The 144,179-nt window shown below is 38.5% G+C and overlaps 3 protein-coding genes across 9 annotated transcripts; 1 reads left to right on the forward strand and 2 right to left on the reverse strand.

Annotated features, from left to right (window-relative positions):
• Positions 1–4,239: 4,239 nt before the first annotated feature.
• On the reverse strand, positions 4,240–64,789 carry SUCLA2 (succinate-CoA ligase ADP-forming subunit beta). 2 transcript variants are annotated; one of them, XM_013059844.2, is made up of 12 exons: positions 64,482–64,789; positions 61,772–61,917; positions 46,041–46,221; positions 33,771–33,870; positions 33,203–33,365; positions 22,289–22,417; positions 19,557–19,695; positions 14,752–14,913; positions 14,515–14,657; positions 8,226–8,346; positions 7,464–7,552; positions 4,240–5,029 (listed from the first exon to the last, which is right to left on the reverse strand). In XM_013059844.2, exons 2-12 carry the CDS (start codon positions 61,886–61,888, stop codon positions 4,955–4,957), a joined length of 1,419 nt encoding a protein of 472 aa, XP_012915298.1. In that variant the 5' UTR covers positions 61,889–61,917; positions 64,482–64,789; the 3' UTR covers positions 4,240–4,954. The 2 variants fall into 2 exon arrangements, with proteins under 2 accessions (XP_012915298.1, XP_004759240.1); XM_004759183.3 differs by lacking the exons at positions 61,772–61,917; positions 64,482–64,789 and adding an exon at positions 51,513–51,668.
• A 60-nt stretch (positions 64,790–64,849) lies between these two features.
• NUDT15 (nudix hydrolase 15) lies at positions 64,850–74,426 on the forward strand. The gene is made up of 3 exons (XM_004759182.3): positions 64,850–65,052; positions 68,527–68,723; positions 74,044–74,426. Exons 1-3 carry the CDS (start codon positions 64,895–64,897, stop codon positions 74,202–74,204), a joined length of 516 nt encoding a protein of 171 aa, XP_004759239.1. The 5' UTR covers positions 64,850–64,894; the 3' UTR covers positions 74,205–74,426.
• Positions 74,427–83,767: 9,341 nt separating this feature from the next.
• Positions 83,768–128,211, reverse strand: MED4 (mediator complex subunit 4). Of its 6 annotated transcripts, XM_045076666.1 has the most exons (10): positions 128,045–128,211; positions 121,866–122,055; positions 102,715–102,820; positions 101,314–101,480; positions 97,042–97,108; positions 91,999–92,169; positions 89,446–89,503; positions 88,117–88,203; positions 86,544–86,675; positions 83,768–84,647 (listed from the first exon to the last, which is right to left on the reverse strand). In XM_045076666.1, exons 4-10 carry the CDS (start codon positions 101,436–101,438, stop codon positions 84,475–84,477), a joined length of 813 nt encoding a protein of 270 aa, XP_044932601.1. In that variant the 5' UTR covers positions 101,439–101,480; positions 102,715–102,820; positions 121,866–122,055; positions 128,045–128,211; the 3' UTR covers positions 83,768–84,474. The 6 variants fall into 6 exon arrangements, with proteins under 6 accessions (XP_044932601.1, XP_044932602.1, XP_044932605.1 ...); XM_045076667.1 differs by lacking the exon at positions 121,866–122,055; XM_045076670.1 differs by lacking the exons at positions 102,715–102,820; positions 121,866–122,055; positions 128,045–128,211 and adding exons at positions 97,413–97,541; positions 101,036–101,155 and having other exon boundaries at positions 101,314–101,412.
• Between the last annotated feature and the right edge of the window lie 15,968 nt (positions 128,212–144,179).

The raw sequence follows: 144,179 nt of genomic DNA on the forward strand, positions 1-144,179 counted from the left end.
TCACATAATCTGCTTGTTCATGTAGGGAACCTAAAGGCTAAAGCCAAAGGCATGAAAACAATAATGATGGAAATGACAGAGGTCATGTGGGAAGCAACAAAATGGATCTCTGGGAAGTAACAAAATGGATCCTGGTAGGGCCAGCCCATCCATTTTCATGTCCCAGGATAGCTGCTTACGGATGAAGTTTGCCGCTGACTGCACAGCCAGTGAGAGTATCCCGAGAAGGAAGTCAAGTGGGGGTGGCACGCATGGTGGGGCTCCCACCCCACTAACCATGAAGAGGAGGCAACGTACAGGAAAACAACAATGTACACACAAGATTGGAAGAAATGAAAAATAGAAGCTGGTTACTTGTGAAGAAATAAAAGTTGTTCACAGTCTAATCTTGTGAGGCAAGTCATGAATAACAAAGATGCTCAAATTTCCTCAAAGTGGAAAAAGAAGCTGACAGAGCTAGATTTTTGAAAAAGAGAACAAAGACTGCCATTGCTTCAATGCTGAGAACATTCAGACAGGGGGCAAAACCCTGGCACCCGAGGACACTGTAGCTTCATTATCTCAAGTCCCTCTGGGTCACCACAGCCCTCCCTTCCTCCAGTCCTCTCTCTGGCTGTCACTTCAGACACCAACTTTTAAAAAATTATTATTTTATTCTTTCACTTTCACCTCTTCATTTTAAATCACACTTCAGACAAAAACTGATTTACCAACCTTTTGCCTTTCCTCATTTTATAGTGCAAACCTCTAAATCTTATTTTGATTTTTTACCACCACACAATAAATCACACAAATCTGAAAATTGATTTTTCCACAGGTCCTATCTCACCTCATTACGTTTCAACAGGACAAAAGAACGTGACTATAATTGTAGCACACCTGCTAGTATTTATGCCTGTTATCTTAAAATTTCTTTAAATAGAATTATTTGCCAGACAGAATCAACTCACCAAAATATTTTTAAAATATTGACTGCTTCAATGTCCTGCTGGGGTTACTGGAGTCGTACAACCTGCCTGCCTGCCTTCATTTGCGCTTTCCTTCCTTCTTTTCTTATTTTTTCTTTTTATTTTTCACTCCCTCCCTTTGTTTTTGTTTTTACATGTTTTCCCCCCTAACGTGTGGTTTTCTAAAATCCCATCTGGTGCAAAGTATGATTATCTATCAGGCTTGGTGTCCTGGATTCTGCAAGCTGTTATCATAGTCAGAATTGGTCATATTCTATGCAGAAAGAGTTGTTCAGATGGATTTACTCAACTGTAACAGAGAGAATTCAGACGTTAAGTAGTTAAATAGGGTTTTTTTGGGGGGGGCTGTTTTTTGTTTTTTTTCCCCCCACAGGAAGCAGGCAGGGCTGTAGGGACAGAAGTATCAAGCCCGTAACAAGAATATTCAAGGGTGGGCGCCTAGGTGGCTCAGTTGGTTAAGCAACTGCCTTCGGCTCAGGTCACGGTCCCGGAGTCCCGGGATCGAGTCCCACATCAGGCTCCCAGCTCCATGGGGAGTCTGCTTCTCCCTCTGACCTTCTCGCCTCTCATGCTCTCTCTCACTGTCTTCTCTTAAATAAATAAATAAAATCTTAAAAAAAAAAAAAAAAAAGAATATTCAAGGGTGATAGTTGTCTTTCTCTGCTTGACTTATTATCATGATCTCCCTGATATGAGGAAGTGGTGATGCAACATGGGGGCTTAAGTGGGTAGAAGAATAAATGAAACAAGATGGGATTGGGAGGGAGACAAACCATAAGTGACTCTTAATCTCACAAAACAAACTGAGGGTTGTTGGGGGGAGGGGGTTTGGGAGAAGGGGGTGGGACTATGGACATTGGGGAGGGTATGTGCTTTGGTGAGTGCTGTGAAGTGTGTAAACCTGGTGATTCACAGACCTGTACCCCTGGGGATAAAAATATATGTTTATAAAAAATAAAAAATTAAAAAAAAAAAAGAATATTCAAGGGTGAAAGCGTGTTTGTGGGCTGCAGTAGGAGGGTGTGTAAGTGGCTACCAGGCCATTGTTTCCATTCTCCACAGAATTTCTACTTCCTGCCCACAGCTACACCATCACGCTTACCAAGTTGTTGTGCCCTATTTCAATACCACCAAATACTTTTTGGTCCTTGTTTCTTGACTTCTTAACTATATTTGACACCATTGATCACTTTAACCTTGAAACATTCTTTCCTTACCTTCTCTGATAAATGTTCTTGTAGTTTTCCTGGGCCTACCACTGAAGAAGCCAAGGCACTCTCCTCCTCAAGGCTGCAAGCTTTTGAAGTCTTCCCACCTCCCAGATTGTCCCTACTACCTCAGTCTCAGCAGTTACTAATCTCTGAGTTAACTCAGCATCCAGTTTGCTCTTTTAGCTTCCAAACATGAGTTGTGATGTTTTAAAATATGTCAACAAACTGATACTTCTCCCTTCAAGAATGGAACTGACAATGTCCACAATAACTAAACTATGGAAAGAGCCCAGATGCCCATCAAAATATGAGTGGATAAAGAGGTTGTGGTATATATATTCAAAGGGATATTACGCAGCCATCAAAAAAACTGAAATCTTGCCATTTGCAATGACGTAGATGGAACTAGAGGGTATTATGCTAAGTGAAATAAGTCAATCATAGAAAGACAATTATATGATCTCTCTGACATGAGGAATTTGAGAGGCAGGGCAGGGGGGTTGTGGGGGGATAGGGAAGGAAAAAAATGAAACAAAATGGGATTGAGAGGGAGACTCTTAATCTCACAAAACATACTAAGGATTGCTGGGGGGTGGGGGAATAGGGTGGCTGGGTTACGGACATTGGCGAGGGTATGTGCTATGGTGAGTGCTGTGAAATGTGTAAGCCTGATGATTCAGACCTGTACCACCGGGGCAAATAATATATTATATGTTAATAAAAATAAGTAAGCCTGGACTCAATGAGTCATGTCTAACGAAGAACGTGGCAGAAGTGACAATGAAATGAGAACACAAAAGGCAATGTCGCGCCTCCCTCATTCCCTTGGATCCCGGACTCTGGGGGAAGCCAACTGACATGTCACAAGAATATTCAAACAGCCCTGTCGACAGGCCCACATGGGCAGAAACTGAGGCCTTTGGACAACAGCCATGTGAGAGAGCCATTTGGAAGTAGGTCCTCTGGCCCTAGACAAGCCTTCAAATGACTGTGGCACCAAAACCAGCACCTAACTAAACTGCTTCCAAATTTCTGACCCACGGTAACTATGAGAAAATAACTATTTGAAAATCATTTAGTTTTGGGGTAATCTATTATGCAAGAATAGGTAACTGAAACACTAGTATTACCGATAGCCTATATTATACCCTCCCTATAATACCAAGTATTGTTTTAAATTCCTGACTACACCCCAACTAATACAAAATGCCAATCTTTTTTGAGTTTGTCATTGGCTGGCAATTTTTGGAAATTTTTTTTTTTAATGAAAAGCCAAAGGCTTGGACTTTTAATTATAACTTAATCATAATTTTCAATAGTTTAATGGCTCCAATTTAGTATTTTAATACATGAGCAGGAAGCGCAGACTGATAGTTAGATAATGATATATGTATAGTTGGTTTAAATATATATTTTATATATTCTCTTTATAGAATGTCTCTTCCTCTCCCCCAACCCACTCCATCCCTGGCTGTCCTTCTCTATCTCCCTCTCCCTACCCAGTAACTCTAGTCAAGATGAGAAAGGAGCTAAGGAAACAGATGCACTGAAATTTAAAGACTTGTCCAAACTCATATAGATAGTAAGTAGTGGAGCCAAGATTCAACTACAGAGACCACTTTCAAATTCTATGCTCATAATCACTATGCTATGCAACCTATCAGAGTATATATATCTGATCACAAGTTATGTATATCAAAATAGGTAACAAGTTCTGATATTTATCAGTACGGTTACAGAGCCTACCACTTGGCTGGTATTTCCTTCCATGGTATTCACACTGTTAATAGTTAAATATCAACTGTTCTAAGCAGTGACCAAAAGATTAATATACACATACATATACACACCAGATGGACACAAAAGAAAACATGACTGTTTTAAAGAAGGTACCAGAAGGTACACACACATAAACATCAAAATTCAAGGGAATTATTTGAAAGTAGTTCCAAAATACATAATGTCATACCCCAGTACATGATCTACAAATCAGTAGAACACATCACCTTCTACTATGTTTACTTAGAAAAGAAATGAAAAGAAAAAAGAAAAAACATTAATCCAAGTCACATTGGGAGATTTTTATTAACTTAAATTGACACTGTTAATTTTGTCTGCCAAGTCCTTACTGAATATACCTTTATTTGATACAAACCTACCCGTTCTTATCAATACCACAGGATCATGAAGACTTACAGTAATCAGTGTTTTATGATGCTTAAAACAATGTTCAAATAACAAGTTATTTCACTGACATACTTAAAAGAATATTTTGGGGAGTGTCTGAAAGCTCTTTTTATAAATAGTAATTGATATATTTAGATAGGTATTTGGTGTTGAAGATAAACACTTCTAATATAAAACATTGTTTTAACACATTGCTCTGCTAATGAGACTAGTTATCAGATATAATATATTTCTAACACTAAAGAATAAAGCTTTATCTTCATATTTATTTTATTCATAGGACTCTCATCAATGAAGAATGTTGAATCTAACAATAAACTGGCATATTGTGAGTGACATTCTATAGAAGTGAAAAAGAAAGCTGCAACAAAAGAAACTAGATCACTGCATTATACATTCTTTATACAAACAGCCCACTCTGAACAGTAGAATTAAATGCAGACCAAATGCTTTTAAAAGTTTTTGTGCCTAGCTGGCAATTATAATCTCCGTACACTAAAGAGAAAAGGAACAATAATAATACAGAACACAGTATTTTTAACAATTATCGCACATTTAACACCTTCAGCCATCCACTGGGTTCTCCAATCAGATTGGCAACTGAAATTTCACATCCACCTGGGCTTGCTTGGCTAAGGTCACTATTTCAGAGAGCTTTACAACCTGGAAGGAAAAAACAAAGCATCTTTGTTTCCGATTTCCACAAAACCGTAAAATCAGAACTACCAGTAAATGTGAAATTAATGCACATTCAATCTTTCTCACTTAAAACATCTGGGCTATTCTGACATTTTATAAATCACTTCACACTTACAAGCATTTGCCACTCTTGAAGGATAGTCAAATCTGAGACTCTTCATAACTCACACCTCAGCTCAATACCTTCTGTATGTATGTGTGTGTGTGTGTGTGTGTGTGTGTGTGTGTATACCTACTCTTTTTTATTGCCTAAATTTTATCTATTTTAAAGACAGAAACTGTGTGGGCGCCTGGGTGGCTCAGTGGGTTAAGCCGCTGCCTTCGGCTCAGGTCATGATCTCAGGGTCCTGGGATCGAGTCCCGCATCGGGCTCTCTGCTCAGCAGGGAGCCTGCTTCCTCCTCTCTCTCTCTGCCTGCCTCTCTGCCTACTTGTGATCTCCCTCTGTCAAATAAATAAATAAAATCTTTAAAAAAAAAAAAAAAAGACAGAAACTGTGGTTGTCTTAATTGGACACCATACAGTGCAAAGTACATCTAATCAAAAGTCTGTTTAATAATATGTATATAATCCTAACTTGCAATATCAGGATAGGAGCTTGAGTCTAGAAGTTAGTATTTCATATTTTGCCAAGCTGAATTCCAATGTTGTGTCTATAATCTGTGTGAGGATAGCCAGCTGGTACCATACAAAAGATTAAAATTAAACATGTCTAAAACAAAACACAAATTCAGCTTCTGTCCTCCCCAGGTGAGTAGTTAAGAAGAGGTTTCAAAGTTAAGAAGAGGTTTCAAAACTCTGCTCCTCTGCTGAGTCTAAATCCCATTCTGATGTTTATGACATGTGATCCTGATGAATAAGTTAATTTATTTGGCCTGTTTCCACATCTATAAAAATAGAAATTGTATAATCAAATATAATGAGATAATACCTGAAGAAAAAGCTTAGCATTGCAAGCACAATAAATAAGTGGCAGCAGTTGCTACTATCATCATCATCATAATTATTAATATTGTCATACTTCCATAATCTCACAGTCAGTAGAAAAACAATGCAGTTACAATTTAATCAGCTGTTCACTTTTGTCTTTTATGGTCTACTCGATCAAGAGTTGATCAATATTTGACTGATTCTTCTCCTTTTTTTCCCATGTCCACAAAGTTTTCTGAAATACTTTTGCTCTACCATTCCCTTGCTCAAAATCTTAATCTTTAAACTCGGGATTGAGGGCCACCTGGGTGGTTCAGTCAGTTAAAGTGTCTGCCTTCAGCTTAGGTCATGATCCCAGGATCCTGGGATAAGAGTCCCGCATCCAGCTCCCTGCTCAGGAGAGAGCTTTCTTCTCCCTCTCCCTCTGCTGCTCCCCCTCGGCCCCATTCTCCCCCTCCCTCCCCCGTCAAATAAACAAATAAAATCTTAAAAAAAAAAAAAAAATTTAAAAATAAAGTCAGGATTAAGTATAAATCTGTCACTAAAGTGCAGCTGATTTTTATTTACTAGTGTGTACTTTCCCAAAGAATGACACTAGACCTTTATTATTTTTATGAAATGATATCACATTAACTCAGCAAATCTCAAAAGTCTACTGCTGATTAAAACAGACAGCCCAGAGGATTCCATGAAATGACCATAAACAACAGTTGGAAGAATCAAAAGTTCTCATTTAAAAACACCTCTATGTCTACTATGGAGTGTGTTCCAAGACAGATTACTAAGTAAAAGAAATGACATAAAATATGTTATCATCATACAATGTGAGAAAGTGGAGATACAGATATATATGTGTGTATATGTATGTGTGTATACACAAACACACACATACACATTACTTGCGTATTATTTTTGAAAAGTGAAATGATGAACTAAAACCTTCTTTTAAAAAGTGGCTATGTGTGGGAAAGGAGGAAACAGGCTATATTATAAAAGTATAAAAAGTTTAAAAGTAGAAAAGCTAGATTCTCTGAATATACCTTGGTTTAGTTTCAACTTTGGAACCACATAATATTTACATAAAACAAAAATTCCTTTAAAAGTAAATGGGGGGGTGCCTGAGTGGTTCAGTAGGTTAAGTGCCTGACTCTGGTTCAGGTCCTGATCTCAGAGCCATGGAACTGAGCCCCACATTGGGCTCCCCGCTCAGCAGGGAGTCTGCTTGTCCCTCTGCTGCCCCCCACCTCATGCTCTCTCTCTCTCTCAAATAAATAAAATCGTTTAAAAAAAATAAAAATAAAAATAAAAACAAATAAATGAAACTAACTTAGACTCTAAAATGAGCCAGCTAATATTGCCAACAATGAGTGTTTCTGCTAAATATTAGGAGCACTGAAGTGATTATACCTATCATCCCATCTTATACACTTTGCAAATTTGCCCTTAGATATGGAATGTAGCCTGTTTACCATTTTAGCAGCTTCATCCAAGTCATCACAAGCAAGAATTTTAAGTCCACTGTCTGCTATCAGTGCCTTAGCATCATCAACTCTTGTACCTGGAAATGATTTATACAAATATAAAGATGTTTTAAATACATGCTTAAACTCATTTAAAATGCAGGTCACAATATGAAATTTCAACATAGGAGTACTTTCATCATCTAAAATAAATGCTTCTAAAACCAAAGAAACTACTGTAAGATTCTGGAGCTACCTCAGGAATATCTTGCCTTACCATGTCCATAGTAACTTAGGCAAGTCCAAATTTTAAAAAAGCACAACAAATAAATAACATAATAAATTATACCAACCAAAACTATAAGCAATTTCCCCCAATATAAGAAATATTTTCTAAACCCACATCTTAAAAATTTCCTATTATAGGGGTGCCAGGGTGGCTCAAGTGGGTTAAGCCTCTGCCTTTGGCTCAGGTCATGATCCCAGGATCCTGGAATAGAGCCCCACACTGGGCTCTCTGCTCAGGAGGGGGCCTGCTTCCTCCTCTCTCTCTGCCTGCCTCTCTGCCTACTTGTGAGCTCTGTCAAATAAATAAATAAATAAACCTTTAACAATTTTTTTAAAAAAAATTCCTATTATATATTAACATTTTCACTTCAAAGATAAAGCTATTTGAAAACTCTATTTTAAATTTATTAAACTCCTTGGAATTAGGAACTTTTAAACAATCAAGAGTTCATGGAACAACCACAAGGTATCTTTTACACTCACCTTGTAACCGTACCACAATAGGTATTTTAATTTCCAAATCCTTTACTGCCATAACTATACCCTGTGCAATAACATCACACCGCATGATTCCTCCAAAAATGTTGACCAGAATAGCCAGTACCTGTGAATAAAATGTTTTTTGTAGATTAAAATTTAAAAGCAAGGAGTATCGGTCCTTCCTTCTCAAGAAAATACTAGTCCCTGTGCCCTACCAATTAATTTCATGGTAATAATTTTCAACCAAACCATCACCTTCTCTGCAGCTCCCACCACTGAAGTTTATGCAGTCCATCACGTACCAGAACTTACTCTCCCCAACATGGGTGATTTCAACACCTGGCTTATACAGCATCTTCTCTCCTAGCCCATATGAACAAGATTCCCTGATCCTATTTACTCGTTTTCTATTAAACAGCCATTCACCAACATGACTGCCCCAGATCATGATATAAGATAACATTACATGCAAGTTCTCCAATTTAATATTTACCACCTATCATTCCTTCTTCATTTATCCCCACCAACTCAACCAAATTCTCACACACAACTGAACCTCAAAATCACTCAGCTTCTCCTGAATACCCACTCCTAGCTACACTTCACATCCAAATCTCAAGGCCTTCAAGGCCTGTTTGGATCAGCATTCTTACATCATCACTGATAGTCTGAATCACTATTTTTCTATGATTTCCCCCAAGAAATCTTTTTCTATTTTTTAAAAAAGAGTTTTAGTTCATTTACCTACACCAGAGCTTCCAACTAGCAAAATACAAATGGGTTATAGACATATCAAGATATTGTTCCCCTCTACCCACAGAGCAGTTAGGAGGATTCTGGGACAGCTAGCACCTCTGCACCTCTGGGCCAGTAGCCTCTGTCTACAAGCAACCTGCTCCATCTATCTTCTATACCCCACTGAAATACCATTTTCTGTGAATGACAGGACATTAAAAAGACTGAAACACATTTAACTACACTATGCATTCCTTATTTTTACCAGTATTATTTCTAGACCTTTAAGAAATGAAGGAGTAGACTAGAATTCACAGTGACCTTGGACGTATCCTCCTCTCCTCCCTCCCACCTCATTCTCGGTAGCTTCAATACATACCACAGGCATCACCTAACACGTGTGCCTGAAAGTGTCTCTACCATGTCACTTTTACCTCCGGTTCTCCAACTAATGATCACCAAGGCTATATCGTTGACTTGACCAGAATGAATGTTTCTAGAATATTAAGTGTACAAAGCCCACTCTCTGCTCAACCTCCTCTCCTCTCACCTCCAGCTCCATCAGACCCAGTCTTTTCCTCTTAAAACCTTCTTGTCTCTCAACCTTGATCTAATCTCCCAGATTCTCAGCAGCTCTGGCTTTCTACACTACAGAGCCTGGATCCTGTGGCTCAGTGATCCAGTGACACTGTCACCTGCATGCTTAACTTTCCCATACCCATTCCTCTCAAGACCAGTCTGCCTCTGCCATCCCTTCAAATAATGCACTCTTGGATGATTCTAGTCAATCAGTTTACTCATTGCAACTTCAAGGAAAACCTAAAAAGTTAAAACAACAATAACCCGAAACATCAGCATAACCTAAAGAGCAGTACAAAAATGACTCTTCATTAACAATCATTTCTTTAGTGGTCTGCCTCATATCTCTCACTTTCTTCATAAGCCTCCTATCTCACCTTCAAGCTCTCTAATTGTTAGATGTGATCTTCCTTTCTCCAGTGACACCTTGAGGAAGGAGTTAACCCCCCCTCTCTAAAGCTAATCTCACTATCTCATTAGTGTGTTGTATCTCCTCCAGGTCTTCATTCCATTAGCTAAACTCACTTTCTTCTTCATCCTCAAATCTCTTCTCTCCTTAGATAGAAATAGCTCATATTCTTGGTCTTCTAAATAAACAAGAAAGTAAACATACACTAAACACTAAAGTTCTCCTCAACCCCACCTCCATTCAACTGCTAACACTATGTCCTTCTATACCCCCGAGGGTTGCCTCAGTGGCTCAGTCGGTAAAGCTTCTGACTTTGGCTCAGCTCATATCTCAGGGTCCTGGAATAGAGCCCTATAGGGTGAGCTCCACATTCAGCAGGGGGTTTGCTTCTCCCTTTCCCCCAACTCATGCTTGCTTGTTCTCTCTAATATATAAAATCTTAAAAAAAAAAAAAAAAAAAAAAAGAAAAGAAAAAGAAAGAAAGAAAGAAAAAAAAAAATACCCTGAAAGGGTAATCTCTGCCGGAAGTCTCTACTCTCTCAATTCCCAATCAGAGCTAACCTATTACAACCTGGTCTCTGGCCCTTCTTCCCTATTGTTCTTGCTAGGGTTCCCAATCACTAATTCAGTCCTCACTCTACCTGATCATTCCTATAGATGGACACTGCTGCCTACCCCTTACTACTCAAACTCTCCACCTTAGCCTTAGATGTCATTGCTCTCTCCTGATCTCCAGGAGGTCTCTCCTGATCTCTTTTTCTATTTTGTTGGGCCTTCCTTCTCTCTTCAGTCCTTCAGCTCCAGCGGTGGCAGGGGCTCCCATTCTTGGTTTCAGCCTCCCACCCTGGGTCATCTTACCAACTTCCTAACACTTCAAGAGACACTTCAAGAGAGACACCACAAGCCAAGTTCAACCCAGTCAGAAACACCTATTTCTCCACTTTGCCTCTGACTACACAAAATGCTCGCCACCGAATGATCTCGCCAAACAGAAGTCCTTAATGTTAACCTAACCAACCCTTCTCTGTAGCTTCCCAACAAAAAAGGAAAAGATGAATTTAATGATTCTGTCTCAGAAATGCCTCTAAATTAGGTTTCTTTGTTTTATTCTTACTGACTCTACTTCTGTCAGGGACCTCTTCATAGTTTTGCACAAGCAGGTATATAACAACTGAACTCTCTCTCCTGCCAGTGCCTCCTTCCACTCCATTTCATCCTCTACTAACCAGTTACCTTCTTTTAAAAAAAAAAAAAAAAGGAAAATAAATAAATAAATAAACAAAAAGGTAAGGGATATATATATAATCCCTGTGTATGGATTAGGATACGGGAGTTAAAATCCAAACTTCCTAACTAGATACAGAGGATCTCTACAATGCGGTCTCAATTTGCTGACTTTAATCATTCATTCCAAAAATGTTGTATTCTTACACATAAGCACCTTACCATTCCATAAACACAATGGTCTTTTTTGGATTCTATATAGCTTTTTTAAAATTTATTTGTCAGAGAGGAAAAAAGGGAGAGCACACAAGCAGGGGGAGCAGCAGGCAGAGGGAGAAGTAGGGTCCCAGCTGAGCAAGGAGCCTAAAGAGGGTCTTGATCCCAGAACCCTGGATAATAACCTGAGCCGAAGGCAGACACTTAACCGACTATGCCACCCAGGCATCTTTGGACTCTACATATCACGCTATTTTCTTCTTCTTCCCTAACTCATTCAATTTCTCAAGACAGCTCAAGGAATCATTCATTCAGTGAAGGTCTCCTTGATTCGCCTACTAGTTACCAGCTCTGACTTCTATTCTTCCACAACACTACATTCAGTTTATCACTCCAGTCAGACTATAAAAATGCCTTAAGCAAAGTAACCATGCATTCCCAAATCCAAGTACAGTGTCCAACACAAAGAGACATAATAAGTATACAGCTATTTCAATGCTATCCACCTTGTGTCCCTGGGTTCCTGGCCTGTTTCCAACTCCAATGCCCTTCCTGTCAGTCCACAACACTGGAATTCTTACGCTTTTCTCTATTCTTGTACGTAGACCCTAAAAGCTCTACTTAGAAGAATAGTTAAAATTCTAGCTCACCGTAGTAAGTACTCAACAGTTAAATAATTAGATAATGCTCTGCTTTTAGAGTTTACCAAAAGAAGCTACAGAAATACAGTTCCAATAAGATTTATTTTTTGAATAGTTATTAAACAAGGAAAATAAAGCACTGTTATTTCTCATTTCAGTTCAATGCTTTTTGTAAAACAAAATATGGCAAATAATTCCAGAGGCTCAAAGAGCGGTAAAAAAAAATTTTTTTTAAACAATTAATTACTTTAGAGTCTAACACCATAAGTAAAAAGGCACATTGTCAGCAGCATCAATAATACTTATTAATGACCTCTGTATGCACTGAGCACTATGCCAGCCACAGGAAGAGGCAACAGTGAGTAAGAAATACTCCTCACTGGGGCACCTGGGTGGCTCACTGGGTTAAAGCCTCTGCCTTCGGCTCGGGTCATGATCTCAGGGTCCTAGGATTGAGCCCCACATCGGGCTCTCTGCTTAGCAGGGAGCCTGCTTCCTCCCTCTCTCTGTGCCTGCCTCTCTGCCTACTTGTAATCTCTCTGTCAAATAAATAAATAAAATCTTTAAAAAAAAGAAAAAAAGAAAGAAAGAAAGAAAAGAAATACTCCTCACCAATGAGGAATTCTCGGTACTGAATTCAGTAAAACTAGTTCCACAGAAGCCACTATCTTATTTTTTCCATAAGTCTTACAAAACTCACAAGGGCCACACAGTAGATATACCTCTTTAAAAAATCATTAATAATATTGTGTATCTTTTGGATCATTATGCTTCATGTCCCTTGTATTCTGATAATCACTTACAAAATCATAGTTCTAATTTATGGCCTATCTACATATGAAAGATTAATACAAACATTAAAATGAGTGTTTTAGAAGAACACCTTATGTAAAAAGTGGGTCAAGGTATGCTAGCCAAAGAAGACAGGAACAGACATTTCTGCAAAGAAGACATCCAGATGGCCAAAAGACGTATGAAAAAGTATTCCACATTACTCGGCATCAGGGAAATACAAATCAAAACCACAGTGAGAATACCACCTCACACCAGTAAGAAGGCTAAAATTAACAAGTCAGGAATCGACAGTTGTTGGCAAGGATACGGAGAAAGGGGAACTCTCCTATATTGTTGGTGGGAATGCAAGCTAGTGCAGCCACTCCGGAAAACAGTATGAAGGTTCCTCAGAAAGTTGAAAATAGACCTACCCTACGACCCAGCAATTGCACAATGGGTATTCACCCTAAAAATACAAAGGCAGTGATCTGAAGGGGCACATGAACCTGAATGTTTATAGCAGCAATGTCTACAATAGCCAAATTATGGAAAGAACCTAGATGTCCATCAACAGATGAATGGATAAAGAAGATGTGGTGTGTGTGTGTGTGTGTACACACACACATATATACAATGAAATACTATGTAGCCATCAAAAGAAATGAAATGTTGCATTTGCAATGACATGGATGAAAATAGAGGGTATTATGCTAAGTGAAATAAGTCAATCAGTGAAAGACAATTATCATAGGATCTCTTTGATATGAGGCATCTGAGAGGCAGGGCAGGGGGTTATGGGAGGGTAGGAAAGGAAAAAATGAAACTAGATGGGACTGGGAGGGAAATAAACCATAAGGGACTCTTAATCTCACAAAACAAACTAAGTATTGCTGGGGGTGGGGAGGGGTAGGGATAGGATGGCTGGGTTATGACATCGGGGAAGGTATGTGCTATGGTAAGTGCCGTGAAATGTGTAAGCCTAATGATTCACAGACCTGTACCCCTGGGGCAAATATTATATGCTAATAAAAATAAATAAATAAAGGGGGAGAAAGATAATACATTATATGTTAATAAGAACAAATAAATAAATAAATAAATACGGGGGGAAAAGATATGCTAGCCAAAAAACTCAAACTATGTGTTTTGACATATATTTACAAATGGGTGAACTAGATGGCATGTGAATTATATCTTAATAAACTGTTTCTCTAAATATATATATATATATATATGCAAACAGAAACAGAGAAAGGGAGTGTGAGTGTGTGCATATGTGTGTGTATGTGTGAAATATACAAGCATTAACAAATTTAAAAAATGGTAAGTCAATAGTAACAAAAATAATCTCTGGATAGAATTAAAAGGTAATTTTAATTTTCTTCTTTGTAGCTTTATAGATTTTCCAGATCTCTGGGCTTTTGTGGTCAACTACCATCTCCAGCAGTTTTTCATAGGAATGGCTCCCATACTAGATCACTACTATTCAGAGTATTACCTAATACCATCTAATATATCTTCATCTTGTTTTCTAAATTACAGCAGGAAACTACCTTTTTTTTTTAGTCAACTTTTATTGCATTGATTTCAGCAACTCTTCTAAGCTAGTTAGGTCTTCTGAAATTTAATGCTCTACTACTGTAATGACCACATCTACTAATTAATCAAGTTACTTCTTGTCATTCAAATTCTAAAACATAAGCCCGGCCCTTACCTTTTTATCTGAAGTGATAAGCTTAAATGCCTCTGTTACTTGATGGACTGTGGCACCACCACCAACATCAAGAAAGTTCGCTGGAGTCCCTCCATGAAGTTTTATTATATCCATTGTGGCCATCGCCAAACCAGCACCATTTACTGTCAAAAGGGAAAATGACTTGTATAAACAACAAACACAAAGAAAATAAATTAAGTTCAGCCAACCCACCTTTAACATAACAACACATGGTACCTAGACAGCCTATATTTCCATCAAGGCCAATGTAGTTGAGATCTGCCTTAGCTGCACCTTTCTCCCTTTCATCTTCCTGGGTCCAATCCTGTAAATCAAAGATTTTCTTCTGGCGATAAGCTGAATTAGAATCAAAGTTGATCTTTGCATCCATGCACAGCACTATGAAGGAAAGAAAATGATCTGAATTTCAAAACAAACACAATAAACCATCCAATAGTGAAATGTTCTTAGTTTAGGAGAGAAAGGTTTTGTATTGAAAATATTTCAATTTATGTTCACAATGTATTCAAACTGTTTATTAAAAAAGAGTATTTGGGAATTAAAATTGCTCTATCAAAGTTACTAGTTATACATCCATCCTAGCCAGATAGTAATGGATAAAAGGGGGGGGGGAGAAACACTTTAAAAACCCTTAAAATTTGTTTTAAAGTTACTAAAAACAAAACAGTCAAGCACCTAGCTATCCCCCTTCTCATGTGCCTTGGACCCCACTGTCTCTTACCTACGGAAGGACACTGCTCTAGCAATTCCATCCTTCTTGCATTATAAACTGCCCCCTTTTTGCTACTGGCTAAATGCCAATGATTTGCAAAAATGCTGTTATTTCTCCCACCATAAAAAGAAGAAAAAAATAATTTGCCATCTCTTCCCTCTTACTCTTCTCTTCATATACAGCAAAAGTCCATGACAGACTTGTCTATATAAACCAAGGGTCAGCAAAAAACCAGTATGGCTCAGGGGCCTGACTGAGACTATGCCTATTTTGTATTACCTGTGAGCTAAGAATAGGTTCCACATTTTTACATATTTTGAATGGGTTGTTAAGAAAGAAGGGGAAAAGGAAGACAAGGAAGATGAACAGGATATGAAGAAAAGCAGCAGGAATGAAAACCATAAGTGGGCCACAAAACTGAAAATACTTACATCTGCCAACTACTTTGCCTAAACTCCCATTATCCTCCCTTAAATCCACTCGAATCAGGTTGTACCTCCAGCATTCTTCCAAAATGGCTAATTTGAAGGTTACAGCTACCAACTTCATCTTTCAGTGCTTTATTCCTTCCTCACTCCAATATAACTACAACATTCTCCTTGCTATCCCTGATAAAAGGCTGAAAGACTGAGCCGCTTAAGCCTACAAGGCTACCCAAAACAAGAGACAAAGTTTGAAATCCAGCTAAGTTAACTACTAATAACAACAGAAAACCAACACTCAACACTCTTTCAGAGGAAGATAAAAGAATTCTGTCTCTACACTGCATCTCCCAAAATATTCAGTATAAGACTAGATCCGTGAAGGTAAAACAGGAAAATATGAACACTGATAAAGAGAAAAAGCAGCCAAGAAGAACCAAACCCAACACAACCCAAATTTGGAATCAGAGGACTCCAAAAGCTCTTTTATATACTTTTAATAATTTTCCCTTTGAAATAAAACTATCAAAAGAAGCCTAGTGGAAAAATCTAGAACTAAAAAGTTCAACACCTAAAATGAAAAGTTCTCTGGATGTGCTTAACAATGTATTTATTGGAGATGGATCAATGAACCTGAAGACAGATAAACAGAAGTTACCCAATCTGAAAAAAAAAAAAAAGAAGTTATCCAACATGTGATACTGGGAAGAGAAAGGAAGGAGAATGGGGCAGGAGAAAATATTTGAAGTGATGAAAAAAGATATATCAAGCTTGATTTCTATGTCCAGTAAAAATATTCTTCAAATCATGTAAATAAATTTTCAAAAAATAAAGACCTCATCAAATTAATAAGAAAAACTATCCATGTTTCTTTTTTTTTTCATGTTTCTTTTGAGTACTGTAATAGGCTGAATAATGCCACCCAAAGATAAATAGGTCCTCATACATGTGAATGTTACCTTATATATTAAAATTCTTACAGGTGTGATTAAAATAAGGATCTTAGAGGATTATCCTGGATTATCTTGAAAGGCCCTAAATTGCATCACAAGTATCTTTATAGGAGAGAGGCAGAGGGAGATTAGATACACATAGAAGAGGAAGAGGCAATGTGACTCAAGAGGCAGAGACTAGAATGAGGTGGCCACAATCAACAGAATGCCACCAATAAGTTACAAAAGGTAAGGAATGGAGGCTTTCCTGGAGCCTCTAGAGGGAGCACCTTGATTTCATGTGACATTGATTTTGGACTTCTGGATTCTAAAACTCTGAGAGATTAAGTACCTCTTGTTTTAAGCCACCTAGTTTGTAGTAATTTGTTACAGAAGCCACAGGAAACTAACACAGTTACCAAAGGACATCAACAGAAAATCTGCAGTCTACCGAGGAAAATGTATGCCCAATAAACATGAAAAATTCTCAACATCACAAGTAACCAAAGAATTGAAAGATAAATTAAGACATTTCCTGATTATTAGTTTGACAGAGTTTAAACCCAATATAAAACTTACTTCTGCCACAAGTAGACAATGAAATGGACACTCTGTATGTTAGACTAACTTTTCCAGATGACAATCTGGCAAAATACATCTCAAAATGTTATTATCATGACCCAATAATCAAACATATGTGAAAATATTATTCTTCTTTGACCCCAAAATTCCCCTTCTAAGAATCCATACGAAAGATAATGAAGACTGCAAAGATTTATATACAAATAATATACAAGCCTTTAAAAACTGAAAAATATTTAACATCAAAATATTCTATTATATAGGTTTTTGGGTTTTTTTAAGATTTTATTTATTTATTTGACAGAGAGAGATCACAAGTAGGCCGAGAGGCAGGCAGAGAAAGAGGAGGAAGCAGGCTCCCTACCAAGCAGAGAGCCTGATGTGGGACTCCATCCCAGGACCCTGAGATCATGACCTGAGCCGAAGGCAGTGGCTTAACCAACTGAGCCACGCAGGTGCCCAATATTCTATTATATAGTTTTAAGTTTAAAAAAGAAAAGATACAAACTGAATAGACAACATGATCCTGATTACTGAACAGACTGAAATGAGCTACTGAAATATTAAAATAGTGTTAGGTAATGAGGCTATATAAATTTTTTATTGGTGCAAATTTTCTAAAGTAAATATACAATGCCCCTTAACCAGAAAAGGAAAAACAAACAAAAAATCAAACAACAACAACAAAAAACCCTCCTTCAAAATATATAGAAATACATGCAAAGAATAGAAACTAAATACAAAGAGATAAATATACAATGCCCTTAACCAGAAAAGGAAAAAAAAACAAACAACAACAAAAAAACCTCCTTCGAAATATATAGAAATACATACAAAGAAGAGAAACTAAATACAAAGGGAAAAAATGGTTTTTAAGAGAACAAAGACATTCTCTTAACAAGAGAATATGGCTGCAGAATTCCACTGCTGAAAATAATTCAGGAATCTTGCTTTCAACGTTTGGAATGTTTCCATGAGGAAAAAAAAAAGAAATAGCTGTTCTATACAAATAATACTCCTTCACTGAACATTCATTTTTAAAATGTGCCTTTACTTTCTAAAAAACTTAGTTTTTTAGCTTTATAAACTACCCATATGATCAAAAGAGAATTTACTCATTCTTTATACAACTATATAAATGACCAACCAAAAATCAATTTCTATAATAAAGAATATAACTAGAAGTATAAAAGTGAAAGATGATCTACAAATGCTTAAGAGATTAAAATGCCCAAAGTGACTTGAAACAAATCCAATAAATTACAGTAACAAAGGTTGTTAATATAAAAGATCAAGAAAAGGGAGGAATGGGGTAACTGGGTGATGGGCATTAAGAAGGGCACATAAGAGGTCCCTGGGTGGTTCAGTGGTTAAAGCCTCTGCCTTCAGCTCAGGTCATGATCCCAGGGTCCTGGGATTGAACCTCACACCGGGCTCTCTGCTCCACAGGGAACCTGCTTCCTCCTCTCTCTACCTGCCTCTCTGCCTATTGTGATCTCTGTCTGTCAAGTAAATAAATAAAAATATTAAAAAAAAAAAAGGGCACATAATATGATGAGCACTGGGTATCATATGCAACTGATGAATTATTGAACACTACATCTGAAACTAATGATGTACTATATGTTGGCTAACTGAATTTAAATAAAAACAAATAATCAAGAAAAACTTAAGCTACAATAATGCAACTTATATTTTTATAACTTATATATAACATATATATAACTTTATAATTTTTATAACAATAAAACAACTATACATGGAAATTGTAATAATTCAGAATCTTTAAACACATGCAAAAGAAAAGGTATCAAAGTAACAAGCTAATCTTACTTCTCCAGTGAATAAAAATATTAAAAGGACTCAAGTATCAAAGTCTACCCTCTGTATAATAAAGATCCATGATGACTCTAAAGTCTGAAACTTGTGAGAGACTAAGATGGCTAATTTCCATAACTACAGCCAATTACTCACTACCACACCAGATACTCTAATCAGCAATGCCCAAAAGAACTTTCTGCAATGATGGCAATATTCTATATGCGTGCTATCTAATGTGGTAACCACATGCAGCTACAGAACAGATGAAATGTGACTAATTTGACTGGGGAATAGTTTAATCACATATCATTTTAATTAATTTTAATTGCCACATGTGGCTAAGAGCCCCCATAAGGTACAGTATAACTTTAACACCCTCCCTGTGTTTTTTAATAGGTATCTTTAATATTTGTTCACACTCATTCTATTTATTTTAAAGTAGTTTCTACATAGGAATGCCTTCACTCCATTATGAGTTAAACTTCCCTAGTGAAACATATGATTGGTAAATAAATATATCATTAATGTTTGATTAAAAAAAAGATACCTTACCAGATCCATCTGAATCCTCTACCATTGGATTTATTTCTACCATAGTTGCATCATATTTCAGGAAAAGGTTATAAAGCTTGACCATATTTTCTGCCGCAGAATCCACAATATTAGGTGGAAATCCCATCTTCTGTGCAAGCTGAAATTCATTTGTCTCTTTATTAACAACATCAACATTAAATTCTTGTAAATAAAAAACCTTATAATTCATCATTAAAATGGTAAGCATGAATCATTTGTAGTCCCCAAACATGAATGACTGAAATCGCAGCTACTACTACTAAATGGTTAAACAAAACTTTTTATTCAAAATTCTCACAAGGCAAGTAGTATGCCCATTTTACAAATGAGAAAGAAATTTAGAAAGGTCAAGTGACTTGCCATTTGCCTAGATTCCAGTTCCAGTGTTTATTCCATAGCCTCCATACTGCCTCTAAGCCTTATGGTAAACCTAAACTGAAAGAAGAGGCTTATATTTTATTAAAACGACATATGAAATGTGGACTGACAATCCCAATAGTCCAAATGATAGCAAAAATATTAAATCACCTGATCTTACCTTTTAGGTAATTTATGAAGAATATCTACCAAGCAATGAGAACACAAAATCAGTGTAACTGCAATCATTCAAAAAATCTACTAAGCACCTAATACAAGTGAAGCAAGTAGTATGCCCATAGATATAGGTACTTTAGCTATGAATCTAAAAGAAGAGTTTATAGTCCTGAGCAGAAATCCCTAACTAGATATACCTGAAGAGGTTTTTTAAAAATACATATCCCAAGGTCATAAGGCCATAACTGAGAAGTTCCAGTTCACAAGTTCTATAATGGACCAAGCCATCTGTAACTTTTGAAGTTCCATAAGCAATTCTGAACCACTGGTATGGAAGTTCCATGTTTATTCTAACTGCTGCCACTGCTCAAAAACACTATGGAGGATGTTCACCTTTTTTCCAACTGCTATCCAAGGCTGCAATACATTTGAATTTTAACTACAGAAAATCTTAAATTCTTTAAGGGTGAATATGGTTTTTGTAAAAAATCAAATGCCAATAAAGCAGATAATCAAGCTAAGAAATGTCATTTTCTATTAAGACTTATTTCAGGAATGCCTGGGTGACTCAGTTGGTTAAGCATCTCTCTTCAGCTCAAGTAATGATCCCAGAGTCCTAGGACAGAGTCCCACATTCGACTGCTGGTTTAGCAGGAAGCCTGTTTCTCCCTCTGCCTGCTGCTCCCCATGCTTGTGCTCTCTCTCTCTCTGACAAATAAGTAAGTAAAATCTTAAAAAAAAAAAAAAAAAAAAAAAAAAAGACTTATTTCAAGTAAAGAATAGTAAGAAATAAATGAGAAATAATGAAATTATTTTCACTAGGTCATAATCCACCATTTTAGAGCTAAACATATGAGAATTATGACAGAATCTGATCAACCCAGAATGACATTAATTTACCAAATGCTATGCTTGGTACTATTTCTGTTCATCACTCAAAAAGCTATAATCTTAGTAGACTATGTCTTCAACTATTCTTGTAAATCAAGTATTCTTTCTCATCTAAATTTAGCCATCCAGTCATCACTCTCACATAACTACCTAATGAATCTCTCTGTCCCATTTAAAGATTTATACCATTCTTTTGTCTAAATGACATTATCAAGGTAATTTCTCTATCTCTTTTAAACTTTTGTGCAGGTCAAAAATTTCTGTCCTATACTTCAGTATCATAAACCTATTTTGACATAGTTTCCCACTAATAGATGGTAATTTCATTCAAACTTTAATATTCAAACTTTTTTTTAAGATGGCACTTATTTTTCATATCCAAACTAAAAACAATTTAATTCAGTAGGAGTATTACCAACCTTACCAAGCAACTCTCACAGGCCATGGTATTAAACTTCATGGTTGGGCTTTTTTTTGGCGGGGGTGTGGCAGGGGATGGGGAGTATTGATGGAGAGGTGGAGGGAAGATGCATACAAAAAGGACAATATAGAATACTAGTTATAATGTGGGCAAAATTTATTCTGTATGTGCAAACACTAAAAGTCATACCTGTCATTAGGTTCTCAAAAGCATCCTTAAACCCCCCCCCCAACAAAATAAAATCACTGACCTATCATAGGGATACATAAGACAGTGTCCGTACTATTCCATACAATTTTATAGGAAATAAAGGGGAGGTTGAAACATATCAAATGCTACCATGGGAATGTAAAATCCAGACTGTGATAAACAATAATCACTCCAGTGTCTTCAACAAATGAAAGAAGACAAAGAGAGTAAGAGAAAGAAAACCTATAAATTAGAAAAAGACCCATGAGACAATAACCAAAACCTCAAAGGAAGACCTAATATGGATCCCAACTCAAACAAATTATAAAAGAAAAAAAATGAAAAACTTGAGACAAGGGGATGTGAATGACTGGGTAGGTAATTAATGATATTAAGAAATTATTTTTAATTTTACTAGTTATAACAATGGTATAGTGCCTATTTTAGAAGAATTCTTACCTTTTAAAGACAAGTAATAAAATATTTATGGAAAAAAGGATATATTGTAGATACTTCTAAAAGTTTCAATTTCAAACAAAATAGTCAAAATTTTTAAAAGTTTCATCAATCACTTCACTTACTCAAAGTTAATTCTCTTTCTTTCTTTCTTTCTTTTTTTTTAAGTATTACAATTATCCAATAAAGCTAGACAGAAATTTTTCAGAATACAACATACCCGGACAGCTTGTTCCTTCTTGATGCCTTCTACAATATCAATAGGTTCTTTAAATATGGCCTCAGGAGTCTCAGCAGCAACATCTTCAATGTTGACACCACCTTGAGAACTTCCTATTAATACAGGACCCTACCAGGAGGGGGAACAGACAAAACATCTAGATTTTATTATGGACCCTTCATTAAATGTTAAAACCTATTTATGCACACTACCAGACATGAATTTATCACTCCCCACTCCTATTTTTAAATTTCCCAGAGAATTTCTCCTTACACTTCCTGCACAGTGCCCCTTTATAAGTATTCATTTGAAATGAAGGCAAAGAAGTAAAAAAAGTAAAGGAAGACAAGAGCTCACCTGTGAAGGAAAAATATTAAAAATATACACAAAACTCACACCAAATAAGTTAATATAAATACATATATATATAAAATATAATCCGTGCATTATTTCTTAAGAACTGAAGGGCAATTAAAATATTATTTAAAGAACATTTTTAAAAGATCATAAAAAAGATACTGATATTTAAAAAGGAAAGTCTAATGAATTAAAGATTTTATAAGCTCTAGACATTCTGCAAGTTAATAAAAAAGAAAGTTACCTACCTTGAAAGAATAATTCTGGCTATTATCATGGATAATATAAGAAGGTAAGATACAAATACTAAATAATTAAATTAACTTTTAAGTCCTCTAAAACCTAGACAAGAAAAATCTCGGGAGCAAAATAATCTAATAGATTTGTTAATTCACACACAAAACTGGAAATAACCTTAACATGCAAAAACAAGGAAGTGATAAAATCGTATTACTGAAGATTATTTAATGATATAGGAAAACGATCTCAGCAGTGTTACATGGGAAAAAATTAAGAAAAACTCTAGATTCTATTCTCAATTGTTTGGGTTTATTTTAACATAAAGTATGTCTAAAAGTGCCCCTACTCACTAATCACATAAACTGAAACCATTATATGTTAAGACTTTTATTATTTTGTGTCACTATTCCATACCCCACCCCAATCTTTTTTTTACAGTGAACATAGTATTCTTAATGGGGGGGTGGGGAGCGGAACAAGGTGATTTTCATGGGAAAAAGGCAAAAACAAAAACAAAAGACTATTTTCACTTTTCTATCCCAGCAATTAGTGTGCTTAAGTAACAAAATCATCTCAAGACATAATATAAAGGAATAGTATTGTATTCATTACTGGAGAACAAAACAGTCTGGAGAACAAAACAGTCCTTCAAATCCTCAAAATAAGGCAATAGCCAGAGGAAAAGAAATAACCTGTTACTTTTTAAGAGAATCAACTGTTACTTAGGTGAAAAATGACTTAAAAAATAGTACCAGTGTCCATGGAGAAAAACTGGGTGGCTGAGAAACAGGTGGATGGGAGATTTATACTTCCTTGTATATCTTCATACCCTTTAAATTTTATATTATGGGATTAGAATTCAATATGCATGTATAATAGTTTGGCTGGCCTTTGTCCCCAGTGTCTGGACAACCTTTAAACCTTCCACTACATCTCACAGTTTATGCTAATGAAGTGACTCATGGTCGGCCCCTAGTTAATACAAAGGAGATGACTCAGGTAGGCCCCAGGCTAGGACAGAAAGACAAATGCTGTGATTAGAGGTTTTGGAGCTTTGAGCCACATGATATCTGCACACCCTTCTGGGAGGAAAGGGGATATTAAGTACAACCAAGCAGCTAATGATTTAATTAATCATACGTACTTAATAAAGCACCCCCCTAAAACTATGGACATCAGCATCAGAAAGATGGTAGATTAGGAAGCCCTAGACCTCATTCTCCCACAGAAACACAAACTTAACAATATATGATCTGAATTTTTATTCCCTTCTATGAGAAGAAACCTCTTTATGAGAATACCAGAAACCAATTAGGAAATTGTAGTACCTCAAGTTCAAATGCAATGAAACAGGTAAGAAAAGTCATTTCATTTCATCCAAGTCAGCCCCCTCCCCTAGGTTGACACAGCTAAAGATCAAGAGAAATAGCCCAATGCCATTTCTTCCTTGGGGAGAAAAGGGGGAAGTTGAATGCATATCTAACATTCCTGCTTTTCAGACGGCTATGAAAACTACTAATCAATATCATTGATGAGTATTGATGCAAGAACTCTCAACAGAACACTAGCAACCAATTTCAGTAACACACTAAAAGGATTATACATCATGAATAAATGGTTTCTGTCTCACCTGACTTGGAAGACTGAATGGGAAAAGCATACTCTTACTGGTGGTGGGGAAACATGACACAACGAGAACAAAAAAAGAGCTCCCCATCTTAGGATGCTGTGGAACTTGAATTACTGCACCATAGAACTTGTAATACTGCAGAAAGAAGTCAACATAGCCCTCAGAAGTTGGGAAAAAGCACCCATCTCAGGGATTTTCTTTTTTTTTTTTTTTACAACTCAAGGAACTAGAAAAAGAACCTAAACTCAAAGTTAGCAGAAAGAAGGAAATAATTAAGATTAGAAAATAAATAAATAAAATAGAAAATAGAAAAAATTAATAAAACTAAGAATTGGTTTGTTAAAAAGATCAACAAAATTTACAAACCCTTAGGTAGACTAATTAAAAATAAGAAAAAAACTGAAACAACGAAAATTAGAAATGAAGAGAAGATATTACAAACGGATACCACAGAAATAAAAAGGATCATTCAAGTCTACTGTTAATAATTACATGCCAATGAACTGGATAACCTAGAAGAAATGGAAAAATTCCTAGAAACAAATCAACCAAAAATGAGTCCTAAAGGAAAAATAAAAACCTGAAGAGACATATTAGAAGGAGATTAAATCAGTAATTAAAAAACCTCACAACAAAGAAAAGCCCATGACCAAAGGGCATTACTGAAGAATTCCACCAAATATTTAAAGAACTAACAGCAATCTTCAAACTTCCAAACTCAAGAGAGCTCAGCATTGATCGGACAAAGATACTACAAGAAAACTACTAATTGATATCGCTGATGAATACTGATGCAAAAACTCTCAACAGAGCACTAGCAACCAATTTAAGTAACACACTAAAAGGTTTATACATCATGAATAAATGGGATGTATTCCTGGAATGCAAGGATGGTTCAACATTCAAAAATCAAAGTAATTCACCACACTAACAGATTCAAGTTTTTGATGCAGAAAAAGCATTTGAAAAAAATTCAGTATCTTTTTATAAAAACACTCAACTAGGAATAGAACGAATTACCTCAACATAATAAGCTATACATTAAAAACCCACAACCAACATACACTCAATGGCAAACAACTGAAAGCTGCCTTCTAAGGTCAGGAAAAAGTCAAAGATGCCCACTCTTGCCATTTTCTTCAACATAGCATTTGGAAGTCCTAGCCAGAACAATCAAGCAAGTAAAAGAAATAAAAGGCATCCAAATAGGGAAGGAAGAAGTAAAATTACCTCTGTTCACAGATAACATGATCATGTATATAGACACCCTGAAGAACCCACAAAAAAACTAAGAACTACTAAATGAATTCAGCAAAGTTAAAGGATACAAAAATCAACACACAAATATGTCTTGCATTTCTATATACTAACAATGAACAATCTGAAAAGGATATTAAGAAAATGATCCCATTTATAATAGCATCAAAAAGAATAAAATACTTAAGATAAGCTTAACCAGAAAGATAAAAAACTTGTACACAGAAAATGATAAAACAGTGCTAATGAAACTGAACAGGACACAAACAGAAAGACATCCTGTGTTCATGGATTGGAAGACTTAATATTGTTTAAATGTTCAATACTACTGAAAGCAATCTACAGATTAAATGCATTCCTTATTGGCACATTTTCCCAGTGCAATCTTGTGTCCATCATCCATTTTCTGCAAAAATAGAAAAAAACCTTAAAATTCATATGGACTCTCACAGGACCATGAAAAGCCAAAATAATCCTGATGAAGCAAAACAAAGCTAGAAGCATCATACTTCCCGATTTCAAACATATTATAAAGCTATAGTAATCAAAACAGTACGGTTCTGGCATCAAGATAGGACATAGAGACCAATGTAACGGAATAGAAAATCCAGGAATAAATCCCCATGCCTATGGTCAAATGATCTCTGACAAATGTGCCAGGCTATACAATGAGGAAAGGATAGTCTCTTCAGAAAATGGTGTTGGGGAAACAATATCCACATGCAAAATAATGAAGGTGGACCCTTATTTTACACCATACGCAAAAATTACCTCAAGATGGATTAAAGATCTACATATAAGAGCTGAAACTGCAAAACTTCTAGAAGAAAACATAAGGGGAAAATTTCATGACCTTGGATTTGGCAATAATTTCTTAGCAATATTTCTTTGGCAATAATTTCCTTTGCCCAATTTAAAAATGGGCAAAGGACTTGAAGAGACATTTCTCCAAAGAAGATGTAGATCTTTCATCAGCTTAGGATAGTGTAACAAAATGCAGTAAACTTGGTGGTTTAAACAACAGACATTTATTTCTCACAGTTCATGGTTCCCACTCATACTAACCTCCTTATCAAATGGTTATTCAGCCACACCCTCCATATTCTTTTCCAAATAGCTTTCTCATTTTTTACAGTATAGACAGACTAAGAATTTTCCAAATCTTTTTAAACTGATTCCTTTTTGCTTAGCTAAGTAATTTCTTCTTCAATTCATTTCTCTTTTCTCACTTTTTACCAATAAGCAGTCAGAAGGAACCAACCTGCTTCTTTAATACTTTTCTTTATAATCTCCTCAGCTAAACATTTATCCCTCCCAATTCTACCTTCCACAAAACACTAGAACATAAACACAATTGAGTCAAGTTCTTTGCCACTTTGTAACAAGGATCACCTTTTTTCCATTATTCTTTATTTCAGGCTGAGACCTCAAAAAAATGGCCTTTACTATCCATATGGATATTTATACTAACATTCCATTTATGAATATTTATATATTTTCTAATAAAATGGAGGTTTTCTCTATAGCTCTTTTCTTTGCGCTCTCATCGGAATCACTTTTAACAGTCCCTTCATGATAATCCCAGCTTTTTCTACCACATACCTCAAAACGCTTCCAGGTTCTACCCTTTACTGAGTTCCAAAACCACTTTAGTGTTTTTATGTATTTGTTATAGCAGCACCCCACTTCACTGTATCAACATCACCCACCTTACCTAAACCTAATTACCAAAGGAATCACCTCCAAACATATCACATTAGCGGATAGAGCTTCAACATAGGAATTGGGGTGGGAGATAAACTTCAGTCTGTAACAAGAGCCAACAAGTATAAGAATGGGTGCTCATTATCATTAATCGTTAGAGAAATGCAAATCAAAACCACAGTGAGGTATCACCTCACACCCATAAAGGATAACTTCTGTTTTTAAAAAAAAGGCATTGGTGGATGTAGAGGAATTGGAACTCTTGAACACTGTTGGTAGAAATGTAAAATAATGGAGCTACTATGGAAAACAGTATAAGGTTGCTCAAAAAATTAAATACCATATTATCATATAATCCAGCAATCCCACTTCTAGGTATATTCAAAAGAACTGAAAACAATATCTCAAAAGGTATCTGCACACCCACATTAACTGCAACATTATTTAAAATAGCCAAGAGGAAGAAACCTGAATGTTCATCAACAGATGAAAAATAAAAGAAAAATCATATATACATACAATGGAATATATCCAGCCTTTTAAAAAAAGGAAATCCTGACACATGCTAAGCATGTGTCACAAAAATGACAAATACTGCATGATTCCACGTACATGAGGTTTAACTACATCTAAAACAATCAAACAAACTCTTAAAAACAGAAAGTAAAATGGGATTGCCAGGCGCTAAAAAAAAGCAGCAGAAGGGGAACTGTTCAATGGATATAGTTCCAGTTTTGCAAGATGAAAAAGTTCTAGAAATTTGCTGCACAACAATATACATAAAGTTAACACTACTGTACTATTACTTAAAGATGATTAAGACAGTAATTTTAATACATATATTTGACCATAATTTAAAAAAAAGAAAACACAACTCTAGACCAGAAACTTGATGAGGTCCTATGGTTGGCAATATTTTCTTTCTGTGCACTGTCATATATCAATATTCCAGAAGAATGACAGGTACCTGAGGACAATGGAAACTTTATGCTTGGAACTCTCCCAGACCTTGCCCTGTGCGTTTTCATTTGGTTGGCTGGTTCTGATTTGTGTCCTTTGGCTGTAGTAAAACTATAATCATAAGTATAATATTTCCTAAGTACTGTGATTCACTCTAGCAAATTATGAAACCTGAAGGGGTACTAGAAACCCCCAAATTTGTAGCCAGCTATTAAGCATACAGGTTACCTAGGGAAGCCCAAACTTGAGGCTGGTGTCTGAAGTGAGTGAGCACAGGCATGTGGAGGCTGTACCCTTAACCTGTGAGGTTTCGCCCAATTCTGGGTACATGGTATCAGAATTCACTACAGTACACACAGACAAAATTTTTAATGAAAGAATTCGTTGTGCCTCCTGAGACACAAAAAGAGAAAGAAAGCTACACTAAAGAGAAATGATCAAAATTATAGTCTAATTTTTAGTTCCCCTATAAATTTCAAATGAAAAGATATTTTTCACTTCCTTTCTCGAAAGGCAGTTCATAATTATAAGCTTTTACAAAGAACTAAAAGGGGGGGATACAGATTTAAGAAAACCATGTATGACTAGTATCATGCTATTGAAGTAGAATATAGGTAAATTAATGTACAGATAACCTCAAAATATAATTTTATACAACAAATGAGGTAGAAACCAACAAACTTTTAAAATATTTTAACATTTTTATTTTATTTTATTTAAGATTTTATTTTATTTATTTGAGAGAGAGAGAACAGAAGAGGGAGAGGGAGAAGCAGACTCCTGCTAAGCAGGGAGCCCAATACAGGGCTCAATCCCAGAACCCTGGGATCGTGACCTGAGCCAAAGGCAGATGTTTAACCATCAGAGCCACCCAGGCACCCCTGGACATTTTATTTTTGTTTTACCTTTTTAAAAATATCTATTGATAAGAACAATTAAGAGCCACAAAGAAGGCGGCACTATTAAAGGGGAAAAGATACTAAATTCTCACTGAAGTAATGATTAAGTCTCCAAGAGTTAGCTGTTAAGTTGGGAAAAAAGACAAAAAAACAAAATATCAAATAATAGTATAGAAAAGAAAGTAAACAGATTCTCTGTGTATTAATTCCCTAACTGGTTAGAAAGAAAACCCAAAATTATAGGCAGCTGATCAGAAGAAAGCTTACATAGGTAAATATGTATCAATTAAAACAATGACTATAGTTTTACATTTGGTCATAACTGCTGAATGCATGCTGTTTCTGTTTAAACAACTGGTTTTAAGTTTAAATTTTAGTAATGAACTTTCAGAACTACTTAAGTTCTAGCAAATAGTTGTAAATTCAAATAAATTAATAATGCTATTTTCTCCTTCTTAACCTAAATTCTTCTTTTCTTTGGTCCTACAAAAGTTTTGCCTTAAAATAAATCTGAATTTTAGGGCGCCTGGGTGGCTCAGTGGGTTAAGCCCCTGCCTTCGGCTCAGGTCATGATCTCAGGGTCCTGGGATCGAGTCCCACATCGGGCTCTCTGCTCAGCAGGGAGCCTGCTTCCCTTCCTCTCTCTCTGCCTGCCTCTCTGCCTATTTGTGATCTCTCTCTGTTAAATAAATAAAATCTTTAAAAAAAAAATAAAATAAATCTGAATTTTAAATATGACAAATAAGCCACTTAATAAAAATGTCTTCTGAGAATAATAAAAGTGGGGTGTCTGGGTGGCACAGTTTCTTAAGCATCCAGCTCTTGGTTTCAGCTCAGGTAGTGATCTCAGGGTCAGGAGATCAAGCCCCACAATGGGCTCCACACTCAGCACAGAGACTGCTTAAGACTTTCTCTCCCTTGGGCACCTGGGTGGCTCAATGGGTTAAAGCCTCTGCCTGCAGCTCAGGTCATGATCCCAGGGTTCTCTCTGCTCAGCAGCAAGCCTGTTTCCTCCTCTCTAACTGCCTCTCTGCCTACTTGTGATCTCTGCCTATCAAATAAATAAATAAAATCTTAATTAAAAAGAAAAGACTTTCTCTCCCTCTACTTCTGCCCTGACCCCCTCACTCTCTCAAATAAATCTTAAAAATAATAATAATAATAATAATAAAGTATGGAAAATAAAATTTGCAATTCTTGAAGCATTTGTTATCTATGCCAGGCAAAGTAAAAAAACTCTATCCGGTTAAATGCACCACTCATTTATAGCAGATTACAATGTTTTACTAGACAAAAAATATTAAAATAGCAAATGTAATTTGCTAAATTAGATTTGTTCAGCCCAAAAGTACCCAGTAAGTACTGGGAAAACGTTAAGAAATATAATTTTGAAAAAGTGCCAATACAGAGTAGGTACTTAAACTGATTTTTTTGATATACCATCCCTATGGTAAATATCTACCCAAGCTTCCTGATGTAACACATACTAAGAAGACCAATAGATCCTATGATATACTCCTAAAAAGAAATAAGGAACAAAAACAATTTTTAATCATCAGCTGACTTCTATAAACAGAACTTTAATTCAATCAAAAATGTTTCTTTTTAAATAAACTGATTTTTTTTTTCTTAGAGTTCCCAAAATGCTTGCCATATCCCAAAAGGCAACATCAACCAACACTATATTGTTTTAATGCAATTAACATCAAAGAACACTTGGCCAAATGGTTTTATTGGTACTATCAAATTTTTATTTTTCTAATTTTTTTAAAAGATTTCATTTATTTATATGAGAGGGAGGGAAAGAGGGAGCTAGGGAAAGAGAGAGAGCACAAGTTGGGAGAAAGAAAGCACAAGTTGAGAGAGAAAGAGGGGGAAAAGCAGACTCCTGGCTGAGCACAAAGCCCAACACACAGGGTTCAATCCCATGACCTGAGTCAAAGTTAGACCCTTAATTGACTGAACCACCCAGGCACCCCACTGGTACTATCAAATTTTAAGTCTCAGTTATTACAACTATGCAGTGTGAAATAAAAACATTTTTCCCGGGAGAAGGGGGGTGGGATTATGGACATTGGGGAGGGTATGTGCTTTGGTGAGTGCTGTGAAGTGTGTAAACCTGGCGATTCACAGATGTGTACCCCTGGGGATAAAAATATATGTTTATAAAAAATAAAAAATTTAAAAAAAAATTTTCCCACATAAGACTCAGAGAGTTCTCTAAAAATTCAAGTCCTTAAAATGAACTCAAATTTGATCCTCTTCCCTAATACATTTGGTTATGACTCTTCTCTCAGTGGTCATTATATTTTTAATGAAGTATTTTCAGTGTGTTATAGTTCTATCTTTAATAACACATATTTAGTTTGCCATATTTACTCCAATCAAAGTGAGATATTCTGAATGTTTAATATTATAGGACTCATAACTCTAAAACAAAAAGTAAAAACATAATAACTAACAAAATGAAACATGTTGATAGACAACCTCAATAGAAAAGAAAATACAGTGAAAATAAGTGAATTTGTAAAAATATGGTTTTTGTAAATGTTTGTAATATATAAGTTTATTGTCATGAAACTTCTAAAGAAACTAACAAAACTGAATTCTACCACATAGAGAAACCTATATTGGTAAAGACATCACTTACAAATAAAACAATGTCTTTTATCCTATATATTCTGAGTGGGTTTTTACTACCATCTAGTGTTATATCTTAAGAAATACTTTCTTGCAAAAATAAGTTACAAAAGACACTTTACAATATTACTCAAACATTACTAGATTTAATTAACTGTAGGAAAAAAACATCACAGTATAGAAAATAGCTATTTTTAAAAAGCTGTCTTATGTAAGAAACCTATTTTCATTACTCTTAAAATTTTTGTTTTATTACTAATTGTGTAATTGTGTAATGTACATCAAATCCTTTCTAGGGCTTCTAAATACATACTCAAGTTGCTTCAAAAGACAAAGAAGCTATTACAAAGATTCAGCCCATTAAATCTAGCCAATGCATTCAAAAAGCCAGATACTATTAGTATAAAATGATTATCAATGTTCTCTCAATCCCAAGAGGTATATGAAAGGACTTCCTCCTCACCTGACACCTTAAATGCTAGCATTTTAGGTTCCATACAGAGAGAAAAGCAAAGGTATGGTTATGCTCCATAGAATCATATTGTTTGCTATTGAATGTCAGTCATCCTTCAACTTGCCAAACACCAAAACGCCTAGTGAAATAAACCCCAAACCATTAAAAAAAAAAACAAAAACAAAACACCAAGAGGTTGAAAAGGAAGAAGATGAAGCCATGAAAACACATTCTTTTAGTGGGTTCAGAAACTACCTTTATTAAAAGATTTTACTCTGCTAGAAATTATTTTCTCAGGCACAGATTCCAGGAGTCCGGGGATCAAGTCCCGCATTGGGCTCCCAGCTCCATGGGGAGTCTGCTTCTCCCTCTGACGTCCCCTGTCATGCTCTCTCTCCCTCAAATAAATAAATAAATTCTTTTAAAAAAGAAAAAGAAAAAAATTATTTTCTCAGTCTATGGAATCTAGAGATAAATCCAAAGGATTTAAGCTGCTTTTAGTAAATTAAAAATTAAGAAGTCCTATGGATTCTATTTCAGCAAAGTTTTGCCTACAGCTATTTTTACCACAATATTACATATTAAATTTTATATCATTAACCATACAGGGTTTGTTTTTTTTTTATATGACACAAAAATATTGTGCTCATGACATATACAAATAAGATTATGGATCATACCTTTTAAATCCTTCCCATACAAACAGAAATAATCAACCTTTGAAATTGAATGTAATAAAATCGTCCTGAAGGTATCATGTCTACATTACTCACTTGAAATGACCTTTCCATTGTTATTGCAAAGTAGTATTCTCTCCGGGGATATCTTCTCTCACAAACCAATACTTGATTGCATATTCTGCCTTTTTCTCCTGTTTGCTTGGTAAACAACTTTTTCCCAATCATTTGTGAGGAAACAGCTTTTGCTTCTTCTGGACTGAAAAAATGAAAAAGAACTCAAATTTTTTTTCTCCTCCAACTGAGAAAAACAAAAACATAGGACAACCAAAATTTTATCTCACTTAATATTTATTTTAATTTTTTTTAAAGATTTATTTATTTGAGAGAGAGAGAGAAAATACAACGGGGGGAGAGGCAGGGGAAGAGAAACTCAAACAGACTCTGTGCTTAGTGCGGAGCCCCACATGGGTCAATCCTAAGACCCTGAGCTCATGAACTGAGTCAAAATCAAGAGTAGGACACTCAACTGACAGAATACCCAGGAACCCACTCATTTAATATTTAAATTTCAGTATTTTCACCAATTCAATAATAAGGGATAATTTTTAAAATACATTTTTTCTTTAATACTGATGATTTTTCTTTAAAAAGCAGGACTTACGAGAAAACTATCTTCACTCCTCCTTTGAGGCCACTCTCAAAGGTTCCTTTTCCTCTACCACCAGCTAAAACCTGTGCCTTTATCACAACGTCTTTTGAACCTAGAAGAAAACACTTCCATTAGATAAACAGCATGGAATAGCATGCAAGATGTTACGGTTATTAAGCATATATATTAAGTGATGTTTTTAAATGCAGTAAAGACTCATTTACCCACAATGTCAAAAAATGTAGTCCACATATATAATTTTTCTAGATTAGAACATTAAAACATTCACCATCTAAAGATCCACAAGTTAAAAAATTAGCCATTCATATGATACCATTTCTTAAAGTAGACTGAAAATAATTTTACTTTTCCTTAACACTGAATATCTAATGCTTTGGAAGATATTAAAAGTATAAAAATTAAGACTCAAATGACTTCCCAACATTTCCCTCCCTTTCTGTTCACATGTAAAATTGCTATCCTGTGAAAATTTGAGTTAAAAATGCTACTCTGAGCATAATATACATGATAACTTAAGGGAAAACTGCCAGTACTGATACCAACTTACATTGTTCTAGTAATAGAAAGACTTGTTAATACACATTCTTGAGCTATACTGTTATGAGGAGTATTATCAGAAGTTAAACTATATTTATCAGAAGATTCAGGGATGTTACATTTATAACTCTTAAATTTTTAATTTTTTATAATACTTTAAAAAAAATTTTTAATGAAATTTTTAAAATAAATACCCTGAATTTTTCTTCTTTAACAGGTAGACTGATCTCTCTTCTATCTTCCTCTTTCTAATGTGCTGAAGAAAAGCAGCAAACCAGCTGGTTAACCTGGGTACCCTTCATCATTCATGGTCCATGGCTACTCCTCCTTGAGGGGCATTCTCTGTCTCCCCAGACACAGAGAATTTCAGAATCTCCTCATTTTGCCTCTTATAGCATTTTGCCTATACTAGCAGTGCAACACTTATATTACATTATGGCAAAATAATAACCTTATCCTTATTGGTCACAATCCCAAAGCAGTCCCTCGTATGTAACTACCAATCCATGCACACACCATGCAGAATGTGGGGACTCTCACCTAATCAGATAAACCAACAAAATCAAAGAGGTAACAAACACAGTTTCTGATAAAACCAATAAGAACTGACCTAAAGTTTACACCTAAACAATTATTTAAAAAGAATGTTTAGAAAATTTATGATGTAAGGGTGCCTGGGTGACTCAGTGGGTTAAAGCCTCTGCCTTCGGCTCAGGTCATGATCCCAGGGTTCTGGGATCGAGCCCCGCATCGGGCTCTCTGCTCAGCAGGGAGCCTGCTTCCTCCTCTCTCTGACTGCCTCTCTGCTTACCTGTCAAATAAATAAATAAAATCTTTAAAAAAAAAATTATGATGTAAATGAGTCTACATTTAGAAATTAGAAGAAGACCCTTAAGTCAGTCAAGGATGTTTTTTAAAAAGCCATCTTTTTCACACCCCATACCCATCTTTAAAATTTACGCAGAATCTTGACCACTCCTCATCACCTAGTTTGAACCCTGGTCCCAATGACCATTCTATCTCACCTAGATTACCCCCGTCCCTGACAGTATTCTCAAGGCAGCGAAGAGAGCACATCACTCCTCTATTTAAAACCTTACAGTGAATGCCCATTTTACTCAAAGTGAAAGTCACACTCCTTACAATGACCTACAAGGACCTATATAATCCTCCAGTACCCTTACTATTTGTATCTCCTATAACCTCATCGTTCACTCCACTCCAGCTACACTAGTCTCCACTGTTCCCAGGCATACTTCCGCCTTCGGGATTTGGCTCTAATGCTCCCTCCGCCTGGAATACTCTTCATCAGGTATAGGAATCCTCTGCTTTTCAAAAGTTGGCATTACACCACTTCACTTTTACAGAAGACCTACATCAGTTACCTGTTTTCACTAACCAAAAGAAATCCAAAAGTGATCTTTACTTCTGCAAAAGTATCACTGTTGATTTTGCAGAGAGCCATGAGAGGTAACACAAAAGTGGCCAAGCTCTTTACCCACAACTATATTCAGCATCCAGCCACCAAAGCTTTGAACTGTGCCTGTGAGCATCTGTGCTTTAGCCTAGGAAGGGTCATTTACTGGGTCTGAAAATGTCTGAAATTTTTTCCTCATAATTAATGCTAACTTCTTTCACTTTATGCCATTTTGGCCTACAAAAGGTTTCACAAGAATGCTCTGCTTTCAAAACCAGAAGACACCTGTAACCACTTGAGAAAGGTCCACATTCCTTTCAAATTTTTCTTCTTACATCTCATTATCCATTAGGCTTACCCTGATCATTTTATTTAATAGTACAACCTGCCCACCAGGGACCAATCCTCTTTACCCTGCTTATTTATTTTCCATAGAACTCATCACCTTCAAACACAATATATAATTTCTCATGTTTACCATTTATGGTTTTGCTCGCCCACTAGAATACAGACTCCAAAAGGGCAGAATCTTCATTGTGTTCACTGATGTTCTCAAGCTCCTGGGAGCGTTCCTAGCATATATTTTCTGAATGTTGAATAAAAGAACGTGTAAAAATGGAAAGAATTCTTGCACACCTTGATTTTTCACTGCTCTTTTAAAAACTCAGAACTGGAAATACTGGGACCTACAACTAAAGCTGATTAGAAATGCCTGGTTTACACAAGACAGACCCTTTTCTACCTGCCACAGTCCCCACCATTCCCAGGTAAAAACAACTAATATTAGATGAAGAATAGACAAAACTTTAAAAATGTCCTTAAAATGAACAATAATTTTCTTATTGGAAAGAAAACAGGTAGCCTCTGGGACAATGGCAAATTACAGAGTTCATGCCCAAACTAAAAGGAGCAACCACTAGTCATTTTACCCTGGCTTTTCCCGTACTTTAGAAATATTCTTTTATATCCAAAGAGAATAAATGTAATCCCAACAGTGTAAATATAGCATAAATGGGCAATAGTTAAACTGGTGATTTGCTGGGCTAAATTCAAACATTCCTAACATTAAACTGAGAACTTAAAACACTGACCCATTAGAGTAATAAAGCTCTACTTTTTCAAAATACATTTTACAAAACAAGAAGTCTCCTCCTCCACAAAGTGTCAATTTCCTTTTTTTTAGGAATATAAATTCCTTAAGGGCAGAGAAGATTCCTCAAAAGTTCCTTCTAAAAAAGCCCTTCACAACAAAAGAAATACCAAAAAAATTTAATGAATACAGTTTCATCAAGACAAGAGGGATTACAAGAGAAATCTGAGGACAACTGATTGAAACAAGAATTTTATTCAATTCCATTAATTCATTCAACAATTACATCTATATACCAGTTACTTGCTGGAGCCACAGATCTACCAATGAGCAAGAGAGACCTACCTGCCCTTAGAGAGCTTACAGTCTTACTAGATTTGGCCCTTTGCTCTAGTCAGACAAGACCTTTAATGGATTCCAAAGTTGTCTTTAAAATATAGTCAATACTCTCCTAGCTTTAGTTAGTCATAAATGTCTTAAACATTCTTCATTATATATAGTCATTAATAAAGCATTGAGGAGAAAAAAAAAAAAGGCAAAGTCCTATTTTATGCCTTTGGAATCTCCCTCCAGGCTGTTATTCATTAATTGGCAACCTTTGCACATGTTTAATCAGTCAGACAAAAATTCCACCGTAATTATACTAGAATCCTATACATTAGGACTAATACACAGAACGGCTGAGTAAATAAAAAAACGGGCTAATCTATGCTGACTGTAAGAGACTCACTTTAGATCTAAGGACACAAACAGACCGAAAGTGAAAGGATGAATAAAGATATTGCATGCAAATGGAAACCAAAAGAAAGCTGGGGTAACTATACTTATATCAGACAAAATCAACTTTATAACAAAGACTGTAACAAGAGACAAAGAAGGGTATTCCACAATGATAAAAGGGTCATTCCAACAATGGGACGTATCAAGGGTGTTACATAATGATAAACGGGTCAATCCAACAATGGGACATATCATTGGTAAATATTTATGCACCCAACATAAGAGCTCCTAAATATATAAAGCAAATGTTAACAGACATAAAGGGGGAAACAGACAAGCAATACAATTAATAGTAGGGGATTTCAATACCCACATATATCAAACAATAGATCACCCAGACAGAAAATCAATAAGCAAACACAGGCCTTAAACAACATATTCAACCATGGTCTTAATATATATATACAATGTTCCATTCAAAAGCAACAATACATATTCTTCTCAAGTGCATACGGAACATACTCTAGGAGAGATCACATGGTAAACCACAGAACAACTCAATAAAATTTAAGAGGACTGAAATCCCATCAAGCATTTTTTCCAACCACAATGGTATGAAACCAGAAATCAATTAAAGGAAGAAACCTGGAAAATTCACAAATATATAGAGACTAAACTGCATGCTGTCAATGGGTCAAGGAAAAATAAAAAAAAATTTAAAAATACATTGAGACAAACAAAATGGAAATAAACCAAAATTTATGGAATCAGCAAAAGCAGTCTAAGAACTCACAGTAATAAAAGCCTATCTCAAGAAGTAAGAAGTCTCAAACAAATTAACTCTGCACCTCAAGGAACTAAGAAAGAAGAACAGATGAAGCCCAAAATTAGTAGAACAAAGGAAATAACCAAGGTTAGAACATAAATAAAATAGAGATTAAACAGACAATGGAAAAGATCAATGTTCATCTTCAAAAAGATGAACAATATGACAAACCTTCAGCTAGACCTACCAACAACAACAAAAAAAGAGTGGATTCATAAAATCAGACACAAAAAGATATTACAACTGAACACTCAGAAATACAATACAAAGGATAAGAGACTATTAAGATCAATTACATGACAACAAATTGGACAACCAAGAAGAAATAAATTCCTTGAAACATACAACCTACCAAGAAGAAACATACAATCTTAACAGATTACCAGTAAGGAGATTGAATCAGTAGTAAAAATCCTCCCAACAAATGAAGGTCCAGATCCAGATGGCTCACTGGTAAATACTACGAACATTAAAAAAAGAATATCAATCCCTCTCAAACTCTTCCAAAAAATAAAAGAGGTGGGAACATTTGCAATTCGTTTTACAAAGCCAGAATTACCCTGATATCAAAACCAGACAAGGATGCCACAAGCAAAGAAAACTACAGACCAATATCCCTGATGAACATAGACGTAAAAATAGTTGACAAAATATTAGCAAACTGAATACAACAATACATTAAAAGAATCATATATAGCTTCATCAACTGGGATTTAATCCAGGGATGAAGACTGATTTAACATCTACAAATCAGTCACTGTGAAAATGAAGGGTAAAAAATATATGATCATCTCAAGAGATGCAAAAAAAAGCATTTGGCAAAATTCAACATCCATTTATATAAAAACCTCAACAAGGCAGTATAGATGGAACATACCTCAACATAATAAAGGCATATATGGCAAGCCCATAGCTAAATATCCAACTCAACAGTGAAAAGTTGACAGCTTTGCCTCTAAGACCAGCAAAAAAAGCAACAGTTCTGCCACTTAAACACAGAACTGGGAGTCCTAGCTATAGCAATTAGGCAAAAAAAAAAAAAAAAGAAAGAAAGAAAGAAAAGGCATCCTAACTGGAAAGGAAGAAGTAAAACTGTTCACTATTTGCATATGACATGATATTATATACAGAAAACCTTAAAGATACCATCAAAAACCATTAGAATAAATGAATTCACTAATACTGCAGGACACAAAGTCAATACACAAAAGTCAACTGCATTTCTATACATTAATCATGAACTATCAGAGAAATTTTTTTTAAAAGTCTCATCTACAACTGCAGCAAAAGAATAAAATACCTATGGATAAATTTAACCAAGGAGGTAAAAGACCTGTGTACTGAACTGTAAGCATTAAAGAAACTGAAGAAATTAATTAAAGAAATTGAATTTCTTTAAAGATTAAAAAAATTGATTAAAGAAATTGAAGAAGACAAAAATAAATGTAAAGATATTCCATACTGAAAAATTGAAATAATACAGTTGAAATGTCCATACTACCCATAGCAATCTACAGATTCAATTCAATCCCTATCACAATTCCAATGGCATTTTTCACATTGAACAATCCTAAAATTAGTATGGAACCAAAAAAACAACCCCAAGTAGCCAATGCAATCTTGCAAAAACAGAAAATAGCTGGAGATACCACACTCCTGGATTTCAAACTATATTACAAAGCTACAATAATCAAAACAGTATACTACTCACATAACAAAACAAAACAGAGAGCCCAGAAATAAATCCATATATACATGGTCAATTAATTTATCAAAAAGGAGCCAGGAATATAAAATGTAAAAAAGATAGTCTCTTCAATAAATGGTGTTGGGAAGGGGCGCCTGTATGGCTCAGTCGGTTAAGCGTCTGACCCTTGATTTTGGTTCAGGTCATAATCTCAGGGTCCTGGGATCAAGCCCTGTGTTGGGCTCCACACTCAGCAGGGAGTCTACTTGGAATTCTCCCTTCCTCTCTCCCTCACCCCACACTTGCTCGCTTTCTGTCTAAAAATAAATAAATCTTAAAAAGTTTTTAAATAAATAACTGAAAGAAATAATGTCGGGAAAACTAGACAGCCATATGCAAAAAGCATGAAAGTCAACCACCATCTTACACCATACAGAAAGATTAACTTGAAGTGCATTAAAGACTTGAACGCAAGACCTAAAACTACCCCATAAAATTCGAAGAAGAAAATAGACGTGGCAAGCTCTTTGACATTATGTCTTGGTGATAATGTTTCCAATCTGACACCGAAAGTAAAAGCAACAAAAGGAAAAATAAGTGGGATATGTTAAATTAAAACACATCTGCATACCAAAGGAAATCATCAACAGAATAAAAGAGCAACCTACTGAGAGAAAATATTTGCAAATTATACCATAATCATAACTCTGACAATATGGATAGTGTCAATATCCATATATCCAAAACATATAGAGAACTCAAACAACTCAATTATAGGGAAAAAAAACGTGATTAAACAACAGGCAGAAGATGTGAAGACATTTTTACAAAGACATACAAATGGCCAGCATACATATAAAAAAGATGCTCAAAATCACTATTTATCAGGGAAATCCAAATCAAAACCAGAAAAAGATGTATCTCATACTTGCTACAATGGCTATTATACAAAAAAGACAAGGAATAACAAGTGTTGATGAGGATCTGAAGCAAAGGGAACATTCATGCACTGTTGATGGGAATATAAATTGGTGCAGCCTTGTGGAAAACAGTAAAGAGATTCCTCAAAAAAATTAAAAATAGAACTACTATATGACAGAGCAGTTTCACTTCTGGATATTTATCTAAAGAAACACTAACTTGAAAAAATACATGTATCCCATGTTCACTACAGCACTATTTACAATAACCAAGATATGGAAACAACATCCCTTGATGGATAAATGGGTAAAGAAATTATGGTATATGCACATGGGGTGTGTGTGGGTGTGTGTGTGTATGTGTACTCAGCCACAAAAAAAGAGTAACACTTTGCCATTTGCAGCAACATGGATGTGGATCTGATGGCTAAGAAAGCCAGAGAAAGACATATTCCATAAGAATGTAATCTTATATATGAATTGGAAAACAAAACAAAACAACTAAGCCCATAGATACAGAGAACAGATTGGTAGCTGCCAGAGGGAGGGGGTAGGGGATAGGAAAAATGGATGAAAGCAGTCAAAATTAAAGAAAAAAAAGAAAAAGATGGGACTTAAGACCCATTTCAAACTTCTAACCTCATGAAAGAATAAGTTTATGTTTTAAGCAATTAAATAATATGTAGCAGATATAAGTATTATTATTCATGAAATTTAGAATTTGGCAATTCAAGTCTATTCTAAGGATCAACAAAATATGCAAAAAAGACAGACTAGTCAGGCAACATAAATTTCACTAGGTTGAACAATTTTCAAGCAACAAAATGATTACATTGTGTCGATTTCAAACATGGAAAGTCAATTCAGTTGCAATTCTATTTAGGGTAACAGAGAAACTAAGATGTATTTGTAGCTGAACTATGTATTACGGTTTCCCCTTTTAAAATTCTGTGAAGCACAGCTTTTAATAGTTCCTCTGAAAATTAGAACAAAAATGGGAGAAACTTCCCAAGCCTAAAAGATATTATTCTTGGCAATACAGAATCATGAAATCAATGAGATGTCTACTACAGACTTATCATTAAAAATGGATATGAGGGGGTAACCTGAGTGGCTCAGTTGGTTAAGACTGCCTTCAGCTTCGGTCAGGATCTCAGGGTCCTGGGATCAAGTCCCACCTCAGGCTCCTTGCTCAGCGGGGAATTGGCTTCTCCCTTTGCCTGATGCTCCCCCCTGCTTGATTTCTCTCTCTCTCTCTCTTTCTCTCTCTCTCAAATAAATAAATAAATAAAATCTTTTTTTTTTTTTTAAATGGTTATGAGGGGATGCCTGGGTAGCTCAGTTGGTTAACTGTCTGCCTTCAGCTCAAGTTGATTCCAGAGTCCTGCATTGGGTCCCTTGCTCAGCAAGAAGCCTTCTTCTTCCTCTGCCTGCTGTTCCCCCCACCTGTGCACACACAAGAGCACTCTCTCTGACAAATAAGTCTTTCCAAATAATAAATAAATAAGTAAAAAAAATAAAATGAAAATGGATACGAAAAGGAGAGCCTCGGTGGCTCAGCTGTTTAGACCTCTGACTCTTGATTTTGGCTCAGGTTATTACCTCAGGGTCCTGGGATCAAGCTCTGTGTCAGGCTCCATGCTCAGCAGGGAGTCTGCTTGAGATTCTCTCTCTCCCTCTACCCCTACCTCTGTGCATGCTCTCAATCTCTCTCTCTCTCTCAAGATAAATAAATCTTTTAAAAAATGGATATGAGAAAACCAGTCTATTAAAACACACACACACACACACACACACACACACACACACACACATACACACAGGAAAAGAAAGGAAACTATAGATTTCTTCCCAACCATTCTTCCATCCCTAACTTCAATTATTCACAACAGGCAAAACTAGCCTCCAGGCCAGTGTATCCAACTTTTTTCACATCACAATATACACAGAAAATTATAGAATTTGTAGGGAATACTGGGGAAGGAAGCCAGGGCTATTTCAGGAAGAGTCACCAGTTGTAGGCTCAGTGCCCCCAGACCCCATGCTAACTCATGGAAATGAGGGCAAGCAAGTTTGGCCCACCTGTAATGCATTTATATCTCACTGTTTCAGCTGCTGATGTAAGAGTTCTAATAAATGGGAATTAATACTTTGTGAGTTGTTCAAAAATTCAAGAAGCAAAGTAGCCAAAATCAAAATTAGGAACTGCTAGCTAGATGGACAGAGCCAGGTATATTTCTAAGGCACCTTATACCATACCTTATTAGATCCTATAAGCAACATTTTCTGACATTAATGACTCCCAAACAAAAGACAAAACTGTCCTCAACATCTTCATAGTAGCTGCTAAATATATCTTTTAAAAGTGGCATTTCAGGGCGCCTGGGTGGCTCGGTAAGTTAAGCCTCTGCCTTCGGCTCAGGTCATGATCTCAGGGTCCTGGGTCCTGGGATCGAGCCCTGCATCAGGCTCTCTGCTCAGCAGGGAGCCTGCTTCCCTCTCTCTCTCTCTCTCTGCCTACTTGTGATCTCTGTCTGTCAAATAAATAAATAAAGTCTTTTAAAAAAAGAAGAGACTAAATATTTATTTAAAAAAAAAAAAAGTAGCATTTCTGGAGCACCTGGGTGGCTCAGTGGGTTAAAGCTCTACCTTCAGCTCAGGTCATGATCCCAGTGTCCTGGGATTGAGCCCCGCACTGGGCTCTCTGCTCAGCAGGGAGCCTGCCTCTCTGCCTACTTGTGATCTCTGTCTGTCAAATACATTTTAAAAATTTAAAAAATAAAAAAGTAGCATTTCTGAGTCTCTGAATTTAAGACCTCCTTAACCACTAATCCCACTTGCATCCTATAATCATCATCTGCAGTGTTACTTGACAAAAACATACTCTCCAGATGAACAAGATACCTTCTGTTCCAAGGGGCTCAAAATCAGAGCTGTCTACTTGCTCCTTAATTCACATAAATCCTGGTCCCAGAGACCTTCCCAGAAATACTCATAATTAGAATATACCCTGCATACGTTAACTATCAAATAAATCCTACTTGTTTTATGAAAAAGTTCCTACACAGATCTTTTTTTTTGACAAAACAATGAATTTTGATTAAATGAGCAAATATATGGAAAATACAGAAAAATGAATTATAGTGATTCAGAAATAGAAAAGCGAATTACAGTGATTCAGAAATAGAAAACAATAATTTTTACCAACTTCATTATATATAAATCAGGCCCTACTGACACTGGCATGAAAATCATTTTAAGCTTCAGCATTACAACAAAGGAAAGAATTGGTAAGCAAAAAATCATCAATGCGAGGGATTAGACTAATAAAAATAAAAACAAAGTCAAAGGTCTAAATTTCATTCTTAAGGACAGAAGGGCAAAATAAGAAACCTTATACTTTCTCTACTGCACTTCCAAGTTTTCCTTCCCACTTAGCTGACTCTTCTTTACAAATTAAAGCTTAGGTCATACAGATAAAATCAAATCTCAAGGCAATAGTTATTAATAAGTAGCCTTTGCAAGAAATAGTACAGAAATACAATCACGAGTTTTCTTTACACTTGACCTTTAAGAGCCTCTACCATACAGTGTGTTGAAGGTAAAAGCGAAGCACATCTTTTACCATGCACAAGTTCCAGCTACAGGTCATTAATTAACAAAAACTTCCCCCAAATTAATATCAATTTACACAAGGCTTTCAACGAATAAAAAGAAGTGTGCTTATAACCTGAATAAAGAGGACTTTTTTCTGATTAACAAAAAATTAAACTGTCAATGAAAAATCATGTTTCCAAGTAAACATCTCATTCAAAAATATAATATATGACATATGTCTGAACTTGTACATGCCCTCACTTTTAAAGAAAAACTCATTCTAGAAACAAATAAGTACAAAACGAGAATAAAACTTAAAAATTTTAAACATTTTTAAATGTTCCACTGTCTTCTTAAAATACTAATAAAAGCAAAGTCTTCACCAAAGCACATTCAAAACCTTATTAATCAAGTATACATACAACAGAGATTGTGCTAATCTACGTAAAATTGGTGGAATTTTAAATATTGCTAAAAATAAAATGCAATGTATAGCTCCTACATTACTCGTTGTTATGGCCTCATATTAAATCATTAAAAATGTAAGGGGCGCCTGGGTGGCTCAGTGGGTTAAAGCCTCTGCCTTCGGCTCAGGTCATGATCCCAGGGTCCTGGGATCGAGCCCCCATCAGGCTCCCTGCTCAGTGGGAAGCTTGCTTCCCCCCTCTCTCTCTGCCTGCTTGTGATCTCTGTCTGTCAAATTAAAAAAAAAAAAAAAATCCTTAAATCATTAAAAATGTAAAATGAAGGATACCTTCTAAAGTCAGTATTTTTTAATTATAAGATTAATATAAATTAACAAAATTCAAATTAACAAAAGCTATTTAGTTTTCTGTTAGCAATAAAAGACTTGACTAATAAACATGAGCAAGTACTTAATTCATTTAACAAATATCAATAGTTCTTGATTATGTAAGTGTCAGGTACTCTTCTAAGAATTTAGGATATATCACTGGACAAAATAAGACAAAGAAACCCTGCTCTCATGGAGCTTACAGTCTAGCACTCAGCTTCGCCCCTCCCTCCTACCACCCTGGTTCCATACTTTTCCTATCAAGAGAAAGCTGGGGGAGTTTTATTAGACCTCTTTACAACCATATAAACAGCTAAGATTTTCTTCACTATTTTCTTGAAGAAGAATCATCACAGACACCAGTCTTTTAAGCTTTAGAATATTAAACAGAACTTTCTTCCCATAATTATACTCCAACTAAAGACAGGACTTTAAAGGCTTCCTAATGCCAATATAATTGGTTCTTAAGTTACTAGCTCTATGGGAGCTCAAAATAATCTCATAAAATTGCAGAATGTCAACAATCATAAAGTTCTACCTTCCCTTTTAAGTAAATAAAATTTATTTTTTAAAAAATAAAACAAAACCTATAAACTGTTATAAACTTAAGTAAAGTTTACATCTTATCAGAAGTGCCCATGTCAAAGTGGCCTAAGTTTTTCTTAAGTTAGTACCTAATTTTTTGGCAACTGCATAAGCTTCATCTGGTGATTTTGCCACATGTCCTTTGGGAATGGAGACACCAGCTTCTTGCAACAATTCCATACTCATGTATTCATGTAGTGAGAGATTCCTTTGTTGCTGCTGCTGTATTTGGAGTCCATGGTTGTTAAAAAATCCAGAACTTCCCAGAACCTAAAGAAATTGGGGACATATTATATATGACAGTAATTTAGAACTTATTAAAAACACCTTCTCAAAACACTTTTTTATATACAATACTTGGTTCTTCATAACTGTAATAAAACTGTTATGTTAAACCATCAAAGAATAATATTCAGAATACCTAAATTATAACCTAAGAGCTAACCTACCAGCTAAATATCAAATGTTACCCTTGTAGTTTTAACTATTTTCTCATCACGTCTAGTCTTACAAAATCTCTGGAATGGGCCATATCCCTAATGACCTACAGAGCATTTCTACCTCAATGCCAAATTCAGCAGATCTAAAACCAACCTCATCTTTTCCAACAAACCAAAAATCCTTCCCATTTTCTTCACTCCATGATTCTTCCAGCACCTAACAAATTGCTTGGCACTAGATATACGGTAGTTAGTTGAGTGATAGTTGAGTGATTCCTCTTTCAAACACATAAGACTATACCTTGGTTTCATCTGTAGTGATCACTGTGGTGTGCTACTCAGATTCCCCTTTCATAGCCCAGCTGCTGGGAGTGCTGGCTACTGACAGCTCTCTACTGAGTCCTCTCATTGGCACTTCCTTGCCCAAAGTCACACCTTCCCATTGTCAGCCTGCATCCAATGACTGGTCGATGGGGGTTTAAGGAAAGGTTATAAAGTCCTAGCACCTCACCCCAATTTGGGATAATTCTGAAGGACCATCCTAGTTCAGGATCTCCCAGAGGAGGCAAAAGTTCCTAATGCAACTGCACCACAGTTCTACTTCTCCCACTTCTCAAGCCTCATTCCTTCACTCCCACAAGTGTTGATCCAGACACCACTTTCCAGTTGATTTCCTCAATGAAACTCTTCATTTCATAGCCTGTAAATATCAAAATTCCTCAATCCTATCAACTTTATATGACAATATGTAGAAAAAATTAAGTGCTATGAAAGCCCTAGAAGAATGAATTGAAATCATACATTTAAGTATTATCCATACATTTTCATTCTCTAAACAAGGAATGCAGAATACTGAAACACAGCTCATATGAAACACATAGTAGCATAAGAATTGAATTTAAAGGGATCATATATAGAGTCTCTTTCTTTTTTAATATAAAATATTGGAAACCATTTACTGATAGTCCATGTTATAGACAGTTTAGAGCATTAGAAATGTGCAGTTCTGGACTATCAACTATTGCTTTATTAAACAGTCTTCTTGAAGGAAGTTTATGAGCCATCTGCATCAAAATTACGGGGGATGTTGTCTAAAAACACAGATTCTAGGGCCCCACTTGAATCTACAAAATCTCTGGAATGGGCCTCAGGTAATCTGCATTCACAACAAGTCATTCACCTGATTCTTAAGCACCCTACAGTTTGAGAACCCTAGTCTAAAAAGTCAGTCACACCAAGTAACAACTTGTTTCTGTTTCACCTGGTAAGCTAAAATCCTGAATAACATTTCAGCAGAGAAACTCAACTCCATGAGTTACTGTCACTTCAATATTAAAAACCAGCAACATCCCAAACCGTTCATTATATATCTACTTTCTGAAATCCCATTCCTGGGTATATACCCAACAGAAATGAGTGCTTTGTCTACCAAAAGGCATATTCATAAGAATATCCATAGCGGGCTTATTCATTAAAAAATAAAAATGACTCAATCACCCATCAACAGAAAAAAATACAGCATATTCACATACTAGGATCTTACAAAGCAATTTTTTTAAAATCCCTGTTGTTCACAAAACAATGGATTCATCTCAAAGACGTAATTTTGAGGAAAAGAAACCAGATACAAGAATACATATTTATATTTTTTAATATTGTTCAAAACCAATCAAAAATAGTGATAAAGTCAGTCAGAATTAGTGGTCACCTTCTGTTGGGGAATACTGATAAGGGGAGAGGACATGGGTGCTTCTGAGGGCTGAAAGTATTACATATCTCGATCTGAATGGTGGCTACAAAGATGTATACATATGTAAAAATTAATCTACTACCCAAAGTTGTATACTTTATATAAATTATACCTCAAAATAACAATAAAAATAAGGGGGAAAGAGGTGTACCGAGCAGAGCTTGGTAAAAACAGTTATACATTCAGACATTATGCCTGTTTACCAGACACTGTGCAAGGGATGTTAAAAGAATAAAACTGACTTGGTCCAGCCACAGAATTCATTTAATGGAAATGAACATGTAAATGAACACCTACAACACACACATGAGCATTCAGAGTCATTACGTGGCACCTAATTAACTGGACAGACTAGAAAAAATACTACAGAGGCCTGATCCCAGCTTGAAAATAAAACAACTTGGGGCTATTGAGTGGCTCAGTCAGTTAAGGGCCTGGCCCTTAGCTTTAGCTCAGGTCCTGAGCTCACGGTGCTAAGATGGAGGTCCCAGCAGTTCCAGGCTCAACTGTAAGTAGGCTTCCCCTCTCCCTCTCTGCCTGCCACCCCCACTCACAGTTGCACTCTCTCTCAAATAAATAAATCTTTTAAAAAATCAATAAATAAATAAAAATGAAATAAAACACCACCTTGGGAACAACTGGGAAAATCTAAAACTAAATTTCCAAAGTATGATAACTACAAATTTCCTAAATATCATAACTATGTTGTGGTTATTTAGGAGAATGTCTTCACCTTTAAAAGGCGGGTACTATGGGATGCCTGGGTAGCTCAGTCAGTTAAGCATCTGCCTCAGGCTCAGGTCAAGATTCCAGGGTCCTGGGATGGAGCCTGAGCCTTGCATCAGGCTCCTCCCTCTGCCTGCAGCTTCCCTTGTTTGTGATCTCTCTCCCTCCCTCTCTCTGACAAATAAATATCTTAAAAATAAATAAATAAAAGCCGTGTGCTAAAATACTATCTAGGGATAAAGCACCATGATATCTGCCAGCTAGTCTCAAATGGCTGAGCAAAAATAAATGAATGTTATTTTATACATATATGCATATATAAATATGTATATATGCACATGAATGCAGTTTTTTAAAGATAAAGCAAATGCAGCAAAATGTTAAATAAAGATGAAAGCAATATCTGTGCTCACTGTACGATTGCTGGAACATTCTATCAGTTTGAAATTTTCCCAAAAAAACTTCAGGGTAAACCAATGACACAAAGCTCTAAGTATATTTTTGCAGTTTCTTTCAAATATCTATATTCACAAAGAATCAGTAGTACTCATAAGGTAATGCTGCTAACTTTTATACCCCTTTAAAGGTTTTGTAATATCTGAAGTGTGGCTAATCCTTTCCTTGCACCCCTAGAAGTTATGACTTAAAATATGCTTTTTTAATTATGCTGGTAATAAATATTCCCACAGAATCACAAGGATTCCCACATTTAAGTCTTTGTCTTTCTCCACATTATCACTTAGAAGATTCCTACTGCCAAAAGGCCACCAGTACCTGGCCAAATTCCTATAACACCAGCCATTTAATCATCCACCCATTTAATCATTCACCAATTCAAAAGGGGGAAATGTAGTTACTGAAAAATGTGATTCACAACGAGAAAATATTTAAAATTAGTTCATCTGGGGCTCCTGGGTGGCTCAGTTGGTTAAGCAACTGCCTTCTGCTCAGGTCATGATCCTGGAGTCTGGGATCGAGTCCCACATGAAGCTCTCTGATCGCCAGAGAGTGTTTCTCCCACTGTCCTCTCTCCTCTCATGCTCTCTCTCTCATTCTCACTCTCAAATAAATAGATAAAATCTTTAAAAAAAAAAAAAATTAGTTCATCTGCTCATAACCTAAACTATTTTATCAGACATACACTGGACAAAAGATACAGAGAAACTAGACCAGGGTTAGAGAACTAAACACAATGTTTAAGAATATTTGCTAAACTCAATGTGTGACCTTGAACAAGTTTCCTAGGATCCTGCACCTCTGCGTCCTCATCTACAAAAGCAAGGGATTAGATTAAGGGCCTTCCAAATTCTAAAGCTGTATTTTTTAATGTGTGGGTGGAAAAGAAGAAATGTTCTAAGACAATAAACTAGGCACCTCCATATGGAGAGACAAGAGGTTTTAAAAGAATTTCCAAAAGGACAGATGAAAACATATTTGTTCACCAAGTCTTCATTTTCTAAAAACAAGACAGCATTCTTTAAGACTCATAAGAAGGAAGTTCAAGGCCAAAAAATTATCACTTCTCCTATTGAGAAGCATGCTCATGTAATTCACTGCCTCCAGATTTAGAGTATTAAAATCAATTCATTTTTGTCATGTCCAAGGAGTTAATTTCAGAACGTAATCTAAAACTCTGGAATTGACTTATGAAGCAATCGTGCCCTTCCAACAAGTTTCTTGGTGTCAACACTGGAAAGAACAGGCCAAGTCTTCCGGAAAAAAAATAAAGAGCAGATTCGAGCACAAAGGCTTTGGAGCCGGACGGTTCTGGAATTACGCCTTAGCTTTGCCCCTACCTGCTTTGTGACAGAGCCCGAAATACTAGCTCTCCAGGCCACAATTTCCTCATCAATGATGAGGATATTGATGACGCCCTTATAGTGCTGCTGAAAAGCCTAACAAGAAACTACAAGTAAAATGCCCAGCTCAGTACCTGGCCCACGGTAAACACTCCAAAACAAAAAACCAAAACAAACAAACACTTGTGATTATTACGCTATAATATATGCTATATAAACGAAGGGATCCAAAAGATAATTGTCTTACTTCCCCAACTGGTAAGCTGGTAAACCTCATCTTATTACCACCCTTAACAAACAGAACAGGTGGGAAACTTCCCTGCCTCTTCCCAGAACAGACCAGTCAGCAAGCTGATCCTGGGAAGGCATTCCCACCTATGACAGCTCCCCAGGGACATAAAAGTACATCTGAAGGGCATTTTCCCCCCTCCCCAAAGAAGGGCCGCGGAAGCCTCTGCCCACTGCGCTGGGTGAGGTAAAAGCAGCAGAAACTGCCTAGGCCCCCACACCTCCACTTAGAAGCTCCCCTCACCCGCCTCCCCTCCCGCCCTCAGAAAGTGAGAGGGCAGCGGCAGCCGAATGGCCCGACTCCTCGCGGGCTGAGGACGAGAGCAGACCGGCGCAAATATGGGCCCGCTCGCAGCCACAGCCACAAGCGGGCAGTCCTCCAGAGCAAGCCGTCCGCGGGCCCGGCAGGGCAACCCCATGTCACCCAATGTCACCTATTGCGAAGTGACCCCGAGCCGGGCCTCACATCCCCTCACACCTCACCCACAGGAGCCACGTCTCCCACCTCGCCCTTCCTCCTGCCGACCCTCGAAGAGATAGCGGGCGGGGCCGCAATACCTGGGCGGCGGCCCGCAGCGCAGGCCGGGACCCGCGGCTCCTAAGGGCGGTGGTAGCCAATAACCGGCTGTAGAACATGGAGGCCGCCATTTCTGAGCCCGACCCCGTCCCCTCGGCGCCGTGCGCAGGCGCAGAAGCGCGAGGCGCCCGGCGACCCAGCTGCTCCTGACGCGGACTCCAACCCGTGGCCCCACCCATGGCGGGCGGGACTTCTGGTTAACTCTGCGAATGCGGATTCCCTTAGCAGAGATTGCCAGTTCAAGCAAAGTTGGGCTTGACAGGCACCTAGCAAACTTTGACCTTTGGAGCTAACCTCCGCAGCCTCAATATGCGACCTGAGACCAGAAAGCAACCCGAACACTTCCTAGTAAAGTAGTAAGATGTGGTATTGGAGAGATGACCAGCCTCGCCATCTGTGTGATCCCAACTTCTCTGAGCCTCAGCTGCCTTAACCGTAAGATGGTGGTCGTTGAAAAAATAAGCACTCAGTGTCTGCTTTGTGCCAAAGTCTGTGTTGATACAGCAGTGAATAAAACACCAATTCTACCTTAAAAAAAAAAAAAAAAATAAGACGATCAGCCACTAGTTACCAATCCAAATGGCACAGAGAATTGCCTAGGAAGCTTTAGAAAAACTTCCTTCACCAGCCCCATTGGAGGATGGAGTCAGGAATCTATATTTCTTAGAGCTCTCAGGTGAATGACATACACACTGAGCATTGAAAGCCCTGAGATGAGACGTGTGCCCCATCCAGACTTGACCACTGGACACACGGCGCCTATTTTCCTCTGGATATGTGGTTTTAAAATGTGTCGAAGAGTTTTCAATGTTAAAAAGATGTTAACCCAGGAATAGATTGGAGGGACTGACTAGCATTATACAGGCTCTGGTAGCTGCTTCTGAAGTACAGTGGCCCAATGCCCAGAACAGCACTGTATAAAGAAAAAAAAAAAAGGAATCTAAAACAGCCTATCAACTCAGGGAACAGAAAAGGGCTTTCTGCAGTCCTCCAAATCTCTGAGCTCTTAAAGACAAAACTTTCTCACGGATTTTTTCATTTCACTGCACTTAGGCAGGACTGTCCTTAAAGCTCGCTTCCTCACTAAAAGATAGGTACAGTTAGAAATAGGCAGAGTGGGAAAAAGCCATTGGTAGTTCAAATGTCTCTTGCTCTACCCTTCTACTGTCAATCATTGCCAGTCAAATAAAATCTAGATATCTGCCCAAAAAGCTGGGGCTGGGACCTACCAGCTTCTGTTGGAAACACCTATCCCATCAGATATGAATAGGACATACTTATTTTCAAGCCATTTTTTTAATTGCTAGTAAACACAGCAGTTGAACAACCAGGTACAACAAACCATCTGAGTCCAAGGCCAGTTATTTAAAGGGCACACGGGTAAACTCAGAATAAGTCAAGGTGCTAAAATAAGATGTAAGGCTTTACCCCTGGTAGGAGCCTGAGAGGCTCCACACCTTTCAAGTCTGCATCACAGGTGAACCATTACACATCTCCCCTGTTGTGCCCTCTTCCACCCTAGCTTAAAAACAGGGAAGGCAGCAGCAGAAATATGGAGTAAGTCAAGAAGTGAGAAAGAGAACATGCAGATTATGTGGGACTGGCTCCTTTGGAAACCTAAGCAAGAGGCAGAGGTGCATTCCTTCAGCACTCCTTGACTGTGTTCAGAGCTCTGTATGCCTGGATACCTCATTAAAAGAATTCAGTGAGGTAAAATGATGTGACTCCTACCTGCTAACCTTGTTTCAGCATCAGGCAATCAGTCTTAGAAAATGAAATTTCTTTACTAAGAAACTACTTTTTCCACAACAAACATTTTTATCATTTTTTTCTACAAGTATCTCAGAAACTAGTAGGCAGAATGTATTAGGTGGAGGATAGGGGAGAGTATATGAGGAAGGGGGGAAAAAAGAATTGTACTTCATGCATAATGCTATTCTTATGCTCAACCTGTAGTCCCCCACTTTGTGTATCTCTGCCTCTACCTGGAGATTAAGGATGAGCGTGGTGTGCAGGAAAAAAGAGGAAAAGAAATTTCCTAGGGAGAGACTTTAATTTTTTTCACAGTTCTTTCAAATCATTAAAGGATATAACATCTGATGTAGCAAAATCATTGAAGGTATAATAATACCCCCCCCCAAAATTTTACTGCCTAGAGCAAAGACTTATCTAAACTGTCCTATTGGTTAGGTGATGGGGATTGAGAAGTGTACTTGCTGTGATGAGCACTGGGTGATGTATGGAAGTGCTGAATCACTATATTATACACCTGAAACTAATATAACATTGTATGTTAACTAACTGGAATTAAAATAAAAACTTTAAAAAATCTTCTAACTCACTTAACAAATAACTTTGCGGTATTTGAAACAAATATAAATGGAATTTTAGAGGAAAGAGCTGACTTGGAAATGTTAGCAGTGCCTATCAGTGTTAACACCATCTAGATTCAAGAGACTAAATATGTAGCCAGTTAGTGGGTGCAGACTTACCAACACAGGTGAAAAAAGTGGCTTTCATGAATGACATTGAAAATGCAATGGATAAAATGATGGAGACTGATTCAAACTTAGAAACAAGTATGACAATTCACTAAGGTACAGAAAAGATGTTTGGGTTGTATTGTAAGTCATACAAAAAGAAGGAGGCAAGTTTAAAATGTAGTTCAAATTATTCTTGCTAAATTTTTTTAAAGATTTTATTTATTTATTTGATGGATAGAGATCACAAGTACACAGAGAGGCAGGCAAAGAGAGAAGGAGAAGCAGGCTCAGCCTCTCTGCTCAGCAGAGAGCCTGATGTGGGTCTTGATCCTAGGACCCTGAGATCATGACCTGAGCTGAAGGCAGAGGCTTAACCCACTGAGCCACCCAGGTGCCCCTCTTGCTAAATTTTGTTACAGAGAAATGAAACGCTTGAAATTCTCAAAAAATAATAAATTGTCCTATTGTTAACTATAGAATTAATAGAATTACCAAGTGCTGCAGAAAAAACTTCCAATATATCTGCTTAGCCTGAACTTCTATTGATGGCTGAGTGAATAACGGTGATTTACTGAACACTTAGTTTTTGGTGCCAGATAATTACATATTTTTTTTTCTATCCTTTATTTTGTTATGAGACATTTTCAGATTCTCTGGTTTTCAACTTATTCCATTTTACCCATCCAATCTGTGCCAAAGAAAGAAACAGTTACCAGATTTACACAGAGTATAAGGGTGAAGGAAGAGGACATACAATGTTTACACAAGATTTCTCTTAGTTCTCTTAAAGCCTCAGAAGTAATAGTAGGAACACTTATCTAGACCACCCTAGAATGGCAGTAGCAAAAGACAGAAACACATCTTAGTAATCCTCACAATCCTGCATTCTACAGAAGGGAAAACGGAGGTTCGGAAACAGTAAGTAACTTGCCCAGAGTAAACAGCTTTTACTTGATTGCTCCAGCACAACATCTGAACTGGTTCTGTATGGTAAGAGCTGGTTCCATATGGCAAGAGGAGAATTCGAGAAAATAACTAAGATTCATATCATCTTATCATGTTCATTAACCTTTTACTTTTCACTCCATTCACTACCTAAAGGAAAGAATGATGCTGCAGACCATCAGGGGACAGGTTCTGAGGTGTAAATGCAAGGGTTGAGAACTGCAAAAGACTGAACTTCAAGTTTCAAAAGCCAGAACGAAGAAGGACTCAAGGAAAGTTTATGCCTCAGAATTAGAACTGGAATTTCCTCTCTCCTAGAGAATTTGGAGAGAGGAAATTGGGAGAAAGTAAGACACTCTGGTGGTTTCTTGAGGAGGGCCCCTGTGTTTTATACTTTCCAATGCCACTGTGTCCCGGATGAAGGGTTATTCCGCTCCCAAAGAGTTTTGGGGATTTAAACAAGAGATACTAGAAGAAGACACAAAATCCCCTGATCACACTGGTGGCACAGAAGGAGTGGAAACTTCTGACAGTCAGGTGTACCTTTGCAGATGGAGCTAAATCATATTCCCAGGATTGTACCCATCCCACCAAAGATGGGGAAGCCTACAAGGGCTTCCAGAACCATTGACAGCTATGTAGACAAGCATGGAGAGATGGCAGATGGAAACATGTAAGGATAGACCTGTAAGGAACAATGACACAGAGCATATGGGAAGAGGAATTTGACAATAAATGTCAGCTTAGTTATCTAGCAATACCAAAGACTAGCTGTTCCATGCTCATCTGTCACTGCAATTATCTCCTGGATCTAAGGAGGAGGGAGGGAGATAGCTCCTAATTTACCAGAGGTTAATTTTCTGGCAGTTGATGTAATCAGGTTAATAATAGAATTCAACTCTATATGTACAAAAAGAGTCGTATCTCTCCTACCTATGAAAATATGAAATGAACTTGGCATCTCTGCTCCACTGGGAGCAATACTGAAGGCAGAAGATTTGTCCTGCCCCAGTCTTGTCACACTTCCACCTTGAGGCTCTGAGGGAAAGTTGCCTTGAAGAATCTCCTGAACCAAAAGACACTTGATAACATGGTATAGTCAGACAGGTGGGCTCTCAGCCACCCTTGGTTTTTATGTGAGGACTCCAGATTTCTTATCTGCCTGATTCCAAGGCACATGTTAAGTCCACATGGATTCAAGGAAACTATCTTCCAAAAGTGTTACAAAATGTCCAAGCCATACCCAGCTTCATATAGCTGGATGTCTTCAGTAAAAATAACAGGGAGAAAGGTGACTGAAAGGCCAGCTGTTTAAACCAAGATAGACTGAATGTGACTTAAGGGTCCTGACTAAATTATTAGACTGGACTGTTTTGAACAGATTGAATATTTAATGAATTCTCTACAGACCCATATGCAAACTAGTGACAAAGAGTTTGGGGAGAAAAAATGAAAGGAAGGAAGGAAGGAAGGAAGGGAGGAAGGGAAAAAGAGAAAGTAGGTCATTATTTCTGTGCATCTGAGTTGTGATGTGAGTTAAATTTGTTAAATTTAAATTCTGCCTTAATGCATACAATACCATGCTGTGTAAAACCATAAGGAGGGTACATGAGTTATATACACCTTTGAACATCAAACACAGGACAGGCTGGAAGGACAACACTGCTCTCCCAATAAAGTCCTAGAATTGGGCAGGGCAGGAACCCTTGTGCCTGGCTACCCTACCCTTTAACTGGGAGTCTGGATAAACTGGAAAGGAGATGTGGCAATACAAAGCTCTGTTAGGTTCTAATGCTGCAGGGACTGCTGGTATACCTTGGTCAACTAGTTGGGAACCCTGCAAAAGGGAATTGTGTGGATTCTCTAGAACAGAGTGGCAACTAAGTGGGCTGATTTACACTTCTCTTGTATGATTCATAAATATCAGCTCGGTGTCTTTTTTCCTTCATCACTAATTGTATTTCGTGTGAATCACACCACCTTTTTCCATATGCATAAATATTCTAGGAACAAATTGTTTTCTAGTTTGCTTAAATACAACGAAACTATTTTGTTACACGGATAATTGATGTGAAATGCTGGGGTTCGGGAACGACCTGTCAAGAAGGATTTCTTGAGATGTTTTTCATGCAAAAGGGGTGGTTCTATTAAAGCTCAGGGACAGAATCCGAGGGCAGTAAAAGCTGCCCTGGGGTTGTGCGTGACTGATTACACACTTTCAAGTTGGGAGAGGGTTAGGGATGATATAAGTCTCTAAGGAATTTGGAAGAAAGGCATCCAGGACCTTGAGAGCCTAGCTGTTGTTAGGAGAAGGTCATTTACTACTGTCCTGTAAAAGCTTAGTCGTGAGATTCTTCAGATGTTTATCAGTGGGACATATGCTTGGAGGATAATTGCTAACATATATCTTGCAGTAGGTAGAATGGGTAGAGATAAAGGGAGTTTCCAAAGGGATCTTCATATATTAAAGTAGACTTACAGAATCCTGGAGGTCAGGCTAATGTCAAGCTAAGCTTGCCTTTTGCCTTTAGCAAAGTATGAACATTGAGGCAGTTGAGTGCCTGGAGGAAGGTCACACAGCCTGTCCCAAATACTTGTCAATGGACTGTAAGTTTAAGGAAGTTTAATTTTTTTTTTTTAATTTTGCCTTTGTTCTCCACTTCAATAGTAAGGAGAGAAGCTTCTGTTCAGCTGTTCATCTATAGGGCACTTACATGTCAGTCACTGCTCCAAGTCCCCAGAACGCTGAGATCAAAGACTCTCCTTGACCTCAGTGCTTCTCTGGCCTGATGCTATTCTCTTTTCACATCTTTACACAGCCCTACAAAGCATAGGAAAGACCAAGCTACAACATGTAAACAGACTTTATTGAAGGCGTCCAGACAGTAAAATGGAATTATAAACCCAATAAAAGAAAACTTTAAACTGGCTACTAAATGTGACCCCTGAATGTCACAGGATGTCCTTGCCCACCACTCCCTTTAGACCCTGACTTCCTACTGTGTGTAAGGAGTAGCCTACTCCTTAACAGGATGTCTGTGACCTTGAACATGCTGTCCCCGTCCTCCCTTCCCTTCCCCCATCTCCCCGCCCCAGCTCAGGCTACAGCCTAAGGCTAGCTCCCAGGAAACACTATAATCTCCAGAGAACAACTCCACACACAAGAATGACAAATTTTAACATTGGTAAAATAGGGCAGTTTAGCTCTGGGCAACCTTAGAACTCTCTTCTGCATAACTGCCAACTCAACTTTTTCTTTCTGCAACTCCACAATCCATTTTTCTTTCTTGGCTATTTTTTTTTAAGTCAGATTATTGAGGTATAATATACATATAGTAAATTTCACCCATTTTAGTGTATAATTCTGCATTTTGAAAAACACATAGCTATGTTATCACTGCCACAATCCAGATAAAACACAGTTCCTTTATCCATATCTCTCATGCCCTTTTAGTCCAACTCCTCGCATGCTCAGCTCCAGGCAAAACTGACCTTTCTGTTATGTCTATAGTTTTGCCCATAACAACATGGCATAGAGATGGAATCATACATATGGTAGTTTTTTATATCTAATTACTTTCACTTAGTATGATGTAAGTTTATCCATGTTAAATGTACCAAAGTTTGTGCCTTTATATTGCTAAAGGCAATTTAAATTTTAAATTTTAAATTTTCTATTGTCTGAATTTACACTGTATGAATGTACTACAGTTGACTTATCCCTTCACCACTTGAAGAACATTTGAGTTATTTATAGTTTTTGATTATTATGAATAAAGCCACTAAAATATTTACATACAGGTCCTGAAGAGAACGTAAGTTTTCATTTCTTTTAGGTAAATATCTAAGAATGGGATTACTGAATCGTATGATAAACCAATGCTTAACATTATATGAAACAGTAAATTGCTTTCCAAAGTGGCTGTACCATTTTGCATTCCCACGAGCAATGTGTGAGAGTTCTGATTTTATGAACTTTTAAAAAAAATTCTTAATTTATTTGACAAGACATTTTTTTTAAAGATTTTATTTATTTATGATTTGTCAGATAGAAAGAGAGCAAGCGAGTGCGCACACAAGCAGCAGGAGCAGCAGGCAGTGGGACAAGCAGACTCCCAGCTGAACGAGGAACCTGATGCGGGACTTGATCCCAGAACCCTAAGATCATGACCTAAGCCAAAGGCAGACACTTAACTGAAGGAGCCACCCAGGCATCCCAACAAGAGATTTGTGTGAGAGTTCTAACTGGACTTCAGCATTTGGTATTACCAGTCTTTGTGGTTAAAAACAAACAAACAAACAAATAAACAAAATAAAACACTAAAACTTATTCATTCTAAAAGATGTATAGTTACCTCAATGTAGTTTTTTTTTTTTTTATTTTAAGATTTTATTTATTTATTTGACAGAGAGAGATCACAAGTAGGCAGACAGGCAGGCAGAGAGAGAGAGAGAGAGGGAAGCAGGCTCCCCGCTGAGCAGAGAGCCCGATGCGGGGCTCGATCCCAGGACCCTGAGATCATGACCTGAGCCGAAGGCAGTGGCTTAGCCCACTGAGCCACCCAGGCGCCGCCACCTCAATGTAGTTTTAAATTTTTTAGAGACTCATCGTGTTGAACATATTTGCATGTGTTTATTTGCCACCCATATCTCTTTTTGATGAAATCTCAGTTCAATAATTTTGCCCATATATTTATTGGGTTGTTAGCTTTATTATTGGGTTTTGAGGACTCCTTACATATTCTAGAGCCCAGTCCTTTATCAAAAATGTGTGTTGCACATTTTTCTCCTAAGTCTGTAGCTTGTCTTCATTTTGAAAAATAGTTTATATCTTTGTTAGCTCAGGCTTCTATAATAAAATGTCATAGACCGGGCAGCCTAAGCAACAGATGTTTCTTTCTCACAGTTCTGGAGGCTAGGAAGTCCAAGATCAAAGTACCAGCAGATTCGATTCCTTGTGAGAGCCCTCTTTCTGGTGTCCCACCTTCTTATGTCCTCACATGTTAGGAAAGGAGAGATCAAGCTCTCTGGTCTCTTGTAAAGGCACTAATCTCATCATGAGGATCCCACCTTTATGACCTCATCTAAGGCCACTTACCTCCAAGTCCCCATAATTAAATATATGTGGGAAGAGCACTTCAACATATAAATTTGGGGAGGGATGAAATACAATCCATCCTTAATTGTGTCTCTCAAAGAGAGTAAGTTTTAAGTTTTGATGAAGTCCAAATTATCAATTGCTTTCAACAGATCATGCCTTTGGTGTCCTAGCTAGGAAACCTTTGCCTAACCCAGATAACAAAGATATTCTCTTATGTTTTCTTATAGAAAATTTATACTTTTAGGTGGTTTTATTTAGGTACAGTCCATTTTGAATGAACTGTTATATGTGGCACCAAGTATAAATGATCTTTTGTTTTTGTTGTTCTAATACCATCTGTTAAAAAAGTCTATTTTCTGGGGTGCCTGGGTGGCTCCGTAGGTTAAGCCACTGCCTTTGGCTCAGGTCATGATCCCAGGGTCCTGGGATGGAGCCCCACATCATGCTCTCTGCTCAGCGGGGAGCCTGCTTCCCCCTCTCTCTCTGCCTGCCTCTCTGTCTACTTGTGATCTCTCTCTGTCAAATAAATAAATAAAATCTTTAAAAAAAAAGATTAAAAATAAAGTCTATTTCTGGCTTCTCCATTCTGCTCCATTGATTTATATGTTTATGCTTTAATAAACACCACACTCTCCAGGTGCCTGGGTGGCTCAGCTGGCTAAGCATCTGACTCTTGGTTTCAGCTCAGGTCATGATCTCAAGGTCGTGGGATCAAGTCCTATGTCAGGCTCCATGCTGGGCATGAATGCTGCTTAGGAGTCTCTCTCTCTCTGTGTCTCTAAAATAAATAAATACATACATGCACACACATGCATACATATGTACATACATGCATATACACACAGGCATGCATACATACATGCATGCACACATACCACTCTCTTGATTAGCGTGGCATTATCCTGGGTCTTAAAATCAGGTTATGAATTTTCCAAGTTTTTCCATTTTAAAAATTGTTTTAATTATTCTAGACCTTTTTGCATTTCTATATAAATTTTTATTTTTTTTTCTTTTTTTTTTTTATTTATTTGACAGAGATCACAGTTAGGTAGAGAGGCTGGCAGAGGGGGGGGGGGAAGCAGGCTCCCTGCCGAACAGAGAGCCCGATGCGGGACTCGATCCCAGGACCCTGAGACCATGACCTGAGCCGAAGGCAGCGCCCTAACCCACTGAGCCACCCAGGCGCCCTCTATATAAATTTTTAAATCGGTCTGTCAGTTTCTACTGGGGGAAAAAGGCCTTCTGAAATTTTGGCTGGGATATCAAAATCCATATACATCAATTTGAAGAGATTTGACTGTTTAACCACATGTAGTCTTTTGATCTATCATGGTGGTATTTCTCTCCTTTCAGTTAATTTCCTGCAGTAACTTTTCATAGTTTTCAGTGTACAGGTTTTGCACATCTTTTGCTAAAGGTATCCCTTAATATTTTATATTTTCCAGGATATTGTTTTTAAAATTCAGTTTCTGAATTTATTAAGTATATATATGTGGGAAGAGCACTTCAACATATAAATTTGGGGAGGGATGAAATACAATCCATCCTTAATTGTGTCTCTCAAAGAGAGTAAGTTTTAAGTTTTGATGAAGTCCAAATTATCAATTGCTTTCAACAGATCATGCCTTTGGTGTCCTAGCTAGGAAACCTTTGCCTAACCCAGATAACAAAGATATTCTCTTATGTTTTCTTATAGAAAATTTATACTTACTTTATAATAAAGCATTGAAGATCTCATGTAACTTATTGAGTACTGTAGTGGAAGTGAAAAGCAGAATGATTGTATACATACTGGGAGCTGAATCCCACTGTAGCTGGCCAGCATCATAAGAGAGTGCCATGCTGCATATCACTACCCTGGGAAAACATAAAAATTCAAAATTCAAATTATGGCTTCTGTTTTCACACTATCATAAAGTCAAAAAACTATAAATAGAACCATCATAAATCGGGAGACTAGCTGTATATGGAAATATAATTGATTTTGTGTATTGACCTTAATCCTTTGAACTTGATAAACTCATGTATTTGTTTTCGTAGCTTCTTTGTGGATTCCTTAGGATTGGCTGTGATTAAAGATAGTTACTCCTTCCTTTTCAATTTAACTATCTTTTATTATTTATTGATTTTATTGGTTGCACTAATAGAACCTCCAGCTATGTGATGACTTCAAATGATATCCTTGCTTCTCTCAAATCTTAGTCTTTCACCATTGTATTAGTCTGCTAGGGCTGCCATAAGGAAGTACCACAGACTAACTGGCTTAAATAACATTTATTTTCACACAGCTCTAGATTCTAGAAGTCTAAGATCAAGGTATCAGGGGGCTGGCTTTTTCTGAGGGCTTTCTCCTTAGCTTGCAGATGTCTGTCTTTTCCCTGTGTTTTCAAGTGGATTTTTCCTCTGTCTGCGTCTAACTTCATCTCTTCTTTAAGGATACCAGTTATACTAGATTAGGATTCACCCTATTGACCTCATTTTAACTTAATTACTTCTTTAAAGGCCCTATTCTCTAAATATAGTCATATTTTGAGGTATTGGGGGTTAGGACTTCAACATACGAATTTGGGGCAGGGGAGCATGACTTAGCCCATAACAACCGTTAAATAAGATGTTAGTTGTAAATCTTTTAAATGCCATATATAAGGTTGTTAAAATTCCCTTTAATCCTAGTTTGCTTAACTCTTTTTAAAATCATTAATAATTACTGAAGTTTCTCAGGTTCTTTTCTGCATCTGTTTAGATGATTATATGAGTTGGGACACCTGCGTGGCTCAGTGGGTTACCTTCTGCTTAGGTAGGTCATGATCCCAGCATCCTGGGATTGAGCCCCACATCAGGCTCCCTGCTTAGTGGGGACTCTGCTTCTCCCTCCCCAGGCTCTTGTGCTCTTGCTTACTCTCTCTCTCTATTTCTCTTTCCCTCCCTCTCAAATAAATAAACTCTTTTAAAAAATGATTAAATGTGTTTCTTTTTTCTCTCTTTTAATGCAGTAAACTACAAGGATTGATTTTTCAAATATTAACCTCACCTTGTATTTCTGGGAATAACTCCATTCAGTTATGATACATTATCCTGTCTATATGTTGCCAATTTTTATTTGGGAAAATATTATAGAATATCTTTGTGGTGCATAACATATTAAAGGGTGTATTTCTGGGTGGAAGGAAAGATGCTGTACAAATATGTAGTCATTTACCAAAACATGAAGAAGAAACCTATTACTTGAAATATGTAGGCAAGTATCAGGAATAATAGTTCAAAGAGCTAAAAGTGAATGGAAACCAGGACTAGTGGGTAAAGTCATCCCTACTCATCCTTACTTGTTTTTCTACCATTTGAGTTTTAAAATTGTAAGTGCATTAGTTCAGTAGAAGTAAAACCTGATTTATATTAATGAAAAAAGTAAATCCTCCCCAACCAGAGACTAGTCATTTGTTCTTTTTTAGTTCATTTTCATCACAACTTTAATTCAGCTGGGATTATTTTGGTGGGTGCATGTTGTGCAAACAACTGGGACAAGTTCTTTCCTTCCCCCCAAACTAGCTTCTCCCAGCACAATTCATTGTCTTTAATTTTTTTCCATGTTGTGTTAATACTTTCAATAATTTATACCAGGTTGTTTCTATACCATTTATCCTTGCCCTAATAACCATGCTGACTTGAGCTATACATAGAATGAATTTATATGGTGGTGGAGAATCTCATCCAAACAAAAAAAGAAATAGGATATGCAAGGCACAGAGGTTTATAAAGGCGGACAGCTGGTAAATGCACGCTTTGGATAATCTGAGAGTAGATATTGATGTAGAAATTGTTGGGGTTCGGGGCAAATGCTCAGGAAAGAATTCTTGAGATGACTTTGGTGGTTTTATTAAAAGCAGGAAGACAGGACCTGTGGACAGAAAGGGCTGCCCTGAGGTTGTGATGTGTGACTGATTATGTACTTTCAAATTGGGGGGAGGTTAGGGACAGCACAAGCTTCCAAGGTATTTTGGAAACAAGGTTCCCATGATCCTGACAGGCTGTTGTTCGGGAAAGGTCATTTATTTTTTTTTTTTTAAGATTTTATTTATTTATTTGTCAGAGAGAGAGCGAGCAAGAGCGAGCGCAGGCAGACAGAGTGGAAGGCAGAGTCAGGGGGAGAAGCAGGCTCCCTGCGGAGCAAGGAGCCCGATGTGGGACTCGATCCCAGGACGCTGGGATCATGACCTGAGCTGAAGGCAGCTGCTTAACCAACTGAGCCACCCAGGCGTCCCGGGAAAGGTCATTTATTACTGTTTAGTAAAAACTCAGTCCTGAGACCCCCTCAGAAGTATATCAGTGGGCCACATGCGTGGAGGTGATTACCAACATACATCTAGGGGTATAGAAATATAGGAAATTTGCAAAGGAGTTTTTGTATGTTAAAGAAGACTTACAGGATCCTGGGGCAGGAGGTGGGGGTGGAATCCTCAGGTTGATTGCCTCTTGCCTTTAGCAAAGTCTTAACATCGGAGAAGCTGAGTTCCCAGCGGAATGTCACTCTGCCTGTTTCAGGACTTAACAATGGGCTGTAAGTAGTAAGGAAATTTAATTTTTTCGTCTTGGTTTCCCTTATCAGATATGGATAGCAAGTGTTGAAAGTGCAACAGTAAGTGGCATTACTTAAAACAAAGCCTTGAGAGGCAATCCTTAAGGGAGGAATCATTAGCTTCATCAACTGAGATAGCACCAAGGTAAGCCCCTCCACTCAGACTTTTTGCGCCAGCGCAGGCACAGGGAGAAACTGCGGGCGGCCCAGGAGGCGGGGCAAACGTCACTTCCCCTGGCCTCTGCCGGGTCCTCCCGCGCTATGACCGCCTGCCCGGAGCCTCCCCCGCGGCGCCCCGGAATCGGGATAGGAGTAGTGATAACTAGCAGCGGGCATCCTGGTTGTGTCCTCCTGGGCAAGAGGAAAGGGTCAGCTGGAGCCGGCAGTTTTCAACTGCCTGGGGGCCATCTGGAGTTCGGGTGAGCAGTCGCAGGGATCCCCTTAGAAAATCCCAAGGTGCAGCGGGAGAATGAACTCGCTCCTTGCGTGCGTCCGTGCGTCTTTGCGTGTGCGCTGACGCTGCGTCATCTCGCGCGTTTCTCTGCGCCTTCCCTGGGCGGATAAGCCCCGCCCACCCCAGGTGCACGCTGGGAATGGGTCCTGAGCTGGGGAAGGCTGGGAGGGTGCTGCCTTCGGTGTGAGTCCCGCCGGTGTTGTCCCTTTCGGCAGGCGTCCGCTTGGTCACGGGCTGGTGTGTGTGCTGTTCTAGTGCATGCACTTAAGGGACGCCTAGTGGGTCTTTCTAAACCTCGAGCAGTCTAGTTTTGCCAGTGAAGGCATTTGCACGGTTTGGCTGTGCTTTAAACTTCCAGGCAGGAACGATCTCTTTCCTGCCTCAGCAGATTTATTTGCACCCTGACCAAGCAGATGGGGTACTCGAACTCTGTGGGACTCAGTGTCTTCATCTTTACAGTCAGAAAGTTGGAACAAAGTACTCTTTAATGTCCCTCTCTGCTTTGGCATTCTGTGGTGTGAAGATAGATCCAACCAACAAAGGAAGTTGGGCAGTTAAGGGTCAGATCTACCCAAGGGTGTAGAAAGCCAGTAGTTGTGCTGAAAGGTGGGTTCTGAAGTGAGAACCGGCTTAAAGTCAACGGCGGATAAACAGCATCTAAAGCGTTCAGAGCCAGAGCTTGTTTTTCCATTAGTGTCAAAGTTCGAAACATGCATAAAAGTAGAGCACATAGCTGGTGAGTCCTCGTTTACCTGTTACTCAGAGCTTGTTCGTGTTTCATCTCTGTGGCTCCCTCTCCTCGGACACACACATCCCTTCTTTTCTGCACTCTTCTAAAGGAAAACTCAGACATTTATTATACCACCCCAAATCCTTCAGTATGTATCTGTAATAGGCTTTTTAAGAGATGTAAACGTGTTTTCCCACCTTAACAGAATACTATTTTAACACATTAAGATAATCCTTTAATAACCTGTGATACTCAGTCTATACCGTTTTTCCCCAATTTTCTTGAAAATGTCTTTTTATTGTTTTGTACCAATCGAGATCAAAGGAAGAAGACTTATTACATGTACTTTGGCATTGATAAATTTCTTAAGTCTCCATATCCAACAGTAATCTGCCCCCCACCCTTCCTTTTCCATGCTATGTTGAAAATTTGGGTAATACGGAGAATTTCATACATTCTGACTATATGCTACTAAACTACCTATTTGTTGTAAACTGCTGGTTAGAAGTAGAGGCTTGATCCTAGTTCCCTTTAATCAGACTTTGTCTTTTATGAAACATGGAATTCTTATCTCATAGCATATGGAATTTTTGAAATAGTCTTCAGGATTTTAAAAGGCGACAATAAATCATTTTCATGTAAGATAAGCCATCAGTTAATAACTAATAAAATTTCACACACACTGTATTGAGCTTTGTCAATTGTTGGTAAGCATTAGGTCACAAACAAAGCACTAATTAGAATATATAATTACTGGAACAATGGCTAAAGATAGATTAATAATAACACAATAAAGTATTAGAATCTTTACTCAGCCAATGATAATAGCCAGAATTGAACTTTAATGAGCTTTTTACTAAGTGCTAGATATTATGCTAAGCTCTTCACATGTATGCTTTCTCTCATCTTCATATGACTGGTACACTGGGCTAAGTTTGATGGGAAACAAATAGGAAATGCTTTATTTTCTCTGACCATTGTCTTTAAACATGATTTGTCTTTCTCTTCTCTGGTGCTCTAAGACATTTCCTGCAAATTCGATTGTCTTCCTGTCACTTGATTGTAAAAATAAATCGCCCTTCAGTCAGTTACGATCCACTTCCAAGCATTTGTCTCTCCCAAGTAGTGGGGAAAAGGAGAAAGGAGGTGGGCCTCCTCCTCTTCTCACTGTTTCTGGTTTCCTTTCTTCTCCAGGCTGTTGGGGAGGGAGGGAGGGGGCCAGACTTTTTACATGACTAATGCTGCTGTGATCTACCCATGGGTACTCTCTGGGTACAGTATTCATAGATGTGCTCTCTTTCTCAGTATATATTTGTGGGTTGTTTGGAAGTCCTATAAGGATGTCTATACTGCACAGTTCTCTGACATAGGTGACCGATTTAACTCTTGCTTAGCACACTGTCTTGCATTTTCTTTATGTTGGGGTCCCCAGTAGTCTCTTGTAGCATCTGTTGGGCCCAGAGGAAATTCACAGTGGAAAATAATGCCTTCGCTGTCACTCTTTTTCCTTGCTCATTCCTCATGGGCTTCTCTAGCCAGTCTTCTCCTTTCCAGATTCTTAAAGTGGGATGAAACCTCAGCCTCTGTCTTCACATGCAACCCTAAACACCAAGGAACACATTTTAGACTTACCCAGACCTCTTACCTTTCTACCGCCTCTAATCTGATGCACAACATTTGAGTTTCCACAGTTCTACATGTCCTTAGCAGGGGAGTAACACACCAGTATCTCCTTGAAAGTCACACCCAATCTCTGTGACCAGTTTTCTTGGAGTACCTCTCACTTGGCCTTGGGGCAGAGTTGTCCCCTCATCAGGAGGAAGGGGAACATTGCTACTATGCTTGAAAATTCGTAACTTTCCTCCTTCCCCCAAATCTCCTATCCTTCTTATTATGTAGCCTGGGTGGGGTGAGGTCAAAAAACTACTCAGGCCTTTGGATACCTTTGAGTTTAGATGGCATTTGTTTGCTCTTTTGCCATACTCTTTAGAATTTAAAGGTGCTTATTGCCTATTGTCCTCAATTTTGAGGCTTTATCAAAAATTCTGAGACTGCAAAAAAAAAGACATCATCCACGTCTTGATACACTTAAAACAACTCGGTGAGAGAGTGGCATTATCTCTTTATTTGTGCAAGGTAGAAAGTAATGGACTTTGGAATCAAACCTAGGTCTAGCTGACTCCAAAGCCTGTGCTTTTTTCTTTCTTTTTTAAAGATTTTATTTATTTGCCAGAGAGAGAGAGGGAGCACAAGCAGGGGGAGCTGCAGGCAGAGGGGGAAGCAAGCACCCCACTGAGCAAGGACCCTGATGATGTGGGACTCGATCCCAGGATCCTGGTATCATGACCTGAGCCTAAGGCAAATGCTTAACTGATTGAGCTACCCAGGGATCCCAGCCTGTGCTCTTAACTGATACACTAAACTGTTTCCTGATTGCATACAGCTTCCAGGCATGTGAAGTAGTGCTGAATTGGCTAAAGGGTCATTAATTATTTTGCTCAATATGAAGTCCTTTTTGTCTTCAGATAACTTCAAGATTCCTTATACTTCAGATGAAGAGAATGTAAAAGACAGGGTTGTTGATTATTTTAAACATAAGCCAATTACAGTTCTTTTTGCTTTAAACTAGAAATTCCTAGCTAAGGTTCATGGCAGAAAAATAAGTCACATATACAGAATTGAATACAGCGCCGTGCTTCTGTTTTCTAGTGAAACGTGGGAAGAATGTGCTCAGAGGGAAACCTGGGAAGAAGCAGCTCTTCACCTGAAAAATGTTCGCTTTGCCTCAGTTGTGAATACCTTTATTGAGAAAGAAAATTACCATTATGTGACCGTACTAATGAAAGGAGAGGTGGATATGACTCATGACCCAGAACCAAAGAACGCAGAGCCTGAAAAAAATGAAAGTAAGAGAATTATATATAATCCTGCATCATCTTAGAAAAGCGTATCATCTGGGTATTACAATATTATTGCCATGGGAAGAGAATTAGAGTCTCTTCGTATAGAAATGTAAATATACTTAAATCCTGAGAACATAAGGACACAGCAGGAAAGAGAATGGGCTCCCTGGCCAAACTACTTGACTTGCATCCTGGTTTTTCCACTTAGAAATTTGCAACCTTAGGCAAGTTATTTAAAGTCTCTGGGCTTCTTTGCTCCTCTGTGATGAGAGTAACCACCTCAGATGGGTTGTAATAAAGATAAGGTTAAAATGAATTAATATGCGTAAGGAACCAAGGGAACACCCTAAGAACTCAGTAAATCTTAGTTTTATTGTTAGTGTTTGATTTTACTTCAAACTGATTTTAAGGAAAAGATGTAAGGTGCCATTGTCAGTGTTCTCCCCTGTAGAAGGGTGTAAATTTCCTTGTACAGGGAGGGACTAACTGGACAAAACAGTTCTCCTCCGTGTTGGGTCAAGTGCTCTGAAAGCTGTATGTAACAAGTGGTATTATTTACTGTGTGCTAGGCATTGTTTTGAGGGCTTTGCCTGTATCACGTCTCTTCAAATTTCATAAAACTCCATGACAAAGAGTAAAATATAAAATTCAAACATCACATATATTATTTGCCATATGAAACCTGACCCCAGTGGTCTTGTGTCCTGAACCTACCCTGTAAACATTTAATTGATTCTCTAATATGGAAGAATCTTTTCATTCAATAATTAGTTCCTGGGTACTGTGTGCCCATTCCTGTTTTAGGCACAGAAAGTGCAGTGGTGGGCGAAACAAAGTCCATTTCCTCTCAGGCTTGACATTTTATTGAGCGGGAGGGATAGCAACAAATTGACGGGTATGTTACCATGTAATTATAAGGAATAAGGATAAAAATAAAACCGTGGAAGGATAGGGACACCTGGGTGCTGCCTCAGATAGGGTGATCAGGAAGGGCTCTGCGAAGGGGGATATATGCAGAGGCCTGGAGGAAGTGATCTTTCCAGAATGAATAAATCATCCCTGAAGTGTTCTGCAGATTGAATTGATTGAATGAACAGAAGGGTATGTTCCCCCCAAATGTCTGTTGAGTCATATACAATTTTTTTAAATAAAACAGATAACTACATGAAATCATCTAAAGTGAACTAGCAAAGTCTGACTTTGACTTGAAATCATCCAAAGTGAACTTACTATACTCTAACACCAAATGTGTGGCTTTTCTCCTCACTCCAAATAATTCTCCAGACATCAGTTGGGTGTCTTACAATTCAGTCGAATTCTTAACAGTGTCTGGAGTTAGTCTCAGAGCCCCAAAGTTAAGGAGCTCCGTCCCACAACAGTGCCCCACCCCCAAATACCAGTAGCACGTCCTGGCCTCCTGTATTTCTGACTGCCTGGCTATCCATCGGGCTTCCCACCACCTCTTCCTCAGGTTGAGTAATTTGCTCAAATGACCTGCTGAACTCAGGAAAACATTTTGCTTACATTACCAGTTTATGACAAAGGAAACAACTCGGGAATAGCCAAATGGAAGAGAGGCACTGGGCCAGGTAGGTGTGGAGAGGGAGGCAGAGCTTCCATCCTCTCAAGGAGCATGACACCCCCCTGGCACCTTGATGTGTTCATCAACTTGGAAGCTCTCTGAATTCTGTTGTGTAGAGTTTTCATGGAGGCTCCTATGTAATGGGACTATTGCACATTATTATTTTTGCAGTTGACTAAATCATTGTCTGCTGGTGATGAACTCAATCTCCAGCTCCTCTCCTCTCACCTTAGGTGGGATGTGGGTGCCTGGGAAGTCTTTCTGGTCACCAGCCCCCATCCGGAAGCTCTCTAGGGGCCTCCAGCAACCCGTCAGCTTATTAGCATAAACTGAAGTATGGTTGAAAGGGGTTTATTATGGGTAACAAAAGTTGTCCCTCTCATCCCTATCACTTAGGAAATGACAAAGATTTCAGGAACTCTGTGCCAGGAAACAGGGAGGAAGGCCAGATATATATTAATCACATCACAGTAACATACATAGAAATACCCCAAAAGTATCCAGAAGTCTTCGGTTGGCCTAGGGTAACAACGAAAATCATTCATGCCTTAAGAGAGGAAAGCAGGACACTTTTAAGTGAGAAATACCAGTTTCCCGGGGGGGCTCTACAGGTTCTGCTCTCACACCCTAATTATCCTGGATAAGTTGAGGACGAGGAGAGTCCAGGACAGTAACAGTGGGAACAAAACTCAATAGTCTCGATACCCTGAAGCTGTGGGGAGGAGCAGTTGATTACTTGGCTTTTTAACATCAAGCTGAAGTGTAAATATGCAAAATTTCCACTGGAACACTTTTTGCAGGACTCCGTTTCCTACAAAGCAGAGTATATTTCATATAACTGAAGCAGAATATATTTCATGTAACTGAATTTTAAAAAATTCGTTTGAGGCGTCATTTATTCAGGTAATAAATAAGCGCAGATTATTGTTGTCTTAAAACAGAACCCTAAACTTGGAAGGAATGACCATTTCCTTATTTTTATCTCTGCTACAGGCAAAAAAAAACCTGAGACAAGATGAGACAAAACAATGGAATAGTTCAGTTTTGCATTCTTAGTGTCCTTGGTAAAAGGCAGACAGGAAAAGTGTTCATTTGTAGAGAAAGCCTGGGGAGAAAACAAGGGAGTGACTGGCTATCGCATCAGCTCTGACCTGTCACCAGCCAGCCGCCTGTGTCTCACAGGCCCCCATTCCGCCTGGCGTCTGCAGGGTTTTGCAGGGATTTGTAGAGATTTGTGGAGCTGAGCGCCACCCCCCCCAGGTGCAGAGTGCTGGCTGGCCTCTATTTCTAGTTAACTTCCCCTGATGTTCAGAAGGCATCTCAGGTTCAATTCAAGTGTTCAGCTTCAAATCATACTTAATGTTTTCCCTTTACTGAACTGTGAATACATAAAGAGCAGAATTTGGGCTCATTCACCTTTGCCTGGCTCCTATTCAGAGTACTTTCAGAATATGTTAAAGGAAGAAGGGAGGGAGGGAATGAGGTTCTCAAATCTGGTATCTAGACTGGCCTACTTTTTAACAACTTCTAAAACACTATTCTACTTTATGAAGTTCTATATAAGGGTTTTTGTTACTCTACTATTGTATGTATTGTTTTTCTCCTCCTAGAATATGGTAGGTTTGGTTCCTTTTTACATGCTTTGTGATTTTTTTTTCTTCATTTCTGTAACTTTTTTTATTTTTTTTTTTTTTAAAGATTTTATTATTTATTTGACAGAGAGAGATCACAAATAGGCAGAGAGGCAGGCAGAGAGAGAGAGGAGGAAGCAGGCTCCCTGCTGAGCAGAGAGCCCGATGCGGGACTCGATCCCAGGACCCTGAGATCATGACCTGAGCCGAAGGCAGTGGCTTAACCCACTGAGCCACCCAGGCACCCTGTAACTTTTTTTTAATTTAGTATGTCTCCTTTCATTTGGTTGACCCTCTCACATGCTAATAAGCTGAAATCAAACAGTATGATTTTATAAGGCCCAAGTTTACTAGCACCAAGTCAGATTTGACCAGAAGAAAATCATTCGACTCTGTCCCTCAATAACAATATAACGGACATTATTTTCACTGTTTTGCCAGTTGAGAGCCCTTGCTGATGGCCAGCTGCACCATAGCCAAGGTGCAGTGGCTCAGTGATGGTGGTTTTATTTATAGTATAAATATGCAGTCTCTCTCTCATGCTCACTAGATCCTGGATCTGGATCACCCACTTCCGGTTGCAGGTTAGGACATCTTTCCTCCTGCAGCCAGTTATACTTAGGAGGACCAGCCAGATGCTTCATGTTCCCCAAGACAGGATAAACTTTACAGACAGCTCTCTTGAGGCTCTGGTAATTCAGCAGCTGTCCTGACATTGTTCGGTGACACCTGTCTGTCTCTCTCTCCCTCGTTCCTTCCTTCCCTATTTCTTTTAGTCTGTGCTCACAGGGGCTGATCACTCCTTCCTGAACTTGTTCTAACTTCACGGATTCTCGATCCCCTGCCTTCTCAGAGCCAAAGTACATGCCTGTATTTTATAGGGAGAAAAATACTTAGTGGAAGTAACTACATTTAATTAAACATAAGTATATGCATGTGATCATGAGGAAATGTAGTTTGAACATGGAGTGTACATCTGAATATAATCTCTATATATTCACCTTTTAGGAGCATCTGTCCTTCCATGTTATTTACAACTAAAGATGTAATTTATTTGAGAGAGAGAGAGTGCACTTTCATGTGAGCAGGTGGGGGAACAGAATGGGAGGGAGAGAGAGGGAAAGAATCTTCAGGAGATGCCATACTGAGCTCAGGGAGTCCATTCTGGGGGCTTGATCGCACAACCCTGAGATCATGACCTGAGCCCAAACCAAGAGTCGGTTGCTCAGCCCTGCCACCAAGGTGCCCCTTATGTTATTGACATTTGAATCATCAAAGAAGGGGTGCCTGGGTGGTGCAGTCAGTTAAGCAGCCAACTCAGTTTGGGCTCAGGTCCTGATCTCAGGTGATGAGATGGAGCCCCCCGTCCGGCTCTGTGCTCAGCGTTGGAGTCAGCTTCAGATTCTCTCTCGACCCCTCCCACCTATGTTCTCTCTCTCTCTCTCTCTCTCTCTCTCAAATTAAATAAATAAATAAAAATAAAAAAGAAATCATCAAAGAAAATACTGTTCTCTAGAATGGTTTTCTAGAATTTCATGGATTTCACAACTGGTAGATGCTGTGGAATCTTTCCTCTTTCAACGATTTTTTAAAAATCTGCCCCGTCCATACTGTCTTTCTATCTAAAGTATACCACAACACAGAGAATACTTCTTATTCTCTGCATGGCTCCCATTACCTTTTAGAAAGATGGAGCATAGCTTAGAAATGTTGTAATTCTCCTTATTCTATATGTAACTGGTTTATTTTAATGTAATGTTGTAACCTGTCATATATAAAGTTCTGTGCATTTTGTTTAGCCAAATATTTAAGCAAAAATTGAATGGTCCTCAATCTGGGTTTTACCATAACAAGGTCCTTATAAACTTGGCTTCATGTTGAAATAACAGCATGTTTTAAATGATCACCATTATGTTAAGATGATTCTAAATGCAAATTATGTTGGTACAGCAGAGCTAATGCATAGCATCACTATAATTAGTAGCATGCTATTATTAGTAGCAAGCCATTTTTAAATTTAATTAATTTTTTCTAAAGATAGGTTAACTTGCCAAATTAAATATTGTTTCCATCCAGCTAAATTAATTGATTTGGTATCTTTCTTTTCTAGGTTGGGAGTGGGTTCCCTGGGAAAAATTTCCTCCACTGGACCAGCTTTTCTGGGCACTGCGCTGTTTAAAGGAACAGGGCTACAATCCATTTAAAGAAGATTTGGATCATTTGGTTGGATACAAAGGACATCATCTTCAGGGGTACAAGAAGATAACCTGATTTATATTTAAAAGACAAGATAAGGTCCTGTTAGAGAGTGAAAAGTATCAGCATTTCACAACAACTCCATTTTGTCTAAGAAGTTCCATATGATTGTCAATTTATTTGATCTCTCTTAATACATCCATCACCCTTTCAGCCAGTACTTGTGAAATATTTTCTGGCATTATGTCATGAAGTGCACTGCAGACTCAGTGTGATTAAATGGTGGTATTGCGGAAATTCTGCTTTCTGTATTTTTCTGTGATATTTACTGTGCAGTTTTTTGATACCAGCTTGCATGGAATGGAGGGCAGTAGAATTTGCCTTAGTGTTTCCATTCAAATAGAGATCCTCGTTCAGATGCTGACACAGTATGCCTGCTGCAGAATTTACCCTGTTTGATTTTCCTCTTCTGCTTTATTTAAAACACGTTTTTTGGTACTGTATTGTGACAGTCCTTGCAACTGCAGCAACAGGATAGGTCTTTAGGGTCTATTTCCCAAGGTTCTGATTCAGAACCTACCTCAAGAGAAGTGAGACTAACTGCCCCAGATATTATCCCGTCATTAACAGGCCATGTAATTTTGGGTTTCTCACATAATCTCTGTGAGATCTAACTTCCTTATATGTAAAAAGAAGATAAGACTAAGGCAGTGGTTCTCAAGATGTGGTCTGGGGAGGTCTGTGAGACCCTTTCAAGGGCCTTCAAGGTCAAACCTGCTTTCATAATACTAGGACATTATTTGCCTTTTCCACTGACATTCTTTAATGAGTGTACAGAGGAGCTATCCAGATGCTGAGGGGCAATGATACTGTAACAGACTGAATGCAAGAAGAAACCAGGCTAGCCTTATGGATTAAACTCTTCCATAGGTTTATCTCAAATATAGTTGATTGGGAATTCATTGATTCTTTTTTTGAAATTTATTTTTTATTTATTTTTTTTTTAAGATTTTATTTATTTATTTGACAGACAGAGATCACAAGTAGGCAGAGAGGCAGGCAGAGAGAGAGAAAGAGAGAGAGGGAAGCAGGCTTCCTGCGGAGCAGGGAGCCCGATGCGGGGCTCGATCCCAGGACCCTGAGATCATGACCTGAGCCGAAGGCAGAAGCCCAAACCACTGAGCCACCCAGGCACCCCTTTTTTTGAAATTTAAATTCAATTAACATATAATGTGTTATTGGTTTCAGATGTAGAGGTCAGTGGTTCATCAGTCCTATATAACACCCAGTGCTCATTACATCACGTGCCCCCCCTTAATGTCCATCACCCAGTTACCCCATCACTCCACACTCCTCCCCTCCAGCAATCCTTAGTTTGTTTCCTGTGATTAAGAGTCTCTTATGGTTTGTCTTCCTTTTTGATTTTATCTTATTTTTTTTCCTCTTTTTCCCGTGATCCTGTTTTGTTTCTTAAATTCCACGTATCAGCGAGATATTATGATAATTATCTTTCTCTTATTGGCTTATTTCCCTTAGCATAATACCCTCTAGTTCCATCCATGTCATTGCAAATGGGAACATTTCTTTCTCTTTTTTTTGATGGCAGAGTAGTATTCCATTCTCCTTATCCATTCTGCTGTTGATGGACATCTGGGCTCCTTCCATAGTTTGGCTGTTGTGGGGAATTCATTGATTCTTTACACTAGTACTTATTACCAAGTAGAATGTTATAGCTTCAGAGACTTACCACAAACCTGTAGAGTTTTTCCACATCAGCTACTTTAAATTTTTAATAGACTCATTTGGAGCTCGTGAGGTTATTTTAAATTCACCCAATTAGACATAACGGTTTATCTCGATGGAAATTAAAACTAACCTGGGCTCTTATTTATAGGAATAGGTGAAATGATAAGTTTCATATTAGAGGGGGATTGTATTTACCTCAGCACCTAATATGCCCAGCTGGCATCCCATAATCACTCAGTAAATATTTCTCTAAATAAGCAGATGAATGGAGGAGGATTTAGAATTCTTATGTAAGAGGTTAATTCTCAGATGGTTTGAGAATTGCCTTTAATGGAAAAAAACTAATGCTGACCACTAGCAGTATTCTCTTAAGATTAAATGTCAGCTGGAGTTCCTGAGGTACACCTCACCCTGCTAGGATGGTGGGGAACCTGAAATATCTCTTCTTCTATTTGCTAGATCGAGCCCTGAGTGTCCTGTATCCCCAGATAAGCAAGTGCAGTATTCTAGCAGAAGCATTCCCAGTAGAGCATGATGTGAATTCAGCCTCCCTTAGCTCCACCTGGAAGAGACAGTTCCCTGGTAGCTTGACTGCTAGCTTTCCAAATAAGGCAAACACTTTCAGATGAAATATTCTCTTTGGGGCAGTAAGTATCATACTACCTGGGGACTGTGGAGAAGGAAAGCTCAGGGAGTCATCTGCACGGGAGAACACAAAGTCTTCTTCCAACATAAAGTCAATCACATATCAATGCTGCCTTCTAAAAAAATAATAATTAGACTATTTATGTTGTATTGAATTTGAGCCCATCACACTTAATCTCAAATTCCCATTTTAGATTTTTTCCCATTTTTATGTTTAAAGAGTTTAAGTATTTGGTTTTTTACATACTAATATTGTTCATTGTTCAGGATAAATATCATTAAACACCTATCACAGTACTTGGCACACCTCTCCGGTTGGCTAACTAACTGACTGAGGTAAAACACACATGACAAAATTTACCCTCTGACTTATTTTTGACAGCATACCTGTCAAAGTATTCTCTTTTGAAAAGAGAGACTTTCCAAAAACTTGAATCTAATGGTCATTTGGCTTGTTTCCAATTGAGGCTGTTACAAATAAAGCTTCTGTGAAAACTTATACATGCTTTCTTTGGGGTTCACATGTGTATTTAATTCTGTTGGATGTAAACTGATGAGTGGAAACGCTGGGTCAGAGAGTACATGTGTTTGCCAAAGAAATCTTAATGTGTGTAATTTATAAGGTGCCTCTTCAGACCTTGCCGGGGGTATTATATAACATATTATACACACACACACACACACATATATATATATCCTGGGTATATATGTATAATCCTAGATATAGAATATGATTCTAGATATATAATATAATATAATATACACTATCCTATTAACTTTCTAGAATATTTTTTAAAGATTTTTAAAAAAATATTTTATTTGTTTATTTGACAGCTAGAGAGAGAGCACAAATAAGCAGAGTGGCAGAGAGATGGGGAGAGAGAGAAGCAGGCTCTCTGCTGAGAGCCTGATGCGGGGCTCGATCCCAGGACCCTGGAATCATGACCTGAGCTGAAGGCAGACGCTTAACCAACTGAGCCACCCAGGCGCCCCTTTAAAGATTTTATCCATTCATTTACTTGAGAGAGGAAGAGAAAGAGAACATGAGAGACGGGGGAGGGTCAAAAGCAAAAGCAGACTCCCTGCTGAGCAGGGAGCCCAATGCGGAACTCTACCATCAGGACCTGAGCTGAAGGGAGTTGCCTAATCAACTGAGCCACTTAGGTACCCCAACTTCCTAGAATATTTTAAGAAATCCAAATTCTGAAATACATTTAGACCCCAGGATTTGGGGTAAGGGATTGTAGAGCTATATATATAAATGCAAAGTGAACGTGTACATTGCAGTTTGATTTCTTTAAGGTACATGTGAAATTCCCTTTTCTTTAATCCCCTGCCCCATCAGCCCTCATAAGGAATCTATATCCCTTCATCCTCTCTATTTTACTGTTTGGGTTTATTTGTTCTCATGTTCTTTGTCTGTGTTGGTTTGTGAGTGAAAACACAGGCTTTTCTGAGGGAAAAGAACCAATAAGTTTGTGAAGAATTGACAAGACACTGGAATGGGATAAAGGGGAGGGGAGTTAGCCATGGGGCCTCTATACTACATTACAAATAGCAAATATTCCCTCACACCGACCTCATGTCAGTCTAGGAGGCTTTTTCAACACAGCCAGAAGCACCAGTCAATGCGAGATGAACATAGTTGAGACCTATTCCATGATGGCCAATGCTTTGACTTTATATATCAGAAGGTAAAGTAGCTAAGACATTTAAAATGGAGGTTTCCACAAAAGATTTATAAGACAGTATGTCTTATTTTAGGAATAGAAGTACCCATTTTGTGGCAACAGATTTCATTTAAATGGCCATAAATTCTGTTATTACAAAGAAAATCATTTTACCATATAAACATTGTAATTAGGGAGATATATCCTGCCTAAGATTTGGTCTCATAAAAGCTGCTGAAAAAACTATGTGTTAAAATGATCCTACAACATCAACATATGTGATACAATATATTAATAAAAGAAAGAACAAGAACCAAATGATACTCTCAACAGATGCTGAAAAAGCATTTGACAAAGTACAGCATCCTTTCTTGATTAAAAACTCTTCAAAGTGTAGGGATGGAGGGCACATACCTCAATATCATCAAAGCCATCTATGAAAAACCCACAGCAAATATCATTCTCAATGGGGCAAAACTGAGAGCTTTTCCGCTAAAGTCAGGAACATGGCAGGGATGTCCATTTTCACCACTGCTATTCAACATAGTACTAAAGGTCCTAGCCTCAGCAATCAGACAACAAAAAGAAATTAAAGGCATCCAAATCAGCAAAGAATTCAAACTACCACTCTTTGCAAATGATATGATACTTTAAGTGGAAAACCCAAAAGACTCCATGCCAAAACTGCTACAACTCATACAGGAACTCAGTAGAGTGTCAGGACATAAAATCAATGCACATAAATCAGTTGCATTTCTATATACCAACAACAGGACAGAAGAAAGAGAAATTAAGGAGTAAATCCCATTTACAATTGTGCTCAAAACCATAAGATACCTAGGGAATAAACCTAACCAAAGAGGCAAAGAGTCTGTACTTAGAAAATATAAAGTACTCATGAAAGAAATTGAGGAAGACACAAAGAAATGGAAAAATGTTCCATGCTCCTGGATTGGAAGAACAAATATTGTGAAAATGTCTATGCTACCTAAAGCAATCTACATGTTTAAAGCAATCCTATCAAAATACCATCCGTTTTTTTTTTTTTTTTTCGAAGAAATGGAACAAATAATCCTGAAGTTTATATGGAACCAGAAAAGACCTTGAATAGCCAGAGGAATGTTGAAAAAGAAAGCCAAAGTTGGTGGCATCACAATTCCACACTTCAAGCTCTATTACAAAGCTGTCATCATCAAGACAGTATGGTACTGGCACAAAAACAAACACATAGATCAGTGGAACAGAATAGAGAGCCCAGAAATAGACTCTCAACTCTATGGGCAACTAATCTTTGACAAAGCAGGAAAGGATGTGCAATGGAAAAAAGATAGTGTCTTCAACAAATGGTATTGGGAAAATTGGACAGCCACATGCAGAAAAATGAAACTGGACCATTTCCTTACACCACACACAAAAACAGACTCCAAATGGATGAAAGACCTCAATGCAAGAAAGGAATCCATCAAAATGCTTGAGGAGAACATAGGCAGCAACCTCTTAGACCTCAGCTGCAGCAATTTCTTCCTAGAAACATCGCCAAAGGCAAGGGAAGCAAGGGCAAAAATGAACTATTGGGACTTCATCAAGATCAAAAGCTTTTGCACAGCAAAGGAAACAGTCAACAAAACCAAAAGACAATTGACAGAATGGGAGAAGATATTTGCAAACGACATATCAGATAAAGGGCTAGTATTCAAAAGCTATAAAGAACATATCAGACTCAACACCCAAAAAACAAATAATCCAATCAAGAAATGGGCAGAGGACATGAACAGACATTTCTGAAAGAAGACATCTTGTTGGACAACAGACACATGAAAAAGTGCTCCATATCCCTCGGCATCAGGGAAATACAAATCAAAACCACAATGAGACACCACCTCACACCAGTCAGAATGGCTAAAATGAACAAGTCAGGAAATGACAGATGCTGGAGAGGATGTGGAGAAAAGGGAACCCTCCTACACTGTTGGTGGGAATGCAAGCTGGTGCAACCACTCTGGAAAACAGCATGGTGGTTCCTCAAAAAGTTAAAAATAGAACTACCCTACGATCCAGCAATCACACTACTGGGTATTTACCCTGAGGATACAAATGTAGTGATCCAAAGGAGCACATGCATCTGAATGTTTATAGCAGCAATGTCCACAATAGCCGAACTATGGAAAGAACCTAGATGTCCATCAACAGATGATTGGATAAAGAAGATGTGATACACACACACACACACACACACACACACACACAGGAATACTATGCAGCCATCAAAAGAAATGATCTTGCCATTTGCGATGACATGGTTGGAACTAGAAGGTATTATGCTGAGCTAAATAAGTTAATCAGAGAAAGACAATTATCATATGATCTCCCTGATATGAGGAAGTTGAGAGGCAAGTATGGGGTTAGGGGGGTAGGAAAGGAAAAAAGTCAAACAAGATGGAACCAGGAGACAAACCATGAGAAACTCTTAATCTCACAAAACAAACTGAGGGTTGCCAGGGGGAGTGGGGAGGGAGAGGGTGGTGGGGTTATGGACACTGGGAAGGTATGTGCTATGGTGAGTGCTGTGAAGTGTGTAAACCTGGCAATTCACAGACCTGTACCCTTGGGGCTAATAAGACATTATATGTTGGGGTGCCTGGGTGGCTCAGTGGGTTAAAGCCTCTGCCTTCGGCTCTGGTCATGATCCCAGGATCCTGGGATCAAGCCCTGCATCGGGCTCTCTGCTCAGTGGGAGCCTGCTTCCCCTTCTCTCTCTCTGCCTGCCTCTCTGCCTAGTTGTGATCTCTGTCAAATAAATAAATAAAATCTTTAAAAACAAAGACATTATATGTTAATAAAAAATAACAAATTTAAAAAAATGATGATACAACAAAATAGTTGATACTGATTAACCAAATTCAATAAAATGGTCTTAAGTGTATATATATATATATATATTATACAAGGGACTTTAGAAATGACCTCATATATGCCAAATTGAATCTAAAAAAGCAAATATCTTACTAGGATAAATATTCATTAAACATTTAGTTAATAAAGTTTATATAGGCCCTTGGGTGATGTAATGGGCCAAACTGTGTCCCCATATGCTATTGTGATTTTGGTCATCTGAATTTCTCATATATAATTTGGTTTTTGTCCACAGTTCCTGGTTTATAGCTTCCAAACCCCTTATAATTTCCTAAGCATGCAGAGTGATAAAAAGTGTCTTTTTTTTTAATGTTAATATGGATTTGGGAAGGTGCCCCAGTTGGAGGCTGGTGCCAGTGGAGCCAATTGATTACTGTGATTACAGGGTTGCAATCCTCCTCTGGAGCGGGGAGGGGCCTACAGCCTGAATTAATCACCAAATGTTAACAATTTAATCAATCTAGTCTAGGTAATGAAGCCTCCATAAAAACCCAAAAGGGCATAATTCAGAGAGTTCTTGGTTGGTGAACATATGATCTGGGGAGTGGCGTGCCTGGGGAGGGTATGGAACCTCAGCCTTTTCCCTATGCTTGCCCAGTGCATATTTTCTATCTGATGTTCCTGAATTCCTTTTGTAAATCAGTAATCTAGTGAGTAAACAGATATTTTCTGAATTCTGTGAGCCATTCCAGCACATTAACCAAACCTAAGGAAGGAATCTGGGGAACCTCTAATTTATAGCCTGTCAGTCAGAAATACAGGTAATAACCTCAACTTGCGATTGGCATCACTGGCTTGACACATGGAGGGAGGAACCGGATTCTATGGCCAGGTAGTGTCAGAATTGAATTGAATCGTAGGACGCCTTGCCATTGTCCGGAAAATTGCTTGTTTTTTGGGGGAAACACCCCCTCCCCCAACATACTGGGATTAGTATCAGAACCACAAATCCCAATGTGGGAACCCTAAACCCCAAGACCTCAGAATTTGACTATTATTTGGAGATAAGGCCTTTAAAGGATTAAGTTAAAATGAGGCCATTGGGGTGAACTCTAATCTAGTCTGTCTACTAGAGGAAATTTGGACCCACAGAGACACCAGGGCTGGGCGTGCAGAGAAAATGTCATGTGAGGACTTGGCAAGAAGACAAGCCCAGAGATTTGCCAAACCTCCCAACGCTTTGATCTTGGACTTCTACCATCACAACTGTGTGAAAATAAATTCCTCCTAAAGTCAGGGGTCTGTTATTTTGTTATAGCATACCTAAGAAACTTAACTAACAGGTGGCCTAAATATCATGGCTTAAAGAACTGTAACAGAACCCTCAAATGTTTGCTATTGTTGGTTCCCACACACCTTCCCTGCCTGCTATCCTTGAATTGAAGCCTCAGCAGCATCAAAGCCATCCTGCAGAACAGAGTCCAAACTTCTCTATTTCTTGGCATTTTAAAATGGTGTAATGTTACTTCTATTACAGAAAACAGAATGTTAACATGAAAAAAAAAATACCAGAAACAGGAAATAGTACAGTGAACTTCCATATACCCTACACTCAGATTCAGTATTTGCTCTATATTTGCTTTAGCTCTCTTTCCACCTCCTTTTCCTTGGCTCTGTGTGTGTGTGTATTTTTTAGACAACCAATATTTTCCTATACCACATAATACACGTTATGACTGTAATTTATGTATACTGGCATGCCGTTGAATTCACATTAATAAAAAGTAAAGAAATTGAACTGTAAGATAATTTATACTTTGAATTCCAGACTAGGCTACTCATTCCATCCCTTGTTTTATTCAAGGTACCAATCTAAAAATGTAATTCTGTTTCCAGGAAAACTGCCTGAGTTGGAAGACCAAAGTTTTTCTAGAGGTCATTTCGTTTAAATGGAAAAAAAAAAAAAAAAAAAAAAAGGAAAGGAAAAAAAGTTGGAAAAATTGAATTCTCAGTTCATTGCAAGGATGGAGATTAACAAAAACTATATAGAATCTCAGGAAATACACATTATTTCAAACTGTATACATGTGGATCTTTAAAAAAGATCAAGAACCTACTTAAAAAATGTTAATTGATATGATCTCTTGGTAGAAGGCTAGTTTTATTTTCTCCTTTGTAATTTACTATATTTGCTAAACACTCCCCTATGAATGTTGTATTACTTTTGCAATCTGAAAAAAAAAAGTAAAACGTACACTAAAATAAATCAAACTGTGGTTATATAAACATATTCTTTAAACATGGAGGTTAACCATCAGAAGTTAAAAGTGGTTAAGAATGATTACTTCTGGAAAATGCAGTAAGAGAGAAGGTGAAGGCAAGAGACTGTGCTTTCCATTCTAAAACTTTTCAGACAATCCAATGTGTTATTTTAAAGATTAGACATTATGGTAAGCTTTTCACTTATTAAAAAAAAAAAGAAAGCTCGTGGGAAGACTAATGGAAAAAATACAAAAAGCAACTCCATTGTATTTCTTCTAAGAATGTGTAGGCTTTTGTGAAACCTACTAGTTATGATTATTAGCTTAGCTGTATGTAGTACATCATGTTCATTCACAATCCAGAATTCTAAGTACGTACATATAAAATGCAACTGGATTTACAGAAGTAATTTCTTACCTACACTGAAGGTATATTTCAATTAAAAAAAAACAACATACAGAGTACAAACAAAAGTGAGTTTATTTACAAAAATCACAATAATTACAGATAGTACAAATTGAGACAATCTCCCCTGTTGTGACAGAAGCTACCAGCTTTCACTTTCAAATGAGGGCTTTGTTATTTCAAGATAAGATACACATTCAGTGATCCACTGCCCTTATTTAGAATGCTTTTCTAAATAATTCCAGGGGCTGATTAGTGGTATGTACATGGGTCATTTCCCTCAACTTTTATTTCCAGAACTACTATGTTCAAGTCCAACATAACTGGAACATAACTGGGTAGAGTGGCACTACTTTTTTTTTCCCCCAACAGTAAATTTTGATTATTCTTTAAATATTTACTTAGTGGTTTAGAACTGAAACCATGATTTTTGGCTTTAAAGTCCAGTGATTTTTATGGGTTGTACAATTACACTATAGCCAGTATGACCTAGCTATTTATTACAGGCTTGCAACTGTTTAAGAAACAGAATTCCATAGTAATCTATTCTGTTCTGTTTTCTAGAAAGGGAGAGAGGTGGAAGAAGGGGCAGAGGGAGAGAGAATCTTAATCAGACTCCATGCCCAGCACAAAGCCTGAAGCAGGGCTTGATCTCAAAACCCTGAAATAGTGACCTGAGCCAAAATCAAGAGTCCGACGCTGAACTAAGTCACCCAAGTGCCCCCACAGTATTCAATTCTGTATGAATTTTGTCTTTTGTGTGTTTAATCAGAGTCACTACTGCTGCTAGAGGAGTCTGTTGACATAACTTCTACATCATCTTCATTTTCTTTATTATGCCCCGGAGGTTCCAACAAAAAGTCATTACTGTGATTTGGTGGTAACATATTCATTGACATGTCATTTGACTGCCATGGATACTGTGGAGCAAGGACATCTGTAGAAAAGAAAGAAGAATATGTAATAATAGTTCTACCAATAATTAATTTACTTCTTAATTACTCTTCCCCTCATGCACAGAATCTGAAGTAAATATTTTTTTAAGGCCAGGAATCAAAATGTACATTTGGCTAAATTAACGAAGATCAAAGTTATCAAAGAAAAGCATATTTTAATAACCAGAACCTGCATTTTATTTTTTTAAAAATCATGCTTACATCTAAGTAAATTTATATATATATTTTTTTATCTAAGTAACTTTAGAGTCAGTTGACCTAATTTTTCTTTTGTAAGACAAAAGATTTTCTTTTGTAAGATTTGTCACAATGACAAATCAAATGTTTCTTTTATATATATTAAGTCGTATATACTATTCTCTCTCTATATTTTAAATAGCTAACATGTACTACACTATTACAAGTTTAAACTGCTTCTTAAGCTTTAAATCCACTCTTCTCCCCGGACCCTGAAAACATTTCTCCTCTGCCAGTAGCCACAATGTTAATCTTTGTCAATAGAGGGCACTGGAGGGACTCTGCAAGGGGAAAAGGACTAAGGGATCAGATGTTTCCCTTCTCACTCCTGTGGTACCTGGCTGGCATGCGGACATCAAGCGGTGAGCTTGCTCGCCCTCTAGCAAGTTTCAGTAGTGTTTAAGTCTCACCATTACCCTAAAGGTGACTTCCCTGCAAGGATCCCTGGAACCCTAGTGGATAATTTCCTGCTTGCTGGCTCCAGCCTGTGAATACCTCATCTAACTTCTCTGCCATCCTGTGGGCCACAGCTACATCCTCTCAAGGGTGCCACAATATGAACAGCAGCCTGAGGATGGGGGTGGGAGAAACCTCTTCTCAGTGGGTCCTTTCTTTGGGTCATCTGCCTGGTCCTAAATGTAGTAGCTGCTCCCCACATCTGTTATTACTGTATTTTTAAAAGGCAGTTCTCTTTACCCTTTAGTAGTGAGTATCCTGTTACTAATCAGTAATTCTTTAAATTTTCCTTGTTCATACTGCTGATGTGGTTTCTGCCTATTGACTAGACTATGACTGGCATATGATATGGAATAATAAAAATGAGAAAAATGCAGTTATCTAGGGGAATTAACACACAGTGAGTTCTCAGTTTGTACTTTAGATAGTTAAAAAATGATGTTTTACAAAGCATTCATAACAACATAGGAACATCCTTACAATAAAATGTGAAGCAGAAAAGCATTATTCAGAGCATGTTTTTAACACTGTAAAAAATACAAGAAAAAATGAAATAGGTGTAATATTAAAAGTGAGTGCTCAAACAAAACCCCAGTTTTTTGCTTTTTTATAATCTTCTAAATACTTTTTAAATGTTCTACCAAGCAAGTCACCTACAAAAGGTAAAAGATGGGGAACATAAAATAAATATAAAAATAACACAAAACTATATGCAGAACTTGAGGAAGGCCAAAATTCAGAATGAACCAAGTCTCTCAGAAGTGCTATTTTATTTAGTTACTGAAAAGCCCATAAAAAGCTACTATTCATTTTGTTAATTTGGGAGTTTTCCAGGAGTGGGTTCACTTTGTATTCTTTAAAATGAACATATGTATTTCTTATTCTGTTTGTCCAGTATATTTCACAATTTTATTTAAAAAGCTGTTTAGATTTTTATAATAAAAGAGAGGACTAATGCCCGAGGAAAATAACCTATTAACAAATAAGAGAAAAGTCAATTTATTCTAATTTCATGAACTCCAGCTAGAATAGTTTTTACATTAGAGAGCAGGATAAATGGCAGAAAACCTGGCTATTAAAATGAGCTGGGTCTAGAACCTCAAACTTCTTCAACAGCCAGATATTCCTTCATCATGTCTGCAAAACCTTGGTCTGTTTGAAAGCATTGTTCTGATTAACATTACCTGGCAATCTGCCTGCTGCAAGTGCATCCCCTGGTAAATGACCATTTACACCATTAGTGGAAGGATTGTTCATTTGACCCAATAATCCACTTCTCATCTCCAAATCAGTTGGGTACGGCCTCCGTGGGTCCCCTAAAAAAGACTGCTTTTAATTTAATTAATTTAATCTTAAGCAAAATAAGCATTAATATCATCTCTAAAGTACTTATTTTCCTTGACTCACTCTGAAAAACTCAAAATACCCATTTTCAATAAGGTCATATTATCAACTGCTATTAAGAGCATAATATATTAAATTTAAAAATACATGCATTTTGTCTTTGAATCTGTACAGTAATATATTATTCTCTATGCACAAAAAAGAGAAAAGTCTGTCATTTTAGCAATTCCAAATGACAAACTAAGAAAATTATAATGATCTTGATTCTTCTAACTTACCTACATTTCCAAGAAGAAAATAACAAATGATACATACACTGAGAGAATAAACAGATGATACACTTTTTTTTTTTACAAGACAGGACTGGAATACTTACTTGAAGGACTGTGTAAATTAAAACTTTTCCTAACCTAATGATCTTTTCATTTAAAAACTAATTCCTAGAAATTTCCAGTGGAGGAGTATCAGGAGCCAATGTTCACTTTTAATCATGGGAGCATACCATTTCGTTTTGGGATGATGAAAACTTGGCAGATTTGGACCAACTTTTTGGTAATATTTCTTACTCACTTCAGATCACTTACCCCCAAAACTGTAAGTTAACCATAGTGTTTTTAGTATAGTAAAATACCACCATCATGAATTACTGATGTTGAGATACTATTTCCCACTCCTCCCAGAAGATTGCTGCTCCACCTTAGGTCCCTGTCTTATAAATGTCTTATGTACTATCAATATATATTGCAGTTTTTAACTCTTTTTAACCCTTTCTAATTACCCCAGCTTTATCCAGTCCCATGTGTTTGCTATTGGGTGCTCACCAGTTGGGACTGTCTTGATTCCAAGGCCAGAACGCTTGATGAAATTCCAATGATTCTAAAAAGTGGGCTTTTTGGCCAGCCTGGGTGTTACTGTCATATAAATCTATAGCTTTAGAATCATCACATATCATTTGTACTTAAAACATTAATTTATGATTTTAAAAAGGACAGAAACAGAGGCCCCTGGGTGACTCGGTTGGTTAAGCAACTGCCTTCAACTCAAGTCATGATCTCAGGGTCCTGGGACTGAGTCCCACATGCGGCTGGCTTCTCCCTCTCCTCTCCACTTGTGCTCTCTCACTGTCTCTCTCGCTCACTCTAATAAATTCTATAAATTTATAGAATAAATTTTTTTTTATTATAGAATAAAAAAAAAGGACACACAGTCCCTGTAGCAAAAGTTTTGTAGAAAACCAAACTAATAAAACTCATGACCCATATTATTTCTTATAAGATATTAAAGATATGAAAATATATAGCAGATGTTTCTAAGGATAAATACATTCTATGTTTAAATCATTCTATGTTTAAAATTACAGTCACCTAAAAATTTTTAAAACCAATATGCCTAATAAAAAGAGAAGTATTTTACCTGGAACCCAGGTCAGTGGGGCACATACAGCATTACTTGCACTAATCCTATGTGCATACTTAATTATTTCTTCAGAGGAGATGGCACCTGAGAGTCAAGAGGAGAGAGTAACATTAGTCCAGTAACTTACAACTATATAGACGCACACATCATAATTAATTTTAAATTATCTGAAAACAGGATAGTCTGAGTTGCCCACCTTCCCTAATAATATCTAATAATATGTATATTGTTAAACTTAACATAAGATTTCGCAACTAAAGAACAAGACATCTAGAAAAAACAGCTAACAAAATATCGAATTTGGGACATTAGCATGACTAAATTCACTAATCTCAATTATTAACCACCATTAAATATTCTTACTGTTCTCAAAGCAACAATGAGTACAAATAAAAGAGGAAAGAGTGTTTTGTCTTCCAGTGACATCTAAGCTATTAAGTTAGAGCAGCAGTTCACACTCTACCACTCAATCGTTGGCCTGATGTGACTCTACGATTATAAGTAGGCCTATGTAGAAACATGTCCACAATATATTCATTAGATTAAAAAAAGTAAGCTGCTAAATAATATGTGTAGCATGACCCGGTTTTTGTTTTTGAATATGTACATATATGTATTATATGTATTTGTACTGTTATATTTGTATTAAACATCTAAAAAACAAAAACATCTAAACATCTAAAAACCAAACATGAACAGTAGTTATCTGAAACAGGAAAAGAAGAGGAGAGTTACAAAATTTTGAGATGACTATAAGCAAATCATCTACAAACCATTAAAATCAAGTAACCAAAATTTTCACTCTAACTTTTAGTACCTAAACTCAAAAATCCAAAATGGAAGTCTTTTAAAGAGAGGAGGAGGACAGGAAAAGGCAGGCTGGGCATCTGCACCACTAAATGTGCACATGTCCCAAAGCACATCTACTTATGACTTCAGGACACTCTAGTCCCACCCCAGCTGCCCACTGCACATTCTCTTTCACTTTCTGTCCTGTCTTTTAAGATCCAATTCACATCCCACTTGCTTCCAGCTCACAGTTCTCTTCCCTTCTCCCAACAATTTTATAAACTCATTCTCTTTACTGCACATATGGATACACAGCCATAACTTGCCTTATATTATTGCTTCCTAGAGCCTGAAAAAGTGTGAAAACTTCCCAATAATACATAGCACAGTGCTAGCATCTAGTAGACACTTTATAATAAAAATTTATTGGAATCATTTCAATAGCAGCAAATGATTACCAATAATACTCTCATTCATTTCTTGAAACCAAAACTTGGGACTTTTCAGAAAGTCATTCAATATTCCCATAGTTCTTACCTTTTCTTGCTTTTTCTATTGATTTGAGTTTTTCTTTTGCTTGGTAAACAGCTGTTGCCTAATTTGAATATTAAAAAAAGAAACATGGTTTACTCTTAACTATATCAAGCAGAATTTTTGCCTTAATTCATAAAATCATAATCCCACAGGAACAAAATGCAAAAGCTGGAGATCCTCACAATTTATTTGTAATGTTCTGACACTATTTGGGAATCATTTGTATCAGGTGGTTAATGAAAGTAATAATGTGTATTCATGAATCACTCTTCATCTACAAACTGTTAGAAACAATGCGCAGATTGGATTGTTTACTTTTTTGGAGGGGCTGTAACCAATTTTAATTAGCACCCCGCTGCTCTTATTTATTTTTTTTTTTTAAGATTTTTATTTATTTTTAAAAGAGAGAGAAAGAGAGAGCCCATGAGTGAGTGAGGAACAGAGAGAAAGTGGACTCCCCGCTGAACAGGGAGCTTGATACGGGATTTAATCCCAGAACCCTGGGATCATGACCTGAGCTGAAAGGCAGTCGCTTAACTGACTGAGTCACCCAGGAGCCCCTAACATTTTTTTTCTTTATGCCTTCTATCAGACATGTATAAGAGATCCACATCATATACCAGTCCCAAAGCATCCTATTCTCACATTTAGTTCAAAGATAAAAATACCAAAATATTTTTTTCTCATTTACAAGACACATTCTTGGATTGATAGTCTTACTCATTTAGACATTACCATTACCTCTATGCTTAATGACTGTTATAATGAAAACTCCCATAACAACCCAACCCCCCAGTTACATTAAAGGGTAAAATGAAGTTATGTTAGTACATACATCCTCAACACAGTGGTTAAGAGTATGGAGTTGAGAAATAGGTTTAAGTTCCATCTCTCTAGTTTTCATAGTGGTTAACACAGTGGTTAAGAGTATGGAGTTGAGAAATAGGTTTAAGTTCCATCTCTCTACTTTTCACTCTTCCTGGGCAAGGTAACTATTAATTTAAAACCTCAGTTTCCTCATCTGTAAAATGGAATAATGGTACTAACCTAGCATAATTACTAAGGAGATTGAGATAATCCATGTAATCTGCAAACAAGCACAAGGCCTGATGCACAAGTGATCAATAATGTTAGTTGTTATTACCTAAATCATAAAATTCAGTCTTTTTACAGTCCTTGTGTTAACTATCTTTAACTCATTAACAACATTTTTGGAAATCAAATCTAAAGAACAAAATCTGAAATGCAGAAGAAAAAGACCACTTTTTGCAATGATATTCTTCAAAGCATTATTTATAACAGAAAGTTGAAAAGCTAAACAAAGAGAATACAATATAAGAAAAATGCTTAAGTTTTAAAAATAAGGGGCACCTGCATGGCTCAGTGGGTTAAGCCTCTGCCTTCCTGGGATCAAGCCCCGCATCAGGCTTTCTGCTTGGTGGGGAGCCTTCTTCCCCCCCTCTCTCTGCCTGCTCTGCCTACTTGTGATCTTTCTCTGTCAAATAAATAAATAGAATCTTTAAAAAAATACTTTATTAAAAAAAATTTAAAAATAGTAATAGAAATCCACTTACTATCCTACTAATTACGAGATAAAAAATAGAAAACGTCTGGGAAAAAAAATCACTATATTGTAAACTGAAACTATGTAATATTGTGTGTCAACCAGACTTCAATTTAAAAATCAATTATAAGCCTACTGGAAAATTTAAAAAAAAAAGTCTGAGACTGAAATAAAATGCACAAAAGACTAATGGCAATCTGAATAGAGAGACTAACACAATTTTTTCTTCTTCCTTCTACCTCTCTTTATTTTCTGAATATCTTTTAGTAAGTATTACTTTCCTAATGGAAAATAGATTTCATTACATATTTTTTTAAAAAGCATTTACTTGGGGTCATTTCTGCAGCAGGAGTGGTTAATTCACCCTGAACCCCTCAGGTTTCTATTTACTGGAGCCTGTTTTGACACATTTTGAAGATTGATCAGGGATAAAAATTCCCTCAATGTCTGGTCCATATGAGAATCAAACTCAGCTATTTCTGCAATACCACCATATAACAGTTACACTGTTTAGTATTTAGTGAAATAACTGGGCAAATAATAGCAAAGAAATTGTTTTCAAACAATAGCCAAGAAGAAGAAAAACAAAAAACCAGATCCCACTTAGAGTGTCAGACTAAATTAATATAAATTTTAATCCATTTATAAAATGATACATATTTATACTGATTTAAAAATATTTTTAAAACTGAAGATTTAGACTACTAATAACTGAAAACTTCTAATAGGACATGATAAAAATAAAATTCCCAGTTCTATTAATTCAATCCTATGAAACCTTTAAATAATGAAAACATGGTTCAAAAACAATGAAGACATCTGAAAATATTAAGTAAAATAGGGAATGACAATGGCCTTTCATTTAACCAAACTGACTAGCTGTCACTTTTAGACTTGGAAAGTCAAGTTTTCTGCCACTTCAAAATATCTGAAGATTTATTTTTTCAGAAATAGATTAATATCCTTTTTTACCTTATCTTCTATCAACTTACCAGTATTTGTTCTGCTTCCTTGAGCTGTTTTTGTAGTTGCTGAATATCACTGTCTCTCTTCTCCACTTCCTTTTCTAAAACTTGCATTTCATGATGGATTTTTCCCTGATTGAGTGCCAATTTCATCAGTTCTTGAAATTCCCCATCTCTGTGAATTAACAACTCCAGGACCTGTCAGATAACAGCTGATTAAAGCAGACAGCAGAATACTGAAAAGTGACATTCCAATGAGGCAAAGAACTCCTATATGAATTGGTTAGGTTATAAAATTTTAACACCCTTAAAGTATCATCCAATCAATGTTAAGAATAAAAATAACCTACCTATGATTATTTTGGAAAACAGATTAATATCAAGACTTTCTACTTTTTCTAATTATATGCTATTCTTTCATAAAAAACTAGTTTTCAGAAGTACCAATATGCCAAAATGAGGTTTATTCATTTCCCAGGTTAAGAAAAAATTTTAAAGTTTATCCTTAAAAATATAACATAATGGAGGTTCCCCCAAAATCTGGTATTTGAGATGATTTTAATTGACACGAAGAACTTTAAAAAAATTTCTACAAACTAAACAGTCTGATTAAAAATGGGCAAAGAAACTGAATCGACATTTTCCCAAAGACACACAAATGACCAAAAGTACATGATAAAGTGCTTAACATCACTAATCATCAGGGAAATGCAAATCAAAACCACAACTGGATATCACCTCACACCAGTTACAAAGGCTGTAATCAAAAAACAAGAGAGAAGAGTTGGTGTTGTGAAAGATGTGGAGAAAAGAGAACCCCTGTGTACTGACGGTGGGGATGTTAACTGGTGCAACCACTATGGAAAACAGTATGGACATTACTTAAAAAGTTAAAAATAGAACTACCATATGATCTGGCAATTCCAATTCTGGGCACTTTTCTGAAGAAAATGAAATTATTATCTCAAAAAGTTATAGGCACCTTCATGTTCATTGCAGCATTATTTACAATAGCCAGAACATGAAAGCACACTAACCATCTATCAATATATGAATGGAGGGGCGCCTGGGTGGCTCAGTGGGTTAAATCTCTGCTTTCAGTTTAGGTCATGATCACAGGGACCTGGGATCAAGCCCTGCATCAGGCTCTCTGCTCAGCATGGAGCCTGCTTCCCTCCCTCTCTCTGCCGTCTCTCTGCCTACTTGTGATCTCTGTCAAATAAATAAATAAAATCTTCAAAAAAAATGAATTGATAAAGAAAATGTGGTGGTTTTTTTTTTTTTTCAGTTTTTATTTAAATTCCAGTTAGTAATAATACAGTGAGGGATGCCTGGGTGGCTCAGTGGGTTAAGCCTCTGCCTTCAACTCAGGTCATAATCTCAGAATCCTGGGATCGAGCCCCCCATCAGGCTCTCGGCTCAGCAGAGACTTAGTGGGGAGCCTGCTGCCCCCTCTCTCTCTGCCTGCCTCTCTACCTACTTGTGATCTCTCTGTGTCAAAGAAATAAATAAAATCTTTTAAAAAATACAGTGTAATATCAATTTCAGGTATATAATATGGTGATTCCACACTTCTACATATTACCCAGTGCTCATCACAGTGCATTCCTTAATTCCCATCACCTATTTCACCTATCCCCCTACTCACCTCCTGTCTGGTGACCATCACTTCGTTCTCTATAGTTAAGAGTCTGTTTCTTGGTTTCCCTCTCCTTTTCCCTCCTGTGATCATTTGTTTTGTTTCTTAAATTCCACATATGAGGAACACCTGGGTTGCTCAGTTCGTTAAGCATCTGACTTTGGCTCAGGTCATGATCCCAGGATCCTGAGATTGAGTCCTGCACTGGGCTCCTTGCTCAGAGGGGAGCCTACTTTTCCCTCTGCCTGCCACTCCTCCTGCTTGTGTGCTGACAATAAATAAAATCTTAAAAAAAAAAAAAAAATTCTACAAAGCCAAATCTTATGGTATGTCTTTCTCTGACTGCCTTACTTCACTTAGCATAATGCTCTCTAGCTCCACCCATGTTGCTGCAAATGGCAAGATTTCATTCTTTTTATGGCTGAGTAATATTCCTGTGTGTGTGTGTGTGTGTGCGCGCTTACGTGTATACACACACCACCTTTTTATCCATTCATCAGTTGATGAACATTTGGGTTTTTTCCATAATTTGGTTATGGCTGATAATGCTGCTATAAATACTGGGTACCTGTATATCTTTGAATTGGCAGAAAATGTGGAATGTATGTACTCACAGAGAGAAATATTATTCAGCCATAAAAAAGAAGGAAATCTTGCCATTTGTGAAAATATGGATGGACACTGAGGCCATTATATTAAGTGAAGTAAGTCAGGCAAAGACAAATACTGTATGATCTCACTTGCATGTGGAATCTAAAAGAGCCAAATTCATAGAGACTGGTGGCTGACAAGGATGGGGGTAGGCAAAATGGGTGAAGATAATCAAAAGGTACAAGCTTCCAGTTATAAGACAAATAAGTTCTGGGGATGTAATGTATAGAAATGGTGACTAAGTTAACAATACTGCATTTGTATACCTGAAACCTGCTAAGATGGTAAATTTTGGCACCTTTAAAGAAGTTTTTAAAAATGTTACAGAGAAATGGAACAGAAATTTTTCCAAAGACACCGAAATCACCAATAGGTACATGAAACAGTGCCATGGTTTCCCTGTTATCTTCTTAAAAGTTCTTATCATAAGAAAAAAAAAATTCTAACTTTGTGAGGTGATCCATGTTAACTAAGCTTAGCGATACACCATTTCACAATACATACATATAACAAATCATCATGTTGTATGTCTTAAACTAATGCAATGTTGTACTTCTACTATATCTCAATTAAACTAGAAAAAAATTTAAACAAAAAACTCAAAAACTAAACAGGATACAAAGACATTATGAGAAAATGCACAATTTTTTCTTAAAGTTACAGAATTGTACATAATCAACTAGATAGCAAATAAATGAGCAGAGTATTAAACAATAATGTAAGGAAACTTGACAATATAATTATAGTAAATGCTTCAATATGGCTGTCTCAGAGTTGAACTGATCTCAGAAATACTTTAATGGTAAATGTATGATGCTTAAAAATACTAAAGTTGCACATTTGTGCTACTATGTTTAAGAAAACTTATAACTCATATTAAACCTGTAATGTCATGAATAGTTTTACTTTATGATGAAGATGGTTTGAAAAAGAGAATTTCCAAAAATAGTAAATAAATTTTCAAATGGGCACATCCCATTAATATATAAGAGTTTCAGTGAAAACTAAACAGGAATTTATGGTACTAAATATGAGGTTTAATTTTGTCCTGGGGTGGTGATAATAATAACCTTTCATTAATAAGCTCTTCCTATCTGTACTTAACATGCAGTATCATAAATCCTCATAACGACATTATGTGACAAGGTACTATTGTTTTTTAAGAACAGAACTGCTAGTCCTTACAAAGTATAAGAAAGGTTAGTGCTGACTGGCAGGTCTTAGTTATGACCTACTGAATAATCAGTATGCCTACAAAGCATATAATAAATGCCTAGGAAATAAAGTCAAAACTTGTATTTCATTTTGCTCATTTTGTAACAAATTCTTTTTTTTTTTAAGATTTTATTTATTTATTTGACAGACAGAGATCGCAAGTAGGCAGAGAGGCAGGTAGAGAGAGGAGGAAGCAGGCTCCCTGCTGAACAGAAAGCCAGATGTGGGGCTTGATCCCAGGACGCTGGGATCATGACCGAGCCAAAGGCAGAGGCTTTAACCCACTGAGCCACCCAGGCGCCCCTCATTTGTAATAAATTCTTATTTAGTTTCACAGGTATTTATCAATAAAGTATCTGAGACTAGCATTCCCCTATTAACATATTTCTCTATAAGCTTTTCCTAAAAACAAAATAAACAACATACATAAAACAACTTTAATATCCCTAAAATTACCAACTTTTCTACTTATAGCCTTATCTAATTCCCTTTCTCCACTTGAGGGGATTAATCTTTGAAGAAAACAAGTTTTAAAGATTATTTATTTGTCAGAGAGAGAGAGAGCACAAGCAGGAGGAAGCAGACAGATGGAGAAGGAGCCCGACTTGGGACTCAATCCCAGGACTGAGGGATCATGACCTGAGCTGAAGGCAGATGTTCAACTGACTGAGACACCCAGGTGTCCCTGAAGAAAACAAGTTTTATGATACTTCTCTACTGACAGTCAATCAAATTCCTCTGCCCTCAAAACCTATCATAAGATAAAACTAAGATAAGATGAGGCACAGAGCTGTCTCGTATCATTAAAAAGGTTAGTCCTTCCCAGATGTTTTCTTTTTAAGTTTTTCAAAATTATGGTAAAAAACACATAAAATGACATTTACCCTCTTTAATAAGTTTTTGGATCAGAAAAAAAAATCTGCTCACTGCAGAAAATTACAAAACACAGAAAGGAATAAAGAAAATAAAAATTTGTATACTTAACATCTACAAAATAATTTCTATTAACAAATGCATGCTCTTTTATTTCCATTAATTTGCATTAGGGGAACCAAGCCTATAACTAAAGATTGGTTTATGAAAGCATTAACCTTTTATCTTTCAAATATTGTTTTAATCTCTACTTAACAAGTTTTGTTGGCTAATTCAAAGGACAAAAATGAGTAAATGTCTAACTAGAACTATAAGAGAAAATAATACTGCTAAACCCTTAGACAACGATTTTCTTTTTTTTTAAGTTATCCTAAATTGTTTTTTATTACTTATTTTTATTAACATATAATGTATTATTTGCCCCAGGGGTACAGGTCTATGAATCGTCAGGCTTACACATTTCACAGCACTCACCATCCATACCCTCCCCAATGTCCATAATCCAACCAAATATTTTCTTTTTAAGCAATGTTACCTAATATTAAGTGATTCAAAGAAAATATCAATTTAAAAGTTGCAATTAATAATTTAACATATTCCAATCTTCCTGTCTCACACAAAGTAAATGTAAATAGGGAAACTGCAGAAATTATGGGGATTTCTTGTTTGTAATTTAAAAAGAAGCCACTTACCTGGTTTTCCTCATCAGGTGGCAACAACTTTTGGTTTCTTGAAATTGCTAACATTTCTATAAGTTCTCTAAAAAGGAAAAACAAAAAACCGAAACAACTTTGCAAAATAAATACAATAGAAGCTTTATCAACTGATCTCTACCTAACTGACTTGCTGGATTCATGGTACCCACAGCATGTTGAGTATTCACAGCCCCTGCCCCACTGTGACTTGGGCTCTCACCAGCAAGACTCAGTTGTGTTTGTTACCAGATCCATTTATGCAAGTTTAACCTATTACTATAATTACATAAATTAATATCCAGTATATAAATACCAATGAAATATGACTGTCAACAGAAAAGAGTTGTTTAAATAAAACACCCACTTACACTGGGTGGAGTTAGGGAAAGCTTCTCTGAGTGAGGAAAATCAGCCACAAAGAAGAATGCTTGTAAAAGACATAGTTCAGGGGTCCAAAGATGGGTCTGAGAAGTGTGGTCAGAATACAGCAGTAGGTACTGGGAAGCAGGATACAAAAATGAGGACATGGTTAGGGAGGGAGGGGCCAGATCGTGTTAGGGCTTTTTAGGTCACAGCAAAGGACCAGTATTTCATTCTAGGTACAGTGAGAAATGACCAAATATTTTAAACAGGGAAATGACATGAACTGATTTATGTTTTTAAGCAACGTGCTAAGCTACCTGGAGAAAGGATTTTAAGAGGGGTAGAATGGAAATCAAGTTAAGCAGCTTCTGTAGTATTCCAGGCAAAAAATGACATTGGCTCTGATGAAGTCCTAGCCACTAAGATTTAGCAATAGTAATGCAAACAGGTGAAACGTGTACAGACACAGAATATACTCTGGGGGGCACCTGGGTGGCTTAGTAGTTGGGCATATGCCATAGGCTTGGTCCTGATCCCTGGGATAGAGCCCCAAGTAGGGCTCCCTCTCAGCGGGAAGCCTGCGTCTCCCTCTCTCACTCTTTCTCTGTCAAATAAAGAAATCAAATCTTAAATATGTACGTATATATACACTTACATATGTATATGTATGTATGTGTATGTGTATATATTTTGGAGGTAGAGCTGATAAGACTTGCTGATGGATTAACAGACATTTTATGAAGACAGCATGTTATATTAACCTTTTTCTTTACCCCATAGATGAGATATAAACAGCTGAGAACCTCGAGTCTACACAAAGGCTGGTTTCAGTGGTGGGAGTGGTGGGGATGGGAAGTATGGTGGGAGATGTGGAATGAGCCTTTTTCTGCTTTTCTTGCAAATCGGGGAGTATATATCCACAGAAAACCTTAAAAGAGCTTGCCTTAGGTACAGGAGTACAGTGGGAAGGAAAAAGCTGTAAGACTTAGTGCTGTTCAGTACCAGTCTAGAACAAAGTGGAAACCTCTGTCCTCCCCAATGGTAAAAGGAGGCTGGAGGAACCCCTGAGTCCACTCTCTGGTTACAGGTGTGGGAGATAGAGCCCTGTCCAGCTACAGAAGCTGTACTCCTGGCATATCAAATTAGGATCCACCCACAATTCCCCATAGAAATATAATTTACTTGAAGGTTAGATCCCATATTATTAGTGGTATACTACACTTCAGGTAAATTCTAGATAAACAGATCATTAGGCTGGTGTGGAAACCTCAAGACTCCTATCAACATGGTTTCTGAAGAACAATTGAGTTCTGAGTCACAAACATGTTAACAAAAACTTGTAGTGGGGCACCTGGGTGGCTCAGTCATTAAGCATCTGCCTTTGGCTCAGGTAATGATCCCAGGGTCCTGGGATCGAGCCCCTGGGCTCTCTGCTCAGCGGGTAACCTGCTTCTCCCTCTCCCTCTGTTGAGGGAGAGGTGTTCCCTCTCTCGCTGTGTCTCTGTCAAATAAAATCTTTAAAAAAAGAGAAACTTGTAGGCTATAATTTGTGTTTCTATTTTTAAAAATTCCTCCAAAGATTACCTCATTCTATCACATTTTACAAAGTAATAAATATACTGAAAAGCTATATAATCAAGTAACAGCAAAAAATATATCCTAAATTTCAAATGCACTATTTTTTAAAGTTAGCAAGTTACATTAGTTTTTCTTTCCAATTTTTCATAAAAAAACCAAACAAGAGAAAAATTTCACTAAGAGGATAATGACACATATCACAGATCACAAGCAGTACATGTAGCTATATCTGATTGCTAATATAATGGGATTTTTTTGAAAGCCAATCACACTGGAATAGCCTCATTCTGTGAAGTCTCAGTGAGTATCGGGGCAAACCACAAAGTGACATCTCTCCCACTACCACCAACAACCACCTCCAGGGTCACAAAAGAGGTAAATTTTCACTCACTTACCGTCACCCAGTCTTTCTTTAGAGATGAGCAAAAAAAAAATAATATGTCAGATTAAGTCATGAGAAAATCAGAGGAAAAGAAAAACTTTTAAAGTAACGGTTATTACCAAGCTGCAAGGACCCCAAGAAAGAAGAAGCTTATCTCTAGTTTGTCAACAGATTCAGTGAGGACTGCAAATCAATGACAAAGTGTTTTTAGCATTCCTGGGGAAAGGGCAATGGAACTACAGCTACGTTTAGAGAAAGCAAAAGAGAACTCAGCACCTCAACTAATCATGCACAGCTAGAAAGTTGAGGTGGGAAAGTTTCAGAAACAGATTCTTGATACATTTCATCAAACAGAAAACCCTATACTGGGGAATTAAGGAAACAATCAAAGAGGGGGAGAGATAAACCGATCAATTTACAAGACAATTTCAATTTGGTCTCAAGTTTTACACAATTGATAAATTACTTATTTATGTTATCTCAAGTGGAAGAGTGCGTGAGGATCATGTATATGTACTCCTGTTGGTACCAACAGCGTCAGGAAACCACTTCAGGTATACAGAGCTATAGCCAAATAATCCAGAGGCAAGGTCTTAAGACTGACTACCAAGCTGTCCAATGTCAGAAGAAATTTTCAAAGACCTTTACCCTGTATGCCTAGGTTCAGAAAAAGTTTCCGAACTTGATGAATGTGAAATATATACCAGGTCACAAAACAGACAAATTACGTTACTGCATGTAAACTCAGAAAAGAAATGAATTTACTGGGCTCCAGAGTAGAAGGGTGAGAAGTAATAGTTCATTGAATATACTAAGACAAAGATTTGAAATTCAAAGACCAAGATTCACTCAGAACAAAAGGCAGCAGCCACTACTTCCCAAAGGGGGTGTCACTTCTTCAGAAGTAAACATTATTTACGGAAAAGTGACACACTAGACTAGACATTTGGACTGTATCTCACTGAGCATCAGGAACCTACCAACTCTTTTAAAGCAGAAAAAAGTGGCATGAGATGCTTTTAAAAAAAGATAGCTCTGCTGTGGCAATACAGAAAGCGCAGAAGCATAAAGCCAAGTGAAACTGTAGGGAGGCTGCATCAAAAGATAGGACGGTGGGGATGGGAACAATAGGTCAAATCTGAGCAACCTTTGAGGAGGAAGAACCAAAACAATTTCAGCATCCAAGTGAATGTAACAGAGTTAAAGGCTTCAACTTCACCAACTACCACGAACGATGGCAGAATAAGGGGAGTGACATCCAGCTTCTATCTCTTCCATACTCGCTGAACTCCAGCCGCCCCAAACTTGCAACTGCACCAAGTCGCGAGTGTTCGTGCCTCCAGGCGTTTGCACCTGCTATTCCAACTACCTGCTACCTACAGAATGCGGTGAACTCCTTCTTCCCCTGCAGTCCTTTCTCCGAGAAGCCTGTCCTGACTACAACTGAGACGGGAACCTACAGTCCTCGAGTTTCAGTAACCCGGAGCGCACACCTCTGTTAAGAACAGGCTCCGCACCATGATGTCTGTTTACGTCTGTTACTTCCCCTTGACACTAGGTGCTCTGTGTCCGCAACTAGTCTCCCCCTCACTACCGTCTCCCAGCGTTTGGGACCCAGGGGGGGTTTCCTTAAAGGTGTGTCGAGAGTCCGTGGACGAAGGTACTCACAGCTGGCGACCTGTAAGGTCCGCTACGGTTCTGACGACGTCGGGGTTCCAGCATCACTGTCATTTCTAAAATGTCCCCTAAGGAGGGTGGAGTGGGCTGCCGTCTCGGAGAGCCGGAGGACTGCGGACACCAAGTCCACGATACCTCGCTCACCGTCTTTGGGAGCGCGGCCTCCCCGGGGAGCCCCAGAAGCGAACCCACCCTGCCACCCCGGGCGGCAGACCCACAGTCAGTCCTCCGGGCCCAGCCCAGTCAGGCCCTGAGGCCGACGGCATTACCTCGACAAGACCTCCAGATCTTCCAGGGCAGACAGCAGTCGCTCTCGCGTGCTGTTACCGCCGGCCGCTCCAGAACCGCCTCCCGGCCGCTCTTTCTCCTTCTCTCCACTTGAAGACGCCGCCATGCTCTCCACAGGCCCGCGGCCGGAGACTGCGCAGCTGGGTTCCTACGAGGAGAGGCGGGCTCCGGAGGCGGAAGTAAGGGTCACCGAGGCGGGGCGGGGTGGGCTAGGGTGGGGAGGTGGTGGTGGTAAAGAGGCCAGGGTCACAGCGCCACCTATGCACCTGGAGATGCACTGCGGGCGGCGGCGCCATCTGATGAGCCAGAGGGGTTCTCAGGTCCAAACCAGGGAGGAGAGCCAGAAAACAAAGGCGCAAGGCGGTCAGGTTGCCCTGTGCCTTATGGTTTTCAAGTAGGAATGGGAGATTCAACGGATCTGAAGCATTTGAGGAAATTGTATAATGACCTACGTCTCGTATTAGTTTCTTTGTGAAATGGGCTGGCCTCAGCATTAACCTACATCTTTAGTCTGCATCTCTATAATGCTAACCTTGCTGTTAGGCCTCTCCTAGAGGTTGTAAGCACCCTATGACAGGAGCCATAATCTGTTTTTTTTTTTTTTTTCTTTATTGTAGTAAAATATACATAACATAAAATTGACCATGTTAATCATATTTAAATATATAGTTCAGTGATATTAAGCACATTCATGTGGTAATAATGCTACTATGACCACCACCCATAACCTCATCATCCATAACCTCTTTCCATCTTGTAACTCTGTGCCATACAACTCCCCATTCCTTCCTACCCCAGCCTCTAACAGCCACCATTCTACTTTCTCTCTCTCTGAATTTCACAATTCTAGGGACCTCAAATAAATGAAATGATACAGTATTTGTCTTTTGGGGATTGCCTTATTTCACTTAGTGAATGTTTTCCACTTTCACCCCTGTTTTAGCATGAGTCAGTCTTTCCTTCTTTTTCAAGGCTGAATAATATTCCCTTATATATAGATACCACCTTTGGCTTATCCTTTCAGACACTTGGGTTACTTCTACATTCTCATAATCCACCTTTGTAATCATATATCTCCCAACAAAGTGTTTTGTTCATTGATTGAGATGACTGTTGAATGAATCAAGATAATATGTAAGTGGTAGTTTATGAAAATGGTTTAAATAATCAATATAAAATAGATTCCAAATTAAAGTCAAAACTCCACCTTAGCCCACTTTTCCTGGAGAGAACACTATAGTTGGGGACTTTCCCTACCAGGAAAACTCAAAGTTGCAACAGTATGGGGAATGCGGGTTCTGTATCAGGTTAGGGTGTGAGATTTTAAAAGACAAGATGGAGAGATGTCACCTACAGAACAGCTGGGATTAAGGCAGGAGTACCTGTATCCATCATTCCATCATCCTGTCTTTCGGCCTGTTCTTTTGGAAGTGCTGAACCTTCTTACTGCTGGGCACCCAGACTTGAGGATTTTCTTGAAGACTCATGCTAAAAAAAAAAAAAAAAAAAAAGCCATTCATAGAAACTGCTGTATAATACGGAATGCTGATTTATTCACTTACAAGGAAAAGTAATAATGCCAAACACAATTTTACTTACAGATAAATTTATACAGGAAGAAAAATTATCACCAGAATGTTGCTTGGTAAACTTGGATTTGAAAGAATGAAGATAGATTAAAAAAAAAAATTAACCAAGTGGACAGTCTTATTTTGGAGAACTGCCTATCTCTCTTTTTAAAGAAATAGGTGTCTTCATACATTGGAAAAGGGTTGGGAACCTCTGGTCTAAAATGCAAGCACTTGCGAATACACAGTTTGGCATTTTGAGTAAAAATCTATAAACATTTGGTGTGGAGGTTTGGGTATGTAGCAGGAAATTCAACCGGCCTATCCCTAAAAGTCTGCAGAACAGGGTGGCTACATATCTTCTGTGTATTTTTATACATTCTTTTTCATTTTTATCAAGCAATCTATATATAAAGTTTAAAAAGTCAAATACCGCTCAGAAGCTACCAAAAAACAAAAAGCTCTCGGTCACACCTCCTCAGCCCTCATATCCTGTGACATCCTGCTCTCCCTAGTGGCAGCTTCTCTGCCCATTCTTAACTGTTTCTTCTATGCTTTGTTTCCCTATTTTAAAGTAATTGGCATGTTTTCTATACCTCTATTCAACTCTTTGAGAAATTTCTTTCCTGTTATGTTGAATAGGGAGTTTATCTCTCCTTCATGCCCCATTCCCCTCCTTCTGGCCTCTCAATGGATAGAATCCAATTTTTTGTTAAATCAATAGCCCATTCTTTTCTTGCTGCACTATTATTTATCTATAACTATGTAATTATTATTTGTTTATCTCAAATAAATTTGAAAAATAAAATGGAGAAGAACAGAAAATGTCTTGGACATCAAAGCACATTGCACTGACTTGTGCGAACTTGTCAGTTACATATTTATATGTGTCTGTACTGAGTCAAATACAAAGTCTATATTTTTACTGTGGATTGAAAAAGTTTGCAAACATTGGAGAGTAAGGAAGATACCAACCCTACCTCTTAGAAAAACAGCTCCTTCCATCTAAGGCTCCCAAAGGGAGAATCTGTATAAATTTTGTATTCTGGGGACAGAAAGTTAAAGCAAACATACACAAGTAAAGTGTATGTTGAGATGATTCTCTGGGATGCATTGCATAGATGGACAATGTTGTGGTTTAAATTGTGTGCCCTCAAAATTCATGTAACGAAGCCCTGATACCCCAGTACCTCCAAATGTAACTGTGTTTGGAGATAGGGCCTTCAAAGGGATTAAGTTAAAATGAGGCTAACAGGGTCATGACCCTGACAGGGTCGTCCTGGTCTAATCTGATCGGTGTTTTTACAGAAATATGTGAAGACAGCCCGAAGGTGACCTTCTGCAAGCCAATGAGACAAACCTCAGAAGAAACCAAACCGAACCTTGGACTTCCCACCTCCAAAACTGTGAGAAAATAAACGTCTGTTGTTGAAGCCAGTCTGGGGTATCTTGTTATAAGAACCTTAACAGACTAACGCAGAGAGGTTGCAAGTCAATGGACATCTGGAGATTTCTAAACAATGCCTTGCATATACCTTTGACCTCCCTGACTTTATTTTTATTTGTCCCTTGGCTAGAGCATGCATTAGGCTACACAAGCTGCAAATGGCTGTACATGAGACTGTGCGTCCTTGTTCAGACCCTCTCCACTGCCCTCGACACGATTTCTCACTATTTCCTCTTTCTCCAAACCTTCAACACTTCCTTCCCCTAGATTCCCACTCTCAACTTAGGACCTTGAATTCTAACTCGCTGAGAAAGAGGAGAAACCTGAACACCCACACATTGCAGCCACCACGAGTGTCTGGCCACCAGCATTGTTCCCCTCTGCCCTGCAGCTGGACCAGCTACTGCCCATGCCCTTTCCCTGCTCCAAGTCAGAGAACATTCTCTCCCCGTAGCCCTCTCTCTCTGAAGGCTTTGTACCAGTGGTCCACCCACCTCCCAACTGTCAATGTTTCATCTTGTACTTATCATTCCCATCACCATATCTGCTGCTATTTTCCTGTTTTTAGAACACTCTTACCCCACTTTCTGCACGAGCAACCGCTTCACTTCTTTGCTTCCTTCTGCAGCGAAACACCTACAAAGAGTTATCTAAATATTTTGATTCCAATTCCATTCCTTCCTTATATCCACTTCAATTAGTTTTCATCCTCACTCAGATTGCAAGGTCATTGAAAACCCCCGTGTTGCTGCAGGTAACGGCGGGCATGCATTGTGCTCGAGGCTCTGCAGCCCTGCACCTGTCAATCATTCCCTTATCCTGGAGAACACTTTCTCCACTTGGATTTCTAGCATGCCAGGCTCTCTTCATTTTTGTCCTTGCTCCCTGGTCTCTCCTCTCAGTCTCTCTGGGTGGTTCCTCCTCTCCACCCTGACTCTACACAGAGGAGCATTTGGGGGACACTTCTTGGTCCTCATTTCCACCAACTCACTTTTGGTCATCTCACCCAGCCCAGAGGCTCTATTTTTAAAAAAATTTAAAAATACTTTACTTATTTATTTGAAAGAAATAGAGCATGGACAGGGCTAGGGACAAAAGAAGCAGCAGACTCCCCATGAAGCAGGGGCCTGATGTGGGGCTCCATCCCAGGACTTTGAAATCATGACTGGAACTGAAGACAGATGCTTAACCGACTGAGCCACTCAGGTGTCCTTTTAAATAATACCTGTAAGCTGACTCCCAAATGTGTATTTCCCACCTTGACCTGACCTCTGAACTCAGGTTTGTATGTTCAGTTCCTACTACTTACCTTCTGTTACTGCACAGAGAAACAGTTCTGAACTCAGGTAGGGCTAACACCCTCCTGGAAAACCAATACTTGAGATGGCAGTACTTTTGGGAAGGGAAAGGTTGTTCTATTTCAGGAAGGAGGCAACCTGGGAAGACAGTGGACTAATGCCCCGAAGACCATCCTCCCTGTCCAGGAGAAGCCGCAAGGGCTTAAAAGGGAAGGCAGGATAGTGAGGGGGGGCAGGGAAGGGGGCTGCTCTGTACAGGAGAAGCAGGTGCCCGGGCAGTTAGTCCAGGGTGGACATGACCCTGAATAGCCTTGCTGGCATCAGCTGCAGCTGTTTTCTTTCCAGTGTGGTCAGGCTTATCTTCTGGGAAATTCTGGTCCTTCACTCCTCAAGGCCAGTGGTGTGCGAGTCTCAAGGGAAGTAGGTTAGTCCCCTGCACGCCAAGGGGCTTGGGTCAGCAAGCAAGGAGCGCATAAGCTTGAGGCAAGTTAGCTCTTAAGACTGGCTGTTACTTGCACTTGGGTAGACAAAACTGAATTCCTGATCTACACCCCTCGCTCCCAACACACACGGCACTACCTGCGGCCCCCCTCAACCCAGTTGATAGCAGCTTCTTCATTTTCCTCGTCCAGGCAAAAAAACATAGGGTTTTGCCTCCTTGTTTCTCATGCACCACATTCACCCAGAAATCAAGATAGTTCTACCGTCAGCACATGCCCATAACTGGTCCACATCTCGATTTTTTACTTCTGATCACAGGTCCACATCTCCATCATCCCTCAGCTGCACTTCCTGAGATTGCCTTCCCACTGTTCTCTCTGCCTCTCCCCTCACATCTGTGGGCTATTTCCAACACAGCAGTATAGGGATCTCTTTAAAACTCAAGTCAGATCATGTTATTCCTCTGATCAAAGTTTTGCTGTGGCTCCCCTTCCACTCAGAGTAAAACCATGAGCTAGGCTATGAGACCTAGCATCATTTGACCTGGCATTGCCCTTCTGACCTTTTCTTCTTCCCTCTTTTCACTCTGCTCCAGCCATTCCAGTCCTACAGCATACCAGAACCATCCAGCCTGAGTGGTCCCCAACTGGCTAGTCTCCCTGCCTTCATCTGTTGGTCCCTTATTAGTCAAATGGCTAACTTCTCACTTCCTGCAGGAATCTCCTTTTCTCAAGGAGGCCCATCTGGTTGTCATTTTTCCTACTGCATTCTACCCCCACATTCCATTCTCTTTACCCTGCTCCGCTTTTTTCCATAACATTTGTCATCTTCTAACATTCTATTAGTTGATGTGTGTTTTGCTAAATATCGCTTCCCCTGGAATGTAAGCAAGGTGGGGGCACTGATTTGACCCCAGTGCCAAAATGTTGCCTGACGCAAAGTGGGCACCAATGATTGTTGCTGGGTTTGTTGTTGACAGAGGTGCTAAAAATCACCAAACAAACTTAGATATCTGTAGTTTTGCCTCTAAATGGTAAAACCTTATTTTCAGTCTTTTCTGTCCATATTCACCTTGGAGATTCTCAAAAGCAACTCCAAATATTTATAAAATCCTCCACCAGAAGTGGAATATTCCATTGACAGTGGTCACGGTTACTCTGCAATCCAACAAACACTAGTCCTGAAGCTTGTTTCCCCAGCCAGTTACCAGAGTAAGTTTGAGGGTTCATGTTCAAGGTCAAACCCATTAAGTGTGGGCTAGAGAGTTAGAGTCAGGCAATTCTCTCCCAGTAGTCAGACCATGAGAAAACAAGTCCAATACATTCATTAACTCTCTTCAAGAGGAAAAAACCTTGAAACTCTACTTTAGCACTTGGGCCTCCGAGCCTCTAACCCCAGGTGAAAATAACATTCAATTCAGGATAAAGCTTCTGTCTCAAAAACACCATTTATGGTTTTTGAAACCATGAATTACCTCTCAAAAAGCTACTGTGGGAAGAGGTGGTTTCTCAGCAACTAGCTGGCTTTTAGGACAGCAACTTCAATTTTTAAGTCAATTTCAAAGCCTCAAATGTGCCCTTAAATTGCCTTTGGCAGGGGGGCAGAGGGAAGGGAAGAGAGAGAATCTCAAGCAGATTCAGCACTTAGCATGGAGCCAGATGTGGGGCTCGATCTTACAACCCTGAGATTATGATCTGAATCAAAATCAAGAGTCACCCGCTTAACCTACTAAACCTCCCAGGGGACCCTAAACTCCTTTTCATTAAGCCAGTTATCTCTGGTAAATCCAACTGGGGCTTCTCTACAACAACAGAAGTTTCACAGTCTGAATAAAGCCTCTTATCTCTTTCACCCACCGTCCTAGTGATATCATGGAGCCTCATCAGAAGAACTCAATCCTCCTCATTCCCAAACACGACACAACAAAAAACTTCCATTGTCCAGAATTGCTCAATGTTAATTAAAATAATTGGCTCCATGGAAAGCGTGGCATTTATCTTTAATTCCCTACATTCTTGGTCCTCGAGAATACAAGAAACAAAACAGTTTAGGTTAAACATCTTATTTTCTTTAAATATTTGTGATGTGGTTTCAATGGAAAGGTTTTCTAGAATGAACAGACCTCCTATGAAGTCTCATCTTCCTGAAATTCCCCAGGCATCATTGAAAACTAACCACTTCTCCATAACTCAAAAGAAAGGTGGATAACATTATTGTTCTCCTTTCATAGGTTCATTTATTTTTTCAACAAATATTCATTAAACTCTGTTCACATGCCAGGGACCACACTAGATGCTGGGCCTGTAAGGGTGAGTAAGACAACAGTGGTCAGGGAAGTCTTCCTGGAGGAAGTGAAAGCAGAAATTTCTTAGAAAGCACTTGGGGCAGAAAGATTGGCAGGGCTACAGGAAGGTAAAACTAGACTAAGGAGTTAATGTCAGATAGAGAATGATAAAAATATCTCACCAACTTTTTTTTTTAGATTTTTATTTCTTTCTTTATTTGAGAGAATGAGAGAGTGAGCTGGCAGGGGGCGGGGGAGGGTGTGGCAGGGCAGGGAGAGAAACAGAGGGAGAGGAAAAAGATTCTGTGTTGAGTGTAGAGCCTGATGCAGGGCTTGATCTCAAGACCCTGAGATCACAACCTGTGCTGAAACCAAGAGTTGGTTGCTTAACTGACTGTGCCACTCAGGTGCCTCTGGTTCTGCCAATTTATTACAGCAGCCCTAGGAAACTAATACTACTGGTTTGAATGAATAGATGTTCTCAATTTGATTCTAAGGAGATAGGGGTTCATTTCTTCTCATACATAAAGCAAATTGCTAAGGGTTTCTTGGGGGGCCTGAAAAGTACTAAACTAAATGCATTTATATTAGCAGCATCAATTTGTGCATGATGAGCTAAAGCAATTAAAAACATGTTGCGCTCATTAGTAGAAGCCCAGGTTATGGAATAAAAGCTGAAAGAGAACTCAGAGGTCATCTGCTCTGGTCTGACCCCAGCCCGTGATTAAACATTTCCTGGTAGAAGAAAGCTGCCCTCCTCACCTATCAGCCATTTTCATTCATTTTAAGCCCAAAGGTACATCAAGATAATTATCACACATTGGGTCTAACCTGTCTTCTGAATAGTAAGTAATACATAAGTACTACAAATGTATTACACAAGTTATACATTTATACTCTTTTTCACAGAACAGACCATCAAGGTTTTTCTTTTTTCATTCTTTTTCTCAATGTGAACTGTATTTACAGAACTAAAGAAGTTATGTTTTCAAATATACATTTCAAAAATCTTAGTTTTAGATTTCAAAATAAAACTTGAATAATTCATTTTTTTAAAGGGCTTAAATATTGTGCTTGACATTTATATATAAATTTTTGCTGATTCATTTTAAGTTTGCAATTTATTAAAATAATTTTTAAGGGGCCCCTGGGTGGCTCAGTGGGTTAAAGCCTCTGCCACGGCTCGGGTCGTGATCCCAGAGTCCTGGGATCGAGCCCCGCATCCGGCTCTCTGCTCAGCAGGGAACCTGTTTCCTCCTCTCTTCTCTCTGCCTGCCTCTCTGCCTACTTTTGATCTCTGTTAAATAAATAGAATCTCTTTTTTTTAAGATTTTATTTATTCATTTGAGAGAGAGACAGTGAGAGAGAGACAGTGAGAGAGAGAGCATGAGCGAGGAGAAGGTCAGAGGGAGAAGCAGACTCCCCATGGAGCTGGGAGCCTGATGCGGGACTCGATTCCGGGATTCCGGGATCATGACCTGAACCGAAGGCAGTCGTCCAACCAACTGAGCCACCCAGGCGTCCCAATAAATAGAATCTTTAAAAAAAATTATCATGACCCAAGCCGTGGCAGAGGCTTTAACCCACTGAGCCACCCGTGCGCCCTTAAAAAAAATAATTTTTAAGTGGAAACAACCAGTAAGTCTTTCAATATGTTGGATAATCAATAGAATATATATCCATATAATATATTACTATTTGTCAATAAAAAAGAATGAGCTATCAAGCCAAGCGATGAATGAATCTTAAATACATATTGTTAAATGAAAGAAACCAGTCCAAAAAGGCTACCTTCTCTATGATTCCATTTATATTACATTCTAAAAGAAGCTTAACTGTTGAAATGGTAAAGAGATCAGTGGTCGCCAAGGGCTCAGGAAGTGGAGAGGGTTGAAAAGGTGAAGCACAGAGGATTTTTTAGGGTGGTGAACTATTCTGTATGATGTTGCAATGGATACATGACACTATGCATTATAAAATCCCATAGAACTTTACAGCACAAAGAGTGAACCTTAATGTATACAAATATAACAAATTATTTTGGAAGTTGGAAGACCCTAGGAGGGAATGCAGGCAAAATCATCTGATAAGTCACAGACCTGCACCTCTGAAACAAATAATACATTATATGTTACATGCACCCGAATGTTTATAGCAGCAATGTCCACAATAGCCAAACTATGGAAAGAATCTAGATGTCCATCAACAGATGAACGGATAAAGAAGATGTGGTATACATATATATATACATATGTATATATATATATATGTAGTAAGTGCTATTGATATAATATGATGAGAATGGCATTTTTCTGTTGTAATCTTCCTCCAGACTCATAACCTCATCAAACAAATCCAACTGAGGGACATTCTGCAAAGCAGCTGACTTCTCCAAGATGTCAAGGCCATTGAAACCAAGGAAAGTCTGAGAAACTGGCCCAATCAAGAGGCGCTCTAGGAGACATGACAACTAAATAAAATATTAAAAAAAAATTCTGGGGGTGTCTGGGTGGCTCCGTTGGTTAAGTGTTCAACTCTTGTTTTCAGCTCAGGTCATGATCTCAGGGTCCTGAACTGTACTCCACACTGAGTGTGCAACTGCTTATATCTCTCTCCCGCTCCCTCCGTCCTTCCTCCCCACTCCCCAGAGAGTGCAAGGTCTATCTCTTAAAAATAAAAATCTAGTATTTTTCAGGTAAACTACCATTAAACCATGGCTAAGTGCTCAACAATGTTTATGATATAATAATATGTATAATTGTCATTCGAGTAGAACAAAGCAGGATATTAATGTCATTATCCCCTCTTATACAGCTTTTGGTTTTTCCAGTAATGTCTATTTCTTTTTCTTCTTGTAATCTCTCACAATAATTCTCTATTTATTTTTACAGAAGTTCCAACCTATCAGGAGTTTTCATATCCCTTTTTTTCTGGAAGCCTTGCCTCGCAGAACCCTCTGGGGCCAAGAAAGACAGTTTTGTGAAAGGCTAACTTAATGTCCTGGAATATACCTTCTAGTGGTATAATCTGATTTAAGGATATAATTTAGGTTAGCTGGAGGGATGAATGAATTGCATACATTCTTAATGTTCATTGCTGCTTTTCTCAGCTAGTGTTGGCTGAATAAAGTCAGTATAATTCCAATGCAAAACAAAGGTATGTGATATTTCAGTTAGCCCCAACAGCCTGAATGTCTTCAAGAATCATCTGGGACAGGGTACCTGAGTGGCTTAGTCGGTTAAGCATCTGACTCTTGGTTTCAACTCAGGTCATGATCTCAGGGTTGTGAGATTGAGCTCTGCATGTGTTGGTCTCCAGGTTCAGCGGGGAGTCTGCTTAAGATTCTCTCTCCCAGGCGCCTGGGTGGCTCAGTGGGTTAAAGCTTCTGCCTTCAGCTCGGGTCATGATCTCAGGGTCCTGGGATCAAGCCCCGAATCTGGCTTTCTGCTCAGCAGGGAGCCTGCTTCTTTCTCTCTCTCTGCCTGCCTCTCTGCCTACTTGTGATCTCTATCGAATGAATAAATAAAATCTTAAAAAAAAAAAGATTCTCCCTCTTCCCTCCCCTCCTTTCTCCTCCCTTCTGCAAACTCTCTCTCTCTCATAAATAAATAAATCTTAAAAAAAAGAAAAGAAAAGAATCTTCAGGGGTGCTGCAGCCATCATTCAACAAACCAATGCAGCTGGTTATGGCCAATTAACCAAGTACAAATCCACCTAATTATACCATGACCCACATGGCTTCTGTCGATACACAGGGAATCCATAATAGATTTTGCCAAATTCATGAGTTTCAAATATAATATTAAAAAAAAATTCTTCTTTAACTAATATCTCTAAACAACAACAACAACCCCTCCCCCCAAATGAGGACAATGGAACATCTTCCTGCATGGAATAATACATGTTTAAATTTGCATGTTGGCCAAGTCTTATTAATTTCATAGAACCAGTACCTACTGCATAGTAAAGGTTCAGTATTTTTATTAAAGTTGGTTGACTTTCTTAGCATATTAATGTGGAGACCAGTTTTACATTCACTTTAACTTTTGTTTTCTCCCAGATCTAAATATTTGTTTTGGCTAGATTAAGGGAGATTTCCCAGAAAAGTTTCCCTTTTGGCTGTTACAAAGTTCTTTCCCTTCCTGTATCTAACTGTGGAGACAATTCAGAAAAAGATTAACTATAATCTCCATGCTGCCAGTTTGTTTTTCATTTCCCTGCATTTCAAATCCTGTTCATTTTTGCATATTAGCCCCTCATATGATAGGCAGATGCTTGATAAATGTTTACTGATTTGATTTAATTTAGGAAAACACCCTATGAGCTAAACCCTGTAGTTCAATCGGTAAAATTGGCCTCAGATCACCTGAACCTTGTCTCTCTGAATGTTTGTCACCATCCAGAAAGCACTGTATGACCCTGTGTGCAAATGAGTCACTGTATCCCCTGCAAAGGCAGAGATAAATATCCAAGTGCCAGGAAATGAAGAATTGAATTCACCTCAAAACCACCAAATTCCCAGCCCACTGAGACTTCTTAAGAGAACGACATCATCATTCTTTCCCATTTTTCCATTTACTTTCAAATACATCTATCCTTATGTTATCTGATTTTAACGCTGGCCAGAAGATTTTTACCATGAAAGGCATAAGGATGAGTTTCCTGCTAAATGTTTGAATAAAAGCAATGAGGTTAAAGGAGGTTTCTTGGCACTTGTCAGGGTTGAACAGTAGCTTCTTTGTCTTTGCAGATTCTCTGGTGCTTGGCCCTTGCCTCTTCTTGGATAACTTGTTGCTCTTCGACATGCTGGGCCTCAGCCAGGTCTGGTCCTCAAACCAACCCACAAGTTACTCCCCTCAGGCAGCCCCAACCCAGCCGTGAGCACAGTGACTCTCTGTCCTCGGCAGTCAGGCTTCCAGAGAGTGGCCGGCCCATTTTGTGAATCTAACACCTGATATAAAATTTCTAATTACAGACACCAAATTCTCTCTCCTAGGAGATCTGAAAATGCAAGCTCCACTCTTTGTTAAGACCTTTTATTTTCATTGGAAAGCCCCTGCCAAACGTTGGCCACATTTCACTGTGTCTGATCCATGCTTTTTATCTCTTCTCAACCAGACAAACGCGTAATGCCTCATTTGCTGGATGACCAGGCAATCCATCCACTTCCAAGATTGACTTGTACACAATGCTCCTGCCGGGCCAATGTGCTGTGCAAAGGGCTCCAAAGGTATTTCTCAGGTTCTGGCAGGACTACCGTGTCATTCCTCAACAAAGGCCTTACAGTTTCAAAGGTAACTGAGATCATTTGGTTTTAGTGGCATCAGTGATTCCTCCCTGAATCTATAGATACCAACACTGCTGTGGGTTTGATGCCAGATTTACAGATGAAGTGGTGGAATGGTGGAACAGAAACATTTGACAAGTGACCATTCTGACAAATGCATATTTAAATCTTTTTGCAGAATTGTACTTTTTTGGATAGTTTACATCCCAAGATATTGGTCAGTCAACTTTACATGCTCTTCTAAAGAAGACCCTAGCCCATGTCTGTGCAGCCAGGACAGTGAGACAGGAAGAAGTCCAGGTATCATAACCATAAAGCTCTAACTCTCTTTCCTATTCCAAGGAATACTTGTTATTCATATAGCTTCTGTTGTGCATGGACCCCAGGAGCCTGGGTAGTACCCAGAATGGCCCTAGTCAGCAGGAAAAAAGAGACTGCTGATGTCTGACCCTGCCCTGGGCTGTCAGAATAGAGGGTCAATGTCAGAAGTGGGTCAGGGAGAGATGAGGGATCCTGGAGGAGTCTGCAGGGAAGAGTGGATAGCATGCAAGCCTCTATCTGGGATAGTTGACATATATTTCATGAGACTGTCTCCTTCTTATGTTTATTTTAGGAAACAGTAAAGTAGTGCAAAGCTGAAGAAGGTTCAGATTTTAAAAGTCTTATTGGAAGGGGAGGTGAACTATGAGAGACTATGGACTCTGAAAAACAATCTGAGGGGTTTGAAGTGGCGGGGAGTGGGAGGTTGGGGTACAAGGTGATGGGTATTCTAGAGGGCACAGATTGCATGGAGCACTGGGTGTGGTGAAAAAAATAATGAATACTGTTTTTCTGAAAATAAATAAATCAATTTAATTAAAAAAAAAAGTCCTATGTTAACTCTGGGCCCAAGCCTTGCCATTCCTTCATTCATTCATTCAGTGATGTATTGAGCAACTATTGTCACAAATACTGTTCTAGATTCTTACATTACATCTAGATTCCCTGCTGTTTTAGAGCTTACCTTCTAAATAGAGATGGCAAAGCAAACATACCAGATAATTTTAGTTTATGATGAGTATTATAAAGGAATCAGGGCCCTTTTATTGGGAATCCAATCCTTTTATTGGGAATCCAATCCATCACTGAAGAGGGTGATGTTTTTGGTAAGAACTGAAGAATAAAGGAAGACCCCACTATACAGTGATCTAGGGAAGAGAGCGCCAAGCAGAATGAACAGCAAGTGCAAAGACCCCAACATGGGAAACATCTGGCATTACTGGAGGGATTGAGTGAGTGAAACTGTGGGTGGGATGGGCTGAGAGTGTCACACAGAGACCTCATCATGTGAGCGCTTGCAGGTCATGGCAAGGAGTTGGGATTTTAGTTTTGTTATGATGGGGGTGCAGAGGGCAGTCACTAAGTTGCTTCAGGCTGAGCTCCACAGGACTCTTACAACCTAGTCGTCATTTAATCTTCTGTGTCACCAAATCTGACAAATCAGATTTTGGGTAATTGTGTTAAATGCTCCCATCATGTTGTCTAACAGCACCACAGCCCCTACTAAGGGAAGATTCTCTTCTCACATATCTGCTTAAGACACATTAGTTAGGATAAAGGTACATCCACATGCCATGAACTGACCCTGCTCCCAATAATATCAATTACCTATGGTAGGACCTACACTCATTTATCGAATATTTATTAAGTGACTGTTATATACCAGGAATACAATGGTGAACAAAACAGACACATTCCTTGCTATCATGAGTCTTACACTCTTTCTAGAAAGCTGATGATTAAATAGGCAGACATAAATTGCTCTGTTATGATAGAGAAAGTTATGGAAGCATCTAGCAGCATAGTCAATTAACCTGATCAAGGAAAACTTCCTGGAAAAAGTGATGTTTAAGCTGTGGGCTGAAAGCTAAGTAAGAGAAGGCCAGTTGTAGAGGAGGAAGAGTTTTCCAAATGGAAGGAAGAGCATATAACCAGAGGTAAGAGAAAACACAGCGTATTTTAAGCAACTTAAATAATTTCAGTATGATGTGAGGCAGAGTACAAGATTGAGAAGTTAAGACATGAGGCTGGTGAGGTACCTGGGGACGAGGTCATGAGGCTAGAACATGAAGTGTCTTATAAGGAAGTTAAAGTAGCTGTATTTTATCATGTAGGTAATGGGAAATCTCTGAAAGATATGGGAAATGGATTGGGAGTGGAGGAAGATGGTAGTAGGAAGATCACTGTACTGATTCAAGTGAGAAATGATCGTCATTTGACCAAGATAGTAGTCAGAGAGATAAAGCAAAGTAGACTAATTACAGACACATTTATCCATAGCTTAACCTGACACCAATTCTCTTTCTGAAAAATTGGGGGGGGGGGAGGGTGGAGAAAAAGAAAGTGAGAGAGAGAGAATGAAATGAACACAGAGAAAAGCTGAAGAGGCCATGATAGATTGTGGAAGTCAAATTTATAATGCAGTAAGAATATGTAGATGCTATGAAGAAATGGAAAGATATGCAGAGTATAGGGAAAGAAAAGGGTAATGGGAAAGAAGACTCATGAGAGAGGGAGGGAGGGCCAGCCCAGGTTCTGACAGCTTTCCTGGTTCAGTTCCCCAAAGTTTCAACTCTATCATAAGCTCTGTTCATGAATTCCCATGATATCTGGCTCCCTTATTGCTGCACCTAAAGGATCCCCCCCCTGCTCCACACACAAGCTAGTTTGATTGAGTTTTAGTTCTTGCAACTTAAGGACTCTGAATAAATCAGTAATAGTTATGCAAACTAAATCTTCAAGGGGTGCTTGGGTGGCTCAGTCAGTTGAGCACCAGACTTGTGGTTTCATCTCAGGTCATGTTCTTGGGGTTCTGGGATCGGAGTATCAGGCTCCATGCTCTGTGCTTGTCCCTCTCCCTTTGCTCCTCCCCCTGCACTCTCTCTCTCATAAATAAATAAATAAATCTTTTAAAAAACATCTAATTATTCAAGAAGCTAATTAATTACCACAGAATGCAAATTAATGCCATTATAGTGAAAAATGAAACTTCTAAATGATCATAGATGTTCTTGTTTATGGATCAACAACTTTTCAATATAGTAAGTCCAACAATAATCAAAAAGTGGCTTGAAGAGCATAGATCCCAAACAAAAAGTATTGAATGGCCATGGTGTCTGATGGACCCATCTCTCTTCCACTCAGTCTCTAGAGGGTGATGCTGGATCATAAGAAACCACTTCTGAGGCAAGAGAGCACAAACCCTGAGGTGGTTACTCCTAGAAGATGAGGCAAAAGAACTTGGACAAGGGGTCACCTCTTGGTTAAGCACTCCAGTTTATACTGGAGAAGTCAGGTCGAACATCCAGTGGGAAGTGAAGGGATGATGGAAACCCAAGATGATCATGTTGGACCTTAGGAGGATGGGTTAGAATGGGACAAGTCTCAAGTGTGGTGACCATTGTGAGTTCAGTTTGGTCGGGTACAATACATGAAAATCAAGCGACTTACTACGTTTCAGGCCTTGTATAGGAGCAAAAGAGAAAAAAGATGAAAATCTGGCCCATGTTCTTTTTTTTTTTTTTTTTTTAGAGATTTTATTTATTTATTTGACAGAGACAGTGAGAGAGGGAACACAAGCAGGGGAAATGGAAGAGGGAGATGTAGGCTTCCCTCTTAGCAGGGAGACCAATTCGGGGCTCAATCCCAGGAACCTATGACCTGAGCTGAAGGCAGATGCTTAATGACTGAGCCGTGCAGCACCCCCTGTTTCTCTAGTGAGAAACATAGACATGTACACAGATAACATAAGGTGGGAAGTGAGGAGACCGGTGCTGAGGGTTTACAAAGAGTTTCAAGATATAACTGCTGAGCCCGGATGCGAAGGTTGAGTCATAGTTACGTAGGAATGTCAGGAACGGCAAAATTATAAGTATATTTGGAAAGAGCTGAAGCACCAGAAGCAGGCTATATTAGTGGTATGTAATAGAAAAGTAGGGAATAGCGGAAGAAAAGCCTGGAGAGTTAAAAGGAAGTCATATCATGAGAGACATTTTTATTTCTAAAATTAAAAAAAATAATAATGGTATAAATCTTCTCAACAAAGAAGTGCAAAATGAATGCTTGAAATATATCTTCCAACTAAAAAACAAAAACAAACCAACAAACTAGAAATATAAAGAAACTGACAAAACACCATTACTACACAGCCATTGGTAAGTAGGTTTTTCAATTCCAAATATCAAATAAACACAAAAGAACAAACATTCTACTGAAAAATATAATTGGACCCAACTTAGTAGAAAAATGTCAAAATACGAACACTACAAATAAGGAATATAGACCATTCTCTTTGTGAATTAGAGAAAAAAATATACATTCTTTCCTATTTTGATGAAACATCTACTAATACTGGTCATGCATTTAGCTACAAAGAAAATCTTAACAAGTTTTCTTACATAGAAATTTTATAGATTTTTTTTCTGATTAGATTGAATTAAGCTAGAAATCATAATAAAATTGGACTGGGTTTTATAAGAAGTCACTGAAAGACTTTTAAGCAAGAGAATGACACAACCATATAGTAAATGGGTTGGAGGGGAGTTAGGAGAGATAGGAGGAAAATCACATAAGGAAATAATGCAACAGTCCTGGAAAGAAGTAATGTGGGTCTGAACTAAGATAGGAATAATGGGGAATGGAAAGAGTAGACAATTTAGAATATATTCAGTAGATAAATAACAAGGACTTGCTGACTGATTGAATTTAGGAGATAGAGAAGTTGGGGGAGCTGGAGAAGAGTAAAATGACTAAATTAGGTTGTGACATGGAAGAGGTAGTATCATTAATTTAGATGAGGAAGAACAGATCTGGGGAAATAGAGAGTTCATATTTGGGCTTGTTGGATTTGAGGAACATAGCCCACAGTCCAGTATAAGGAGACAAAGAAAACTGTAAATGGACATTACCAGGAAGATTATCCTTTTGTTGTAGAAAAAACTCAGAACTAAGGCCATGATCGGTGGGAAAACGTCAGGTTTCCTCTTTTATTTGGTGCCCAGTAGGGGATGAAGGTAGTTTATCAAAAGTATTTAATAGGACTTAACACCACCTACCTCTTACACCCAGGAATAATTAAGACATCTTTAGGAGTATCTTAAGATGGGACCAAAAAATGTCCAGTCCACTTGGGAAGACAAGACTAAGGACTATACAGCCAGTGCTACAAATGTCCACAAAAGCACCTGTCCACTATTGGAAAAGGAGGCAGGACTGTAAGTGAAATGAGAAAAGGCCTTACTTTTAATAAGTCGTGGGAAGAAACAGATACACATGCACACACACATGTGCACCTGAGTCATGGGGAGACACAGACATACACATGCACATGAGTCATGGGGAGACACAGAAGTCTTTCAGGTGTGGGATGGATCATAAGCAATGGCTCACAGGTAACATTACACTGAGGGGAAGCGGTGGAAGGCTCAGGACAGAGAGGGGCATGCTGGGAGCAGAAGAGAGGGAGGAGGGACCTGAAGCCTGGAAAAGAGTTGGAGCTCAACGGGGCAGACAAGGGGTGATGTGGCAGAGATTTTGTCAGGAAGCTAGAGTTACTTCATGGCTCTTACGTCAATTAAAGCCATTAAAACTAATTTTGCCATGTGAATTTTCCGAGAATTTTTCTATGCTTCTCTGGATAATTGATACCCAAGACCAATGAGTTTCAGGAGAGACTTTTATCTAACACAGACACAAAGATAAAGCCTTACTTTTTGCTTTCACATTTGAGGATTAAAGGATTTGGGTTACTTGAGGGGGCTTAGTAAGTGTTGATTACAATGATTTAGAAAATCCTTAGGGCGTCAGATGGTGATGCAACATAAGCCTTCTCAGAGAGTATATTTAACGACTTACTGGTCTAAAGCACATGCTACAGAGGGCACAGACAAGGAAGAGGCAGAACTGCTTGGCCATTAAGAGGTCTCGAAACGACATGACCTCTCTCATCTGTGGTTTTCTAGATTGTAAGATAGGAATTGTCATTTCCTCGTTCATTCAGCAAGTGTTCTATGAGTGTCCACTGTGTACCAGGTACTGTTCTACCTACCTTATAAGATTATTCTGAGAGTTAAATGAAATCACCTAAGTTAAAAGACTTAGCACAGTGTCCAGAATCTACCAGGTGCTAATTGTATTTATTTTTTTATACCAGAGGATTTTTTGGATATTTGAGCTATTATTGGATCAGGCCAACAATGAGCAGAGACACTCGGAGTGTTTTTACAAATATCAGGGTGTTTTGCAAAGCAAAAGAATTGACTGAATAAGGGATTCAAGACTGAAGAGACCTTTAACTTAATACATTTTGGAAGCAAAATGTTGCCCTTGGGAAAATGAAGCAGGTCTAAGTTAAAGCTAGTCTCAGAAACCTGTGGAGGGTGCAATGAAGCAACCACAGGGCTCCAAGTTGAGATCCATTGGAAATGTGAGTGCCCTACTAGGTCTGGAACATTTGGAAAGAACTACAAGGTAGTTTGCTTCATCAACATGTTCAGAGTTAAGGTGCGTGACAAAATAATTGTACTTCGGAGACATCTTCAACTGTAAATACTGCAATGCACCCAACGAAGCCTGGAAAGTAAATTTGCAATTCAGGGTAAATATTTGAATTGACTGGGTAAGGGCCTTGATAACTCAGATACTAGCATTTTCCAGTGCCCCAAATAAGTCATCTGAAAAAAGAAAGGAAGACAAGCTGACTCAAGCTGGAAAACATGTTTTCTCTCAGTATTACTTTTGCTTCTGAAGTGAGCTGGTTTCATTATCAGAGTGTGCATTTTCCACTTCCCTTTTATAAACTGAACTTTAGCCCTGACCTTGAAGAGTCTAATGAGGTTGGTCAGAAGTCACAATGAGATGGAATTTGCCTGATTCCCAGAAAGAAAAGGGGAAGATCAAAGCCGTTTACATGTGCCCCACTTTGTGCTCAGAAAGGCAATAACATTACTTGTGACAATATATGATAACTGTAACTGCCTATTTATTTTTTAATTTTTTCCAATAGACTAGAAGCTCCTGAAGGGCAGGGACTGTTTATTATTAATCATCGTAACCCCAACTACTTGAAAAGTCTCTTAGAGGAGAGGCTCTGTAAACACTTCATAGTAAGCGAGTGGATCCATGAATGGAGGGAAGGGGGGGTGAACAAACGGATGGATGGATCGACGGATTCCTGGGCCATAAAGAGAAATTCCATAAAAATACAGGAAATGGTGCTGAAGTGAAGGGAAGACAAAATAGCCTGTTTGACTTAGACCCGTAAGAATCACTGAGGAGGGATCTCATCCAGAGTCATGGGGAAGAAGAAAATTTGGATTTGTTTTTGCCATAGTTTCTCCTAATCCATCATCCTAGAAGTCTGCACTGTCCTTCCAGTGGAGCAAGCTGCTATTGGATAAATAAGGCGACCTTGGGAGGACCAAGAACAAGTAAGAGCATTAGGACTTTCTGAGAAGGGCAGAGAGCCTATCTACCTCGTTCCTATCCATGGAGTAGCTATCCTGAGAGGCAAGGGCTCCATCTGCCTGGACTATTCTGGGTTATGGGTGTCTTAGGCCACAGCGCAGTCCTCATAATGGATAGACTGTGGGGAGTGATGGGTGGAGGAGCTTTATGAATAGAGTCCACGTGGCCTTGCCTGCAGACTTCAGAGTGGCAGTGGTGAGTTCCAGGGACCATATTTGCTATGAAGGGGTTTGGTCAGGTCAGCGCCGTGGGGCATCCACAGCAAAATCCATCTCCTCCCAGGGCAACTCAGACTGAGACTGACAAGACAGAATAACAAGAGAACAGTTAACTCATTGAGCCCCTCCAAAAAATGGAGAAATGTCCCCTAGCGAAGGCCCCTGCAGACATATGAGCAGGCAGAAGGAGACAGTTCATCCAGGAAATGAAAGAGCTGGGGGAATGCAGGGGCCTGCGGTTCCCCTCCCTGACTCCTGCTGGCCTTTGGGAGGAGGTCGTAGCACAAGAATGGTCATCAGTCAACATAGTCTTTGCCATTCTCCTGGCCTGCGGAATTTGGGAACTCTCATCTCACTGCACGGAGAACAGCCCTGGGACTCACTTGCACAAGGGTGGTGGCCCCTGGGACATGATTCACACAAATTCCAAGCTTGCAATTCATGCATATATTAAGGTGGCTATGTTGGAAGGGAGGGCCAAACATACCATACAAAGGGAAAGTTGATCCATAGAAGATTATTCTGCAGCAGTTGCCTCCGGTGTTAAGGAGGTAGCACAGCAGGGGGTTTAAGAGCCTGGACCTGGAAGCCAAATGCTAGGGCTTCAATCTTCTCTTCATTTCTTTCACTCTGAGACTTTGAGTGAGTTTTCTCATCTCCTAGGTCTCTACTTCTTCCTATGTTGAAGGGGGTAACAAGAGCACCTATGTCACAGGGCGTTTAAGAAGACTACTGTAAGTAATGCAAGTCAATTCTAGCATATACAAAGTACTTGATAAACATTATCATACATGCAAAATACAACCTGACTTATAAAATGTGAATCCTATCTTATGTGTCCAAACATAGGCAAGATTCCTACGTAATTGCCCGTAGAGCAATAGTTGGTTATGGAGTGGTCACTGGAGAAGATGAACCAGGAAACATGCATCGATCAAAAGCATACTCTGTGATACACTCTTTTTTTTTTTTTTAAGATACTCAAAAATCCCTTGTTGACCTAAAATATTTATAGTACATAGTTTGGAAACCATTGCATTACTGGACCAAAAATAAAAGCTCTATGTTCTAGGGGTGCCTAGGTGGCTTAGTTGGTAGAGTGTGTGACTCTTGATCTCAGAGTTGTGGGTAGAAGCCCCACATTGGATGCAGAGATTGCTTAAAAAAATAGAATCTTAGAAGAAAAAAAAGTAATATATCCTGAACCGATTATAGTTGAGGGCACTCTAGCTGAAATAACCAGAGGCCCAAAAGCTGGGCCCACTGAACACATTCCTTCTGACATTTGGTGCCTATGCCAACAGGTGTGATCTTGATTTTATATAAGGGGCTTATGATTGACAATGCCAAGGAAAACATTTCACAGGAGACCACTGCAGAGGAAATAAAAATCTGTTATTTGGGGTTATCGTGAATACACACGGAAGCTTCTAAGACATGTATAATAGGATGTTGGTGAGATAGTGAGTAAAAAAAATTAAGTGCCTGTGAATTTCATATACTAATACGAAAGTTTTAAACAAAGGACACAAAAAGAGTAATGAACAAATTGGGAAACACTGACTAAGAAATTAACAACCACTTCAGATTTGCCCAGTGCCATAAGAAGTGGCCAGGGATTTTGTTAAGTTTTTAGGTCATTTAAAACTGCGACATAAACTGTAATTTCTACTTCTGTTTAAAAAAAAAAAAAAAGGCTTTGAAAGGTAGATTGTCTTTCAAAGATGACTAGAGCTTAAATCTGAGAACCATTAATTTTTATGGCTTGTGGTTTTAAAATATTACCCCTGGGTGGTGATGTTGAGGGGAAGGCCTGGGGGAAAGTTATCTCTGGCCTCTGGGAGTTCTTCTTCTCATCTCCCCTCCCCTGGTCTTCTCTCCTCTCCATTCTTTACCTTCGTCTCCCCCATGTAGCAAAGAGTTAGGAGTTGAGTTTCATGTATTTAATTACACATGCCTGGCAGGAAAAATGCCATGGACAAGGCTGTGATCAAACGATAAGGCCACAGACAACGATTCATTAAGAACGCCAAGCATATGAGAACAGTTTCATTATTCCCGAATATAGTCTAATAAAGTCAATGTTTTATATATTTAAAAATATAAACTCTATATGATTATGCCAATAGACAGCCAGTCATAATAGGTATATGCAAATTATACTTTCATAGTTTAAATCTTCTCACTTTTGGCCTACACAACTGTGTCATCAAGGCAAAGCAGGGTTGGGGTGAAGAGAACCAAGGCTAGATTTGGCTCATGGAGCAGAGCAGAAGACAGTTGAAAACAGGCCCTGAATTCCTGGCAATTAAAGGTCTTGGTCTAGAGTAAGAGGAAAGAAGGATAAAATACTAATGGTGAGTAAAGGAAAAGTTGTTCATGCTGAGAAGAGAAGGAACAGAATAGGGATGGAGAGGGATTTTAAAAGAAGGAAGGGAAGCACCTGGGTGGTTCAGTTGGTTAAGCGACTGCCTTCGGCTCAGGTCATGATCCCGGATTTGCGGGATCAAGTCTTGCATCGGGCTCCCTGCTCGGCAGCGAGTCTGCTTCTCCCACTGACCTTTCTTCACTAATGCTCTCTCTCTCTCTCAAATAAATAAATAAAATCTTTAAAAAAAAAAAAAAGAAGGAAGGGGTTCTGGTCAAGTGGATAGACTGGTCTTAAGCAGAAGATGAACGTTGCAAATACTTAAGAAGATTCCTTCAGACATTTTTAAGGCTAACTGAGGCTTTTCCTGTTCTCATCTCCCACTTTCCCCTACTTCCTCAAAACATTTATGGTACCCCACCTTCCTTAAACTGGGAATCAAGTTTTTCATCCCACAATTAGAGATAACGCTTGATAAGCAAACCAGCTGGCCCACGTAACATGAAACTCTTTCTCACTAAAATATTAATAGCTGATACTGGATCCTTTGCTATTTTGATAAGAAGAGGAAGTAAGAGAATGGGAAGGTCCTGGCATGAAAAAGCTTCCCAAAGAAGGAAAGGAAGAGCAAGAGAAACAACTCATGTTTATGGCATACTTATGTGTCAGGTTCTAAGTGCTTTACATGAATTAACTTGTTCAGTCCCCACAGCACCCTGTCTGAGGGACATACTATTACTAATCATGCTTTTACAGATGAGGAAACTGAGTCATGGTGAGGTTAGAAAACCTGCTTAGGGTCACTCTGGTAGGGCCAAGTTTTGAATTCTGGCATTTCTAGTCCAGAGAGAAGATGGCCCAGGAAACAAAACTTTCCTTTGTGAATGATGTTCCTTAAAGTCCGCCTGTTTACTCCCAAGTGTCAGGGATAAGGAGGAGTTCAGTACAGAGGTGGGTTATCTCACCACAGTATTGTGGATCTCCTAGTTATAGGAACACCAGCAGAGGTTACCACATTCAGGCCTATGGAACACTGTGACACTCTCTCGGTCCCATGTGTGTACTGGTTTGCTGCCTGAATTAGTGATCCTGTTGACGTTATTTAAGCTTCCTGTGCCTCTGAGTCCACATTTGGAAACTGGGTTATTTCCACTTGTCCGCTCTCAGACTCAGGGGAATGCCTCAGAGGGCTAATGGGCTGATACATTCAAAGCGCTTTGAGCCATGAACCAGGACTAACTGAACTTTTAGAGAACAGTATGACTTGGAAGTGGAATTTAAATGGACATAAATGGTAGAATATTCTCCTAGTAGCTTCTTCGGATGTTCTTTGTTGAGCTGCCTGGTCCACCATGGCTGCCCAATTTCTTCTCTAGACTTTCACACTGAACAGCGCTAATGAAGAATGGTCTGGTGGACCTGGGTAATGCCCCTGTAGTCTGGGATTGTTCAAATTATGTGGAGATAAGGATCCTTAATTCAAAATAACAATCTTCCAGCCAGGACCTTGAAAGCTATTGCTTATCCAGAAAGATAAGAAGAACTGGACCCACTCCAAGGAAACATTTTAACTTAATTGCAAACCCTCTGTCTTAGCATTTAATTCAGATGACAGTGATCTAACTGACATGACCAAGGGCAGAAACAATGGCAAAATTAAAAGAAATAATAATGATTTACAAAGAGATGTGGGTAAGGAGATACCAGAGACTCAAAGAATGGGGAGAGAAGGAGTTTCAGCTGTAGCTATGATTAAGGGCCAACAGGCACAAAAAGAAGTATAAAGCTAGGGTTTTTAAAAAAATAAAAATGCTTCTGATTAATCCACATTGTCTAGAGGAATTATCCTCCCACTTTTTACAGCATATACGTATTAGTTGTCAACCTATGTTTGCAGATAAAACAAATGGCAGCAGAATGGTGATCAAAATATTTCTAACAGATGCAGTCATCAACTTAATGATATTTATGCCTTGTATTCATGTTTTTTAAGGGCCAGAGTCATACCTGAGCACAGTTATGCCCTTCCAGACCTGAGAAAGAAAGCAATCATTGTGAGCTAATAAATACAATGGGAATCAAGGGGGAAATTCAGGAGCAGAAATGGGGCAGTTTAAAATAGTTTACAAAAGACTTTGAGAGAAAAGGAAGGACATTGAACAACAAAAGGAAGGTGGTAGACGGTCGAGACCTTACAGTATTAAGAAACTACAAGTCCCAAACAAAGAAAATAAAAGACCGTTTTCCCAAGTGTGGTTGTGATTCAAGCCATTTCAGATAAAAGCTATGACAAATTCCACCCCCCCCCCAAAAAAAATTAGGTGCAAGAAATCTGATTTTAAGATGCTAAGCCTTCCTTTTCGGCAGCATTTTCTCATATCTGCAGATACCTCTTTTTAAGCATTCAAGGCCCTACCTATTACTCACCAAAGGGAAAACACTGATATGGACTTGTCAGTGTAAGAATTAGGACGGTCATAATCTTCCCAGGAGAATTTACAGAATAAAGCTCTTCTTTCCATGAGAAGGAAATTTTAGATGGAAAGCTTGTAGAAGAGGCACGAGAACCTTCCTCAGGTCCTTTCTCCCAAACCTCACTGAAGGCACCTTCTATGTTTACTTCCGTCTTCCTTGGTCTCATTCATGACAGGGGTTGTTATCCAGTTCATAAACATACCTTCACGTTGTCTTTGCCCGGAAAGGAAAGGGTTTCCTTTCGACACAGAACAATGGGATTTGTGTAAGCAAAAGGCCATTTAGGTAAAATTGTGCCGTGATATTTTGCTATGTCCAGTCTACGATAAGGTCATTGAAAACCCACTGATGAACCATAAAGTGTAAAGAAAACCAGCAGTCATTTAACAGTCCCATTTCATGCACAAATGTTCATTGCTTTTGCTGAGAACAGGGTGCAGGGACCAACGCGCCTTATCTCTGTGCCAAAGCTTGTTTACAAGGAGGGGAAGGATGGCTTCCTTGGCCATACTCTGTGAGCCGCCCCACTCTGCAGTGGACTCAATAGGAGGAAGGGTGGAGTGGGCACACAGGGCTTGCACAATGGTCTAGTTCTTTGCACCCCAAATATTTACTGAGACAGTCAGGTCATTCTTTGGAGATTCCAGGCCTAACCTCAAAGAGCCGGCAGACGGACAGGAGGACAAAGAAGGGCTCCCTCTGTTCGGTAAAGATGTGCTCACTGGGTCTACGGTGATCGCAAAAGCAGCCGTATAGAAATACAAGAATTGTCCTACACAGCCTCTTCAAACCGACCCCTCATTTGAAAACTTAGCTTCAGAGCAACTCGCCTAGGCACATCCTTCCCAGGCATTTCTGAGTCTATAGGCTGTTTTTTCCACTGCCTGGAAAAGTCTTCTCCTCTGTCTTGAGTCTACCCTTTCTTCCGATTCCTCTCTAGCAATCTCCACATCCCACTTCTTGTTTTAAGCCTCTCCCGGTGTCCCAGCCCACAGTAATCACTTCGTTCTTCAGCCTCTTACACCACTCTCGTAGCGCTGGTCATTCTGTGCCATTTATCTGTGTATCCATTCAGTTCCCCATCCCCAGCACCAGACGTGGCACCTAACAGTCAACCTTCACTCTGTGCCTAGAAACGATGAGAAATTCTTTAGACTGGTGTAAGCAGGTCTGTCTCAAGTTCATGCTTATGTAAAGTCTATGTAATTTTTAAACCCCAGTGAAAGGTTTTTCCATGGTTAACATGTTTGAAAGGTAGTATATCCTTAATAGGTTGTCATTTTCAGACATCATGGTTTGTTTGTTTGTTTGTTTGTTTTTTAAGATTTTATTTATTCCTTTGACAGAGCTCACAAGTAGGCAGAGAGACAGGCAGAGAGAGAGGAAGGGAAGCAGGCTCCCTGCTGAGCAGAGAGCCTGATATGAGGCTCGATCCCAGGACCCTGAGATCATCACCTGAGCTAAAAGCAGAGGCTTTAACCCACTGAGCCACCCAGGCGACCCCAGACATCATGGGTTTTAATAGGTTGCGTAAGAAACAACTCTCAGCGGATCTGGGGTAAAGGGAAGAGCAATTACCTACAGAGAGCGAGAGGAACAAAGAAAGGATTCATACAGTCCTAAACCCATACCGGTATGACCAACTAGTCCAGTTTACCTGGGACGTTGTCAGTTTAACACTAGAAGTTCCATGTCCTGGACAATCCCTCAATCCCAGACAGACCAGCGCGGTCGGTCACCTACCAAGTGCCCATGAGCATTCTGACAAGAAGCAAATGCAAGTTTTAAATGATGGGCTGAGCCCCCTCTTCCTCCTCTCTCACCTCAAATCCTGGTGCCACAAGCTTCTCCAAAGACACTCTACTCTTCAAAGACAAGTACCCAGTTCCCAAGAAGGAATCCTGGGTGTATTCAGTTCTCTTGACTTCAGAAGCAGTCTCAGGCCTGGGAGGACAAACGGTCAAGGGAAAAAGCTTTATACAGAGTTCTCACAAAACAGAAACTAAAAGGAATATTTGGAACAGGAAACAGTGACCTTTATGGCATGATTCCCAAAGGGAAAGTCAAAGGCAGAGACTCAGGAAGGCAAACGTCCAGAGTCCACGGGAACTCCAGCTTACACCAAACATTCCATACCAGGGCTGCTAATTGCAGAGCCAGAGCAGCTGGTGTGATAATGTTCCCCTGTAATCAACCCAGCTGTGACAATTCGAGTGGATACATTAGCAAGAAAACTGGAACCTAGGATTATGAACACATCTGAACGCTGCTGCATGCAGCAGAACATAGTGGCATACCTTCTGAGCGACAAAAACCTATACCATACCAATAGACACATTCTGAAAACAAAATGGACCTTCAAGAAGCATAACAATAACACCACCATAAAAAATGGTATATTCCAAAATCAACTTCAGCTCTGTAGTTTGCAGAATGACGGGAATTTTTTTCCATAATAGAATGATAGCGCACTTAATAATTTTGATCTGCATATTGTTTAACACAGTAACTTGGAACAATAAAAGCGTAATCGGGAAAGGGAAATTTTACTGTTTGTATTTCTATACTATCGCTCAAGATAAAAGGTGGGGTTGAGGGGCGCCTGGGTGGCTCAGTGGGTTAAAGCCTCTACCTCCAGCTAAGGTCATGGTCTCAAGGTCCTGGGATCAGGCCCCACATCGAGCTCTCTGCTCAGCGGGGAGCCTGCTTCCCCTTCTCTCTCTGCCTGCCTCTCTGCTTACTTGTGATCTCTCTCTGTCAAAATAAATAAATAAAAATTTAAGAAAAAAAAAAGATGGGGTTGATTTCTTTAAGTATAGATTTCTGGGGGCTCCTGTAGAGCATGTGACTCTTGATCTCAGGGTTGTGAGCTCGAGTTCCCTGTGGGGTGTAGAGATTACAATAAACAAACAAACAAACAAACAAACTTAAAAAAGCGTAGATTTCTGTGATTAAAAATGTTCCTGTGTACTGAGGTACAAGTGCAAGTAAGGCAACCTGGCCTAGAGCTGAAATTTAGGGTACATGGTGCAGGATATAATCTTACCACCAGAGGGTATTGTTTCCTCTTCCGGATGGCTGGCAAGTTTATGTAACCACAAACTAACCCTGAACCAGCCCCCACTAAAAATGGGCCAGGCCAGATCACAGCAAAGTGGATTAATCTGCAATATTCCCACAAATTCCCTCTTGTCCTCTGATTTTAGAGAGAGTTCGGTTTTCTTTCAGTTGAGAGAATCAGGCTGGCAGCAAGCCAACCGACACACACTGTTTGTGGAAAACAGATCACACCCCTCCTGCTGGTCAAAACAAGAGAATGGCCACTTAGGAAATTAGCCCAGGTGGCTATTTCTGATTACCCCAGAGGCAGGAGTTTTAAGGGAGTGAGAACTCAGAGACTAGAATGAGGGAGCAGAAGGGATTTCAGGGGCAGCATGGCCTCCTGCTTGAATTTTGATGTAAGCTGATTTACAACTGAAAAAGGTCCATGTCTTGTTAGAGACCAAAAAGCCTAGGAAAGTTACCAGAGAGATTTTGACAACTTCCAAAGTCAGCCAGGGAATCTGTCCCAGCCCATTAGTATACCGAATTTAGAAAGCAAGGCCCTGGAAAGGTGCCCCAGGAGGATGCCCAAGGGAGTCAGTGTGAATCCAGCTAAATGCTTACTCTTGAAAAAGGAAGGCTTTGTCCCCTCCAGCTCGCTCCATGCTCTGTCAGGGAGACAGGCTTGAAGTGCAGAAATATGGGATATTAGGTCATCTGCCTGACCGAAGGCAAGTTCAACAAATCCAAACTTGAAGTCAATAAAAAATTTCCGTTTTTTTAATGACCAAAAATAATACTTGCTCCCTGCTAAAATTTCAAACAATACAGAGGTAAGGGTAACAAGTGAGGGACTTTCTTCTCACAGCCAGCCCACTCCCCTCAGTCCCACGTGCCAGGAATGTTCACTGTTGATGATTTGCTCATATTTTTCAGGGCCTCCAATTTCTTTTTCTTTTCTTTTCTTTTTTTTTTTTTTTCAAAGTTTATGTATTTATTTGGGGAGGGGGCAGAGGGAAAGGAAGAAGCAGACTCCCCACTGAGCTTGGAGCCCAGATGGGGCTCCATCCCAAGACCCTGAGATCATAACCTGAGCCAAAGGCAGACGCTCAACTGACTGAACTACCCAGGCTCCCCCAGATCCTCTAATTTCTATGAATAATTAAAAAATTTAGCTAGCTCTCCATATATCTATTCATCCCATGCATCTCTCAATTGCCCGTTTGGTTTTGTCTTATTTTTGCAAAAAGGAGATGCTAAAATACATATTCTTCTACTTGAGTTGTTCATTCCGTAGACCATGGAATTTTTCAAGTTTGTCTCATTCTTTTTAATAGTGACACAGTATCCCATTGTACAGATGTCTCGTAACTGTTTTAGCCCTTGCCCTGTTGATGGACATCGATGCTGTATCCAATTTCTTTTTCTATTACAAAACTGCTATAATAAAAATTCTTAATTAAAAGAAATAGTTATTGGAGCGCCTGGATGGCTCAGTCAGTTAAGCATCTGCCTTCAGCTCAGATCTTGATCTCAGGGTCCTGGGGTGGAGCCCTGTGCTGGATTCCCTGCTGAGCAGGGAGTCTGCTTCTCCCTCTTCTTCTGCCCCTCCATGTGCTTGTGCTCACTCTCTCACTCACTCTCTGTCAAATAAACAAAATCTTAAAAAAAATACGAGAAAATAAATAATAATTATTTTTTTGAAAATAATTATTAATGGGCATGTGGTGTTAAGGATCATACACTGTGCTAAGCCCTCTATAGGATATTAAGATGAATAAAATATATGTTAGCCTACTTGGAGTTTCCTCTCTGGTGGGGAAGAACTATAAATATCTGACATATGAAAAAAAAGACTCAAACACTAAATCATTATACAAATAATATTTTCAAACAAATAACACTCACTGCCCGGGGAGCAGAGAGAAGGGAGGCATCCAGTTTTAACAGCTGGGTTAGGAAAGGTTTCATGAATTGACTCTATCTATGTAGAGATGTGCTTTAGTGTGTTGGATGTAGGGAAGTTGAGGGGTAAGCTTGTAGAAGCCTTAACGAAGTCATCCTTTTCACCACGCCCAGAGATACGATTTTTGCTACCTGAATTATCTTTAGCAAATATAATTTCAGAAAGGTCTGGGAATGCTTTGTCCTTCTTTCTAAGCATATTTTGGTGGGTGTAGTCTGAAACTGAAAACTCACTACAAATATCCAACATGGTATTGCTTTTGCTCTAACCTCAACATTTTCTGGGTATGATCTCCAAATTAACATGTCAGAGACGGTTGAATTATTCTTGTTCCATGTGGTGTGACCCTCCAGAAAAGGATTTTATCCGTACACTAAATCCAACAATGTGTTTTAAAAAGAAAACGTGGAAAACTCACTTGGGATAACAAATCTCTGTAAGTTGGAATCCTCCTGGCTAGCATGTAAACATGCTGAAAGGAGAGTTTTTATTTTTAAGCAATCTTAATTAGCAGGTCTTCTTCTTATTAACGTCTTCAAAGTGCTCTGAGCTCCTCCCCAGATGAAAGCTTCTGTGTGCATACAAATTATTATTATGCTCACAAAATACACACACTAAATGCAAGAAAAGTGCAAACAGTTTAACTCTGCAGCCTACATGCCCTTGAGACACTTTGATCTGCCAATATAGCCATCAATTATTCCATATCCTTTACTCTCTGAATGCATGCATCAAAGCATTCTCATGCACACCCTTGTAAATCCAGCTGTTTATTCCAAAATAGTTCCTCTTAATTAACCCTTGTTTCCTTTCCCCTTTGTTGGCAGCTGCTGATTCAGCTTTTCTTCTTTTGAGAAGGTATATGTAACCTTGGCTTTGAAATGGAAAATACCTCCATTTTTTCTCTACAAAGATGGTCATGACATAGAAGATGTGTATTAATAAAGATTTTTTGGGGCCCTAGGAAAATGCATGGGATCCAGGAAGTGAAAAAAGCATGGTACAAAAATGTATAGAGTACTATCTCAACGGTACCACTAATAATTGCTAATATGAATTGCATACAATCATTTAGCTCACTGACCTGAATGCTTTACCTATGCAATATATGCTAATCTGCACCATGAGGTGAAAGCTATCATCTCCCATGTGGCCATAAAGACCCTGAAACTTGGAAAGGTTAAATGATGGGGTTCTCTCTGGCACTGTTTGGTTCCAAAGCTCATTCCCTTAGTGATGATCATTTTGCCTTTTAACAGTGACTGTCCCTTGGTAGAGAGATTTGGGATAATTTTTTTTTTCTCCCAGCTATTTTACACTTACACATTTTAAAAAGAAACCAAACTCACATACTAACCACATGAATTAACCAAATAAAAATAAAGAAGGTATTACTTATGGGTGTGCTGACTTGGGATAAGCATAAGAAACATGTCATTAACCTCAGAGTTCTCTGGGTCTTTACTTCCTCATCTTTAAAAATAAGGGGATCAAACAAAGTGATTTCAGAGGCACCTCTCAATTGTAATGTTACTTTAGTCTTTTAGTTCCTGATTATGCTACAGAAATGGCACTTTCCTTCAAAAATAAGTAGGTTCTAGTTCCCTAAATTTGCTCAAAGATCTGTTAAGCACTGAGGGAAGAACCACAGAACTGAATGTTAAATGAATCCAGGTCGTGATTCATCTTTGAACACCAAAGAAGAATAAAGACTACTTTTGTTAATGATGAATATTGAATAAGTATTGTAAGGTTATTACATAATTAATAAACTATAATCACAAGTGAAGAATACGCACATTTTTCTGATCTAAGTCCAGAGTAAAAGACAACAAGTTGCATTGAAACTCAGGGCCAGGTCTCTTTCTGACCAGGGTTTAGTTTGGACATGTCTGGAATGTAGGAGTGAGAAACCCTTTGAAACAACATGGAGAGTGGGTGTTTCCAGCTGAGAGGAGCATTTGATCTTTTCTTGGAAAATAACTACCTGCACTACAAAGAAAGGTTGCTCGTCCCCACACAGGAAGCATGTGGCGCCAACCATGAAGAAAGGACAGAACCACCTATAATACTATAAATGTTAAGATGTCTGGGAAGCATGAAGAATATTTATTTCTGGCCACAGAGCATTATATTTATTTGTTATTCCTATTTCTGACAGTAGACGAGTCTTTATTTCCTTTGCTTGGAACTCTTCCACTCATGGAGTCTCATTTTTCAACGAGAGAAACGTGAAGACTTAACATATAATGGGTATCCAATAAATATGAACTCATTGAAGGAAGCATATTAATAATTAAACTTCAATTAGAAGTATAGTTTTTTTTTAAGGTGAGACTTAGGAACATTACTCTTTCCTTGATGAATGTCTGGAAATCCGTCTTCTACAGATGCTAGAATATTCATATAAACCATCAATTAAAAAAAAAAACAAAAAATTTTCCATACCATGTGGATCAAATACTCAAATACAAAAAATGAAATCATGGTAAAGTTAACAATATAATAATTTAATATTTTCAGTGTGGTAATAAGAGCAACAAAAACAGACACACATAGGGAAGAAAAATGGATGAAAGGGGTCAAAGTTTACAAACCTCCAGTTATAAAATAAAGTCTTGGGGATGTCATGTGCCGCATAGTGACTAGAGTTAATAATACTATATCGTATATTTGAAAGTTATTAAGAGAGTAGATCTCAAAAGTCCTCATCAAAAGGAAAAAGTAATTTTTGTTACTATGTATGGTGACAGATATTAACGAGACTAATTGTAGTGATCACTTTGGAAATGTATACAAATATCAGGTCATTATGTTGTATATTTGGAACTAACATAAAGTTAGAGGCCGATTATTCCTCAACCAAAAAATAATACTAAAGAGTCTAAGAGATAATAAATAACAACAGATAAAAAAGATTTGCAGTTCATATAAAGATAAAAATGTATCTACCAATGTATAAAGAGTTCCTAGCAATCAATAAGAAAATGACCAACAACCCAATAGAAACAAGAGGGGAAAAAATGAACTGGGAATTCACAGAAAAAGAAACACATATGGCTCTTGAGCCTAAGAAATAATGCTCAATTTAACTCAGAATTTGAGAGATGCAAGATACAACTGTTTTAAGTTGTTTTGTCCTCCCCATCAGATTGGCAAAAATTTACAAATTTGATAACACACTCTGCATTCAAGACCATGGAAAAGGAAGCCTTTGCGTTATGGGTAGAACAGTAAGTTTAGGATAAAATTTGGGACTCCTCACTTGCACAGGTCCCTTTTGAGGCCCTGGGAAGTGTCCCAACAATTTTTCAACATGTTACGTCGTTTTTGAGAACTTTGCAAAGTAAGATATTTTAATCACAACTGGTTAAGGCCACTGTTCTCTTTCCTCTCAGACTTCGTCTCCATCATGCTTTCCTTTGTGAAGCGTAGCATTGGAATGGCATCAGGAGCTCCGGAAATCAGGTAAAAGGAAGCAGACTTGAAGACACATTCAGCTTGGATGTAGTAGGGTATATTTATGTGGTATGCAGTCACTTCCATGAGAGCCAGCTTATCGTTAGGCGTCCTGGTATTGGACTGGTTTCCACAAATACTCCTACCACTCACTTTGCCAACCACCTGCTAGTCTGACTACAAGCTGTGGGGCTGGAGATCATACTAAAATATCAATATGTCTTACGGTGACTGGTATTAGAATTATGTAGATAGTGGGGGGAAAAATGAGGCTTGAAATAAATGGAGCCAGAAACCAATCTGTGAGAAATTATTTAAATCATTAGATATGTAAAATTACATACAGACTGCTTACTTCTCACAGATATCCAATCAAAATGCATATTTTTACCTGCTAGGATATACTTGATAATGTAGCAATTATAAATGCACCATATATTTATAATATTTTTTTAAATGGGAATCCTGTGAAATAGAATGTATCAGAATTTCTGAGTTGTAGGACACAAACTTGTAACAGCACTACATATTGGAAGCGTGTTTGTGTGAAATTGGATGCTTTATGCACCCCAACTGTCAAAAATTTTTAAGAAGGAATTTCAACCAACCATGTTAAAGAGAAGACTAAATTATCTTTCTGCTTTCTGTCTTTAAAATGATATTACAAATGTCTGGCCAAAGAAGAGGTAATCAGTGCTTGCAGCTAAGAAAAAAAAGGTGGGGGAGAATGAGGAAGGCATTATAGAGATATGTCGGGTAGTTCATTAGGAATGATATTATCTTACTTTACAAGTTTCTGTGATTTTCATGTCATTTTTCTTTTTTTTTTAATTTAAAAAGCTATTGTGGGACGCCTGGGTGGCTCAGTTGGTTAAGCAGCTGTCTTCGGCTCAGGTCATGATCCCAGCATCCTGGGATCGAGTCCCACATCGGGCTCTTGCTGAGCAGGGAGTCTGCTTCTCCCTCTGCCTCTGCCTGCCATTCTGTCTGCCTGTGCTTGCTCTCTCCCCACCCTCTCTCTGATAAATAAATAAAAAAAATCTTTATATAAAAAAAATAAAAAGCTATTGTGATTGCCTTTCATATTCTATGTAAATATTCTTTCCTTTCATATTTAAAAAAAGATTCACTTTGTATCTACTTTGAGTGAGATAATTTTGTATCCTTTTTCTCTTTTTTTTTTAATATTTTATTTATTTATTTGACACAGAGATTACAAGTAGGCAGAGAGGCAGGCAGAGAGAGAGAGGAGGAAGCAGGCTCTCTGCTCAGCAGGGAGCCCGATGCGGGACTCGATCCCAGGACCCTGAGATCATGACCTGAGCCGAAGGCAGCGTCTTAACCCACTGAGCCACCCAGGCGCCCTGTATCCTTTTTCTTAGTGAAGGCCCACAAAATTATAATCTTCAGACTCCATACAACCTGAATCCATCTTTGTAATTACCCAACTCCTAGAAAATCTCAAGTGTGGGAACTTCACACAGTTGTTCTTCACAGGTGTGAAATGATGATTATTCAGAGCCAAATTGTTCGTAATAAAAGAAGGTTGAACTTGGTAGGTTGAACAGTTTATGGAGTACAGGCACATAATGTAATACTACACAACTCTGAAAAAAGAGGACACACTGTATTCTGATATGGAAAGGGCTATGTGATATATTGTTCAATGAATAAACCACAGGGTAGGACAATGTGTTTAGTATGTTACTTTTTATTTTAAAAATAAGCAGGAAGAATGGGATCATATATTAGTCTTTGTTTATCTTTGCATAAGTATGTTCTGAAAATTAATAAAAGTGACTGCAGGGAGGGAGCCTTGAGTGGAATGGACACAGAAGAGAAAATGAGATTTGCTCACCATTTACCTCTATACAAGACATGTCTCATAACTATTCAGAAGTTAAAATTTCAAATACTGGTTTTCACTTTGGCCACATTCATGGGGGTGAAGGGGATGGGCAAGGGGCATCCTTTTGACACATCTTTGAAATACTAATTCAGTTGTTCATTAGCCATCAGCTTTAAGTTCCTACCTATTTGTTTTAGCCTTATTTATATATAGTCAACTTTCCACCAAAAGAATTGTTAAAATAACCTGACTGAATTTATTGTAAGCATCTAAAAAATTGCATTAATGCCAATGAAAATATTTAATTACTGGAAAAATGTAAAATTGGCATACTTCAAAAGAAATAAAGGCAAGGGATGCCTGGGTGGCTCAGTTGGTTGGGCAACTGCCTTTGGCTAGGGTCATGACCCAGTGGTGTGGGATCGAGTCCCACATCGGGCTCCTTGCTCGGCAGGGAGCCTGCTTCTCCCTCTGCCTCTGCCTGTGTCTCTGCCTGTGCTCGCTCTTTCTCCCTCTCTCTCTCTCTGACAAATAAATAAATAAAATCTTTATTTAAAAAAAAGAAATAAAGGCAAAAAATGAGACTTATTATTTTTTTAATATTTTATTTGTTTATTTGCAGAGAGAGATCACAAATAGGCAGAGAGGCAGACAGAGAAAGGGAGATGCAAGCTCCCCGCTGAGTAGAGAGCCCGATGCAAGTATTGATCCAGGACCCTGAGATCATAACCAGAGCTGAAGGCAGAGGCTTAACCCACTGAGCCACCCAGATGCCCCGGGACTTATTATCTTTAATATGCAATTCATATAAAGCAAAAGAAACTTGAAAAACTACCAAATAATTATGAGCAATGGATAGAAATACACTAGTCAGAAAAGGGGGGGAAATGTAAAAATATTAAACTAGGAAGTCATCATTCATTTCACCCTCTGCTACAACCTCATATCCAATATATTGCAAGGTGGTGTCAGTTTTACCTAAGTGTCTTCACCATCATCACTGTCATCACCCTAGCTGGTTAAGACTAGTGCAATACCCCTTAAGTGGTCTCTCTGCATTGTGCTAGCTCTCCTTCATTGCATTCTTTGCACAGAGAGATCATTTTTAAAGGCCTAATCTGGGGGCCCCTGGGTGGCTCAGTTGGTTGGGCTTGTGCCTTTGGCTTGGGTCATGATCCCAGGATCTCTCTCTCTCCGTGTATGTCAAATAAATAAATCTTAAAAAAAAAAGGATTAATCTAATTATATCTCAACTCCACACACCATTAAGACCCTTCCCTGACCTCCCATTACTTATGTTAAGATCAAGATCCTTTAAGGATCCTTCTCATTTCAGGGCCTTTAAACACTGATGTACCTTTCTCCCCGCCAATCCTAACCCATCCATTCACTCCCGTGAATTGGCCAATTTTTGCTCATCCTTCAGATTTCACCTGAAAGCTCACTTTTTCAAGGAGAACTCCCAGACTGGGTCAGGAGCCCATCACAAAACTGAGAAACACCTATCTGGCTCCTTCCCCGTGCTTAACACAGGTATAATTCTATTTCACTGTGTGACAAATGGGAGTTGGTAGGAATTGCCCCTACTAGTGAATCCACCAGGACAGCGACTGTCTTGTGTGACCTCATAACCCCAGCACCAGTCATGTTGTCTGATGGCTGGGATGACACTTAAGCTTTTGTTGAGCAAATGAATGAACATTACTGATAATAAAAGATAGGGACCTCAGAAAAAGTAGATACTGATTTAGCCTGTAAAATTGGTAAAAATTAAAAAGGAAAGCCAGTGTCTACTTGTCATTAGTGTGTGTTTAACTCCCTTCTATCTTCAAAAAAAGAAAAACAGTGGTAAAAAATACAATGTAAATTTGCCATCATAACTATTTTGAAGTATACAGTTCAGCAGTGTTAAGTATATTCACACTGTTGTGCAATCTGAAAGTTTTTCATCGTGCAACCCTGAAACTCTGTACCCATCAAACAATAACTCTTCATTTCTCTCACCGTCCAGCCCCAACTATTTTATTTTCTGCTTCTATGAATTTAATTACTTTAGATACCTCATGTAAGTGGAATCATATGGTACTCGTCTTGTGTCTGACTTATTTCACTTAGTATAATGTCCTCAAGTTTCATCCATGTTGTAGCATATGACAGGATCTCTTTCCTTTTTAAGGCTGAATAATTTTCCATTACTATGTATACGCTGTTTCCTTTCTCCATTCCTCCATCAGTGGACCTTTGTGTTGCTTCTACTTCTTGTTATTGTGAATAATGTTGCTATGAACATGGGTGCGTGAGTATCTCTTTGAGACCTTGGTTCTAATTCTTTTGCATATATAGACCCAGAGAGGGATTGTTGGATATCTTCTTTGGGAGGTGAAATTCACATACCACCAAATTAACCATTGTAAAGTGAACAATTGAATGGCATTTACTACACTAACAGTGCTGTATAACCACCACCTCTGTCTAGTTCCAAATCATTTTCATTATTTCCAAAAAGAAATCCCATCCCCGTTATGCCATTTCTCCCCACATTCCCCCAAACCCCCACAACCAACAACCTACTTTCTGTCTCTATGGATTGACCTGTTCTAGATATTTCATGTAAATAGAATCATACAATATGTGGTCCTCTGTGTCTGGCTTCTTTCACTTAGAATAATGTTTCCAAGGTTCATCCACATTGTAGCTTGTATCACTACTTCATTCCTTTTTAATGGATAAATACTGCTCCACTATATGGATATGCCACACATTTTGATTTATGCAATCATCTATTGATGGACACAGGTCATTTCCATAGTTTGGCTGTTATGAATAGTGCTTCTATGATTTCCTACCTTTTGGGTGGGCATGTAGACTGGTACTGAATAGACTAACCACCAAACCTGCTTGGTCCTCATCTAAACATGGTATCATTCTCTGGTACTGACTGGTCAGTGCCTCTGCCACTGATGGTTAAATATTTTGAAAAATTACAAGATTACAAAAATTACCACAAAAGCCATGTAGGAAAGTCATGTTCTGTTTCGCCTAACCCCAGAAAAGATTGAGACAGAAACGGGCACTTAGTCAAGAATAGCCAAAGATAATCTGTCCAAGGGACCAATGATGAAGCTTGGAGTAAAATTTCAGTCTAGATAGGCATAATGTGATTGGCTGACCCAATTAGATTACTTCTGTGATGAATATAAGATAGAGAGTTGAGCAGTTGTTGATATGGGCAGATGAAATAGACCAGTTTTTAATGGTGGATCTCCAGGGCAGAGCCTCCAGGGCTGTGACTGCTGGTGGGTGACAAAGTGATAGGCTGGTCCCCAGAGCTCCCTGCATCCTGAATGACCTTCAGTTGCAGTCTGCATGGCCCAGCTAATTCTTCTTCCTTCTGTGACATTACGGGAGGCCTGGCTTTATGGCTTGGATTCCTGTCCCAAATATTTCTGCAGTTGTCATTCCTATAAACCTCCCAGTGACTGAAGCAACTTGAGTGACTCTTTGCATCCAAAAGAGCTTAAGGAAAACAGCTCTGAAAAGAAGTTAGGTAGGTTGTATATCAAGAACTTTCTCTCTGGAACCCCAGTCTAGGACAATAATCCCAAAGTCAGGAAAGCCATATGCACAAAGAAGTTAATCTTGATTTCAGTTTAATGCAAGAAATTGGAAATATGTGCCCAAAGGTAGGAGGATGATTTTGAAAAGGAAAAAAAAATGAAGTTATCTAAAGTAGATTACTTATTTATTCAGAATTATACATATAAAGAGTTTTGTATTAACATTGACATATTGCTATATTGTAATCTTAATTGGAAAAAAAGCAAGAAATACATATTCATGAGAAGAATATTCATAGAAAGAAACATGGTAAAATATGAATAGTAATTATACCAAAAATCTTTGGATGATTTTCCCCCATATTTACATTTTTTAAATGAAATGTGCATATGTTGTTTTTATAAGGAGAAAAAAAAACTTAAAAAAATAGAAGCAGAATATAACATGGCTTTCAGACAAAATTAATCCTTCTATTCTAAATATTCTAAAAATATTTACTGATTGAAAAAGAGGGAAGGACCAAGACTTCAGTGCAAGTAGAAAACTAAAAGGAAAATATCATGGACTCTTGCAGGATTCAGTCTCCACCATACTCCTGGGGGAACCAGATGGGTCTCTGCTTTTCCAGAAGGTACAAGATACTGCCTTTTGTAGCAAGGACAAAGAACGGTTGGGGTAGCTGAGAACACCATTGCTCTGACAATTCTAAGCTCTTAATGGTTGAAAAGGGCCAAGACATAGAGCTTATTAGAAAAAGCTAGTGCTATACCAGATGGCAGTTTCAACTGGCCAGATTTATAATTTTTCCATGAGGGTCAGAAACATATGCCCAGAATGTGGTATTGGCATTGTAACAAGACTACAAGAACACAACCTATGGAAACTACTTGAATATTTGTTTTATATGAATTTTATTTGCTTTTCACACACGCTACTAAAGTATTCCCCTCAGCTGCTGAGCAAGCATTTATAGCTTGTATATGGCCAAATGGGCCAAAAGCTTAGTGTCGTGACCTGTTTAAAAAATCAAGTATCTTGAAATAGTTTAAAAAGAAAACAGACAAACAGTGGTGGCAGAGAGAGATGGAGTAATCAATTAATGGATGAAACACTAAGTTATGGAGTGTTTACAGTGTGCCGGACACTGTAGTGAGCTTTGGGGATATTAATTCCTGCTCCCATGGTGTACGTATCTCCCGAGTAGGTTGCAAGGTAAGGAGGGGGGAATATGACAAATAAAAAAAGTGAGTAAGTTAGGTAGCATGTTGGAGAGCTTTGGAGAAAATAAAACAGTAGAAGGGGTTAAGGAGAATCAGTTGCCAGATTCTTAGAGTTTAAATAAGGTGATTAGGAAAGGTGACACACAATATTTGAGTAGAGGTGTGAAGAAGACAAGGAGGAGAGCTCAGGAAATGGGTTCTGGACAAAGGGAATAGCAGATGCAAAATCCCTGGAGCAGGACCGTCTCTGGCCTGTTCAGGGACAGTCAAGGAGATCAGGAAACTGGGAGCAGGTGAGCAAGGGGAGAGCAGTGAGGGAAGAGAAGTAATGGAGGTGGACCAAGTCCCTGACAGTCTTGAAGGGCGTCATAAAAGAAGAAAGGGGGCAGATGCATCAGCAGATGCTGATTAGCTGTGGAAAGTAATAAAGACAGATGTCACGAAGATCATTCCAAGATCTTTAGCCCAAGTGACTGGGAGTAGGCAGTGTCAGCAGCCAAGACAGGGAACACAAGAGGAGGGACACATTTGTACCAGAGAGGGCACGAGAAGAGAGAAAGGGCAGAAATTTTGAATTTGTTTGGAAGGTGGTTATTTTAAGTGCCAGTGGGACCCCCAGAAGTTTGACCTGGAACCTCAGGAAACAGGTCATTTTGGCGATGCAGTGGTGAATTACCAACAGAGTGAGAAGTGCCCAGAGTTATGAGAGTGAATGAGTGGGTGACCAATGGTAAATGCTAATAAGTGGTTGTTGAATCACCGAGTGAAACCACTCAGGGAGGGTGTTGATTAGGTTCTTGCCAAGTGAGGAACAGATAAGTGACCTCAGATATAGAGGTTTTGGTGAAGCTACCTGGGAAGGGGCAGAGGGACAGACTCTCCAGCAGACTCCTTGCCTACTGAGTGTGGAGCCCTATGCGGGCTCAATCTCAGGACCCATGACCTGAGCCAAAAACAAAAGACAGTTGCTTAATGACTGAGTCACCCAGGTGCCCCCAGAAGACATCCTCAAATAGCAGCAGGACTCATGGGGCTTGAAAGGTCACCGGGATATACAGTGAAGTTGTTGTGAGTAGGTTGCATGTTTTGTTCATCTGCCCAGTGCAGGCGCCCTTGTAGTCATCAAGTACTCTCTGTCCCTGCTTCTCCTGCTCATGATACAGTATCTCTCTCTCACACTCCCTCTCACTCTCTGTCCATGTTCCTCAGGAGAAGTAAGTTAATTTATTTAGGTGGTTATCACCCATTGTAGAGAACACTTGGTTGGAGCCTGGGTAGCACCTAGGCCAACCCACAGATGCCGCCTTGGGACCAGGAGCTCTTCTTTTCTTGTCGAGTCAGTTTAGTGCAAGCAATACATGGCACAAGGCATGGAAAGAATGATTATGGAGTCATCAGTGGGCGATGGGTTGCAGAAGGTGCTCAGAGGCATTCCAGGGGTAGCAAAACTAGAAGTGTATGGCATCAAAAAGACCAGAAGAGGAGAGTCTTAAGGAGGCAATGTTCATAAGGATCAAATGTGGCAGAGATATGTAATAATTAATAGCAGTAATAATAATAGCAGCTATCATATTTGAGGGCTTACTATGCATCAAATGCTATACTAAGTGCTTTACATAATCATCCCCCTTAACTTTTACAATAGTTCTGTGACATTGGTATTCCAATGCCAAATTAAACAACCTTCCCACTACATCTGGTAAGCCGTGGAGCTGAAATTCAAAGCAACATCTTTCAATATCCAAAGATCAATTTATTGATTTATTCTTCAACATCATTTGTTGATTATATATTTTGTATCAAGCATTATTCTAGGTACTTTCATGGAGCTTACATTTATAAGAGGAAGACAGGCCATCAATAGGTAAACAAATAATATAATTCAAAATAGTGAGAAAGGCCATGCCAAAGAAAGCAAGATAACAAACTCTGAATTGATGGACAGTGGATGGGGTACTGTTCCAGACAGGATGAGCAGAGGAAGCTTCTGTGAGGGGGTGACATTTGAGGTAAGACTTGAAGATGAAAAGGAGCCAGCCATACAAAGATCTGGGGGAAACCATTCAGGCAGAAGGTAGAGCAAATTTTAGAGCCAGGCAGGAATTACTCTGGTATTCAAAGAAACAAAATAAGGCAGGAGTGAGGGGAGGGATGGAGGAGAACTTAGAAAAGTAGGCAGAAGTCAGATTAAGTAGGTATCAAGAAAGCCTGGATTCTGTTCTAATCACAGAGGTAAATCACTGGAGGGTTTTCATCAAGAAAGTGTTACAACACAGTCTTGAGTTTTTTAAAAGACCAGTTTGCTACCCTGTGCAAAATAAAGAGCTAGAAGGAAGAATTCAAAGAAGTCTAGTTAAGAGATGATAGTGGCTGGAAGCGGGTGGCGGGGCAGAGAGTGGGGAGTGGCTGGAGAGCTGACATCACTTGCTGATTAACTAGCCTTGAAAGACGAGGAAGAGAGGGGTCAAGATTTGTTCATTTTGATAAGAGTGGTGATAGTATCATAGATATGCACAAAAATGCCTTTACCTTTTAGAGATGCAAACTGAAGAATTTGAGTTCAATGCTACAATGATTGTACTTTAAAATACTTCAGCTCAAAAACCAGTTGAAACAAACATGATAAATGCTGGAACTGTTGGCGTTTAATTTAGACTATTTCCTCTACTTTTCAGTATGAGTTTTCATAACAAAAGTTTTTTTTTTTTTTTTAATGACTTTAGGTTTTTAGTCTGAAATGGAAAGGGTTGGGAGGAGCAGGTCTGGGGCTGAAGGGAATCAAGAGGTTTGCCTAAGTTTATTATGAAGAGCCCATTAGGCATCCAAATGGAGATATTATGGACATCGAAATATTTAAGTCCACA

The sequence above is a fragment of the Mustela putorius genome, unplaced genomic scaffold, assembly GCF_011764305.1.
Source record: "Mustela putorius furo isolate JIRA1106 unplaced genomic scaffold, ASM1176430v1.1 tig00000179_pilon_pilon_pilon, whole genome shotgun sequence".
Classification (NCBI taxonomy): domain Eukaryota; kingdom Metazoa; phylum Chordata; class Mammalia; order Carnivora; family Mustelidae; genus Mustela; species Mustela putorius.

Bases quoted from the DNA above. Each gene is read 5' to 3' on its own strand.
- SUCLA2 (XM_013059844.2), bottom strand. From the start codon at position 61,888: ATGATGCTGGCCAGCTACAGTGGGATTCAGCTCCCAGTATGTATACAA. The intron at 33,366-33,770 runs GTAAGTCCTGCT...TCATTTTTTCAG, and splicing joins GGAGTGAAGATAGTTTTCTC to TCCAGAAGAAGCAAAAGCTG. The intron at 7,553-8,225 runs GTGAGTGTAAAA...AATCATTTCCAG, and splicing joins TATTGTGGTACGGTTACAAG to GTACAAGAGTTGATGATGCT.
- MED4 (XM_045076667.1), bottom strand. From the start codon at position 101,438: ATGGCGGCGTCTTCAAGTGGAGAGAAGGAGAAAGAGCGGCCGGGAGGC. The intron at 89,504-91,998 runs GTAAGTTGATAG...TATTCAAATTAG, and splicing joins AGGAAGCAGAACAAATACTG to GCAACAGCTGTTTACCAAGC. The intron at 86,676-88,116 runs GTAAAATACTTC...AGTCTTTTTTAG, and splicing joins CCCACTGACCTGGGTTCCAG to GGGACCCACGGAGGCCGTAC.
- NUDT15 (XM_004759182.3), top strand. From the start codon at position 64,895: ATGACCGCCTGCCCGGAGCCTCCCCCGCGGCGCCCCGGAATCGGGATA. The intron at 65,053-68,526 runs GTGAGCAGTCGC...TCTGTTTTCTAG, and splicing joins GGGGGCCATCTGGAGTTCGG to TGAAACGTGGGAAGAATGTG. The intron at 68,724-74,043 runs GTAAGAGAATTA...TTTCTTTTCTAG, and splicing joins AGAGCCTGAAAAAAATGAAA to GTTGGGAGTGGGTTCCCTGG.